This window comes from Pelophylax lessonae, assembly GCF_965119305.1.
Source record: "Pelophylax lessonae genome assembly, chromosome: 3".
NCBI classification, from domain to species: Eukaryota; Metazoa; Chordata; class Amphibia; order Anura; family Ranidae; genus Pelophylax; species Pelophylax lessonae.
Window position 1 is genome coordinate 466,059,067 of NC_138770.1, and position 121,830 is coordinate 466,180,896.

The 121,830-nt window shown below is 40.9% G+C and overlaps 1 protein-coding gene and 1 pseudogene across 4 annotated transcripts; one reads left to right on the forward strand and one right to left on the reverse strand.

The window, feature by feature from the left end:
* Positions 1 to 9,198: 9,198 nt before the first annotated feature.
* On the reverse strand, positions 9,199 to 107,492 carry GNG4 (G protein subunit gamma 4). Of its 3 annotated transcripts, none has more exons than XM_082249365.1 (4): positions 107,278 to 107,492; positions 106,173 to 106,309; positions 27,487 to 27,594; positions 9,199 to 10,145 (listed from the first exon to the last, which is right to left on the reverse strand). In XM_082249365.1, the coding sequence occupies exons 3-4, from the start codon at positions 27,583 to 27,585 to the stop codon at positions 10,017 to 10,019; spliced, it is 228 nt and encodes a 75-aa protein (XP_082105491.1). In that variant the 5' UTR covers positions 27,586 to 27,594; positions 106,173 to 106,309; positions 107,278 to 107,492; the 3' UTR covers positions 9,199 to 10,016. The 3 variants fall into 3 exon arrangements, with proteins under 3 accessions (XP_082105491.1, XP_082105493.1, XP_082105492.1); XM_082249367.1 differs by lacking the exon at positions 107,278 to 107,492 and adding an exon at positions 107,049 to 107,167; XM_082249366.1 differs by lacking the exon at positions 107,278 to 107,492 and adding an exon at positions 106,744 to 106,971.
* Positions 23,955 to 27,451, forward strand: LOC309550171 (annotated as a pseudogene). Its single transcript has 2 exons — positions 23,955 to 24,602; positions 27,447 to 27,451. The product of its transcript is annotated as an uncharacterized misc_RNA (transcript).
* Positions 107,493 to 121,830: the final 14,338 nt, after the last annotated feature.

Genomic DNA, 121,830 nt, shown 5'->3' on the forward strand with positions numbered 1-121,830 from the left:
TTTGTCTCATAAATAAACAAAGCTTCCTGTCTGAGACAAGGCATTTCTATAGAGCAGGGATCCTCAAACTACGGCCCTCCAGCTGTCGCGGAACTACACTTCCCATGAGGCATTGTAAAACTCTGAGATTCACAGACATGACTAGGCATGATGGGAATGGTAGTTCCTGAACAACTGGAGGGCCATAGTTTGAAGACCCCTGCTATAGAGCATCTAAGGCGATAACAGACTTTGTCTGTATTCCTGGGATTGCAGAGAGCACTCAATTACCTTATACAAAAGAGCTGAGAACTATGCACAACGAGATTGATCGCGCTTAGTGTAAATTAGGATCAAAAACTGCACTTATGCGCAATGGAGTTATTTGTTTCTCAAGCATATATTAATTTCCAAGACAACATAAAATGCACATTTTAGGCCCAAAGATTGGATTAAACCCCTTAAACATTATATACTTTCTTATAGCAAAGACCATTTGGAAAAAAATAAAATTTGGAAAAAAAAAGCAAAGACCATTGAGGAAAAAAAAGGTAGTGGTTGCAAAAAAATGTGCCGTTATCAAATAAATGCTTCCGAGCTAATGTCTTAAAAACTTACCTAAACCCCAAAACAAAATAAATACACCAATCAGCCATAACATTATGACCACCCACCGTAACATAACCACCCATCTAATATTGAGCAGGTCCCCCTTTTGTCACCAAAATTGCCCTGACCCTTTAAGGCATGGACTTTACTATACCTTGGATGTGGTATCTGGCATCAAGCTGTCAGTAACAGATCCTTTAAGCACTGCACCTTACGAGGTGGGGCCTCCATGGACCAGACTGATTTTTCCAGCACATCCCATAGATGCTTATTTGGATTGAGATCTAGAGAATTTGGAGGCAAAGTCAACACCTCAAAGACACCTTTTTCCATTGCCCAGTGGTCCAATTCTGTTGCTCATGTGCCCCTTGTAGGTGCTTTTGGCTGTGGACATGGGTAAGCAGGGGTGCCCTGACTGGTCTGTGGCTATGCAGCCCCATATGCAACAATCTGCAATGCCCTGCATGTTCTAACATCGGAACCAGCATTAACTTTTTCATCAATTTGAGCTACAGTAGCTCTTCTATTGGATCAGACTACATAGGCCAGCCTTTTGCTATCCAAGATGATTAAGTCTTGACCGCTCATGCCAGTTCTCCTTCCTTGGACCACTTTTGGTAGGTCCTGACCAATGCAGACTGGTAACATCCTAGAAGAGATGCATTTTTGGAGTTGCTCTGACCCAGTCATCTAGCCATTAAGATTTGGCCCTTGTCAAAGTCGTTTAAATTCTTATGCTTGCCCATTTTTTTCTTTCAACACGTCAACTTTAGGGACATGTTCACTTGCTGCTTAATATATCCTACCCACTTTCAGGTGTCATTGTATAGAGATAATCAGTGTTATTCCCTTTACCTGTCAGTGATCATGTTATGGTTGATAAGCGTATATATTACAGTTCATCAGATCTATGATGAGGTGGTTGTATTTGTTTTTTTTTTTTTTTTTTTCAGGAGTTTTCTTCCTTTTTCACCTAGTAATCCTATAAAAAAAAACCACACATGCTATCCCGGGTTGCTATGTTTTCTTCTCCGTTGTACCTTTAGGGGCAGCCAAAGTTGCCACCCATGCTGGACTTCAAATATGTCTGCCTTTGTTCATTGCAATTATATGGAAAAAAAAACAAGTTGTTTAAAGAACAAATATATGCTTCCAATTCAGATCACAAGCAGTAACAAAAATACTAATTTTCTGGCATGAACAATAAGTATTTACTGTACCTGCTGAAAATGTGATTAGACTGAAAAAAGAAAACTAATGCAACCACTATATCTAGGGACTAGTAAACTGCAATATATTAAACTTTTATTCTTGGGTTTAGTTATTAGTCATAAAGTATTGAAATAATTATTTACAAGCATGCAATTATAATTTTGATCATAATTTGGACTGTGGAGGATTCCAAACCCTTTCTATTAGGTCTCTCTAGGATCATGGCAATAAAGACACAGAAGGCAAAAAAATACTTAAATCCAGATAAATCTATTTTTAGTTTTGGATGTAGCGGGGAATAACTCTTCAGGGAAATTTTACCTTGCTCCCTGTTTGAGTGACAACTTCATAATCAGATAGGAAGTGAGGGAGAATCTGTAAAGGGAACATAGACAGCAGCAAAAAGAAGGTAGGAGTTCTAGCCATTTTCTTTTAGTTATTTTCCTGGTGATGGTATCTTAACAAGTACAGGAAGCAAAAAGAAATTCCATCAACAACATTCCATGGAGCAATAAAAAAAAAAAAAAACTTTCCAGAGGTTCTAAATTTTTGCCACTCTATCCATGACCAAAAAACACTTTTTTATCTAAAACTAAAAAAGTTTTCAGTTGTAGTTCTGCTTTAATGGAAGCCTACTTACAATCAAAGCTGCCTGTACTAGATTACAGCTTGTAGCTGACGTTCCGTTACTAAAAGGAATACATAATTTGGTTATATAAGAAGTATTATCTGGGCTTTTTTTTTTTTTTAGGGAATAGGTGCAAAAAAAACCCCATTCTGAGTCACTCCTTTTCTTGGCACCCTACCCACCTCTGAGCACCATCTCCTGGAACTTTCCTCTACCCACCTTCCAATACTGGCCCTTTTAGAGATTACAGAACCAAGTATCATTTTGGGGTACTAAATAATTTGTATGGGATTTGTTAATGCTAACAAGAAAAGTAGTAAAATAGATCCTCTGTAGCCAGCAACAATAGACCCCCCCTCCCAGCAGTAATAAATACCAACCAGTAATAAATACCAACCAGTAACACTAGACCAACCCCAGCAACAATAGATCCCCTACACAACATTATACCCCCCCAGCAACAATGGACTGCCAGCAACATCAACAGATTTTCCAGCAACAATAGACCTCTCCCTCAAAAATTGTCCCCCCCCCCCCCCAGCAACAATAGAGATCCTCTGCAAAAATAGACCCCCCCACACAAAAATAGATCAATAGACCCTCCAGCATACCCCAGTACCCCTTGCCATTACATACATTCAGTGCTGAAGGTGCCGAAACTGCTTTCCCACACGTTCCCGCTGGAAAAAAAACCCTGAGTATTATACAGCTGAAATTTCAAATAAAGGCACTAGCGTGCAGGAGTCTTTTTGGGACAGATGTGTTATAGGCCTTTAAACAATAGGGGTATACTTACAGAGATGCAGCCACTAAACCATAGCGATGCTATGTAAGTAATAAGTGAAGACTGAAATAAGCGCAATATCCGTAGATTTATACTCCTATTTAAATTAAATACTGGTGCAAAATAAAAATAAAAATTTAAATGTTAAAACTCTTAGTGGTGATGATAATTAAATATTGTATATTAAAGTGGTAAACTTGTATTATGGAGTGATTGCATGATTATTAAAGATTAAAACTCCTGTGTACACTACTCAAAAAAAAAAAAGTGCTAGTGCAAACGTGTATTGAATTAAAGTGCAATCAGTATGTAAACAACCATTAATATTATATGCTTATACTGAAAAATTCAACTAATTTTGTGCAACAAAATTATAACAAAAATTCCAAAGTGCAAGTGCAAAAGTATTAGAAAAAGGTGCTCCTGTAGTGCAATAAATTTGCATAAATAATAACAAAAACTATCCGCAGTAAATACCAAAATATGCAATAAATATGTGAGTAATATAAAGTTCGTTGGATAGAGTCCATATTGCAATCCTCCAGTGACAAAGTGCAGGTAGTGCTAATCATCAAATAACAAGGTGTTCTCAGTGTTCATAGGTGAGGATCCTTCCACCACAATGCTCAATGAACTTACCTAGGTAAAACTCACCAGAAATTCTGCTGTTTAAATTTTGAACCAGCAAACAAGCATGAGTCACAATCAATCTCAGCCTGGAATCCTCTCTCCTTGTATACTGCTTAATCACCTCAGAATGGATATCAGTTCATGAAGAGTCACATGAGGGAATATAGAAAGGGATGCCACACATAGCGTGATACTGTATAATACTTCTTTATTAAAAAAAAACAATAGTAAACCACTCACATTTGGTGGTGTCTGCCAGACACTAGGATTCTGTGCATATAAAATCCATCCACTGCTCAGATCCTATTGCAACTTTATATTACTCACATATTTATTGCATATTTTGGTATTTACTGCGGATAGTTTTTGTTATTATTTATGCAAATTTATTGCACTACAGGAGCACCTTTTTCTAATACTTTTGCACTTGCACTTTGGAATTTTTGTTATAATTTTGTTGCACAAAATTAGTTGATTTTTTGAAGATCAGTATAAGCATATAATATTAATGGTTGTTTACATACTGATTGCACTTTAATTCAGCACACGTTTGCACTAGCACTTCTTTTTTATTAGTGTACACAAGAGATTTAATGTTTAATAATTATTCAGTCACTCCATAATACAAGTTTAGCCTTTTAATATTCAAGATTTAATAATCATCACCACTAAGAGTTTTAAAATTTAAATTTAAATTTTTATTTTGCACCAGTTAAAATTTAAATTTAAATAGGAGTCTAAATCTACGGATATTGCGCTTATTTCAGTCTTCACTTATTATACAGCTGAAGTAGCACCTTGTTACCAGTAGATGACATTGTTGCTATATACATTATAAATAACATGAATTTAAAATGAGGCAAGACAGTACAACATAGAAAATGAGTCATAAAAAAGAAAGTCTTGGAAAAAACAGATTCATCATTTTCAAGGATTTTTTCCCCATTCTGAAAGGGACACTAGGAAGTTTATTGTAAACAGCTTTATTAGAGAAACAGAACTGGAACCTTTAACATTCTATTGGATTACTGCATCTAGAGTTCACAGCACAAAAAAAAAAAAAACCCGGTCACAACCAAACTTCAATTACAATTACTAAGTTATTAGTTTTGTGTCCTTGTATTTGCTTTTCTTTGTGGAGATTTACGCTAGGAGGGCACATTATCATTACCTCAGGACACATAAAAGAGAGCGAGGAAGTTGTAGTGGTGGAAAGTAGAAGTTATATTAAACTCTTTATACAGGGATCTATGCAAAGAAAATTTGGTATGTCACAAGCATTTGCACAGCTCTCACAAATAATAACTGTAACTTGCCTAAAGCTTTTTTTTTTTAATGACGGTTAGCTCCATCTGGTGGCTATAATGCAGTATTTTCCTGAAATTCCCTAAACAACAAAACTATTTTTATTTGATTATTGAAATATAAAGAGCTGCAGGGAAAACTTTACCCAGCAATGCAGTTCTTTGTTTTTCAACAGTCTTTAGTATTGTTTTTTGTTATTATTTTCTGTTTTAGTTTTTAGGGTGGATAGGAGATTATTTATATTTCTATAGCGCTTTTCTTCCTGGGGGCTCAAAGTGTTATATCTCTTGTTGGGGCAGGAGGTGAGAAAGCCATCTCAAATGAAGGCCAATTTTAGACTGGAGTGAATTATCAATAAGCATGTTTCAAGAGTGTGGGAGGAAACCCAAGCAAACACAAGGAGTATATGCAAAATGCACAATACCACATTATGGCCACTAGAGGGAGCTGGAGTTCTTAGAAAATAAGCATAATGGGAAAACTAGGGTCATTATTCATGACAGTTTTACAAATGTTTGAGACATTTGTATAGCCATTTTTAATTCATAGGCCCCATAAAGTTATTTTTCCGTTGTGGTCATAATTTTCTTGATATAATATCTTACATAGCTCATATTTCAAACTGCCTAATTTACAAAGGTGCACAACATTATTATTTTTCCTGACCTATATCTGGAAGTGGTTAGTATCACTACTTGTGCTAATAAAACACTGTCAGCATTATTTTAAATATTGTTATGACAAAATCAATGTAAAAGTCAGTTTAGAAAGATCTAGGATGTTGATAACTAAGTTTCTTATTTCATAAGATAATACATAATAAATAAGGTTTTGAACAGTTAAATACCCATCAATGCAAAAAAAGCATTAGTACACATCTAAGCCATTTCTTTAATTTCTGAATTTACCATTTTTAGGCAAAAATGATCACAAGATAAAATCAAAGACATAAAAAAGAAGATGGGGTTGAAATGTCTGAATACAGAAGAAAAATGTAATTGCTTTTAACAAAATTGCTGTAGGTTTTTCTGTTTCAAGTCCTTTTTAATTCAATAGTTCAATATACTTTATAGAAGCTGTCACCTTATTGTTTAAGTTTGATTTTGCAATCAACCAAATTCTGGTGGTTGATTGAACCAAAGCGGTTGAAATTGAAAATTGCCACATGTATGGCCAACTTTAGGGCTTGTTTTAAATAAGCTTTCCTGTCGAATGTCGCTTTTGCATTCAAAATAGGTACTGCAGGAAACATATGCTTTCAAATGCAAAATGCAGAAAAAGGCTGCTTTGACCCGCAATAAAAAGACACTGCAATAGGACCTACTGTATTCAAATAAGAGAAAATGAGGAAACAACAGCTATTGTGCAAAATTGAGTACAGTTGTTAAATAAGGGGAAAAAATATGGCTTTAGAATGTAAAGTTTTAGTAATAAAACAGCTCAGGGCACTGGATGAGGGTTGCAGCTCCTCAGTCTACAAGTCTTAAGTGAAGTTGTACTTGAATGCACATATAGTCAACAAAAAAGAGAGGGCTCCACCATCAAGCCTTCACATCCTGCACATTTTTGGTGTTTTTTTTCGTCTAGTGCTCTTGGCAGCATATGGAAGATGAAGGCATAGGGATGGGATGAGTGTCAGATTAGCTCATAGTTAAGAATGGCCAGTCTGACGCTGTTCTCACTTTGTTACTTTGAAAAAGCACAAAAGGTAATTAACACATAAGTTCCTTGTTGGCCAGTCATTTTCTAAGTTCTTTATGCAGACACTACCCAGCCCATGTTACCATGAAGGAAAACAAAGCAAAGAAGTGCTGCCACTACACTGGCCAGTCAGCTGGAAGACCCATCAATGTTTTATAAAGGTATGGATGTTTTGCAACATATCATCCGCCCACATGCAATGTTCTTTTGGCCAATTTCACACCTGTGACTTCATTTGTCTGTTTTTGGTGCATTTCTAATGTATGTCATAGTGTGTTTTTTTCTTTATTATGCCTCACTGAACATTAAATGGACATGCCTAATTTTTCAGACTGCAGTGTGCAGCAGAGATCTGAACAGCCTTGTTGAATAACATTGCTTCTTATGTCATATGTGTTTTTTTTGTATTATTACACATGTGTTAAAATGTAGAGATGTAAATGGGGCCTTAAAAATATTCAGGTCAAAGCTGCATTACAAAAGAACTGGGAACACTAGAGGTTAAAGTAGCAATAAATAAAGATACAGCACTAGAATAGCAAATATAATGATAATGCAACACTGGTACAAGAATTTCCAGTACAGAATATGTGGTGACAGACTTCTGGATCAAAAGTCAAAGACCCTGTTTTTTTTTAAACTCCTAAACCAGCCATACATGGAATAAAATTTGGCCGGTTCAGCAGGAACCTGCTGAAGTTCGATCTATCAATGGACTTCTATACAACAGCCCTGTCCATAGCTCCCAACTGTCTCTAAATTTGAGGGACTGTCCCTGATTTGGAACAAAATCCCTCTGTCCCCCTTTCCTCCTCAATTGTCCCTCATTTTGGACGGATCTATATAGTTTTATATAAAATGTACTACTTATCTTTCAAAAGTGTTTCTCAATGCTAAACCTTTCATCCAATTTCTGAATTGCTGCATTTGTACATTTCAAACGCCAGGAAAAAGGAATAATAGTGGAAAAAAGCACTTGTGAAGTTTTACTTAGGGGGTGTGCCCTGTGCCCTGTGCCTACATACTTTTGCTGATAGGAGGTCCCTCGTTCCCATCTCAGAAAGTTGGGAGGTATGGCCCTGTCTGATTTTCCCTGCTGATCAGTGTATTCTGAGGGCAGGGCGAAGGCTTGCTGTCAGAATACAAACTCTCAGCGGGGAGTCTAGTACTTTTTTTTTTTTCAACCCACTGGTTGAACAAAAAAATAAATAAATGACTCACCTTTGGGTTGCCGTAGTGTATGATACCTGTAAGGCTTCCAATGTTGGATGCAACTTGAGTCGCACAGAATTGCATGGCATTGGAAATCACATTGTTTTCAATGGTTTCTATTCACATCAATGCAACTCAGCACACTTCAATTTTGGAAAAGGTTTCTGTCCTACTTTGGTGCAAATCCAGCATAATTTTGGCCCCCATCACTGCTCTTTATTTTCAGACACTGACCTCGGAATACTAAAGCCTTACCTGATGGTGGTGCCGGGTCTCCTCTAATCAGTAATAACAATAAATAGATAGATTTTTTTTTTTCGGAGTTTGATGAGCTATTAACATAATCATAACCTTTAAATACTGTACCTGGCAAATATGATGTCAAGAGAGTAAACATGATATACATTAGTTTGTGCATACATCAGTATCAGAATTCAGGCAGACTGCATACCTGCTATTATTTCCTTAACACCAATGCAATTTATTTTTTATCACAGCTACAAAATATTACAAAAATTTCCCTTATGCTTTTATAAATAAGTAGCAAAACTGTGTTTTTTTCACATTCACAAAGAAGAAAGCATTTTATAAATAAAGCCTAGCCCCCCTACATTTTTGTTTAACTGAGTTTTACTTTTTAATTTTAGCAAGCTCTGGTGTTAACCATGTGTTGGTTTAGTATGTTTTTTTTTTTTTAATCAAAATTTCCCTTTTCATATTCTTTTTACTGCAAATGTATGTATATACTGTATGCAAATTCAAGTGCTAGTAGCATCTGTACGCCGCTTCAAACTGTAACACTGATAATGGAACTAATGTGCTATCTAACACGAACCAGGATTTGTTAAATTAATCAATAGAGTATAAACACCCGTTTTTTTTATATACTGCAAAGTCGTTTCTGTTAAACTTTTGAAGAGGGGATGGAATGATGATAAAGGAAAGTTACAGCTTCGCTGTTCAATAAATAACAGTATTTTGCTGTACTTTTTGTACTGTGATTGCAAGAATGATGTTATGTCCTAAAAAGGGAACTGATGAACCATTAAGTGCTAGAAACTTTTAGTAGACCACCCACAATAAAATGCTTCCTTCTAGCAAACATGAAAAGAAGGGGGGGGGGGTCATGCTGAGGCAATGGGGCTGTCTATTTTACAAATATTATCTACACTAGCAAATCTGCTCTACTGAAGCCATCAGAATAAGAAGTAAGTATCTGTTCTACCAGAGGAGTATACTTTACACTAATCTGCAGACTTAAGGTCCGCTCTACACAAGCCACCAACATTGGAGTGGAGGTTTACTCTACACTACAAAACCTGGTGGGAGTTTAAACATCGGGGAGGGCTCTATAACACTGGGAAAAAAAACTGGGGCAGCTGAATACCACATTATTTTTCTTGGTAGTTTTGCATGATATAATTGCTACTAAAACACAACACACCTATGACCGAGGTAAGTGACACACAGGGAAAAAATTGTGCAACTTTGGGCGCATGAATGACAATTTGCATACATCGTGTATGGCATATTAGTTTTGTTATATACACTTTCGCTGTACTGAACACTGGTCAATATAAATCATTCTTACAGTACAGTATTAATCAATGAGTATGCCTTTACAGAATTTATATGCATTTGTGATTTCTCTTAAACCTGTTTTTTTTTTTATAGCCCTGTAAATTGATCAACATTTTCCCTGATTTTCTTCAATACAGTTATGCCATTTTGTAAGTACATTTATGTTACCAGGGTGCTACAACATAGTAACTGCATCACACACTGTCTGTAGTGCTTTTATCCCTGCCACTCCAATGAATGGGCACTACTAAAAATTAAAGTATGTTATAGAATACATGAGAAGATATTTTCTTTAAATTTAATACTGTGTTTGTGTGTAATCTATTGGTGAACTTAAAGTCACATTATACTTAACGAGTGTGTCACAAAACCACATTAAAGAATAGTACAAAAGAATTTCTTCTCCCTAAATGGGTTTTCTGAGGCAGGCACTGGAAGTATAAGTGGATCTTCTCTAACATGGGCGTCACAATAGGCCATCAAATCTGCTGCGGCTTTGGATATCTGAAAAAGAAAAAAAAGGAAAAAACACTATCTTGGTCAGCAGTCACTGGGAACAAATGCTATTTTTTTTTTTTTTTTTTTTAAGTACAGCCATCACCCATCCTACAATGGAGTTCAGATTTAAAAAGAAGTAGAATACTGTATATGATTATTAGATCATTTATTGTTGTACGTTTGGCCAGAATGACAGCTACTGGGCTGGCACATTTCTGACCTTCTACTAACAGACATTAGAGTTGATGTATGAAAAGCCTCAACAAAAATGTCCTGTTGACCAAAGCAACCAGCCAGCCTCCAACTGTCATTTTTGTTGACTAATTATGAAACTGAAATACATTCTGAGTATGGGCAACATAATTTGCGCATATCAGCCCTATTGTCTCTTGAATGTGCATAAACCATGACATGTCTCTGGGTTAACCACTCATGGCTACTTGGAAAGAGTGATGCCAGTTGACAGGGCACAAACCACCAGACCTTTAGGGGAAGTCTCAGCTCAGATTTACAGCCATCTTAAAATACATTAAATAAAGCTAAATAAAGGGGTTAATATACAGCCATCACAATCATAGAGGCTAAATGTTTGCTTTCTATCATAAGCTCAGTTGTGAGTGGTTCACTTTTGTTTTTTCATGTTTTCAATGTAGGCAACCAGCTGTACCCTAATAAATTGGTAACAGTTTTACAGTCTGGCTTAGTCAAACTGAGACATGCCCATTGTTGACATAGGTATCTCTTTCCCAAATGTATATAGCACTGACATATTATGCAGCACATACAGTAACAGAGTACATATAACCATCAACATAAGTACCTGTCACCAGAGGGATTTACAATCTAATGTCCCCTACATGCACAAATTGCCACCCTACTAGCATGTTTTTGGCTTGTAGAAGAAAATGTCGAGCAAATATGTGGAGAACAAATAAACACCTTGTACACAGTGCTAAGGAGAAATTCAAACACAGTACCTTAAACTATATGTTACCCCAACATTTCATATTCCTGACGTGTCTGTTGTACCAAATACTTCTATTAAAATGTATCAGTTTTTTTTTCGCATTGCTTCCTTTGTGTGAAATACCTGGTGACCCTGCCATTCCCCCTGCTTTCCTATTTCAAACTGACTGTAGAAACACAGCCATCCCAGAGTGTGGTTTTCCTCTTTTGCATTCTACTTGGGAACACAGCCTGCTTGTACTGCAATGTGTTGTGGAAATTTTATTAGGATTAGTGTGGACATTTTTTCAGCACGTGTTTTATTTAAATTGTCATTATGGCTCCTGTTGTCGGTTTGCTTGCAATACGCTCTTTAGTGCGTATCCGGGCAAATCGGCATTAAGTAAGGACTATTGGCAGTAAAAACCTTCCCTAAGATGTGTAGACTAGTTTGCTTTACATAGACATCTCCGCCGGCGAACACTTTGTGCGCAGGTCTGTTTGCTGGTTGAGATCTATGTGTATTGCGGTGTAGAGTCAATATTTTGATATCTATCTGTCTTTATAAAGGGGTACACGCTCATGTCTTTCTACTATGCTTGATCACCATAGAGGAAATAACATGGCTCTTTCCCTGCAGAGAGCCTCAACGTGATTCCGATATTCAAAAAGGGCCAGAGACATATCCCGGGAAATTATAGGCCTGTCAGTCTGACATCAATAATATGTAAACTTTTGGAGGGGATGATAAGGGACTATATCGTAGAGTATGCTAAAGACAATAACATCATCAGTAGTAACCAGCACGGGTTTACAAATGGGCGATCTTGTCAAACCAATCTCTTAGCATTCTACGAGGAAGTGAGCTGTGAGCTAGATAGGGGGAGACCAGTGGATGTGGTGTACTTGGATTTCGCTAAGGCGTTTGATACAGTTCCCCACAAGCGCTTAATTTATAAAATAAGGTCTGCAGGTATCGACAGCAGGGTTTGCTCTTGGATACGGAATTGGCTAAAAGGCCGTGTCCAAAGGGTAGTAATAAACAGCGCATACTCAGACTGGTCTGAGGTAGTAAGCGGGGTGCCCCAGGGCTCAGTCCTGGGACCAACCTTGTTCAATTTATTCATAAACAGCATTGAGGACGGGATCAGTAGTTCGTTATCAGTTTTTGCAGATGACACAACATTGGCCAGGGCAATAACTGCACAGCATGAAGCAGATATCCTACAGAATGACCTGGACAAAATTACGGAGTGGGCAACGACATGGCAAATGAGGTTTAATGTGGAGAAGTGTAAGGTTTTGCACTTGGGGACCAAAAACATAAAAACACAATACACGTTAGGAGGGGAACCCTTGGGGGAATCAAAAATGGAGAAGGATCTGGGAGTCTTAGTTGATGATAGATTAGGCAACAGCATGCAATGCCAAGCGGCAGCTTCCAAAGCCAACAGAATATTAGCATGCATAAAGAAAGGGATGTATTCCAGAGATAAGACTATAATCCTTCCACTTTATAAAACTCTGGTCCGACCGCATCTGGAGTATTCTGTCCAGTTCTGGTCGCCAGTCCTCAGGAGGGATGTGTTGGAGCTGGAGAAAGTCCAGAGAAGGGCAACTAAACTGATTAGGGGGTTGGAGGACCTTACCTATGAAGAGCGGCTGCAATCGCTCGATTTATTTTCCCTGGAGAAAAGACGTCTGAGAGGGGACATGATAGCAATTTATAAATATCTTAATGGGGATCTCAGCTTAGAAGAAAAGCTGTTCATTCGAAGGAATTGCATGAGGACTCGAGGACATACAATGCGATTAGAGGAGAAGCGTTTTAACCTCAGGCAACGTGGGGGGTTCTTTACTGTTAGGGCTACAAGATTGTGGAATTGTCTACCACAAGAGGTGGTTTCTGCGGGTAGTATGGTGGCTTTCAAAAGACTCTTAGACTTACATCTCAAGGATCAGGAGATTGAGGGCTATGTTAGATGATTACAGTCACACACACCTACACAGGTTGAACTGGATGGACTATTGTCTTTATTCAACCTCACCTACTATGTAACTATGTAACTATGTATCTATGGGAACAGTAGTATATTCCTTCTAGGCAATGTTCACTGAAGCTTTGCTAAATGGGATTCACACCAGTAGTAATGGAGGAAGTCCATGCACGGCTTTGATTGGAGCAGCGTTCACGGTTCTACATGCTGGTTTCAATGTGTAGAGTTAGGCAATAAGCCGTGCACACTGTTCTGTTTATTCATGTCTGAGTACTTCCTCTCCTTGTTATATATTTGAATGTATACAAGTGTGTCATTGGTTGATTCTATGTGAGTAACTTATGTCATGTGACTGTACATCTGGAACTGATTGGCTGATGTGGTGTAGCCATAACTTCCTGTCTCTGTTCTTTTGTTGACCTATAAATAAACGAAGCCCATTGTTCAACAGGGTACAACTTGGAAGCATTCAAACTGAAACAGCCTGTGTGTGTCTGTGTCTTTGGGGATGGTGAGTGCGCTTGAATTGTTTTATACAAAAGAGCTGTACGTTGTACTTTTAAGTACAAGAGATTAATGACGCTTGACGTGTATTAATATCTGCAAGTGCGCTTTTCAGCACAGCAAAGTTTTCAGGGCACCAAGCGAATTTCAATGCTTCAAACCCCATTATTTTCCAAAGCAAATGGTAGTAACCATGCTCCCTGCAGTCTCCACCCCCACTTCTCCAAGCCCCTTATGCGACTGAGAACAGAGGTCACGTAATCCCTTATAAAAAAAAAAAAAAAAAAAGATTAAAAGGTACTTCTAAACCTATGCTAGGGAAATGAACTATACTGCATCCCCAAAAAAAAAAAAAAAAGATATACAGTATATATATATACATTATATATATATATATATATATATATATATATATATATATTGTGGGGATTTGCTCTGGTAGGTAGGATTTGCGGGTGCAGTATAGAGGCAAAACAGATGGTTCTTCAAAGTAAATCAGGAGTGTTTTATTTACACTTCAGGAACACAAAAGTAACAGTCTTTCTTGGTGTTAATTCACACCCAACAAAAAGGAAAACGACAGTCTTTAAGGCAGGTTTTGAACACAGCAACAAGTCCATTCACCTGTGTCTCTTTGGTGCTGTTCACACACAGCAACGGATCAGTTCACCTGCTTGAAACCTTTCCAGCCTCAGCACTCACTTCCACAGCCTTCTGGTGCATGGAGATAATCCTCAATCACCTGTTAGGCTGTCTGCCTTATAAACCCCAGGCAAGACCTGGCCTGGAGCGTGGGGAGCAGCCACCCACCCATACCTTAACTGCTCCCAATAAGAGCCGGCCCGGATTCGGCTTTGCAGCCATACTAAAAATAAAAATTGTCAAGCAGCACTAGCTGCTGCTGACACAGAATTACTGGCTCTTATCTCACCGAGGCCAGGAACCATGGTGACACGTACCTTCCGTCGATCACGGATCCATGTGCCCTGCCACAATATATATATATACACACACACACACACACACACACACACAGTATATATATATTACAGTGACAATGTCTTAAGAAACCTGGAGCCATTCCTTGATGAAAGTAAGATGAATGTGGTTGTTTTACAAAGGCAGAGGTATGTAGGCGCTGGGGGTTTAAGAGTTCATACAGCAAGGAAATGGTTAGAAACAAGTGGTGGGGGTAAAGTGCTAAATGCACAAGAAGGGGAAGGCAAAGGGGGGATTAATAGTCCATGTGCAAATGATGGCAGTCTTTGAAGGAAATACGTGGGGGGTCCGCATCTCAGGGCCAGCTCATTCAATGAGAGAGAAGTCAGCTCTAAATCGGATAAGGAAGAGGGAAGAGCGCCTCTTGAGTGCAAGATAGTGATTTATTATAACACAAATTACATAGTAACTTACATCAAAGTAAGGGTAAAAACTTCTGTCATGTCCCGGCGGTTCCGAGGTGGTATAGGGTGGTCTGTGCAATCCAGGGAGGCCTTGGATCCAGGCTGCCAGGCCAGCTGGCCGTGTGAATCCAGGCGAGCGGAGGATTGCGGCCGTAGAGGGAAAGGAGGGCGTCTGATGTCAGCGGCAGTGGGAATAGCAAGATGGCGGAGTAGGCTTCACGATGCGTTTTGGAGTCAGACGCCTGGCAGCCTGGATCCAAGGCCTCCCTGGATTGCACGGACCACCCTATACCACCTCGGAACCACCGGGACATGACAAAAGTTTTTAAACTTACTTTGATGTAAGTTATAATGTAATTTGTGTTATAATATCACTATCTTGCACTCAAGAGGTGCTCTTCCCTCTTCCTTATCCGTTTTACAAAGGCAAGGCAAGGCGAGAGGAGAATATCATATCTTATGCTTCATTCTACTGTTGTGTTTTTTTTTTTTTTCTGCATGCATTCATTTACAGTATGCATAGACTTCACCTAGTAGCCAAGTGTCATCTTTTCACTTTATTTTAGATTACTGTATAACCCTCTGCAACTTCAATTCCATCTACTCCTTTCACTCATATGGAGGACAAATGTGAATAAACTGAAAAAGGACTGCCATTTTCAAGCAGTTTGTATTGTTAACAGGGCCGATCCTGGGCGGGTGCACGGGGTGCACCACACCCAGGCGCCGTAAGCTGAGGCGGAGGAGGGGCGCCGAAGCTCCAGTGACAGGGCCGGTGTTCTAAAATTTAATACATAGCTGACAGAGAGGCAGCAGCAGGACTGGTTGCTTAGCTGAGAGGAGGCGGGACAGAGAGAAGACATCCTCGGGTCTGAGAGGAGGCGGGATGGAGAGAAGACAATCTCGGGTCTGAGAGGAGGCGGGACGGATTGCTTAGCTGGGAGGAGATGGGACGGGGGTAGAGAAAAAATTGAATCAGCAAGCTCTGCATTATTACAATTATGCTCGACCTCCGTCCCGCCTCCTCCCAGGTAAGCAGTTTGTCCCGCCTCCTCTCAGACCCGAGGATATCTTCTCTCTGTCCCGCCTCCTCCCAGCTAAGCAGTTCGTCCCGCCTCCGCCCCACCTCCTCTCAGACCCGAGGATATCTTCTCTCCATCCCGCCTCCTCCCAGCTAAGCATTTTTTCCAGCCTCCGCCCCGCCTCCTCTCCATCCTGTCTCCTCTCAGCTAAGTAATCGGTCCCGCCTCACTGAAAATTCAATCGGGAGCTCCTTGATTTAGACTGGAACTGATAGAAATGTTGCATTAACCTGTATGGGTGCATCTAAAAAAATAGAATATCATCAAAAAGGTAATTTATTTCAGTAATTCAATTTAAAAAGTGAAACTCATATTATATAAAGATTCACACAAAGTGATATCTTTTAAGCATCTTTTTCTTTCTTTTAATTTTGATGATCATGGCATATAGCTAGTGAAAACCCAAAATTCAGTGTCTCAGTAAATTTGAATATTACATAAGACCAATTAAAAAAAGATGTAATACAGAAATGTTGGCTTAATGAAAAGTATGTCCATGCACAGTATAGTATGCACTCAAAACTTGGTGCATGAATTACTGCATCAATGCGGCATGGCATGGAGGCGTTTAGCCTGTGGCACTGCTGAGGTGTTATGGAAGCCCAGGTTGCTTTGAAAGCGGCCTTCAGCTCGTCTGCATTGTTGGGTCTAGTGTCTCTCATCTTCCTCTTGACAATACCCCACATATTTTGCATGGGGTTTAGGTCAGACGAGTTTCCTGGCCAATCAAGCACAGTGATACAATGATAATTAAACCAGGTATTGGTACTTTTGGCAGTGTGGGCAGGTGCCAAGTTCTGCTGGAAAATGAAATCAGCATCTCCAAAAAGCTGGCCAGCAGAGGGAAGCATTAAATGCTGTAGAATTTCCTGGTAGAGGGCTGCGCTAACTTTGGACTTGATAAAACTCAGTGGACCAACACCAGCAGATGACATGGCTCCCCAAATCATCGCTGACTGTGGAATTGTCACACTAGACCTCATGGACCTCATGCAACATGAATTCTGTGCCTCTCCACTCTTCCTCCAGACTCAGGGACCAAGGTTTCCAAAAGAAATGCAAAATTTAGTTTCACCAGAAAAGAGGACTTTGAACCCCTGAGCAACAGTCCAGTCATTTTTTTTCTTAGCCCAGGGAATATTCTTAAGACGTTGTCAGATTGTCAGTTCAGGAGTGGTTTGACACAAAAAAAATCGACAGTTGTAGCCCATGTCCTGGATATGTCTGTGTGTGGTGGCTCTTGAAGCACTGACACCAGCCGTAGTCTGCTCATTGTGAATCTCCCCCAAATTCTTGAATAGCTTTGCTTCACAATCCTCTCAAGGCTGCAGTTATCCCTGTTGCTTGTGCACCATTTTCTACACTTTTTTCTTCCAAATTTTCCATTTATATGCTTGGATACAGCACTCTGTGAACAGTCAGCTTCTTTAGCAATGACCTTTTGTGTCCTACCTTCCTTATGGATGTTGTCAATGACTGTCTTCTGGACAACTGTCAAGTCAGCAGTCTTCCCAATGATTGTGTAACCTACTGAACCAGACCACTTAAAGGCTCAGGAAACCTTTACAGGTGTTTTGAGTTAATTAGCTGATTAGAGTGTGACACCACGAGTCTACAAAATTGAACTTTTTCACAATATTCTTATTTTCTAGGATCCTGAATTCTGGGTTTTCACTAGCTGTAAGCCATATTCATCAAAATAAAAAGAAGGAAATGCTTGAAATATATTATTCTGTGTGTAATGAAACTATATAATATAGGAGTTTCACTTTTTGAATTGAATTACTGAAATAAAATAACGTTTTGATGACATTCTACTGATGGGGAATTGCATTTTATATTTCCTTATTATTATTGGCTCACAATATCTAATAATAAATTCTAAACCTGGTTAAGGGGCCATACAAGACATATAAGGATGGTTTTATTTAGCTTGTCATTATGGCTCCTGTTGTTGGTTTGCTTGCAATACGCTCATTAGAGCGTGTGTCGGAAAACTGGCATTGTAAAAAAAAACTGACAGTGAAACCCTTCCTTTAGATGTGTAAACGCGTTCACTCTACATAGACATTTCCACCGGCGAACACTCCATGCGTGGGTCTGCTTGCTGGCAGAGATCTATGTGTATTGCGGTGCGGAATTCAAGTTTTAAGCAGCAAGGATATGACCACCAGCGGGGTCCCCTGTATAATGTGCAGATTTGTTCGCTTGGTGGAGATATATTTGCTCTGTGACGTCAATATTGTTTTGATATCTGCCTTTATGAAGGGATACACGCTCATGTCTTTCTATTGTGCCTGATCACCATAGTAGAAACAGCATGGCTCTTTCCCTGCAGATAGCCTCACGTCTATGGGAACAGTAATATAATCCTATTATGCATTGTTCTCTGAGCCTTGCTGAGTGGTGTAGTGAGGGGAATGCATGCACGTGTGTGATCAGAGCAGCGTTCACAGTTCTACAAGCTGGTTTCATTGTTTAGTGTTAGACGCAAATTCCACTACATGTGGGTTTCATTGTTAACTACGGTGTGCGAATTTCCACACACCAACGGGGGAAGCCACGCACGCTGTTCTGCCCATTCACGATCGCGTACTCCCACTTTCTATTGTATATTTGAATGCATACAAGGGTGTCATTGGGTGATTCTATGTGAGTAACTTATGTCACGTGACTGTACATTTGGAGCTGATTGGCTGATGTTGTATAGCCATCACTTTCTGCTGTTATCCCTTTGTTGTCCCAGAAATAGGCGGTCAATGCTTTAGGCAGAACATTCTATCGAGCATCCAATATGATAACAGCCTTTGGCAGGAAATGCAGTTTTTGGTAAAACTGATTCATTTTTAATTGAATTTCAATGTTTAGTGAAACTTGTTTTTGTGTTTAATTTTTGTTTGTCAGGTGTAGTTGTTTTTGTTTTTGTATAGCATTTTAGTTTTTTTGTTGTTTTTTTGTATAACTCATTTGTTTTTGGCAGTGGAATTCAGTGTTGAGTGTAACTAATCCGTTTTTGCACTGGATTCAGTTCTCGGGTAGAATCATTTTAGTTTTGTGCTAATTTGTGGCTATTTTGTGGAGATAGTACTTTCTGTGCTGGAATTTGGGCTTTGGGTAGAGACATCGTTGGGGAGGGAAAAAGAGCCCCCCCCCCCCCCCCCCGTCATCAAACAGCTTCGCAGTACATGAGGTCTGGGTTTGGAGCACGGGCCGTGAGACCCCTTAAAGAGTGACACAAATGGTTCAAGGGAACAGCTTGCTGCATTCCCTTGGAAGGTACTGTTGGTTGAACGATAATGTGCTGCGCTAAAATATAGTGAATACTGAAATCACCAAAAATATATATACAAGGAATATATAATACAAAAAATTATATATACCACTCAATGTATGTGTGAGGAAAAAGGTAACAAGAAATTAATTAGTGTTCCTTAAAAATGTGAATATCACCAATGTAAATCAATAATTAAATAAACATAAATCATCAAGTGCAAATTATAATGAAGTGAAAAGATAAGGATATTAATTAAATTCAATCCCAATAAAGTCCATACAAAAATTAGAAGAAAATCCAAGAAGGTGTGCCACAGGGTCCCAAAAAAGTGCATCCACACAATTCCTTGTGAAAATATAGTAGACACCGATGTGCAAATCACCCAGGGAAAACAGATGGCTGCTTACCAGAACGGGTAGGTCTCTCAAATTAATGAGTAGACCACAGAAAGCATAAGTGTAATGCCAAGGATGGCCACAGGATGTCTCCTTTATATTCTCAAAGGCGATGTCCACATAGTAGGAAATAAATTAGGACAGGGACATAGTGTAACTCCGTATATAAGGCATTTATTAATGATAAAAGGCAGATAAAAACACTCACATTTGCGATGTGAATTCAAGGCATCTATAAGTTACAGGTACGCTGGAAACGAACGAACATCTCCCTCGCTGTTAGTGTCTAAGGAGCCGGCTTGTTGGGGGCGTGGTCTCGTCACGTCTAGATCACCCGACCGGTTTCGCTATAGGTTAGCTAACCTATAGCGAAACTGGTCGGGTGATCTAGACGTGACGAGACCACGCCCCCAACAAGCCGGCTCCTTAGACACTAACAGCGAGGGAGATGTTCGTTCGTTTCCAGCGTACCTGTAACTTATAGATGCCTTGAATTCACATCGCAAATGTGAGTGTTTTTATCTGCCTTTTATCATTAATAAATGCCTTATATACGGAGTTACACTATGTCCCTGTCCTAATTTATTTCCTACTATGTGGACATCGCCTTTGAGAATATAAAGGAGACATCCTGTGGCCATCCTTGGCATTACACTTATGCTTTCTGTGGTCTACTCATTAATTTGAGAGACCTACCCGTTCTGGTAAGCAGCCATCTGTTTTCCCTGGGTGATTTGCACATCGGTGTCTACTATATTTTCACAAGGAATTGTGTGGATGCACTTTTTTGGGACCCTGTGGCACACCTTCTTGGATTTTCTTCTAATTTTTGTATGGACTTTATTGGGATTGAATTTAATTAATATCCTTATCTTTTCACTTCATTATAATTTGCACTTGATGATTTATGTTTATTTAATTATTGATTTACATTGGTGATATTCACATTTTTAAGGAACACTGATTAATTTCTTGTTACCTTTTTCCTCACACATACTTTGAGTGGTATATATAATTTTTTGTATTATATATTCCTTGTATATATATTTTTGGTGATTTCAGTATTCACTATATTTTAGCGCAGCACATTATCGTTCAATATTCACTTGGGGTTTTTTCTATGATTCCTTTGTGCAGCAGCTCACCCTACAATACAAATTTTTCACTTAATTAATTATACTAGCGCAGAAATATCCACTTTTACATTAAGGTACTGTTGGTACCTGGAGATGGGAGAAACTTCTAACCGAGTTTAGAACCAGGCTCCAGGCAACAAAGACGTTGGATATAGTGCAATTGTGGCTTCAAAGGTCTATAATGGTACATCGGCAAGGTGTACAGAAGACGGTTTCAATCCAGGAGATATGCATTATGTATACTTTGCCCGAGGGCATAGCCAAATCTGGTGATCCAGTAAGGGAAGCGGAGGAAGCTCTCTCTGGGCTAACTCTGCTGAGACAACCCCGATCAGCTTATACTGTAACTACCACTTTCTTTCCTGAATCTCTTATTATTGATGATTCCACTATAGCTATGCCTAATTCTCCAGCTTCGTCATCTAACAGCACAAACATTGATTTTACTTTATCTCCTCACACAGTCTCTCTCTCTCAATCACCACCTTACACGGTATAGAGTCAGGCCCGGAGGCCAGCAGCTAAAGCAGAGGAAGCTCACAGGGGAACCAGCAGGATATAAACACAGGTAGGTCACCTTGGCAGATGACGCAGGCTCACCTGAGGTGCGGAATCTAAGTACTAACCGGTGTTCACCAGAGCTCCTGATAGTGGAGATGGATTTTGCTGCGTGTTAGCACCAGGTCGCGGTCCTCAGGATCGCCCCCACCAGGAGGTGAGCAAGCCAGGGTCCAGTAGAAGATATAGCAGATATGGATCAAGCAGAAGCATAGTCAAGGAGTAGCCAAAGGTTAGCAACGAGTAGTTGCAGGTTGGGATTAAGCAGAAGCGCAGTTGAGGAACAAGCCAAGATTTGGACAGCAGTACAAGAGACAAGCGAGATATTGGCTGGTGAAGGCACAATATACTGGCAACCAGGAACTGCAGATACATGGCTTAAATCAGGAAGTTCATATGAGGAGCAAAGGGTTCAAGGTTTAAGGCAATTAAGATTCACGGCAGGATCTTTGAAGGATTTGTCCAGGGAACTGTCCAGCATTCCAGGTGGCTCAGCAAGCAGAGCCATTGCCCGACATCAACTTGTTTGTCGAGGAACTAAAATATCTCCTCCCATGCCTTATTGACACTGGTGCAGCCAAAACCGTTTTGAGATCTAAAGATCTTAGAGGCAAGGTTCCCTTCTCTGGAGAAATAACACCAACCATAGGTCTCATGGATCAGACAGTGTCTTTGCAAACAACTGAACCTCTCCATTACAGACAAGACTGCAAGGAGAAGGTTATCTTTTTAGGACATTGCATATCTCAGGGTACCCAACATCTAACCGCCCAGAAAGTAGAGACCTTGAAAGACTTCCAGAGACCTCCGAACACTCGGCAATTGAGAGCCATTCTCAAACTTGTCAATGACTTGTCAATTACTGCAGAGACTGGGTCCCTAATATATCATCCAATTTGGGACCCCTTTATGAATTAACATCACAAACACCTTTTCATTTGTCTGATGACAACTGGTCAATCCTACAGGATTTGATCCAGGAACTCTCCAAAGTACCGGCTTTAGGTCTGCCCAACTATGACCTCCCCTTTTATTTTATTAGCCATGAAAGCAAGGGCCATGCAACTGGAGTATTGACCCAACTACACGGGTCCAGGTACCGACCCATCATGTACCTGTTAACTGCCTAGATCCAGCCATCCAAGGCTCACCGGGATGTGTACGAGCTGTGGCCACCTATGCTGTATTGTTACAGAAAGTAGGTGACGTAGTTTTGGCCCAGACAAGACATCTTTCAGCTGCCAGATTGACTAAGTATGAAGTGGCTCTCCTAATGCCTACTGACCTGACTCTAAGACGATGCACCATTTTGAACCCAGCATTTCTTCTTCCTGTTATTGAGGAGGAAGAGAGGTGGGGTTTATTGAGTTCCCATATATGTCTGCACAAGAAGCTGAGCTGTGGGCCCTAGCAAGGGCCTATGAGATCCATAAAGATCAGAGGATCAACATCTATACACACTTGAGGTATGCTTTGGGGTGGCACATGATTTTGGTCCTATCTGGAAGGCAAGAGGGTTCTTGACTAGTTCAGGGAAGCCGGTGAAACATGCAGAGTTAATTGATAGGCTGTTCATGGCCATCTGCCTGCCACACGAGATAGCCATTCTGAAAATGAAGGCCCATACTTCTGATAAGATTATGGAGGCCAATGGGAACGCCTTGGCGGATAGAGCTGCTAAGGAAGGTGCTCTGAGCCCTGTGGTGAAGACCCTGATGCTGGCAAACCCCTCTGATTTGTCTCTAGAAGAGTTTAAGAAACTGCAGTCACAAGCGGGAATACAGGAAAAGAGGAAATGGACGACTTGGTCATTGTGAGGAAACATCAAAGGACCGGACTAGAACCCTGATACACCAGGTCATTCCAGGTTCAACTGACAATGCCAACTTTCTTAAAACTTGAGGGACACAACAACTGGGTGCACGCCAGCCACTGCAAGAAGCTGCTCAAGTACATCAAAGAATGAGGAGTATCGGTTTTATTTATATTCTAAACTTAGTGTATTTTAGCGAACACAACGATGAAAAGCATCCCAACCTATTGTTTAAAATGCATCTCCAACTAGCAAGATGGTGAACAGGACCAATTGCTGGGTTTGCTCTAAATCCCTACCGAGCCAATACACCCCAGCAATGGCAGCCGTTCATGCTTTATATGACGTTCGTGTTGTTATGAAGAAATCTGAGAAACTTGTAAAGCCGACCAGGAGACAGTTGTCAATAGAACTTAATGACACATTCCTAGAGAGTAACATCAGTATAGTTTTAACGTTAGCTCTGACTCCTGCTCTTCACTTTCTTATCCAGTATGGGTATCGGGACAACTAGGTAGTCCACAGATGTGCTTCAACCTTAGTTTTGGCAAAGGGAATAGATTTGTAGGATCTACTGCTTGTGAGAAAGGTATAACAGTCAGTCTTACCAATGAAACCCCTGATCTCTTTAATGACATCAATAGACCAGATTACATCTGCTGGAAGGAAGGGTGTGAAGGGTGTGTGGGAGAAATCCCACAGTCTATTATGTTACTATTTATTGCCCGTGACTGTCAGAGAAATTCTTCCTATACGGTTCTGACAGGTCCTTATCAGCTCTTATTTGGTTCTGCCGCTTATAAGGTAATTGCCCCTAATGCAAGAGGTTCATGTGCTTTAGTGAAGCTTGTACCGGCATCCTACATTGCAGCCAATCGTGAGGATCTGCTGGTGCGAAGGAAGGCAAGAACGTCAGGGAGAGCTAGCAGGGAACTGTTCTCTAACCACGACCAGGCCTGGGCATGGATCCCAGCTTGGACTGGGTGGGGGATTGAACTTATTAAGCGACTGAACAATTTCTCATCCATTGTGGATGAGATGTTTAATGAGACTGTTGAAGCAGTAAGGGAGATTATTTAGGAACAACGACAAATGAAGACTCTTGTACTGCAGGAAAAGATGGCACTTGATTATCTTTTCTCCTATGAATTCAGAAACCCCCTTGGAGGCTAAGACTGTTGTACCTGGATAGCAGATACCAGTGACATGGTTCAGGCTCATATGGATAAGGTACTTCCCTGTAAGGCAGAGCCAGAGCTAAAGCTAGTGAAGGTTAAAATCCTTATAAGGCTTTAGGAAGTTTTGGGGATTTATTTTTCTCCATTGGATCTTGGTTGAAGAGAATCGGAGTATACAGTATATACTTATGTTGTTTTTGTTTCTATTCCTTCTATACACCGTGGTGAGATTTTCCTGTTATCTGATCGATCGAGTCACCAAAGCCTGAGCAGACGACCAAATCCTTATTGCTGAGACGAGACTCCCTGAAATCCAACCCATGCACCAGATGCTGAGGATTCCTAACCGACCGAAAATCAATACGACCCACCACCTCATGCCCTCCCTCTGAGTCACCTCCCGAAGAACGGAACCTATGTGTCAACATTAGTTTTCTTTTGAGCCTACGTGTCAACACTGATTCCATTATCTTTCTTTTTAACTTTTTGAAATGGATTGTTTTTATGTATGAGAAGAGCTGTTCTGTTTATTTGGAAGTAGAAGATCAAGATTCATCAAGGGACACATGGGAGCATATGACAAAGAGGAAGAAGGACTGTTGTGGAAATTTGATTAGGACTAGTGTGGACATTTTTCAGGATGTATTTTATTTAAATTCTCATTATGGCTCCTGTTGTCGATTTGCTTGCAATACGCTCATTAGAGCGTGTGCGGGCAAACTGGCATTGAGGAAAGACTACTGACAGTGAAAACCTCTCTTTATATGTGTAGATGGGTTCGCTCTACATAGACATCTCCGCCGGCGAACACTCCATGCACGGGTCTGTTTGACAGTATAGATCTATGTGTATTGCGGTGTGGAGTTTGAGGATCAAGCAGCAAGGATATCATATGACCACCAGCGGGGGGCCTCTGTATAATGTGCAGATTTGGCAGGGATATGTTTGCTCTGTGAAGTCAATATCGTTTTGATATCTATCTGCCTTTATGAAGGGATACACGCTCATGTCTTTCTACTGTGTCTGATCACCAAAGCATGGCTTTTTCTCTGCAGACAACCTCACATCTATGGGAACAGTAGTATATTGCTATTAGGCATTGTTCATAGGCTGATCAGAGCAGCATTCATGGTTCTACGTGCTGGTTTCATTGTGTAGTGTTAGGCACGAATTCTGCTACATGTGGGTTTCTGCCCATTCAGGATCATGTATTCCCCCTTTCTATTGTATATTTGAAAGTATACAAGTGTGTCATTGGCTGATACTATGTGAATAACTTATGTCATGTGACTGTACATTTGGAACTGATTGTATAGCCATCACTTCCTGCGGTTATCCCTGTATTGTCCCATAAATAAATGGCGCTCAATGCTTTAGGCAGGACATTCTATCGAGCATCCAATGTGATAACAGCCTGTGTGTCTGTATTACTGGGTACTGCTGAGCGCGCTCTATTACCTTATACAAAAGAGCTGAGAACTGTGCTTCTAAGCATTCATTGCGCTTTTCATATATGACTATCCAAAAGTGCACTTAATAGCACAATAGAGTTACTTGGGCACCAAGCGTACATTAAGATCCAAGACAACAAGCCAGCCTACTAATCTCCTTTGAGGAAAGTGACTATTTCCTTAGAAGGTCATTTTGCTTAGACACAAGTCCTATATTACCACAGCCAAAACTTGTAATATCTCAATCTCATATCAGAGCTTGCAATCATGCATGTGCCACGCTGTATAAAAAGCGGACGGGACTCCCTGGTGAAACAGCATCTTTAGCTAAGTATACTTGTTATATTTTCCAATATTATCTGTTATAATTGTAAGTATTTGTGTGATCTCTCTTTGCACATATTAAATACAACCCCAAAAACAAACTATTATGTGACCATGACAAAACATATACTGTAGGTTTATGTATTGTTGTTTGTGTTAAATTTTGCAGTAACAAACAACTATAGCCATAGTGTGCAGCATAAAACACCTAGACTAGCACAGAATTTAATCTAGCATTGAACAAATCCACAATGAACCAAATTTAAAAGCAACAATAGTATAATTAGTTTTAGGTCCCATTCACATCTTTTCAAATTCCATTTGTTGCACAAGAAGATTGCCATTCTTTTCTTTGGGGCCGGTTTACATTTGTGCATTAAGCTGCCACATAGAGAAAAATAGTATAGGATTTTTTTTTTTTGGTGCATTGTAATTTTGGCCCCATAGGCTTCAATATAACATGCATTTTCATATGTTCTAGCACATAAAAAAAAGCCCCCACCTCTAGCAAGCTCTGCTTTATTTTACTTTTTGTGGACAAAGAAAAAAATGCAGAACACATAAAAAAAGCAATAAAACATGCATCAACATGCATCAAATGCACAAAAAGAAAGGAAGATGCAGACACACTGGTGTGAACCTAGTCTAAATGATGAGTCTTCCATTACACTTCTGTATAACTCTAAAATTGCCTTAAAATAACAATGCTCCCCAATTAAATATGCTGTAAATACTAGTTATGAGATGTTTCTTTAAATAACAGCTATGAGGAAAATGGATGCATCGCATACTAGCTCATTATGAAATACTTACCTAAGAACGAAGCCCCGAAGTGCCGACCGCTCACCTATCTCATGCGTGACATGTTGTGTCGCCCTTCTTCTGGGTTTGCGGCATCCGGCCATCTAATTGGCATGCGCGCGGGAGCCAACGGTAACGGAACGGGGCTCTGAAGGAACGGCACGAGTGGCCGTTCCTTCAGAGCGCATGCGCCAGTGACGTCACTGGCTGCATGCAAAGTAAATATCTCCTAAACGGTACATGTTTAGGAGATATTTACAGTACCTATAGGTAAGCCTTAATATAGGCTTACCTATAGGTACAAGTTGCAGAGGAGGGTTTATTTCCTCTATAAGCTTAATACAGGTCCAAGTTCTATTGCAGTGTACTGAGGTTTGCATAAATGTGTTGACCTAAAATGTTTCCTGTTAATTTTTCTTAGTCTGTTTTTATTCTCCATATTGCAGGATAAAAATGCTTTGGTATAAAAATATTCTTTATAAATACCTTTATTCTGTCCATGCAAGCTTCCATCTTGAGTTGCTCTACCGCATTTCGTGCTTGAGAGATGCTAGTTGTGCTGTTGTTAGACACTATGTCCTTCATTGTATGATTCTAATTGCAATAAAAAATAAAAAAAAAAAATACAAGGATTAAAAACAAACTGTAACATAGCAAAATGGTTGGCATTTAGATTCAGGAGAGGTTTTTTTTTTTTTTGCCTTTTTACCATCACATTGTGAGGCACACAAAGAAAAAATAATCTGCTTTACAATGCTAGTGTAACATTCAGATAAGATCAAGTAGGGTTTGTGCAGGCACAAATTGGCACAATGCAATTTTCACAGGCTTGCAAACATTAAACTGTGAATGTTATCGCACTCGATTACATGAGTGTTTGATGTTCACATAGTAAAGGCAAATGTCATCAAGAACAGCCAATGTATTTGTTGAGACCTGGAGATTAATGGGGAGAGAGGATATTGTAATGTTGTTAGCACCTGAAACTGATACCTTGCTGTTAGCTATTATAGCCTGCACACTTACCAATAATGCTATAGTGAAGTGATAAACAATCTAGTGATAAACAATCATACTGGCTGCTATGTTTCCGGTATTACTTTGCTCAACACGGTAGGTAAATCGTTGTTGAACCATTCTTGTATCCTGTTAAGTTCCTGCTATGAACTTCTTCAATTAATTTACTGTTAAAAGTGTTTAACCTCTCATTACCACCCTCTTTTTGGTAGTTCTTTTTGGGCACAATTGGCAGCCAATTGTCCCATTACTTTTGGTCCCTTAAAAAGTGGGAGGCACATATACAAACTGTTGTAATTCCTACACCTTTACCTGATTTGGATGTAAATACCCTCAAATTAAAGCTGAAAGTCTGCAGTTAAAGCACATCTTGTTTATTTCATTTTAAATCCATTGTGGTGGTGTCTTCTAGATTGTAAGCTCTATCGAGCAGGGCCCTCTAGTTCCTCCTGTTTTGAATTGTATTGTAACTGTATTGTCTTCCCTCACATTGTAAAGCGCTGCGCAAACTGTTGGCGCTATATAAATCCTGTATAATAATAATAGCGCCAAAAAGATTAGAATTGTGTCGATGTCCCAATATTTATGGACCTGACTGTATATATGTGTAGAGATCATATATACACACTCATGAAAAATCAATAAAACAATAAAGTTCATAATAAATAGTCCACATAATTACAACAACAATAAAGTGTCCATATAAAATCCAAATTCCAGAAAAGTGCTTGAGTTAAAGTTCTTAGAACTTGAATGAAGACAGGGATATCCAGATATCAGTAGTCACCAATGTGACAAACCCACCACCACTGGTAAGGGTATTGCGCTTACCAGAAGCTGTGGACCCAGGTACCGTACAGTAAATGAAAGATTTTGTATATTTCTGCACAGGTTCCAGGAGAACTGTCTTGCATTTAAGGTCTATGAAGATTAGTAATAGCTGATAATTTGGTATGCTGTAGGGACCTGGAAGAAACCATTCCTTATATTATCCTTTTAGAATTAAAGCTAAACTACAGGCAGATATAAAAAATAATTAAAACAATGCAATCCTATGATTAAAATCATATACTTGAAATTATCTCTCACATCAGCCTTTTGTGATCACCTATACAGGAAAACTAGGGGAAGGAAAACTAGGGGAAGGAGAGGAGAAAATAGGGGATAATCAGGTGTGTTGCATGCACATGTTCTGCAAGGAATATGTTGACAGAAAGAAAAAGCAGAGTCTGTATACTGTGGAGCTCTGCTGCTGATTCACTGTCCAGTCACAAGCTGGAGACATGGAAAGAACCTAGTTGCATTGTTAACTGCAGTAGAGAAAATTTCAGTTGACCAGGTAACTTTCCATACTACAAGGGCAAAGATACAATTCCTTTGGCAGGAAATTAGCTCCCATACATGTATCTCAAGAGTATATTTAACTGTTGTTTGAAGTTCAGATTTTAAAAGCAAAAATAGAATTGGTTTTAAAAGATCTGGCCACTCAGGATAAAGGCTGCTTAACCTCAGTGCTCTGGGAGGCTCAGGCCCATGATCGAATGCCTGTCACAGCCTGGAGCTGGGATGACCAGAGGAGCTCTCTCCTGCTGCTCCTCCAGCTCTCACCAGCCCAGGCAGGAATATCCCCTATCACCAATAATTTTCACCCTGGTCATGGAACCACTCACCCAAGCTATTAGAAGCCATCCTGAAGTTTCAGGCATAACAATTGGCTCTGCAGAATACAAAATAGGTCTTTATGCAGATGATGTGGGGTTGGTTAGGGAAAGGATCACATCTTCCCTCCCAGCAGTTACCACACTTGTACAAGAATTTTGACAACTTTCCCTGTATAATGTGAACATCTACAAATTACAAAAGCTTCCTGTAACACTTTCCAACAAATTGAAAGATGAGATAACAAAATAATCTGGTTTCTCCTGGTCTCCCCATTCATCTATACAATATCTGGGTGTTAAAATAACTTCCCCTAGCTCCTCACTCTTCAAGACCAACTATGAGTCTCTTCTAAGCAAAATATGACAACAAACAAGATCTTACTCTTATTTTCAACTCTCTTGGGCGGGTGGATCAGCAGTCACGAAGATGTCGCTTTTACCAACAATACTATACTACTTCAGAACACTGCCTATTCCACTCACTGTATCTTTTCTTCAAAGTCTGCAATCCACTCTAAACCTCTTTATATGGGAAAAAAAAAAAACCCCGCTTCATGAATAGGATCTTATACAGACCTAAATCAGCAACTGGACTGGGAGTGCTCAACTTAAAATTCTGTTACCACAGTCATCCTGGACCAAGTTATAGCTTGATGGCATCCATTGCCCAACAAACAATTGGTAAATATCGAAAAAAGCAATACTGGGTCACCCATTAAAAGGACTATTAAAAGCACGGTCATTGGGACTTCCTGCCCCATCATCTAAATACCTCACCGTGGAAGCCACTGCAAAATCCTGGAATTTCAGTGGTTCCTCACAACCTTGTCAACCCTGCTCAAATTACATAGTTACATAGTTACATAGTTAGTGAGGTTGAAAAAAGACATCAGTCCATCCAGTTCAACCTATGATGTATGTGTGTGTTTGCTTTTAACCGTACATTGTATACCCCTGTATGTTGTGGTCTTTAAGGTGTCCATCTAATAGTTTTTTGAAACTATCAATGCTCCCTGCTGATACGACTGCTTGTGGAAGAGAATTCCACATCCTTACCGCTCTTACGACTACAATCCTAGTCCTCTCTGCTCCCTCAAACTCTTCACTAAAAACCTCTCTCTCAGCAACTGGACTGAGTCAGAAATCTCTACCTCCGGGTCACCTTTATGTAGTAGCAACACTAAGGTCTTACTTGGAACTACAATCGCGATTCAACCTTCCACACAAAGACTTCAACAAATACCTACGTATCAGACACATTATTGACTCCATTCATAAGGAAAAGATCAAAATTCCACCAGATCTTCTTTCCTTTATCCAAGACCATTCCACTAACCAAAAAGGAATATCATATTTCTACCAATGGTTTCTAGCTCTCTCTTCAAAGGAAAGATCTCACTCATTGATGATGTGGGAAAAAGTTCTCTCCCAAACCTTCCACACTCTACAAGGGTACAATGCCACTAACAATGTACTTAAACATTTAAGATGTACTACACATTGGGAATCCAAACTTAAATTTGTCCACCGTTGGCACTACACTCCAACACACCTATCCAATTTCTCTTCCTCATACTCCCAACTCTGCTGGAGACATATGGAGAAAAAGGATCCCTGCTGCCCACATGGTGGCACTGTCCTAAATCATTTCCTTTCTGGGTCAGTGTTTTTCAATTTATCTCCTCAGTAATCAGTTTGAAACTGGATCCAGATCCCGCATCAGCACTCCTTCTCCTAAACTACGAACGCTGGCCCAAATGTCCTCTCCCTCTCATCATACACTGCATGATCACAGCCAGGAGATCTATCACATCTAATTGGAAGCAAGCAGAACCCCCCGATCTCTCTTCATTCACAGTTAATCTTAACACTTAAACATAATTTGAACTTATGTTCTCCATCAAGAACGGCAAAGGTCAAGCCTTCTAGTCTCAATGGTCACCTTGGTTTCAGCATTCATCCTGCACAGTGTCCGTAATGATGGCACGATAACACCCAATGTTTCACTGGGAAGCCATCCTTTGTGTTTCCCAAGCCTATCATTAGCGATCTCCCCTCTTTTAGAAGTACTGGGCTGGGTTCTTCTCCCTGGAGCTGTTAAAACCCGATAATGCATTTCCATATCTATCCTCTTATATACCTGCTACTGTATAACCCTTTGTACACCTGAATAGCCTTAAAGAATTTGTCACAATATAATACATCCTACAGGATTGTTGGGTCATTACCCACCTTCTTTTTCTTTTCTTTTTTTCATTTTATGTTGAAATGTTAAATATTAACATATGGATAGGATTGGATTCCCTTGGAATGTTACTATTTGAAATCTTTTCTCTACAGATGAGCAAAGAATAATCGTAATGACAATACTTGTTTATGGTTCATCAAATGTAATAACATATGATTGATAAAAAATAAATAAATAAATAAATAAAAGTCTGTTAGAGATAACACTGGTTCCTTTTATAGTTTTGGTACAGCATGTAGCTACCCCCTTAGGAGCCATTCAATTTTTGGGTTCTCCCTCACATACACAGCCAGGCAACAGGAACTTTCAGGCGTTCACTCAGTAGTCAAAAAATGGTCCAGGCTGCTTTGTTTTGATTAGGGTTTATAAGGGGATTAACTTGAATAAGGTTGGGAAGATATGGGATGCCCAGAACTGTAGTTGAATGTAACTTGAGGACTTGAAACTGTCTCTGCTACCAAAAATCTTATGGCTATCTTCCCATAGGATAGATGGATCAGCTAAACTGGTAGAAAAGAAAAAAAATTCAAAACCCTGAATGCAGGTGCTTTCCTTCTGTGGGAAAATGCCAATGCACCTGGCTTCTCCTTAGAATCCCCAAGCGTGTAAGGTAGTTGTGCTGGCTTTAAGTGGCTCTAAGCTGTCCCTCTGTAGATAGCTAGCTGAGTATTGCACCATGTTGCTTCTCCCCTATAGGCTCTGGGGTGCAGTGGTTAAAGCTACTCACTCAGTCCTTTAAAAGATCCTGTAGCGCATGTGGTGACTGCTGGACTGGTCCTTATGGCTCCCAGGGTGGCTCAGCTAGACCTAGATGAGGCTGAAAGGATGTGAGACTTCCTCTGTTGCTTTCTTTCTTCCTCCTGGGCCCCTTAAACCTGCCCAGGGGCAGAGCCCCCAAACATAAGGGTCCTCTACAGGAAACTGGACCCTGAACTCTCTGCCCCACATGGCCAGGCTCTGGAATAATTATGGGCTATCTCTCCACCTTCTGGGTCATCCTCACCCAGGGAGTGAAGAAGACTCCATAAATATTCAGGCCTCATCTCTGCTCTTCCGCTCTCCAAGTTCTGAGAACAGCAGTTCTAGAAGCCAGGGAGAGGAGAAAGAGACGAAGGCCCTTGGAGCTCGTCCAGCTAACTGTAAACAAATCAACCCTAGCTTCTTTGGCTACAAAAGTAGACAACTACATTTTCCTACTGTGCACAGGGGGTGCTACAAGATAAACAACAGAATAGTGGTATCTATTTTAAAAGAATTGGAGGAACAAGTCCAATATTAACAGCTGTCAACTTAATTATGTTCTATAATGAAACAATACAAGTAAATCAAACAAAATGGCATTCTTGCTAGATAAGAACATTATTAGTGAAAGGTTAACTTGTCAGTTAAGTAGTTTATGGAATGGTCTACTCCCCATAGATGTTTGCAGCATGGTCATACATGTTGAGTTTTGTGATTTTGTAGCAATTGTCAAGCATACCTGATAAATTATTTCTATCATAAGGAAAAAGAAAAGGTAGAACTAAGGTGTATAACTGGGAAAAAAATGAACAGTTTAAATAGATTGTATTACAATCCAGGTAGGTAAATATATCTGGGCAGCCCACTTACCTGATCCTATCCAGTGTGTGTCATGGCTATGTGAGGTTAAACTATGGACTGCATTCTTGTAGAATAACTACCTGTAAGGCCTCCCAAAGAAGACAAAATTTCAATAGAAGACTGTATTTTTGGTGTAGAAGCACCTAGCTCTGATGAATTTCAATGCCAAACTTGAGCTGTAGGAAATTAAAGTCATTCAAGTTAACCACTGCCTGCAAATGGATGCATGCGTATGTTCTTGGTGTTCAGTGGTAATAGCCGGATGATGCCTGCACCTACAGGCATCATTCTGGTATCATTTTTTTGCAGTCAGAGATTCAGTTTCAGGCAGAAGTGATCTGAGTGGCTAATTAGCTACTCAATTACTTTTGCGGGTGGTGGAAAGGGGTCCCATCCCCCTCCCGCCGCTGCCTCTCCCGGGCTTTCCAGTCCCATCTCGGAGGCCGTGAGCGATGCGGCCAGGGGAGATGGCTGTCTGGTACAGAGAGAGAGAAATTGACGTTGTTCCCCTCTCTCTGTAATCCTGGAAATCAGGAGCGACGAGTATTCGTCACTTCCGGTTCCCCCCCTTTGTTTACCTGGCCACCAGCGGCCAGAAAGCAGTTGATTGGACCGATCTCAATTTGATCGGCTGCATGGGGGGCCAGAGGAGAAATCTGGGGTCTAATAGACCCCAAAGCTCTCCATAAAGAGGGCCTGTCACGCCCCATGCTGTCGCAAGAGATGTTGTTCATTCCTTGTGATAGCAATAAAGTTATTACAAAAAATAAAATAAAAAAGTATTAAAAATGTTTTTTTTATAAAATTTAAAGCGCCCCCGTCCCACGATGCTGTCGCACAAATGCGAACGCATATGTTAATCCCACACATATATGTAAACAGTGATTGGACCACACATATGAGGTATTGTCGCAAGCATCAATTTAGCAAAAATCCTAGCACCAGACCCTCTGTGCAACTCTAAACTGGTAACCTATAAAGGTGATTAAAGCGTCACCTATGGAAAATTTATGGCATCGTAGTTTGCTGCCATTCCACGGGCAGACGCAATGTTAAAGCATGACATGTTAGGTATCTATTTACTTGGTGTAACATCATTTCCTGACGCCAAAATGGCAGCATACACATGATATAGCTCCGCCTCTATATCCACCCACAGGACCTGTTTAAATCTATAAAAGCATAACTGAGAACAATCTCCCCATTCTTCTTTTTGTCCTCAAAAGATCAACACCTACAGACCGTCATATTCAAGTGGAATGCTCTTACCTGCTGACTACGTCAGAGTCCACTGGGTTCAGCCTCTCCCAGATCGCAGTCCCACATCTTAGGCTGCTAAAGGTGTCGATAAGGTGGGGAATCCCCTTTTGGTGTTTTTTTTGGGGTGAGGAGTTCTCTTTGTAGAGTCAGCTTCCCTCTTGTGAGTGCCATATTGTGAGATCTATGCATCAGGGGCAGCATGTGTGTTCTATCTCTTCTCATGTTTCAAGTTTCTGCTCGTTTCCTAGATACTATGGACAGTGTTTTTTTCCCCTTTGTATTTTTCCTGGTGTATTAAAAACATTTCCTGGTGGTCTAATGGCTCCCCTTCCCTTCTGGGAGCGGTGAGGAGGCTCAGAGATCACGGCGGCTTGTGTCTTTGCTGCGGCGGCGTCTCCACGTGATCCGGCGGCTCGCGCATGAACAGTAGCCTCCGTCTCCACCGCAGCCATGTTTTCGGAGTCCAAGGGCAGTGCGGCCTAGGAAGCCAGGGCCATCTTGGATAAGGGAAAGAAGGCTTTTTTCCCTTATCCAAGCCTTAATTACAATTGACTTCAGCAGGGCAACAGAGCGAAGCCTAATTGGGCACCCTATTTAAACACCCTGGGGAGTCTGAAGACCTGTGGCCAACAGAAGAAAAGCAGCTGTAGCCACGAAGCATAGCAGGAGCTACAACTAAAGTAAATTTTATGTAAAAAAAAAAAACAAAACATTTTTTTACTATGACAAATGTGTTTGAATGCAGGGGGTAAAGTGCCGGGTGGCGGTATGGGGTTGGGGGTGATTGCATTAGAGGGTACATGCGTTACTGTTCTGTGTGTGTATATAGGGGTATGTAGGTAAGGGTATGTATATATGTATTTATGTGGGAGGGTGTGTACGCATAGGGATGCGCATATGTGTATATATGTGGTTAGGCATGGAGGTTTTTGGGTTAAGAGAACCATTTAAGTTGTATGTTTATCTAGGTGTATAGATGTCTATATGCATATGAGTATATATATGTATGTGTATATCATATATGAGATTTTTTAGTTCTCCTTTCCCCTTCCTTTACTTTCTCTTTATAAAAATGCAGCCCCTCTTGCACCTTTCAGTATTTCATATCAACATGAGCTTACCACCACACACACAAGACCACCCTCATACCAGGTAAGAGCCACCATCTGGTAAGTAAGAAGATGCGGGGAAAAAGAGTGCTCTATGCCCTGACGAGCGTGCCTTCTTATCTATTTCAGCCCCAGCCGCTCGCTATCCCGCTTTAGGAGATCCAGACCTTCTCTGGATCATCAAGATCTCTCCAGGGCAGAGAGCGATTCTTCAAGTCCTGGCAGGCCTCAACCTAGAGGGCGTAAATGTTCTCAAAAGAGTAAAAGCACAGCATCGCCACAAAGGACTCAACGCCCAAAAGGCAAATGCTGGTCATGTGGAGATGACCCAATGGCGGGAAAACTTGTCTGCAGTCACTGCTTCAGGCAGCTGGCCAAGGACCAAGAGTTTGAAAGCCAGCAAGTGTTGACACTACTTAAAAAAATGGTTCATGACACCCTGTCGGAATTCTCTGGTCGACTGGAACAACAGGCGACACACAGACAGGCTGTGATTCTCAGACAGGCCCATGACCCAGCCATACAGACATCTCTTTCTGTGAATGCGCCAGGCATTTCGGGGACAGCACCAGCTCATCGGTCTGTGCGAGCTGAATCCCCAGGCTCAGCGACACAGCTGAACACGCAGGAAGAAGGAGAAGACATATCCTCCTCTTCAGCGGAAGATCTAGAAGACTCAGGATTCAAAATTTCTATGGTCCCCCCTTTTATCAGGGCCATTAAAGTGGCACTGGAATGGGAAGAGCCAGAACCCCCACAAAAAAGGGGAAGACCTACTACTCTAGGTTACATAAACAGGTGACCACCTTCTCACTTATGACTGAAATAAGAGCCCTGTTTAAGGAGGAATGGGAGAAGGGAAAAAGGAAGTCCACTTCTTCAGATAGGCTTCGCAAATTATACCCCCTCACAGAGGAGGATGGGGCATCATTGTCCAACCCACCAGTTGTGGACGTTGCAGTGACCAGGTTGGCTAAAAATGTCACTCTGCCAATGGTGGATTCTTCTTCCTTCTGGGATATCCTGGACAGGCGGATAGACACGGACTTAAAGAAAGCCTATCTTGCAGCAGGCAGCGCCTGCAAACCAGCAGTGGCATTGACTTCAGTGGCAAGCGCCCTATGAGTATGGACACAGAACTTGGAATGCGCCATTAAGAGCCTACTGCCAAAGGAACAAATCATCAAAGCTCTAGATGAAATTAAGCTCCCTGCAGATTTTGTCAGTGAGGCAGCCATTGATGTCATCAGGTGGTCCTCCCATGCAATGCTGAACTCTGTAACGGCAAAAAGAGCATGAAGCCTTGGGCAGCAGATCCGTCGTCAAAGCAGAACTGCTGCAAACTCCCCTTTGACCGAAAAGCCCTATTTTGTCAGAAGCTGGAGACGGCCATCTCCAGGCTTACGGGCGGAAGATCCGGTCTTCTCCCCCAAGACAGGAGAGCCAGGAGGCAAAGGGGAAGTCCCTCTAGAGCCATCCCGTATAGTTTTAGAGATTTCGGGAACAACTGCTATAATAGGGGCTCCAGGAGGAATTGGAGAGGTACTCAAGCCACCTTCCTCAGAACACAAAGGAATAAGGCCCCTGTGGGTCCCCTGGCCACAAAAAAAGGGGATGCTACTCAAACAAAATAGGCAGCAAGTCCATTGGTGGAGCGCTTCATGAGAGCAGTGATCAGATTGCGCCCTCCTAGGAAGAATAGATTTCCTCAGTGGGACCCGACGTTGGTGCTAAATTTTCTGGCAAACCCTCCTTGCTCCCCTACGCAGAACTGTTCACTATAGGACAGGGATCCTCAAACTACCGCCCTCCAGCTGTTGTGGAACTACACATCCCATGAGGCATTGTAAACTCTGACATTCACAGACATGACTAGGCATGATGGGAATTGTAGTTCCTGAACAACTGGAGGGCCATAGTTTGAAGACCCCTGCTATAGGACATCACCTTGAAGACTGCCCTCTTGATCGCCATAACCTCAGGCAGGAGGGTGTCAGAGCTCCAGGCCTTAGGAGCTACGGAGCCCTATACTACATTCTTTCCGGACAGAGTAGTGTTGAGGCCACTTGATCACTTTGTACCTAAAGTAGCCTCTATGTTTCATCTCACCAATGAATGGGTGCTTCCAGCATTCCCAGAGGAATCAGAGGCCAACTTGCAAGAATTGGATATTCCTAAGGCCCTGAACTCCTATCTTCAAGCCACTGCCTCCTTCAGATAATCGGAAAGGCTTTTTGTCCTACCTTCTAGAAGGCTAAAGGGAAAAGAAGCCTCGGCAAGAACGATATCCTCTGGGATAGTTAAAACTATTCATAATGCATACAGAGCAGCTGGGATATCTCCTCCAGAGGTGGTAAGAGCTCATTCAACCAAGCGGTATCTTCTTCCTGGGCAGCGCGTGCAGGGGTATCTCTAGAGACTGTGTGCAGGGCAGCAAGCTGCTCTTCCCACCACACGTTCCTGAGGCACTACAGGGTGGATCCGGCAGCTCTCACTACCTTAGAATTTGGGAGAAAGACTAGTCAGGCGTCCATGTCTAACTGTTAAATAAAGACTGGATTAGTGCATTAAACCCTCCCTCTCAAAGCTCATCATTTATCATGTGCATGCTGCCATGTTGGCGTCAGGAAAATTGTATCAAATACATACCGTAATTTTCCTTTCCTGACGCTAATACATGGCAGCATAAGGACCCTCCCTCTGATCTTTATGCTTAATATGAAGAATGGGGAGATTGCTCTCAGTCATGCTTTTATAGATTTAAACAGGTCCGGTGGGTGGATATAGAGGCGGAGCTATATCATGTGTATGCTGCCATGTATTGGCGTCAGGAAAGGAAAATCAAGTATTTGATACAATTTTCCATTTTTTCACATTATACAAAAAAATTGGGGTAACTTTCCTGTTTTGTTTTATTTTTTATTAACCACTTGCCGACTGCCTAACGCCGATCTACGTCGGCAGTCAGCCCCTCACAGGCAAAGTGACATAGGGCTACGTCACTAGCTTGTGAGGGTCTAGGGAGCGAGCGCGCGCCCCCGGAGGCGCGCTCCCGCTCCCGCGTGGTCACGGACCCCCCCGCGCGTGTGACCGGCGGACCCGATGTCCGCCGGTCACTCGGCGATCGGCGGGGGAGAGGGAGAATGTCAGGCAGCTTGTGTAAACAAGCTGCCTGTCATTCTCCTTGCTGTTAGGATACTGATCACTCGGATCTAGTATGTAGATCCGTTGATCAGTGTCCATACAGCTCAAGCCCCAGCCAATCACAGTAGAAAGCACGCCCCTAGGGATACACACAGCCCCTCCCTCCCAAATAAAGTTAACCCCTTCACTACCAGTGTATTTTTACAGTAACAGTGCATATATATAGCACTGATTACTGTAGAAATGTCACTGGTAACCCCAAAAGTGTCAAAAATGTCAGTCAAGGGTCCGATCTGTCCGCCCCAATGTCGCAGTACCGCAAAAAAAATCGCAGATCGCCGCCATTACACGTTAAAAAAAAAAACAACAAAAATGACAGAAATCTTTCCCTTTGTTAGTAAACGCGATAACTTTTGCGCAAACCAATCAAAATACGCTTTTTGCAAATTTTTTTACCAAACATAGGTAGCATAAAACAAATTGGCCGAAAAAGTAAAAAAATTTTGATTTTTAAATTTTTTTTTTGGGAATTTCATATAAAAAAATGTGAAAAATATTGCTATTTTTGCAAAATTGACGCTCTTTTTTTGTTTATAGCCCGTGATCAAAAAATCGCACAGGTGATCAAATACCACCAAAAGAAAGCTCTGTTTGTGGGAAAAAAAGGACGCCAAATTCGTTTAGGTACAGCGTCGCACGACCGCGCAATTGTCCGTTAAAGTCACGCAGTGCCGAATCGCAAAATACCCCCTGGTCGGAATGGGGGTAAAATCTTCCGGGGCTTAAGTGGTTAATGAAAAAAAAATTTTTCCCCAAAAAAATGAGTTTGAAAAACCACTGCGCAAATACCGTGCAACATAAAAAAAATTGCAACACACACCATTTTATTCTATAGGGTCTCTGCTAAAATATACATATATATATATTTAATGTTTGGGAATTCAAGGTAACTTTCTAGCAAAAAAAAAAAAGTAGATTTTTACATGTGGAAGCGAAGTGTCAAAATAGGCTTGGGAAGGAGGTGGTTAAACACTAAATAATTTGAGGGTAACCTGCTGTTTGCAATATGATCATGCGGAATAAACAATAAAACAAGTCAGTATATTTGTAGGGGAAAACAAGAGGTTATTGGTTGCAACATAAAAGCCAATAGAAGCATCACATTTGTTGTAGAACCGATAAGAGTCGGTTCACACTATGGCAACAAGACTTCGGGGCGACTTGAACAAGTCGCCGTGCACCGCGACTTCGGCGCGGCTTGCACTGACTTCACATAATGGAAGTCAATACAAGTCGCTCCGACTTCGGCCAAAAGTAGTGCAGGAACCTTTTTCTAAGTTGGAGCGACTTGAGTCGCTCCTATTAGAACAGGAACCATTGCACAGAATGGAGCACGACTTGTCAGGCGACCAAGTCGCCTGACAAGTCGGAGTAGTGTGAACCGGCACTAAGAATAAAATTGTGTGAAATATATTATTTAGTTAAAATTATTAAGTAAGTAATAAATATAAAGAAAAACGAAAGCTACAAAACCTGTTAGAAATTATAAAATGCTACAAATGTTATACAAAACGTTTTATGCTTTTATAAGGTGGTGTCTTCTCCATGAATCCAAGAATACACAGAACAGATCTGTTATCCAAATAACAGCAGCAAAGTAATTATAACTATATATTTAACAAAAAAATGTGTACAGAAGACATTCAGTGTGACCAAGACACTTAGAGCAACAAAAGGATATAACATATTTTTATCTCTCACTGTGGGTATGCATTAGGTTACAGGAGAGAGCCTTTTTGGGCAGTGAAAGGGTACTTGAGTTGAGCAATTCAAACAGGCATCTCAGGAGAAAACACTGATTAGAGGCAAATGGGTTTTGCCCACAAATGGGAAAGCTTCTAATCAGACAGTGTGCTGAAAGCATTGCGTGATTGTAGATAGATGGGGAGTGTCCAGGCCTGCCTGGCCTAAACAGAAGGACAGCTGAACCAGATTAAGATCTTATTGGAATTTAGAAGTGTTTTCGCTAAAATCCTGAATAGGGCCTAATTCACACGTGCATCTATTACTGTTGCCCCTCCGAAAAGGGATCCATTGTGGTTCTCTTTTCAGAGGGCAGTTGAAAGGCAGCTAGGAGGCAATATGTCACCTCCTCAATGCCTTCTTCAACTCACAAATTGCCAACAGGCCGCTCGCCAAACCTTACATGCCTTTAATTATTTTGGGCAGTCAACCACCTGCTTTTACCATTCCCTAGCTGCCAGTGGTATGACCTCCTAGTGCAGTGATGGCGAACCTTGGCCCCCCAGATGTTTTGGAACTATATTTCCCATGATGCTCATGCACTCTGCAGTGTAGTTGAGCATCATGGGAAATGTAGTTCCAAAACATCCGGGGTGCCAAGGTTCGCCATCACTGTCCTAGTGATTCATGGACCTGATAACACTGAACATAGAGTCTATTAAAAGGAAGCTGAACAAATCCAACATCTTGATACAGTGCATGATAAACGTTTTAACATGAGGAGTTTGTTGCTCTGGACTCTGGAGAATAATAGACAGGACTCTCCATCAGTATAGGAAAAATCTACTATTAACTAGCTATGCGGCAGCAGGTCAGCTCTGTTACGTGAATTGACGTACATGTACGCCGCTTCCTGTAGCAGCTACTGTGGGCGTGGGCACGTGCCAATTCACTAGAGGGGGGCCAATCAGTGGAACCGGCGGCCGCGATGTCCGCTGGGAACCCACGATCGCTCCCCATGGAGACAGAATGGCGGTCTGCTTATGTAAACACGGCAGAACGCAGTTGTGTCGGTGAAGACTAATAATTAATTCCTCTAATTTCCTCTAATAAATTGTTCATCCAGTGAGCCCATCCCCCACACAGTTACAAAGCATCCCCTAGGCACACATTTACCCTTTGATCGCCCCTGGTATTAACCCCTTCCCTGCCAGTGTCATTAGTACAGTAACAGTGCATATTTTTAGCACTGAATACTGTAGTAATGTCACTGGTCCTCCCCAAAATTCTCGGTAACTTTTGTGCAAACCAATCAATAGACACTTATTGGGATTTTTTTTTTTTTTTACCAAAAATATGTAGCAGAATACATATTGGCCTAAAAAGATGAAAACAATTAGATTTTTTAACATATTTTTTATTTGGAATGCTTAAAGCAGAAAGTAAAAAATATGTTGTTTTTTTTTTTTTTTTTCAGAATTGTCCCTTCTTTTTTGTTTAAATAAATCACAGAGGTGATCAAATACTACCAAAAGAAAGCTCTATTTGTGGGGAAAAAGGACATCAATTTTATTTGGGTACAGTGTAGCAAGACCATGCAATTGTCAGTTAAAAATAACAGTGCCGATTCGCAAAAAATGGCCTGGTCATTAAGGGGGTAAAACATAAGATGTAAGTACAGCCATGGATGCACCCCAATTTCCCCCACTCGCCAACCCCACTTTTACAGCTTTCCTTCAAACTCACTCATTGACTTGACCCCCCCCATTTTGCCTTTTTTTGCTCTCCAGGTTGCTGTTATTGCCCCACTCTACTACATTTTCTTTTTCTTCTTATATAATTTATACAGGTATGGTAAAGTTAGATGAAGGAAAGTTTTGATCCAATCAATGTTGAAGTTGGTTGTTCTTTGAGGATGTATTATTTAATGGAGTTTGATGCTACCCTTTGCAATCTGATCTTAATCATAATGGGGGGTTGGTTTACTAAAACTGGAGAGTGTAAAACCTGGTGCAACTGTGCATGGTAGCCAATTAACTTCTAACTTCAGCTTGTTTAATTAAGCTTTGACAAAAAAAAAAAAAAAGAATGCTTATTGGTTTCTATGCAGAGATGCACCAGATTTTACACTCCCCAGTTTTAGTAAATCAACCCACTGTGTATGCTCTATGTTTATTGACACACATTTTTCAGAAGCTTGCTGTACGACTTTTTACTTTTGTATCCTGATGCTTCATTCTTGTGGAAAAATAAAATACAAAAAAAACAATGAAATAAATAAATTGAAAAAAAAAAAAAGTTTGATATGGACACTATGGTTTATTTGAGTAATAGGGTTTACAGATGGTTATACATTGATACTGCATGGTTCACATTGCATGTGGAGGCCTTTTGAGGAATCTATTTAAAGTTCACTCTTCAAACAAATATTAATAAATGCACATATTTTTGCAGGTAGAAAATATGTATTTATTATTTTTGTTTTTTATTCATATTTGTTATATATGATTTTACATTTTTTTTACAGGAGCCCTCAGCACATTGTAACTGCAATTAGTCTAGATTTTGGATTTGTCAGGGGGTAAAAGGGGAAATTGCCTCGGGCCTCCTTCCAGAGGGGGCCCCAGACTTCCTTTATGAAAAAAATTAAACTTATAAAATGAGTTTTATTGTTTAAAAAATGTACAAAGTTTGTGTGGGTGTCAGGATATGGAATGGTTAAGGCTCATACACAGTATAAGAAAATCAGGTGAACATTTTCATCCAAAGAATTTTCGTATAGTGTGTAAAGAACTTTCTACAGCTGATTCTGAATTTTAGTACGAAAATTCTCGAAGGGACAAACTTCACAATTTTTCTCGTACGGGAAAAAACTAACAATTTTCTTTTAATGTGTATGATTTTCGTACCAGAAGAATCATAAAAGAAGGACTGTGCATAATCAGAAACAAACAAAAAAAAAAAAGCCTTTGCCGTACGAGAATTTTCACACAAATTTTAGTTTATCGGTTCCGATTTGCAGAGAAACACGAGGAAAATCAGACGATTGTTTGCCTGGTTTTCTTATAGTGTGTACCCCACTTTAGGCCTGACTTTAGAGGCAAAGAGAGGGATGAGGGGCTTCTGGCAGATGTTTCACACATTTCAACTTCAACCCCTATATTATTTTACTGTTCCAGATGTTTGTTTTACATAGCTGTGTCATGGAGTTTATTGCCTTGTTTATAGGAGACAAGTGGGTAGGACAAGGGAAAAGTTTGAAAAATGTTGGAAAGTGCCAGGCCCGACCCCATCATGTGGGAATAAAGTAAATTAACAGCATCATTGTATCGCAGTGAGAAACATGAGAATGAAGCGCACTCCCCCGCTTGACCCTGATTGAGTAAATGGGAGAATCCAGCACTCTGCAATCTCGAATAGTGTAAAACTTTGTGAGGAAGTTTAACCCGAATTAATAGATTGCTCAAATTCAGAACAGGTGTGCCAGTGTTCCAAATACCTGTGTAATGTATATTCTTACAGCCAATAATATTGAGAAAAAAATCAGAAAAGTGTCTTCTTCAATCCATCATGAACGTTGCTGCCAGACTCATCCACCTTACCAAAAGCTCAGTGTCCACTGCTCCTCTCTGTCAAGCCCTCCACTGGCTTACGCTCACCCAACAAATTAGATTCAAAATACTAACATCTTACAAAGCCATCCACAACTTAGCACCCAGCTACATCCCTAGCTTAAGCCCCGTACACATGTACCGATCGTCGGCCGAACGATCGGCCGTCTTTTGTCCCTGGGCTGTCTTGTCTGTTGAAAAGTGCAAAAGACTGCACACGAATTTTGTCCGCCGACTACAGCCGACTGCAGAAGTGATGTCATGTGATGGTTAACTTTCCTTGTCTTTTTTCTTTTCTGAGCATGCCCAGTCTTGCAAATCTGCTGTCTGTCAGCCGAATTCTGTATTGACTTGCGAACAATCGGCCGTTCTGGTGTCGGCATACAAAAATTTTAATGCTTGCACAACAGATTCTTTTCGGCCGAAAGTGCGCTGTCGGCTGTCGGAAGCATCATACTAACAAGCCGAAAATCGGCCGATCGTTCGCCGGCCGAAGCTTTTCGGCCGACAATCTGCACGTGTGTACGGGCCTTAAGTCTCAAAATACAACCTAATCGCTCTCTTCATTCCTCTCAAAACCTCCTGCTCTCCAACTCCCTTGTCACCCCCTCCCATGCTCGCCTCCAGGACTTTACCAGAGCCTTTCCAATCCTATGGAACTCCTTACCCTTATCTGTCCAATTATCTCCTACTCTATTAGCTTTTAAACTATCCATGAAAGCCCTTCTCTTCAGAGAAGCCTATTCTACCCACAAGTAACAAGTATGCCTCCATTTTCTCCATCAGATCATCCCCTTTTGTTTCACTTGACCCCACCCCTTCTAGATTGTAAGCTCTAATGAGCAGGGCCCTCTAATTCCTCCTGTATTGAACTGTATTGTTTTCCCTCATATTGTAAAGCACTGAGCAAACTGTCAGCGCTATATAAATCCTGTATTATAATAATAATAATAATAATCTTCAGAACCTAACTTGTGGTTTATCATTCCTTTTAGCTCACTTTTTTATTTGTTGTATAGTTTAATTTCTATGTTGAGGGTTGGGTTATCATCTCATCCCCTTAAACCAGGACACATATGAATTACACAGGTTCTGAGGCTAATATGTACATAAGGCACTAAGTGAGTTCAATTACCACCTTAATCAGCCACAGAACCTGTGGAATTAATGTGTGTCCTGGTTTAACCAGTTGCCAATCACTCACCGCAGATATACTACGTGATTTCGTTCACGCGGTGTGGTTAGACACAGCGGGAGAAACTGACAGAAGACCTGTGTAATGTATATTATGTAAACAAAGCAAAGCTGAAACCCTGATTTCTTTATGCCTGTCATAGAGCCCTCCCCCCACAGTCAGTAAGCATTGTTAGGTATACATTAACCCCTTTGACCACCCCCAGTGTTAAACTCTTAACTGCCAGTGTCATTTGTACAGTAACAGTGCATATTATTTAGCACTGATTACTGTATTAATGTCACTGGTCCCCAAAAAGTGTAAAAAATGTCAGTTAGAGGTCCGATCTGTCCGCCACAATGTCACAGTCCTTCTAAACATCGCTGATCGCTGCCATTACTGAAAAAAAGTCCAAAAATCGATCCCGTAGTTTGTAAATGCAATAACATTTGCGCAAACCAATTAAAATACGCTTTTTGGGATTTTTTTTTTTACCAAAAATATGTAGCAGAATACAAATTGGCCTAAACTGATAAAAAAAAATTTTGACTGGAAATGTTATAAAGCAGAAAGTAAAAAATATTGTGTTTTTTTTTTTCAAAATTTTCGCTTAGTTTTTGTTTATAGCGCAAAATCTGAAAACCGCAGAGGTGATCAATTACCACCAAAGGAAAGCTCTATTTGTGGGGAAAAAAAGGACATAATTTGTATTCGGGTACAGTGTCACACAACCAAGCAATTTTTTGTCAAAGTAACGCAGTGCGCGAATCGCAAAAAATGGCCTGGTCATTAACCACTTGACGACCGCCGCACGACTATATATTGCGGCAGTCAGCCCCTTCTGGGCAAAGTGACGTACCAGTACGTCACTCGCCCACGAGCCTGTAGGGGGCGAGCGCGTGCCACCGGCGGCGCGCTCCCACCCCTGCTCGTTCACTAACATCCCCGCTCGTGTGACTGGCGGCTCCGATGTCCGCCGGTCACTCGCGATCTCGGTTAGGAGAGGGAGAAAGGCAGATGGCTGATATAAACACAGCCGTCTGTCATTCTCCCTTAGATCATGACAGAGGCTATGCGATCCTGCTATGTAGGATCGTATGTCTCTGTTATGATCTAACAAGCCACGCCCCTTGACAGTTAGAATCACGCCCCTAGGGACACACTTAACCCCTTGATCACTAATAAAGTTAACCTCTTCCCTGCCAGTGTCATTTTTATAGTAACAGTGCATATTTATAGCACTGATTTCTGTAGTAATGTCACTGGTACCCCCAAAAGTGTCAACAATGTCAGTCAGGGGTCCGATCTGTCCGCCACAATGTTGCAGTCCCGCAAAAAAAAAAAACGCAGATCGCCGCCATTACTAGTTAAAAAAAAAAACAATAAAAATGACATAAATCTTTCCCATAGTTAGTAAACGCAATAACTTTTGGGCAAACCAATTAAAATACGCTTATTGCGATTTTTTTTTTTTTTACCAAAAAAATATGTAGCAGAAAACAAATTGGCCTAAAATGTTAAAACATTTTGATTTTTACATTTTTTTTTTGAGAATTTCTTATAAAAAAATGTGAAAAATATTGTTATTTTTTCAAAATTGTCGCTCTTTTTTTGTTTATAGTGCAAAAAGTAAAAATCGCACAGGTGATCAAACACCACCAAAAGAAAGCTCTGTTTGTGGGAAAAAAAGGACGTCCATTTCATTTGGGTACAGCGTTGCACGACCACGCAATTGTCCGTTACAGTCAGGCAGTGCCGAATCACAAAATAGGGCCTGGTCTTTGAGCAGCCAAATCCCCTGGGGCTTACCGTAAGTGGTTAAGGGGGTAAAACCTTCCAGAGCTGAAATGGTTAAAGGGAAGGGGTGGCAACCCTAGTTTAGGGGTCCCGGAACTTGAAGTGCACCAGGCCCTGCAAGATTTAAATCCAGCACTGCCTCTGATCAGCAGATCACAGATGCAATGTCAGGCTCCTGAACAGTCTTTCTCTGGCTTTGTGCTTGTATCTTTGTATGGACTTTCATTTACCAAGCTAGAGAATGACTGAATAAACTACGAACGTGCTAAGCAGCGTGCTCACATCCTATTCAAACTTTATTGCGGTGGCAGACGATACCTGTTGTTTTTTCATTTATAGGAATCTGTGATTGTGCCTGTTGTTCAGCTTGGCCGAAAGTACACTGCAGACAAAACCTTGATATGAATGAATGATCAAGCTATTTTAAATAAAAACAGAAAATATGAATGCGTTGACAACAAAAAACTGCAGCTGATGTTCACACTTAAGCATGTTCCTACACCAAATACGCTAAAACAACAATCAAAAATAGTGTAGCGCTGCTGACTAATACATGTGTTGAAATATCACATCTAATTAAATAATCAAAAAAAATGATATATAAATAATCATAACATTTCAACAAAGTCCACACATATCCAATAATCGCCTTAGTGAGTAGTGCAAACAGTTCATCAAAACAATTCAGTTCGAAAATCTTCACGCACTCTTTACTAAAGTTTGGCTCAGACGTGTTCAGTATTCTAGTCCCAACCCACTTGCCCGATCCCGCCAGGAATCAGACACTGCACACTGTCCATCACAGGCAGTGAGACATTTCCCAGTCTGTGCAGCTGCGGTGCGGGAAATGTCTCACTGCCTGTGATTAGCAGTGTGCAGTGTCAGCTTGCTGACAGAGTTGGGCAGGTGGGTTGGTGAGTAGGTGGTTTAAGACTAGGATCCCAAACATGCCTGAGCCCATCTCTTCTCTTAACATGTAAAATGTGACCAAACTCCCAGTGCTGCAAGCACAAATCCACACTTGAGATGCACCTCAGGGTTCAGGGTGGGCCCTCACCCTAATTAATTTGACCTGTAGATGAATATAGGTTTATATGTGCCTTCCCCAACTTCAGGGGTATATATATATATATATACAGTGGGTACGGAAAGTATTCAGACCCCCTTAAATTTTTCACTCTTTGTTATATTGCAGCCATTTGCTAAAATCATTTAAGTTCATTCTTCTTCCTCATGAATGTACACACAGCTCCCCATACTGACAGAAAAACACAGAATTGTTGACATTGTTGCAGATTTATTAAAAAAGAAAAACTGAAATATCACATGGTCCTAAGTATTCAGACCCTTTGCTGTGACACTCATATATTTAACTCAGGTGCTTTCCATTTCTTCTGATCATCCTTGAGATGGTTCTACACCTTCATTTGAGTCCAGCTGTGTTTGATTATACTGATTGGACTTGATTAGGAAAGCCACACACCTGTCTATATAAGACCTTCCAGATCACAATGCATGTCAGAGCAAATGAGAATCATGAGGTCAAAGGAACTGCCTGAAGAGCTCAGAGACAGAATTGTGGCAAGGCACAGATCTGGCCAAGGTTACAAAAAAATTTCTGCTGCACTTAAGGTTCCTAAGAGCACAGTGGCCTCCATAATCCTCAAATGGAAGACGTTTGGGACGACCAGAACCCTTCCTAGAGCTGGCCGTCCGGCCAAACTGAGCTATCGGGGGAGAAGAGCCTTGGTGAGAGAGGTAAAGAAGAACCCAAAGATCACTGTGACTGAGCTCCAGAGATGCAGTCAGGAGATGGGAGAAAGTTGTAGAAAGTCAACCATCACTGCAGCCCTCCACCAGTCGGGGCTTTAAGGCAGAGTGGCCCGATGGAAGCCTCTCCTCAGTGTAAGACACATGAAAGCTAGCCTGGAGTTTGCTAAAAAAAACACCTGAAGGACTCCAAGATGGTGAGAAATAAGATTCTCTGGTCTGATGAGACCAAAATAGAACTTTTTGGCCTTAATTCTAAGCGGTATGTGTGGAGAAAACCAGACACTGCTCATCACCTGTCCAATACAGTCCCAACAGTGAAGCATGGTGGTGGCAGCATCATGCTGTGGGGGTGTTTTTCAGCTGCAGGGAGAGGACGACTGGTTGCAATCGAGGGAAAGATGAATGCGGCCAAGTACAGGGATATCCTGGACAAAAACCTTCTCCAGAGTGCTCTGGACCTCAGACTGGGTCGAAGGTTTACCTTCCAACAAGACAATGACCCTAAGCACACAGCTAAAATAACAAAGGAGTGGCTTCACAACAACTCCGTGACTGTTCTTGAATGGCCCAGCCAGAGCCCTGACTTAAACCCAATTGAGCATCTCTGGAGAGACCTAAAAATGGCTGTCCACCAACATTTACCATCCAACCTGACAGAACTGGAGAGAATCTGCAGGAGGAATGGCAGAGGATCCCCAAATCCAGGTGTGAAAGACTTGTTGCATCTTTCCCAAAAAGACTCCTGGCTGTATTAGATCAAAAGGGGGCTTCTACTAAATACTGAGCAAAGGGTCTGAATACTTAGGACCATGTGATATTTCAGTTTTTCTTTTTTAATAAATCTGCAACAATGTCAACAATTCTGTGTTTTTCTGTCAGTATGGGGTGCTATGTGTACATTCATGAGGAAGAAGAATGAACTTAAATGATTTTAGCAAATGGCTGCAATATAACAAAGAGTGAAAAATTTAAGGGGGTCTGAATACTTTCCGTACCCACTATATATATATATATATATATATATATATATATATATATATATATATACATATACAGAATCTCACAAAAGTGAGTACACCCCTCACATTTTTGTAAGTATTCTATTATATCTTTTTATGTGACAACACAGAAGAAATTACACTTTGCTACAATGTAAAGTAGTGAGTGTACAGCTTGTATAACAGTGTAGATTTGCTGTCCCCTCAAAATAACTCAACACACGGCCATTAATGTCTAAACTGCTGGCAACAAAGGTGAGCACACCCCTAAGTAAAAATATCCAAATTAAGCCCAAAGTGTCAATATTTTGTGTGGCCACCATTATTTTTCAGCACTGCCTTAACCCTCTTGGGCATTGAGTTTACCATTCCTTCATAATGACATAACCGAGCTGGTGGATGTTAGAGACCTTGCGCTCCTCCGCCTTCCATTTGAGGATGCCTCACAGATCTCAATAGGGTTTAGGTCTGGAGACATGCTTGGCCAGTCCATCACCTTTACCCTCAGCTTCTTTAGCAAGGCAGTGGTCGTCTTGGAGGTGTGTTTGGGGGTCATTATTATGTTGGAATACTGACCTGCAGCCCAGTCTCCGAAGGGAGGGGATCATGCTCTGCTTCAGTATGTCACAGTACATGTTGGCATTCATGGTTCCCTCAATGAACTGTAGCTCCCCAGTGTCGGCAGCACTCATGCAGCCCCAGACCATGACAATCCCACCACCATGCATGACTTTAGGCAAGACACACTTGCCTTTATACTCCTCACCTGGTTGCCGTCACACACGCTTGACACCATCTGAAACAAATACGTTTATCTTGGTCTCATCAGACCACAGGACAGGGTTCCAGTAATCCAGCCAACTGTTTGCGTGCTTTCTTGTGCATTATCTTTAGAAGAGGCTTCCTTCTGGGATGACAGTAATGCAGACCAATTTAATGCAGTGTGCGGCGTATGGTCTGAGCACTGACAGGCTGACCGCCCACCCCTTCAACCTCTGCAGCAATGCTAGAAGCACTCATACATCTATTTCTCAAAGACAACTTCTGGATATGACGCTGAGCACGTGCACTCAACTTCTTTGGTCGACCATAGCGAGGCCTGCTCTGAGTGGGACCTGTCCTGTTAAACCACTGTAGGGTCTTGGCCACTGTGCTGCAGCTCAGTTTCAAGGTCTTGGCAATGTTCTTATAGCCTAGGCCATCTTTATGTAGAGCAACAATTCTTTTATTCAGATCTTTAGAGAGTTCTTTGCCATGAGGTGCCATGTTGAACTTCCAGTGACCAGTATGAGATTGAGAGCGATAACACCAAATTTAACACACCTGCTCCCCATTCACACCTGAGACCTTGTAACACTAATGAGTCACATGACACCGGGGAGGGAAAATGAATAATTGGGCCCAACTTGGATATTTTTACTTAGGGGTGTACTCACTTTTGTTGCCAGTGGTTTAGACATTAATTACTGTGTGTTGAGTTATTTCAAGGGGACAGCAGATTTACACTGTTATACAAGCTGTACACTCACTACATTACATTGTAGCAAAGTGTAATTTCTTCAGTGTTGTCACATGAAAAGATATAATAAAATATTTACAAAAATGTGAGGGGTATACTAACTTTTGTGAGATACTGTATATATACGCACTACATTACCAAAAGTATTGGGAAGCCTGCCTTTACACATGAAATTTAATGCCATCCTAGTCTTAGTCTATAGGGTTCTATATTGAGTTGGCCTACCTTTTGCAACTATAACAGCTTCAACTCTTCTGGGAAGGCTGTCCACAAGGTTTAGGAGTGCGTCTATAGGAATGTTTTTTTTTTTTTTTTTTTGGTGCCATGTTGATTTTTCAGTGACCAGTATCTCTATAGGAATGTTTGACCATTCTTTCAGAAGCACATTTGTTAGGTCAGGCACTGATGATGAATGAAAAGGCCTGGCTCATGGTCTCCGCCTAATTCAGCCCAAAGGGGTTCTATTGGGTTTAGGTCAGGCCAGTCAAGTTCCTCCACCCCAAACTCGCTCATCCATGTCTTTTTTGGACCTTGCTTTCTACACTGGTCCAAATTATTTGGTGGAGGGGTGATTATGGTGTGGGGTTGTTTTTCAGGGGTTGGGTTTGGTTCCTTAGGTTCAGTGAAGGGAACTCTTAAGCTGTCAGCATACCAAGCCATTTTGGACAATTTCATACTCCCAACTTTGGGAACAGTGGGAACAGTTTGGTGATGGCCCCTTCCTGTTCTAACATGACTGTGCACAAACAAGGTCCATAAAGACATGGATGAGCGAGTTTGGGGGAGGAACTTGACTGGCCTGCACAGAGTCCTGACCTCAACCTGACAGAACACCTTTAGGATAAATTAGAGCAGAGACTGCGAGCCAGGCCTTCTCGTACCCTTCAGTGCCTGATCTCACAAATGCGCTTCTTGAAGAATGGTCAAACATTCCCATAGACACACTCCTAAACCAAGTAGACAGCCTTCCCAGAAAAGTTGAAGCTGTTATGGCTGAGAAGGGTGGGCCAAGTCAATATTTAACCCTACGGACTAAGACTGGGATGCCATTAAAGTTTATGTGGATATAAAGGCAGGGGCCCCAATACTTGTGGTAATATATATTTATTTAGATATACACACACGCTATAATGGTAAAAGTATTTGGACACACATGAACTTTAATGTCATCCAAGTCTTAGTCCATAGGGTTCAATATTAAAGGGAGCATGCATTGCGCACGAGCGCTGCTTGAATCACTCCACTCCTCCCGCCCACCCCTTAGTAACATAGCAACAGTAGCTGAAGCGTTACTCAGGAATCCTTTTCTAGGGGGCGGGCGGGAGAAGAAGTTATTTAGCGCTCGTGTGCTGTGCAGTCTCCCTTTTTTTATTTGTGTCTCTGGGATATGGCAGACTATGCCTGTCCATTAGACTTAATCGGGTAGCAGTGGTACCCTTAGAGCAGCGGTATTGGGTGTGGGTGGAACTCCCCACAGCACCCCTCTTGATGGCCTGGGGCACATGCGACCCCTGTCCCCCCACCACTAATTTCAGCCCTGTCTGGGAGTCCCCTTTCCTACTATTAGTATCAGTGAGAGGTAGAATAATTCAGTTTAGGATTCTCCACCAAATCTATCTCACCCCCCAGAAGTTACACAAGATCTATCCGAGTGTTCCCCCTGTCTGTTGGAAATGTGGGAGTAAGTCAGCTGACTATATCTACATGCTCTTGGAATGCCTGCAGTTGCAGCAATATCGAAGCTCCATAGTTCAATTCAAAGCTTGAATTACTTCTATTCCTGTACCTTTAAAAATTAAAGTGTGCCTTTTTTTTTTTTTTTGCCGAGACCCTAGAGAATAAAATGGAAATTGTTGCATAATTTTATGTCACACGATATTTGCGCAGCAGTCTTTCAAATGCAATTTTTTTTAAAGAAATACACTTTCAAAAATTAAAAACAAAAAAAAAAACAAAACTGTAAAGTTACTCCATTTTTTTGGTATAATGTGAAAGATAATGTTACGCCGAGTAAATAAATACCTAACATGTCATGCTTTAAAATTGCGCACAGTCGTGGAATGGTGACAAACTTTGGTACTTAAAAATCTGTGCTAGAATTATTGCTCTAACGATCGCGGTGATACCTCACATGTGTGGTTTGAACACTGTTTACATAGGCGAGACATACGTATGCGTTCACTTCTGCGTGAGAGCACTGAAGGCCAGGGCGCTTTAAAAATTGTTATTGTTATTTTCTTATTTATTTTATTTTTACACTGTCCCTTTAAAAAAAAAATTTTTTATCACTTTTATTGCTGTCACAATGTAAACATCCCTTGTGACAGTAATAGGCAGTGACAGGTCCTTTTTATAGACAGATCTGGGGTTTAAAAGATTCCAGATCTCTCCTTTGCACTTAAAAGCATTCAAGACGCCAAGTTTGGCCATTTTTAATACTGTAATTTTTTAAAATCTGGCGCCTTTAAGGCTCCAGTAACTGGAAGTGATGTCATGACATTTCTTCCAGGTTTCTACATCGGAGACCTGATCAAATCCAAATCCAGCTTTGTTGGGGTCTTCGGCCAGCCGGCGGACACTCGGTGAGGCGGGAGACACAGGCGAGCCGCGGAAGGGGGGGAGGGAAGTCCCCTCCCGCTCCTAGTAATAACAACCGAGCGGCTGTTTAGCTGTATCGATTGTTATCACAAGAAAGTAGACCGCTGGCTCTAGAAAATGGGGCCGAGGTGATGGCCGAAGGCAGAACAACAACACCGAAATTTATATTATATCTTTAAGCAAATAAAAACATATGACACTAAAATAGTCATGGTGTAATTGGCCGCGGCCATTTATTATTTAGACAAATACACAACATGTGGGATATAAAACATATATAATATTTATTAGTCCAGCCAAAAAGCTCGAACTAAACCATTGTAAAAGCAATAATACTTTATAACCTTTTAGCTCAGCCAAAGAGCTTGGGCTACCCATAAAACTACTTTAAACTAAAACATCCCCTAATACCTAGAAAAAGGGGGCCGCGACAGTATAAAGGGTGGGAGGGAGGGACGAATCTTCTTGCTCCTCTCCCGCTGACTGACAAACCTAACCTAACGGAATGTACCTGTTTTTATAGGACAAATCGTTGTGTCTAGGTTGCCGTTTCTGTCAATTTCCACCAATTAAAGGTAAGTAATATTACTGACCATTTCTACTGTTTATTTAATGGACCAATTGACTTTTATTTAAGTGACCAATTACTGTATTTCTTTTCATCAACTGTTTTATTGTCATGCCTCGGCCCCATAGTGCGTGTACAGTGTGACGCACCCTGCATTTGCATTCCACTAGCTGCAGGCATCAACCCGGTACAACCCTTTGAATCAGAGGCCGCATATTTGCATTTTGTGGGCGGGAAGGGGTTAATAATATATCATACGTATTTATGAAACTCAGGTAATGCAGTCCCATTCACCATGATGAATACACTTAAATTCATTGCACATTAACTATCAACATTCACCATATTTTAACCACTTGCCATCCAAAAGATTTACGTCACTTAATGACCAGGCCATGTTTTGCTTTTTGGCACTCCGCTACTTTACCTGACAAATCAAGGTAGTGCAACACTGTACCCAAATTAAATTTAGATTATTTTTTTCACACAAATAGAGCTTTCTTTTTGTGGTATTTGATTACTACTGGGTTTTTTATTTTTAAGCTATGAATGAAAAAATACCAAAAAAGAAAAAAAAAAAAAAAAAACACCATTTATTACTTTCTGCTAGAAAACATATTTAATAAAAATTAAAAAATCTATATTCTTAATAAATGTAGGCCAATATGTATCCTGCTACATATTTTTGGTAAAAAAAATCCTAATAAGCGTACATTGATTGGTTTGTGCGAACAGTACAGGGTCTACAAACTACAGTATATAAACTGGATTTATTTATTTATTTTTTCTACACTAGTAATGGTGGTGATCAGGTACTTATAGCGGGACTGTGATAATATGGCTGGCAATCTGATGCTAACTGACACTTTTGATACTTTGCGGGAACCAGTGACACTAATACAGTGATCCATGCTAAAAATATGCACTGTCACTGTACTAATGACACTGGCTGGGAAGGGAGTAACATCTAGGGCGATCAAGGGATTAAACGTGTGCCTAAGGCCCCTTTCACACGGGCTTTCCGATCCGGCCTGCCTGTCAGTTTTTCAGACGGACCTGATCGGATGTTCCATGCAGCCCTATGGAGCAGCGGATGTCATCTCCGCTGACACCCGCTGCTATCGGACCCAATCCCTTCCGTGAAATCCGGACGGAGGGAAACCCTATTTTCTATCTGTCTGGAGGATCGGATCGGATCGGATAAGATCGGAAGGAAAAGGACAGTCGGTCCATTCTCATCCGATCTCTAATAGAGGAGAGTGGGGATCTGAAAGCTCGGCCTCTGCAAAGTAAGCGGAGACAGAGCTGTCATCCGCCTACTCAGCGGGAATCGGCGGATCAATCCCCGCTGAGCAAAATGGAGACCATCGGGCACACCATCCGTGTGAAAGGGGCCTAACCGTGCTTAATGCATTCACTATGAGGTTCTTTTACTAAGGAATGTGCCGAATATTATTCCCTGCTTTGCCGGGAAACAAAAACTGGTACATCCCCGCTGACAGGACAGAGCTCTGTATTGTTTACATTCACAGAGCTCTGTCCTGTCATCCTCTTTGCCAAACAGCGGGTCAATCATTGGCCGGCACCCGCTGATAGGCTTGTGCTGTGGCTAATCACCACCCGGAGGAGCTGAATCGCATACTAGATACGTGTTCCAGCGCAGAAGAGCTGCTCTGCCATCGTACTCCTATGTGAGGCGGTCGGAAAGCAGTTACGTGAGGTAAAAGTGATGTCAGTGAATGTTGAAAGCAATGTATGTGTGGTGAATGTTTAAATATGCGCACTGCATTTTAACATTTACTGCCATGAAACACAAGCATTATTGCATGTTATCACTAAAGAACATCTAAAGGCCCCTGTGTTGCAGTATAAACAGGTCTCAAATCCAGTTACTATGTGATGTAAGAACCTAATATTTTATCACAAGGCAACACAGTCAGCTCTACCAAACCAGAAATTGGGCAGGACGAGGTGTGGCCAGGTGCTAAGTGACAAGCTGCAAGCTTATGAATCAATAGTGACAAGGCTCAAAGTCATATCCCCTGCAAAATCTTCTCATCCTACACTAGTGCAAGCAACCACAGCCTACCTGAGGGAAAACACTGCTTTGAATTCTGTGGCAGTGCATTCAAATTGTCCCTCCACCACAGTACTCTGACTTAGGTGGACTTCACTGGCAGGATCAACAGGTATTATGGGACTTTGTAGGTGTACCAAAAGAAAACGGTAGTGCAGATGCACTTACAATTCAGTAATTAATAAATAATGGAAGGTCATAGTTCTACTTTAAATACTATTAGCTTCTGACTAACAAAAGTGTGAAGGTTCAAGATTTCTTTTACAAATGGAGCCATTTGAAAGGGAAGAAAAAATAAAACAAAGAAACAAAGGTTTTCAACTTTACATATGCACTGCCTTAAAAAAAAAAAAAAAATATATATATATATATATATATATATATATATATATATATATATATATATATATATATATATATATATATAAACATCTACCAGTATTTATATAAAATATATACAGTTATGTTTATGACCTAAATTAAACAATACCAACCTCCCCTTAATATTTTATTTTTTTTACAAGTTATTTTGTACATATTCAACTTTTTAGAGTTTATGCATTTATTTATTTTTTTACTTGTTGGTATGAATCTATATAGTTAATTCACTTTTGCTGATTACATTTTTTTTTTTTTGAGGATTGTAGTTCAAATCAAAATAGTTTTTGGCCACCTAGTATTTATAATTCTTTACATATCTTTTTTATTAATAATTTTTTTTAATAATCTTACAAACCCTAATGTATTTATGTGTTTTGTTTGTGCAGCAATTATGAAATACAAGAGTGAGAACACTATTGGCACTTTTCCACTGCAAGTACCGGCTCGGCTCTACTAGGCCCTGCTTGGCCCGGTTTGCTTTTCCACTGCTGGTACCGCATGGTACGGTGTTGGAACGGTTAGGTACGGTACGGTATGGTTTGCTTTTCCACTAAAGTAGTACTAATGTTAAGTGGGTGGGATAACAACGGGGTGGGTGGGATTCTCTGACCAATCAGTGGCTAGTAGTGACTGCATGCAAAGTATTGTGGGATATGGTACCTGGTATGATACCTCTTGGAACCACAATCGATTAGGTACTGTTTTTGAGAGCCGTACCCTTCGGTTCCATGCAGTGGAAAAGCGCTGCCGTACCGTACCGTTCCTACACCGTACCATATGGTACCAGCAGTGGAAAAGCACAAAAGCGAGCTGAACCGTTCAGTTCCATGCAGTGGAAAAGCGCCATATGGTGTGTCAAATAGCCGACTGTCCTGAACTCCCAGACCTTTAAAGTTGGCTTCACATCTGTGCATTGCAGTAAAATGCACAATTGACAGTGCAATAAAGTAAATTTGAATGGCTCTCCAACACACCTCTTAAACAGACCCCAATGCACATGCATTGCAGAGCACCACAACACTCAGATGGGAACTATCTATGCATAGTCATGAGTCCTGGTACTATATATGGCTTCTTAAATATGTCCTAAGATTACCTGTTTTGTCAAGATTTTGGTAGTATCCTCCAACATTTGCCCAGTGATTACAGGCAGCTATCAGTTGGATAAACCAGAAGCCCGCAGACATGCATTTACCCTGCAGAAAAGATCCATCCAAAACATCAGTAGCTCTAGTGAAGGTCCAGTGTTCCTTTATCCTGTACCTTAAGGTAACCTACTGGCAGCTGAAGAGAACAGGTGATTCTTTCTTTTTAGCAAGGCTGAAGGATTTTAAGGAGGCATTTTCATTTTGTTTTAAATTAATTTGAAAAAAAAAATCTCTAAGTGCCAAGTGTTATAAGCACAGATTCAGCACTATGGACAGTGCCAACATCGCAGTTGCTGGCCTCTATTCTCTACTAAAAGTCATTACTACACCTGTTCCATGCACACGGTTTTGCGTTTTGCCTGTAGAAGCAGCTCAATGTTATCCTATGTGTCTATGCACATTAGGATGTTTAGAGATATATTTTAGGCCCAACGTTTAGAGGCAGGAAAAAAAGATCCTACTAGTTTTACTAGTTGTAAAAACACTCCTACTCTCCTAAATTCCTGTACAAACACGGTCTATATGAGGGGTTTTTATCTGCCAAGGGAACTGGCGTTTTTTTAAGTCCAGTGTGCATGGAGCCTATACACTGTTATTTCTACAGCATTGTTATTAAGTCTGCTATGCTGCTTCCTAACTCATTTAGAAACAGTTAAAGTGCCTGTATATAAGGTAAATTCAGAAGTACTTTTTGTGTGATACTTTGTTTTCATGCTAGACCCTGACGAAGCTACGCATAACATAGCAAAACGCGTTGTCATCACAACTATGTTACTGGACCTGCTGCATCAACCAACCCTTTGGAGAGCTGCCTGAATGGTACCCAGAAGGAGAACACGCATAGCATGACTCCTGAAGTGCAACCCAGAATACCCACGGTACGCGGGGAAACTCTCTGGAAAGAGAAACCAAGGGACAGACTTGCAGTGGTCACCCACAAGTGGTCAGTGGTCGTCCACAAGTATCGGATGGAAGCTAGAACAGGAAGAGACCCTGAAGATCCTATTAAGCTGATTTAACATTAAGTTGACAGCCTGAATACAGGTGGCTCTACTACTACTACTACTACTACTACTACAAGGTAAGCTGGCTCACTTCCAATATCCTATACCTATACCAATATGGAGTGACCTTTTTTTGCTACCATCTGGGAATTGTTGTCTACTCTTATACCAAGTTTTTTAAAGGGACATATTCCCTCCATACAACCTTATGAGAAGTATTTTTCTGAGTACTCAAGTCTACAGTGACGGATGAAAGATCAATTGTTCTTTGAGCCCCGGGGCCTATGTATATGGCGACACTGTAGCCTTATTAGCTCTTGTTGCTCAGGCTCATCATTTAGCAATTGTACAATCTCGCAGTATTCATAGCTATACATTGGGTCCGGATGTTTAATGGTGACATATATTTTATGAGTGGGAAGGGGAAACCTGCTCGATTGCATGTGGCACACTTTATTGACTACAATTTTACTATTTTTGATAATGAATAAATACTATATGTAATCATTACCAGCAAGTCTTGTGTCTGCTTAAATAACCACTTGGTTTCTGGGGGTAATTTCCTTTTTTTTCCCACAGACCTAACCAATTCGTATTCTTTTGTCTTCATACTAGGCCTGCCAATGCACACCAAGAATCTTTTCTTTAGCTAGTATACAACTGGCAACAGCTGCAGTGACAGAGAAACATCATGGTTTAAGCCTTCAGTATGAATTATCCCTTGCCAACCTCAACAACTCTCCTACCTGGAAAAGTATAAACAAAGTGTGGCCTCCAGAAGTGGTGCAGCATTTAAACAGATGAGGAGTCTTTCCCTTTTGCAGTGTTGTGCATACACAGGCACACTCCAACTCTAAACCTAAAGTGCTCAGCGCTGAACATTTGCACGCTCAGAATTCGGGGAGGATTTCAAGAAAAGTGTAAGATATGTATGTGACTATGCTTCCAGTTTTATTCAAGTTAGCTTTTAACATATATATATATATATATATATATATATATATATATATATACTGGGTATCATATAAGTGGGAAGTACATATAAGCCTCATTACATGAACATATATGGATGATATGCAGGTTCTTGCTGGCAGAGTTAGCAGGAGATCCTGCATTAAATATACACCTAACGTATTCATATTTATGCGCATTTAGGTGAGTACAATTCTTCTAGTGATTTTACACGTATATACATATATGTGTGTACACGCATAAAATCTGCAAATATATGCGTCCCCTGACACAGCTGTGTCCTACTTTTTTGTATTCTGCTAAATTCAACGTTCAGTGTTGGGACCCTTACTTTTTAATATATTTATAAATGATATTGGGTCCGGGATTAAAAGTACAATTTCAGTCTTTGCAGATGACACCAAGCTATGCAGTGGATTAACGTCCTTACAGGGTGTCTCCAATTTACAAGCCGACCTCAATGCACTGTTTCATTGGGCAACTATGTGGCAAATGAGGTTTAATTTTAATAAATGTAAAGTTATGCACTTGGGGGCTAAAAATATGTATGAAAAATACATATTAGAGGGAGTACAACTGGGGAAATCAATGGTGGAAACCATCTGGGTGTTCTGGTAGATCCTAAGCTTAATAAGAACATGCAATGCCAAGCTGCAGTTCTCAAGGGAACAAAGTCCTTTCTGGTATTAACAGAGGCATGGACTCCAGAGAGAGGGAGAGAGAGATATTATTTTGCCCCTGTACAAATCATTAGTAATATCTCATCTGGAATATGCAGTTCAGTTTTGGGCAGCAGTTCACCAAAAAAGATATCAGAGGAACTGGAAAAATTGCAGAGAAGGGCAACCAAACTGATAAGAGGCAAAGAGGAGCTCGGTTATGAGAAAAGATTAGAGTAACTGAATTTATTCTCTCTTGAGAAGACAAGATTAAGGGGGATATGATCAACATGTATAAATACATAAGGGGTCCATATAGTGAACTTGGTGTTGAGTTGTTCACTTTAAGGTCATCACAGAGGACAAGGGGGCACTCTTTAGGTTTGGAGGAAAAGAGATTTAATCTCCAAATACGGAAAGGGTTCTTAATAGTAAGAGCTGTGAAAATGTGGAATAGACTTCCTCAAGAGCTGGTTCTGGACAGCACAGTAGGTTGCTTTAAAAAAGGCCTGGATTATTTTGTAAATGTACATAATATGGGTAAAACTGGGTACTAACTTTTATAGGTAGAGTTGATTCAGGGAATATCCAATTGCCTCTTTTGGGATCAGGAAGGAATTTTTCTGCTGCAGGATCAAATCAGATCATGCTTTGCTGGGCTTTTTTTCCCCCTTCCTCTTAATAAACTGTAAAGATAGGATTGTGTATATGGGACTGTATGATTTTTTTTCCCCCTTTCAGTGGTTGAACTTGATGGACTTGTGTCTTTTTTCAAACAGACTACAGTATGTAACTATGTAAATACGGCACACATTTTTGTTTGTAGATGTAGCTGTGTCTTTGACCCTATTGATTCCTTTAGTGCTGCTTTTTGATGTGTACAAAATTTACGCTGTAGGCATCTAAACGTGGCATTTTAGTATGAATGAGCCCATATACAAAATTTCAAAAAGGTACTAAAAACACACATAAAAGCTAAACAGCTGTTTAAAATAATACGGAAATTACATAAAGATGACCACCCTCAAGGGGCTTGGAGAAAAGTGAAACATACCCCTGTGAGCAAATGAACTACATAAATAGGGAAAGCTATCAAATTTTATATGGCTGGATCGGGTACAACTGCTGGCTGCTATCTTTCTCCAGTCAGATGTGAGGGGTCATCTGTTGCATGCTAAGCTAATTTCCATATGTATGTGCAGATTTAGAAATAAAAAATAAACCCACATAACTAAGCAGCATTATGTAATATAAATATATACATACGCTTAGCGATTACATCAATGTCCAGGGATTCAAATGTTTATTAACTCAAGATTTCCAAACTAGGTTCAAGTCCTCTTACCACTCTACAATTGAGTTAATTTCATGTCATGGTCTTTATTCGATTCGATCAATGTTGTTAAATGTGTCTATGCCATATTCATTTTCTAACAATGTATTCGCATCTTGATAATTTACTTACTCAATAAAACTTTATGAAACAAAAAAAAAAAAAAAAGAAGAAGATTTCCAAGTTTATTGACAACATTTTTTTTTAAAATGTCTCACTGCAACCAATGTTAGCTTTGATTATTATAATGGTGTATTGCAAGGTATGAGAGTTAGAATTATTTCGTTTTGGACCAGTGTGGCTGCATTTGTTGTGTTTGGCAAACCCAGTTGTGCTCACTGTATCCAGTGCAGCGATTAATTAGGTCAGTTCAGTGTTCTCAGCTGCTGCTAGTCTTTTTACTCCCTCTGCTTTCCAGAGAATAGTAGAATTCTTTGGAACATAGGTGTGGAGCTATGCAGATGGCAGTATGAATATTTATGCACCCCTGGCCAATCTCAGGGAGCAGGGCCCTGAAGGCTGCTGGGAAACGCACACCTTCCAACTTCCTAAGATGGGAATGAGGGACACCTTTTAACAAAAATATGTAGGTATAGGACACACCCCCTGCCATGCCCCCTTAACCACTTCAATACAGGGCCTTTTCACCCCCTTCCTGCCCAGGCCAATTTTCAGCTTTCAGCGCTGTCACAATTTTAATGACAATTTAGTGGTCATGCTACACTGTACCCATATTAAATTTGTATCATTTTTTTCACACAAATAGATCTTTCTTTTGGTGGTATTATAATAACTGCTGGGTTTTTATTTCTTATTTAAAAAAATAAAAAAAAAAGACAGAAAATTTTGAAAAAAAAAAAAAGTTTTTCTTATTTTCGGTCAGTGAATTTTGAAAATATGTAATTTTTCTCCTTCCCTGATGTGCACTGATGGGCACTGATAGGCTGCACTGATGAGGTGACACTTATTGGCACTGATGAGGAGGATATGCCGCACTGATGGGCATTGATAGGTGGCACTGATAGACAGCACTGATGAGCACTGATAGGTAGCACTGATGAGCACTGAAAGGCGGCACTGAGAGGTGGCACTGATGGGCACTGAGGGACAGCACTGATGGGCACTGATGGACGGTACTCATGGACACTGATGGGCAGCACAGATGAGCAGGCACTGATGGGCACTGACTGGTAGCACTATGGGCACTGATTGTGGGAACTGATGGTGGGCACTGTTTTTTGCTTTTCTGTAATCAGGGCACTGCCTGCAGTCCTAACCTCAACTGGTGCTTCTGGAAGAATGGTCAAACATTCTCATAGACACTCCCAAACCTTGTGGAAAGCCTTCCCAGAAGAGTTGAAGCTGTTATAGCTGCAAAGGGTGGGCACTCTCAGTATTAACCACTTAAGCCCCGAAGGATTTTCCTGCTCAAAGACCAGGCCCTATTTTGCGATTCGGCACTGCGTGATTTTAACAGACAATTGCGCGTTTGTGTGACGCTGTACCCAAATGAAATTGACGTTCTTTTTTTTCCACAAACAGAGCTTTCTTTTGGTGGTATTTGATCACCTGTGCAATGTTTATTTTTTGCGCTATAAACAAAAAAAGAGCGGAAATTTTGAAAAAATTACAATATTTTTTCAAATTTTTTTTATATGAAATTCCCCCAAAAAAAAGTACATTTTTTTTTTTTGGGGAATTGGCCTAAAATGTTTTAACATTTTAGGCCAATTTGTTTTCTGCTACATATTTTTGGTAAAGACATACAATCCTACATAGCAGGATCGTATAGTCTCTGCAGTTACACCAGGGAGAATGACAGGCGGCTTTGTTTACATCAGCCGCCTGCCTTTCTCCCTCTCCAGCGGGAGATCGCGAGTGACCGGCTGACATTGGAGCCGCCGGTCACTTGCACGGGGATGTGCGGGAGCACGCCCCCGGCGGCGCGAGCTCGCCCCCTAGAGGCTCCTGGGTGAGCGACGTAGCCCTACGTCGGTATGCCCAGGAGAGCCATACTGCCGCAGTAAATAGTCGTGCGGCAGTCGGCAAGTGGTTAAACGCTACGGACTAAAGCTAGCCATACACTATACGAAAAGTCATTCAAACTAATTTTCGAAAAACAAACACTTGGCCGTGAGAGCTGACGATCGTGCCATCATGTAGTGACCTATAAATCATTTCATGGACATAAATGTTTTTTTTTTCATATATACCTAGTGCAAACAGTTTGTACGAGAAACACATTAACCTTTCAATTTATCATTCGTTCGGCAGAAAGTTTCCAAACTTGTTCTTCATTTTTTTGGCTCAAAAACGTCACAACTGATTACAGATTTGTGCCCATTAACTGGCGGAAATTCGTATAGTGTATGCCCACCATAAGACTGGCATACAATTACAGTTCATGTGCGTGTAAAGGCAGGCATCTCAATACTTTTGATAATATAATGTATATGGTATATTTGGATCCTTTTACAGATTTTTTTTAAACTATTGTCATTGTGCTCTACTATCTAGCACATAAAAGGTACTAAAGTCCAATATGATGATACCTTTCACTGTAATGATGATACCTTTCACTGTAAAGCTTCATATTTCTGCCACCACAATCAAATAGATGTATTCATGTTATAATGAATATAATATAATGAATGTTGGGATTTTTTTTTTTTTAAATCTGTGTAATAAAGCTGAAGATATTTGTGTAATGCGAGATAAAGATGTGACAAAACTAGTTTTCACCCATTCTAACTAATTAAACTTCCTGAAAAAATTCACATAATGCTTGTCACCACAGATTTGCAGACATCCATTGTTCATCCCCTGCTGTGGCCTGAAGATATGGGTGCTGAATCAGAGTTTTCTGTGCTGCCAAGCTGTCTGTGTCCAGGGCCACTCACCTGTCCCTAATCACATGTAATCACTTGCATGTGTGAATAAATGCAAACAGCTGTGACGCCTGTCATTGATTTATTACAGACCACTGGCCGTGGTCGAGCACACACACTGTGGGCGTACCCGTCGCAGTAAATGCTGATTCTCAGCAGCAAATGCCTCTAATCAGCAGTGTGAATGATCCCTAAAATGTAATATAATAAAAAAAATTTAAAAATCAATAAAATTGTGACTGTTAAATCTGGCAAACACTGAGAACACATTATGCTTTTTCTTTCATTTCATATTGAAGTTAAACATTGACTTAGCTAAGCACATTTTTGCTGTATACCACACTCATCAGAATTTCTTTTAGGTGTAGGTATTCGTCTGCAAACATTTTACCAATTTTGAGTGGGAAAAGCATCAACACATGTATCCACATCAAAGAAAGAAAAAAATAGGACTATGCGAGGTTGCATAAGCATGCACACAATAGTGAAAATAAAAATAAAAGTTATTTAATAAAAGCTAAATAAGCTATCATGATCTAAAAAAAAGTTTGCGTTTACTATATTAGCTGACTTTTTCAAGAAATCACAACAAAAAGTTTGATCAGTGAAATATTTTTGCTAATACTCTTGCTTTACTGATAAAAATATGTTTAAAGCCTAAAGGAGTTGTTAAAGCGGAGTTCCGGGCACAAAATCGATATTTTTTTTTTGTGCCCGTCCGCTAGTTCTGCATCACCTGAAAAGGAATTGGATAGTTAGGTTTTTTTTTTTTAAAACTCACCTTGTAATTGAAGATCGTAAATACTCACCTCAGGGTACTTCCTCCCTCAGCGCCGCGGCTCCGCTGTCACTTCCTGTCTCGCAATGATTCCTGGGAGCTGAACGTCATTGCTCCCAGGAATCAATGCGACGGCACCGGCCCCGTTCGTCACTTCCGGGCGACGCCGCATTCCCCTGCTAAACAGCTTCTGGGCATGCCCAGAAGCTGTTTAGGAATGCGGCGCCGCACCGGAAGTGACGAGAGGGGCCAGTGCAGGCGCATTCTGGGAGAAGAAGACGCGGAAGAAGACACAGAAGAGGACCGCGCCGGCTTCAGCTGCCCACAAGAGAGATGGAAACGCTGTGGAAGAAATTTTATAAGTAAGTATTTCTTCTAAAAGGTAAGTGCGAACCGGGACAGATCAGAGGCTAGCCATTGTGGAATGTACTATCCCTGACTGTCCCGGGGGTTTGTTTGTTAAAAAATTACTTCTGTGCCCGGAACTCCGCTTTAAGTCAGAAGTTTTTTTTATCCTTATGCATTCTTCGCATTAAGCTGAAAAGCCTTCTGTGTGCAGCAGCCTCCCCAGCCCCCCAGACACAGCCGTGGTGCCATTGGCTCCCGCAGCTGTCATTCAAAGTCAATTAGCCAATCAGGAGAGAGAGGGGTCTGGGCCAAACGGCAGCTCCATGTCTGAATGGACACACGGAGCTGCAGCTCGGCTTGTGTGCCCCCATAGCAAGCTGCTTGCTGTGGGGCACTCAACAGGAGAAAGGGGCCAAGAGGAGCAAAGAGGGACCCGAGAAGAGGAGGATTGAGCCTGCTCTGTGCAAAACCAACTGCACTGAGGAGGTATGTATAACATGTTTGTTATTTAAAAAAAAAAAAGACTTAACAATCATTTTAATTTCAGCCTTACCTGCAATCTTGCACAGTTGTACAGACTCCTCTCTTGTACTGATTAAATGGTGTAAAAGATCAGCGCAAAACTCCTGAGAAAGCTGCTAGCAATATGAAGCACATAAATCCTCAAATAAACCAACGTATAAAATTGCAGCGCTCATCAATAATTGAACTAAATATTAATATATGATCAAAAAGAGTCCAAAGTCCATATATGAACACAAAATGTCCACCAATACTCTAGAATAGATGATAAAAAATAATAAAAGGATATGTCCAATGCAGCTCATCAAACCAAATAAAATCCTATGGATAAAATCACCCAGGTAACTGAGGATATTAGGCTCATCAGATGGGTTATCCATAGAAAAATATAATACAAACATGGTGAGGGTATCACCAGTGCTGAAAATGACAAAATCTCACAGGTGAATGATTCCTTCACCCCTCATGCAGTGCAAACTCACCAGAGCATAATCACCATCATCAACAGGAGCTCGGTAAGGTATCAATGCACACCAAAATCTTCTCATAACTCCAATCAAATAGCTATCATCAATGTAAGTAAATGGAAAAGGTTGTTTTATTATATTAATAAAAAGCACAACAGCGAACAATAGTAGTCACTCACATTGAAGATCAGTAAGGTACTCCCAAAGGGCTGGTATCAATAAAGTCTTCAGTGGGCGACCATGCCCAACATGTTTCCGGCAAAAACCATTCGTCTGGGGCTCCATTCGTCTGGGCCTATTCTGATTTCACTGCACAATGTGAGCTTCTCCCAGTGTGCATTAGAAGTTGCAGCAAGTCCACCCTCATTTCTTAGCTGGAGCACGTTTAACATCATCTGGCTTTTCCTCCCCAGCCTTAAGCCTCATACACACGCAACGATTGTTGGCCGTGAATTTTCGGCCAACGTCCGATCGGCCGATTGTCTGCTTGTTAGTATGATGCTTCCGACAACCGACTGCGACTTTTCGGCCGAACAAAATCTGGTGTGCATACTATAAAATTTTTGTTGGCCGTCAACAGAACGGCCGATTTTCAGTCAGTTAGTACAGATTTCGGCAGACAAAAATCAGATGAGCAAGTCTGGGCATGCTCAGAGAAGAAAAAACACACGGAAAGTCAACCAGCACATGACATCACTTCTGCAGTTGGTTTTTGTTGGCCGAGAAAATTCATGTGCAGTCTAGAGCACATTTCAACCAACACAACAACACTGGACAAAAAGAGGGCCGATCGGTCGGCCGATAATCGTTGCGTGTGTACGAGGCTTAAGTCATATCAGCGGTTTTTTTGGGCATTTTTTGCAGGTGTATGGAGGCAGGCGTTGACATCTGACAAAAAACACTTGTAATCTGCCAAAAAAGAAGCTCATGTACTTTTTTGAACTTCAGTCATTTTGCTTCAGGAGACAAAACGCTCATATGTGAACAGTGGCCATTGAAATGAATGGGATTTCGCTTGTTGGGCGTTTTGAGACTTCAGAGATGAGCGTTTTATAAGCTGAAAAACGCTCAGGTGTGAACAGGGCCCTACTGTCTCTTGCCCACCACTTTCATTTATTTGATTCCAGTTATTGCATGGAGACTCAGCGTCACATATAGGCATTGCCTAGGCCAATATACTGTATTTGGAAATGTAGTCTACATTGGAGCACACTCTTTTCCAGACTAGCAACAACCCATCAAGACGTTTTGATATTAGAATAACTCCTCGGAAGAGCTAGTCTACTTTTCACATTATGGTTGAGGGCTCTTCAAAGGAGTACCTAAAGTAATACTAAGCACACACTGTTTAATTTAAATTGTCTATTGTCTCTTATTTCTATATGTGAATGATGGCACTGTAATTATTTTAATAAAAAAAAATGTACCTTTTTTCCTAAAATAATTACAGATGTCACACGACCCAGATCTTTCACAACCTGTCTGCAGGGAAACATAAGCAGGAGGAGCTTCTAGTCCGTCTGCTGGTGAGATGTTCAAAATAAAGAAGAACAACCTTTGGAGTACAGAGTAAAAATAAATGAATTATACTAATAAATGGTTTTGAATCGTGATACAAATATATATTTGAAATCAAATCTTTATTATTTCTTGCAATAAAATGGTGTGGGCACAGAGCTGGTGCAAAGATTTTTGACACCCTAGGCAAAACCTAATTTTGCTGCCCCCCCCCCCCGGCACCACCCTTGACTCAACCACTGACCCCCCACCCCCTTTGCCCTATCCATGTATGCAGCTGGGATGGGATCGGGGTGGTGGATGGAGCCAGGATGGGATCCGGGGATGGATGGACCTGGGATGGGATTCAGGTGATGGATGGAGCCAGGATGGGATTGGGGTGGTGAATCAAGCTGGGATGGGATCAATAGATGGATGAAACCTGGATGGAATCAGGGGATGGGATCAGGGAATGGATGGGGCTAGGATGGGTTTGGGGAATGGACAAAGCCGGTATGGGATCAGGGGAATTGATGGAGCTGGGATGGGATTAGGGTAGTGGATGGAGCTGGGATGGGATAGGGGGATGGATGTAGCCGGGATGGGATTGGGGTGGTGGATGGAGACGGGATGGGATCAGGGGATGGATAGAGCCTGGATGGGACTGGGTCGGTGGATGGAGCCAGGAAAGAATCAGGGGATGGATGGATGGATTCGGGATGGGATTTTTGGTGGTGGATGGAGTGGGATGAGATCAGGGTGGTGGATGGAGTCGGGATGAGATCCGGGTGGTGGATGGAGTCGGTATAGTATCAGGGGATGGGGGGGAGAGGAATTGTGCTGAGGGGGGTCAAACTTCAACTCCGCCCCCTCCTTCTAGCACAAGTTCTCTTTAACCCAAAACAAATCACCCTCCTAGCACTCATCCTCTAACCCCCCACCCCATCCCTAAAATCACTCCTGGCAGCCCTGCCCCCCCCCCTTTTCCAATCATCATGTCCCCACCTTGTCCCCCTCCTCTGTAAGACCCCTATAATCACAGACCTCAGCCGTGGGCAGGTGTCCCTCCTTGGCTGTTCCATCCGGCCTGTGTACTTGTCAGAGCCGAGGAGGGGTGGCTATAGTCGGGTCTGCAGTGAGCAGGACTGGCAGGGAGAGAAATTCCTGCAGGGAACAGTCGAAGGGAGATGCCGTATGGGGCGATTGGACTGCTGGCATGATGTATATCTCTGCCTCACTCCCTCCTAGATGTGGTGGCTGCATTCTATTTCTTTTCAATAGCTTTTTCCCCTCTGTTTTCTGGTGTTCTGGCCTCCTGTGTTAGTGAGACACGACTCTGGAGGAATGAGCACAGGAAGAACTGCAGACAGCAGCATTGTCAGTCGGAGGGGCTGTTAAATGTGTTAGTAAATTTAAATACACCAACATATTGAAACCAAACTCTAGCTCACACTTTATAATCAGTTACAGCAAAGCTGATCATTTTAACTACATCAGTTCTGCCCCATAGAAGTTTTACGTGATCCGGCCATTCCGGGTATGGGCGTGCATGCGCACCGCCAGTGGCTCGCTCCTGCTGTGATCACACACAGAGGAAGCCCCTCGGCAGGTACCACAGACTCGATGCTTGCCGGCACCCGCCGATGATCGAGCTGAGAGGCACAATGGTGGTCTGCTTATGTAAACAAGGCAGATCGCTGTACTAACAGGAGGGAAGGCATGGATCCTGTGTCCTCAAAGCAGGGATAAGGATCCATGTCTTCCCCTAGTAAAAACACCTCACACAGTTTAGAAAAACACTGGCTAGGCACACATTTAACCCTTTGATTGTCCCTGTTAACCCCTTCCCAACCAGTGTCATTAGTACAGTGACCATGCATATTTTTTAGCCCTGATCACTGTAATAATACCACTGGTCTCAAAAAAGGGTCATTTAGTGTCCGAATGTCCGCTGCAATATCGCAGTCCCGCTATTAGTCGCTGATCGCTACTAGTAGTAAATACAATTATTAAAATAACCCATCCAGTTTGTAGATGCTATAACATTTGCACAAACCAATCAATCTAAGCATATTGTGATTTTTTTTTTACCAAAAATATGTAGCAGAATACATTTTGGCCTAAATTTATGAATTCGATTTTTTTTTTTTACATTTTTTTTATTGGACATATTTTATAGTAGAATGTAAAAAATATTGTTTTTATTTTTTTCTAAATTGTCTGTCTTTTTTCTCTGTTCATAGCGCAAAAAATAAAAACCACAGAGATGATCAAAAACCACCAAAGGACAAAAATTGTATATGGGTACATTGTCACATGACAGCGCAATCGTAAGTTAAAGTAAAGCAGTGCCGTATTGCAAAAAACGGCCTGGTCATGAAGGAGGGTAACTCTTCTGGAGGTCAAGTGGGTAATCACCCCTGCCAGTGTTAAATGGTTTGTCTTAACCATGTAAACTAATGCATTCTGCTGGAAAGCTTGAGCTTTTTAAAAACAATTGACTTGCTAGCTGGATCACCAGAGGAAAATACTGTGGAAGACAAAAAGCCGAAAAAAATAAAACAAATGCAGCCAACACATTTAATAATTAGTAAGCTGCAATCTTTTACATGTTGGTTGGCTTTTGGGGTTATGCTGCTTTAAGCCTTGTTACATAGTTAGGTTGAAAAAAGATACTAGTTCAACCAATAAAAGAGCAAAAAATCATACAATCCTATACCCGCAGTTGGTCCATAGGAAGGCGAAAAACCCCAGCAAAGCACAATCCAATTTGCTCTAGTGGGGGAAAAAATTCCTTCCTGATCCCCCGAGAGGCAATTGGATATTCCCTGGATCAACTTTACCTATAAATATTAGTACCCAGTTATATTAATTCCACCCAGGAAAGAGTCCAGGCCTTTTTTAAAGCAATCTACTGAGCTGGCCAGAACCACCTCTGGAGGGAGTCTATTCCACATTTTCACAGCTCTTACTGTAAATAATGTGTATTACCTAATATCACTAACCATAGTAAGCCTTTTGAATATGATAGTCTCCCTGAGCTGAACAAACCATTGGATTTAGTAGATTTTACCCATAGTGTGAAATTTTGTGAAATGCAATATCAGTATTGAAGTTCTAATTTGAAGACAGTAGTTCCTTACCAGCACACAGGTTTAGTTAGTTTAGGTTTAAATTACCCACTTGCTGACCGGCCGCCGCATATATACTGCAGCAGGCTGGCTCGGCGGCAAGAATCACCAAACCTGTACGGTGATCCGCGGGAGGGCTCCTAAGGGCGAGCACGCCCTGCCGCCGGCGTGCTCCCGCCCCTACTTAGCAGCAGGGATGCCGATCCATGGGACCAGTGGGGATGCCGATCCATGGGACCAGCGGCATCGATTGCCACCGGGTACCCGCAATCGCTCCCTGCTGAGAGAGAAGGACGGTCAGCTGACCGTTATTCTCTCTGAAATCATCACAGAGTGCCTGTGATCCTTCTATATAATATCACAGGTCTCTATGGTCATTTCACAAGCCCATCCCCCATACAGTTAGAAAACACTCCCCAGGCTCACACTTAACCTTTTGATCAGCCCCATTTTAACCTCTTCCAAGCCAGTGTCATTATTACAGTGACAGTGCATATTTTTAGCACTAATTACTGTAGTAATGTCACTGATCCCCTCAAAAGTGTAAAAAATATCAGTTAGGGGTTCGATCTGTCTGCCCAATATCGCAGTCCAGCTAAAAATCGCAGATCGCCGCCATAACTAGTAAAAATAAAGTTAAAAATAAAAATGACATAAATCTTTCCCCTAGTTTGTAGACGTGATACCTTTTGCGCAAACCAATCAAAATACGCTTATTGGGATTTTTTTAACCAAACATATGTAGCAGAACACAAATTGACCTAAAAGGATGAAAACATTTGATTTTTAATTTTTTTTTATTGGGAATGTTATATAGCAGAAAGTGAAAAATATTGTTTTATTTTTTCAGAATTGTCGCTCTTTTTTTGTTTATAGCGCAAAAAATAAAAATCACAGAGGTGATCAAATACCACCAAAAGAAAACTCCATTTGTGGGAAAAAAAAGAAAATCTATTTTATTTAAGTACAGTGTCGCATGACAGCGCAATTGTCCGTTAAAGTAACGCAGTGGCGAATCGCAAAAAATGGCCTGGTCATTAAGGGGGCAAATCCTTCCGGCCCAGAACTGGTTAAGCACGCAGCTTTACAAACCATAGAATACATTTACGTTGGCATATTTGCTTCTGTGGTTTGTATTTCAGAAAAAGATTATATGGTTATATACAACACAGATGTAGATGATAAGCAAAAGCACATTTGGGTGCCAAAGACAAATACTGTATGGCATTTCACCATGGGCTTGATGCATTAATGCTAGTAAGCTACATGGGAAACTTATAATTAACATTCACGTTTACATGCTAATTACTACTGGATTTGTTCAATGATGGTAAAGGAGAAATAACATGTAATGACAAGGGGTAATTACAAATGGGACTAGCGCTGCATCACATTTCATTTGACACAAGATCTAGGTTGAAAGAAGATCCAAACCCTAAATGGGTGACTTTTTGTTTTCTAATGCAAAACAACTGCCATGCCTTTTTTTAATAAAATAGTGATTTACTTTTTATCATCCTTTATTTGCATCTTAGTGCTGCTGATCTCCTCCAGCCTTGCTTATCCACTTTCTGTCTACATGCTCTAAAACTATGGCCCTCCAGCTGTTCAGGAACTACAATTCCCATCATGCCTAGTTATGTCTGTGAATGTCAGAGATTTACAATGCCTCATGGGAATTGTAGTTCCTGAACAGCTTGAACGACTGTAAATGCGCTTACATAGTCAGTGGCGAAGCTAGACATTCTTTTTCCCGGGGGAAAGACTCAGTTTGGAGCCCCCCATCCCAAAGAGGCGTCAGTAGGGCAGTGGACGGTATCAGTAGTTTTTACAATATAATTTTTTTATTATTTTTTTCAGTTTTTTTTTTGGGGGGGGGGGAGGGGGCTTTGGTAAAATATCAGGAGTCTAAACAGACCCTTGATGTCTCACTTTTGAGACAGAGAAAAGGACTGAGGACATATTCCCTAGTCCAGTGATGGCGAACCTTGGCACCCCAGATGTTTTGGAACTACATTTCCCATGATGCTCATGCACTCTGTGGTGCAGATGAGCATCATGGGAAATGTAGTTCCAAAACATCTGGGGTGCCAAGGTTCGCCATCACTGCCCTAGTCCCTATCTCTGCAGCCTCCGCTGCACTGGATAGTGAATGAGCAGAAGGCTCTGTACAGAGCATCTTCCTGTTCATTTACAAACTGAAGCATAATAAACACAGTTTACTATGCTTCAGTTATGAACGAACACAGTGAATGATCAGTACCAATCACTCACTGTGTTCATTTACAAAAGGAAGTGCTGGTAAATGACATATTTACCAGCCCTTTTCCCTGTTTTCCATCCTAAAACATGCCCCGCAGCAGCCGGCGGGAAAGGAGGGGAGCTGGCAGAGCTGCACTATATTCTTTCTGCAGCAGCTAAATGCTACAGGAGGGAGAGTAGGAGAATATGGTTTTCAGCTGCTGTAGGAGGAAAATACACTTCATACAGTTCCAGTAAATGCCTCCCCAATGGCCCCTCCATGCCAGGGTTGCTGACCCCCAGATAAGAGTGTGCCCATGCACACCCCATGCGCATACCTATGGGACCTGTCCTCACTTTGTACTGTGCAGAGGAGCTAGGCATTCACTGTGCACATTCTTGGAGGGGGATACAGCTCAGATGAGTGAATGAAGAGAAAAGACTAATCCACTGGTCTCCACTCCCGAATATTCACAGTCATTGTCCACACTCTTCTACCCCATGGCCAGAATCATGGTGCCCTCATGGCAGGCTGTGCTGTAGATGTGGCCATGCTGTCCCAGTTCTCTCTGCCTTCTCATGGATGCTGACCCCCCCCAGTGGTGCTCGGGCACATGCCCTGTGCAGGGACATCAATCAAGTATGTATATACATAGTTACATTGGTCCAAGTTGTAATAATTTAACTATGTATAATATAGCCATTCTTCAAATTTTTTCTTTCAATTGCCCAGGAATGTTTAATACTAAAGCCGTCCCCACGGCCTGGATTCTGGGAAATAGGTCATGACAATCCTTTTTTCCCTAGGACCTTTTTTTGTATTTAACATTAGACTACATATATATGTATATGTGTATAAATATATATATATATATATATATATATATATATATATATATATATATATATGCACTTTATTGCAGCTACAAGCATATTTACCCTGCATCGGCTCCTGATGAGTGGAAAGAACCCACGAAACGCGTAGAGCCCTTTTCGATACTACACTATTACTACCATCTGATCTATTACTACTGGCTTTTACAATCAACATCCATCAATGTATCTTGATAGAGAAGTCTAGGTCATCAAATAACACCACCCACACCACAGTGATGTGGCGATATGTATATACATGTAATATGTGTTATTTATGAGCAATGCTATTTATTCATTGTATTTTTTAACAACTTAATATGTGTAAATGTACAATTAAACCTATTATAAATTGATTTTTCATCACTTTAGAGCCGTTTGTTTCAAGTCCCAAGCCTCCCTCCTCCATTATTTGTACCAGGGATGGAGGCATATGACTCTACCCAGTCATTGTCTTATATAAAGTCCCCCTTATCCCTCCTTTTTTGATACATAGTTACATTGGTCCAAGTTGGAATAATGTAACTATGTAGAATATAGCCATGCTTGGAATTATTCTTTAAATTGCCCAGGGATGTATAGTACTACAGTCGTCCCCATGACCTGGATTCTGGAAAATAGGTCATGACAAAGCTGATGCGGGACAGCTGTAATCAGCGGTGATCGCAGCACCAGGGACCTGGGGCAACCACCATGGATTCAGGGCATTCTACTGCATGTATCTATTATTTTTGTCATAAGGACATTAGGTTGCTGTAGGAGATGTCATCATAATGTGAATGAAGATGTGGAAAATGACTAAAGTGACCATATGCACTGTAAATGTGCTTCAATATTTATTTCTTAGTGATGTGAACATGTGGCTATTTTTTGGGGATTTTTCTTAAACTATATTAATAAACCCAAATAAATATCCACATGTTCATATTACCAATAAATATAAAACTACATTCACATCGCATATGGTCACTTTCCATGTCTTCATATACATTATGATGACAGTATGACATATCTAATAGCAAGCTAACATCCTAGTGCATACTTGCCAACTGTCCCGTTTTTGCCGGGACAGTCCCGGCAAATAGGAGCCTGTCCCGGGTAATTTACATTGTCCCTGCAATGTACTTTTTTACACTTTGCACTTACCTACTTAATGTACTTATTTACACTTTGCACTTTATTTATATTTACATTTTTTGTACGGTTACACCTGAGCACATTTGACACTTTAGAATTGCAGGGAATTGTGATGAGAATTTTAAACTTTAGGCAGAAGTAGTGCAGCTGAATGGGAGAATTATTCCAACTCTGCTACTTTGGATAAAGTTTAAAATTCCCTTTTCAATTTCCTGTAATTCTCTCTTTATTAATAAGACCCTTTAATCTGATAAGTAGGCGGAGATTCATTACGTGGAGTGGGCGGAGCTTCAGGGAAGTGGGTGTAGTAACTTTACATAGTGTATGTAACTATAAGGTCATCACAGAGGACAAGGGGGCACTCTTTACACCTGGAGGAATAAAAATTTAACCTCCAACTATGGAAAGGCTTCTTCACAGTAAAAGCTATGAAAATGTGGAATAGACTCTCCTCAAAAGCTGATTCTGGCCAACTCAGTACATTGTTTTTAAAAAGGCCAGGCTTTTTCTTTCTTTTCATAAATATAACTGGTTACTCATATTTAAAGGGGTTGTTTATCCAGGGAATATGCATCCTGTGGAATTAGGAAGAATTTTTTTCCCCTGGTGGAGAAAATTGGATCATGCTTTTATGGGTGTTTGCCATCCTCTGGATCAACTGTGGGTAAAGGACTAGACATGTGCAGTTCGTTTCGTTCTGAATTCAAATTTAGGCAAATTTTCAGTTTTCGACAATTTGGATGTATTCAAATTTTTGAATTACAATAGTACCGAATTTAAATGAATCCGAAAAATAAAGAAAAAAATTCAGAGGAAATTTGAATCGATTCAAATAGTTTTTGAATCATTTTCAAAAACTCTTTAAATCTGAAAACTTTTCGGATTCGAATAGCTTTTGGTTTGTTTTTCAGTTTCCAAAGAGAATAAAATAGAATAGAAAGTAAAGGAATAGAATAGAAAAAAATAGAATACACTAAAGAATAGAATAAAATATAAAGAATTCACCCATCTCCTGAAATTCAAATTTCAAATAGAATAAATTTGAATTTTAATAGATAAGAAAAGAATAGAATAGAAAAAAAAGAATAGAATAGACTATAATAGATTAGAAAATAATAGAATTAAAAAAACAATAGAATAGAACAGAATAAATATAACCATTTTCCAAAACTCAAATATAATCAATTTGAATTTGAATGGAATGGAAAAGAATAGATTAGAATAGAATAGAAAATAACATACTGTATTTTCTGGCGTATAAGACTACTTTTGAACCTCAAAAAAATCCCCCAAAAATGGGGGGTCGTCTTATACGCCGAGTATAATATCTCCAAGGTAACCTAAGTATAAGTATTACCGGTAGATGAAGATTAGGGGGGTCGTCTTATACGCCCAGTCGTCTTATACACCGGAAAATACGGTAATAGTATAAAAAAACAGAATAGAATAGAATAAAAGAGAATAGAATAAAATAACCATCTTCCGAAATTCAAATTTGATAGAGTATAAGTTTGAATTGTAATAGAAAAGAAAAGAATAGAAAATAATAGAATAGAAAATAGTAAAATAGAATAGAATAAAAAAATAGAAAAATAAAAGAATTAAAAAAAGAATAGAATATAACCATTTTCCAAAATCCAAACAGGATCAATTCAAATTTAAATAGAAAAGAAAAATTGGATTTTTGTAAGATCTTACCGTAAAATCCTTTTCTCTTAGCTCATTGACAGACGTAGTCCTCTTTGATTCACATCAATTGGGTTATGCTGCCTCCGCAGGAGTAGGACTAGGCAGAAAGAAAAAACGTTCTGGCTCCACCCTAGGGGCAGTCCCAGAGGGTATATCCTCTTCCTGTCTGCTACAGAGAATCAGTTCTGTTACGAAGCAGTGTCAGAGAATTTAACCCAACCCAACTCAATGATAGAGGGGCGGGTACTACGTCTGTCAATGAGCTAAGAGAAAAGGATTTTACGGTAAGATCTTACAAAAATCCAATTTTCTCTGTCGCTCATTGACAGACGTAGTACTCTTTGATTCACATCAATTGGGACTTCCAGAAGCAGTGCCACAAATGAGGGGTGGGATTGACAGAAATCAAAATCCAATCTAGAAGGCCCAACAGGAGCCAACCAGAAGTATCAAGGGACTCATCGAGCAAACAGATGAGACCTACCCAACAAACCCTCGAGGTAGACCAACAGTCTCCTCAAACAGCGGCCTGCAGGAACCTTGCGGCCAGAAGAGGCATCTGACAATGCCCTCACATAAACCTTATACAATCTTGTAAAGGTATGAACCGACGACTAGGTAGTCGCCTTGAAAACCTGAACCACTGACGCCTGATGGCGGAAGGTCCAGGAAACACTAAGCGCCCGAGTAGAATGCGCCTTAACAGGGAACGGGGGATCCCGACCCTTAGATAGAATAAGCCTATACCACCGTCTGTCTGATCCATCTAAAGATGGTCGCGGCAGAAACAGGCAACCCCTTCTTAGGGCCATCCGTGATCACGAACAGTGAATCCGTCTTACAAAATGAATCCGTAGTATTCAAATATATCCTGATCGCCCGAACTACATCCAAGGAATGCAACGCAATTCTCGAAGATGATAGGGCTTAGGACATAGGAAAGACAATACAATGTCCTCATTCAAATGAAACTTTGAAACCACCTTAGGAAGGAAGGATGGATTCGGATGAAGAACAACCTTATCCCTATGAACCACCAGATCTGGGGAACAACAGGATAATGCAGCCAGTTCTGACACCCTGCGTGCAGAAGTGATAGCCACCAAGAAGGCCACCTTCTGGGATAAAGTAAGCAAGGGAATCTCCCTGATATTTTCAAAGGGAGGTGTCTGAAGAACTGACAGCACCAAATTAAGATCCCAGGATGGTAACGGCGCGTGCACTGGCGGAGCCAGGTGTCGCACCCCCTGGATGAAATTCCGCACCAAGGAATGAGTAGCCAAAACCTTCTGAAAGAAGATAGCAAATGCTGAAAACAGACCCTTGATAACACTCAAGGCCAGCTTCTGCTCAACTCCCTGTTGCAGAAAAGCCAATATTCGGGCTACCGAATAAAGACGTGGAGGGAACCCAAGGGATTCACACCACGCAATATAAGACTTCCATGTACGATGATACATCTTTCTGGAAGTCGCTTTCCTTGCTTTAACTAGAGTAGGAATAACTGAAGCTGACAATCCCTTGTACTTCAGCACCTGGGTCTCAATAACCGGGCCGTTAAAGCCAGCGATCGTAAAGCAGGATGGAAGATCGGTCCCTGCGACAGCAGATCCTCCGACCATACCGAACCGACAGGCACCCTCTCTTCACAATACCCTCTCCACCGAAGTGGGGGGTTGTTGACCAATACGGACGCCTTGACTCTCTGGTTCTTGGCGTCCAAACGAGACGTTTAACTCGCAGGGTCAGTCCCCGTCCAATGGGACTATGTCGCGGCCGACCCAGCGCGGAGCTCTGGTCTGCACGCGCTCGTAGGCTGAACCGGGGTGACCACTGGATCTCAACATCCAGCCCGTCGCCCGGTCCCGCATACTTACTTGAATGTGTCGCGGCTGACCAAGCGCGATGCAATGGTCTGCGCGCGCTCGTAGGCCGGCTGGGGTGACCACTGGATCTCAACATCCAGCCCGTCGCCCAGATCCGGCGTGATTTGCTTGAAGATCTCACAGGAAAACTGGAGACAAAAAAACTACCTAAAAGAAAAAATTTTTCTAAAAAATCTTGCCAGGACCAGAGATCCCAGCAAGGAACTTAGGTCCTTACTCCTGACTAGACAGAAAAAAAATGATTCTCTGTAGCAGAGAGGAAGAGGATATACCCTCTGGGACTGCCCCTAGGGTGGAGCCAGAACGTTTTTTCTTTCTGCCTAGTCCTACTCCTGCGGAGGCAGCATAACCTAATTGATGTGAATCAAAGAGGACTACGTCTGTCAATGAGCGACAGAGAAAGAATAGATTAGAATATGAAGATAGTTATATTCTTTCTATTCTATTCTATTGTGGTGTTTTTCTATACTATTATGGTATTTTCTATTCTAATATATTCTTTTCCATTCTATTCAAATTGATTCCATTTGAATTTTGGTAAATGGTTATATTCTTTCTATTCTATTCGATTGTTTTTTAAACTGTATTCTTTTCTATTCTGTTCTTTTATTTTCTATTCCGTTGTGTTCTGTTTTTCTCTACTATATTCTACTCTTTTTTTTCTGTTATATTCTTTTCTATCATATTATATTTTTTTCCATTCTATTCCTTTATCTTCATTTCTATTTTATTGTCTTTGGAAATTGGATAACAAATCGAAAACTTTTCGAATTTGAAAACGATTCGAATTTGAAAACTTTTCTGAATCAAAAACTATTCGAAATTAATTTGAAAACTATTCAAATTCAAATTCAGTAAATTCGAATCTATTCGAATACGAAAAACGAAGCAAATTCTGAAAATGAATTAAACTAATTTAACTAAACGCATTTATGCAAATAACAAAACGAAAAAAAATTTTGTTCTGCACGTGTCTATAAAGGACAGTATGTATAGAGGTTTTCTGTTCTGTCTGCATGCGTGTTTATTTTTTTTTCTATTGGTTAGATTAGATGGACTTTCTTTTTTTTTTTTTTCACAAGATTGAAGCTCTGAACCATAGACCATATCTGCACAATGTGAATCGCCAATTGTAGTCTCTGTGTTTGATAGAGTGACAACACAGGACCACAACTGAAAGTTGTCACCTCATTACAGGAAGTCCATGAACAAGGATTGTCATGGTAGGATCACCAGGTAATATTTTGATGAAAGTTGCAGAATGCAGATGGGAAAACAGTAAAAACAACTTCTGAAATGACATTAACATGTTAAAGCTTATCTGAGTTTATAGTGATTGCGTTTACTTCTATTTTAACGTTAAGCAGCATTTTACATTTATAGGAGCTGTCCAGTGCTGATCCTGTGATATTACAAGATTGGTAGTAAATGTTTTATATACTAAAATGAAAAATACATTATAGTACATACAATAAATTACAGTTTAAAAATAAGAGATATCAGTATGCCCTTTCCCTCTTCCCCAACAGTCTGATTCAGCACAAGTCCCTGCTATAATGATGATGCTCCATGTGACCTTGTTACAATTGTTTCTGCTGAGTTAAAGTACATGACAGCTCCCATATTCCCAAATGCCAAAACTGTAAATTTCGGTGATATCCATGTCAGATCTTATATGTTTAACTTTAAACTTAAACGGAAACTTTTTTTTGTTTTTCTTACATAGCCAGATGGCCAGTATAGTAATGGAGAATATGCCCTGGGATCTGTTTTTACAAGTAAGTGGGGAAAGAGAAGGGAGTTCATTTATTTAAAAAAAAAAAAAGCATGTTTTTTTTTTTTTTTTCTAACTTATGGAGTTTCCTTTTTCCAATTTATTTTGCATTCTAGTGAATGGATACAATTACATGCAAAATAGACCTATAACCACAAAACTAAAAAAGAAAAAAAAAAAACCTTTTTAGTCAAGCTCAAAAAGGAGCAAACGAGTTTAGTGCAGCCAGTGTTTTCCATTTTCTCTGGTGTATGGGCATAGACTTATCTCCCGATACTATTCCAGGTTTCCCTTTGTCTCTTTGATGCCATCTCCTCCTTTATACCACTCCACTCTAGTACTTACTGTGGGATCAGGAGGGATTTTTTCCCCTGCTGCAGCAAATCAGATCATGCTTTTCTGGGGGGAGGGGTTGCCTTCCTCTGGATCAACTGTGGGTATAGGACTGTGCACTCTACATAGGATTGTAAACATTTTTTTTTCTTTTTATTGGTTGAACTGGATAGACTTGTGTCTTTTTTCAACCAGACTAACAATGTAACTATGTAACTTACTGTCTGTAAAACAGCCAGTAGCTAGAGTAAAAAGGTCTGGAAGTAGTAGTAATATAAAAGGATGTGCAGCGCTAAATTAATATACATACATTAAATTATGCATATAAATGTGAAAATATAAATTAATCAATCAGTGAGTCCATAGTAATGTGAAAATACAAATGAATCAATCAGTGAGTCCATAGTAATGTGAAAATACAAATGAATCAATCAGTGAGTCCGTAGTAATATGAAAATACAAATTAATCAATCAGTGAGTCCATAGTAATGTGAAAATACAAATGAATCAATCAGTGAGTCCATATTCTTGTGAATCATGTAAAAGAAACTGGAAAACCAAATGAGAAGTCAGAGTGTTTTGATTCCAATAGTCATCAGTGAGATAGAACCCAACACCACCAATAAAGATAAATGCACTCACCAGAAAGTATGGACCCAGGTACCTTTATAGTAAGTGGATCAAACAGGCCATATGATCCTCATGGGAGAATAAGATCCAGTTGTGAGGAATGTTCGATCAGGCTGTATCTGTGTACTCCTGGGCAATGATGGCTTTATCTCACGGCAAGACACTGATGTGTAAAAACAAGCTAGAGAGCACACAAATAGTGTAAAACTGCTTCACGCCATTTTTTTTTAAATAGTAAAAACACTTATAACCCCTATGAATAAGTCACATATGACGAAACGCATTAGGGTCGTTTGTTCCTGCCTGTAATCTTTCCATATGCTTTAAGCTGGTTACTTACAGTTGCCACCATTTTAAAGAAATTGTGTGAAGCAGTTTCACACTATATGTGTGCACTCTGGCCTGTTGTTACATATCGGAGATAAAGCCATCTTTCCCCAGGAGTACACAGATACAGCCTGATCGAACATTCCTCTCAACTGGATCTTATCCTCCCATGGGACCCACTTACTATAAGGTACCTGGGTCCATACTTTCTTACTTTTGAGCGCATTTACCGTTATTGGTGGTGTTGGGTTCTATCTCACTGATGACTATTGGAATCAAAACACTCTGACTTCTCATTTGGTTTTCCAGTTTCTTTTACATGATTTACAATAATATGGACTCACTGATTGATTCATTTGTATTTTCACATTACTATGGACTCACTGATTGATCCCCTTATATTTTCACATTACTACGGACTCACTGATTGATTCATTTGTATTTTCACACTACTATGGACTCACTGATTGATCCCCTTATATTTTCACATTACTATGGACTCACTTATTGATTCATTTGTATTTTCACATTACTATGGACTCACTGATTGATCCCCTTATATTTTCACATTACTATGGACTCACTGATTGATCCCCTTATATTTCCACATTACTATGGACTCACTGATTGATCCCCTTATATTTTCACATTACTATGGACTCACTGATTGATCCCCTTATATTTCCACATTACTATGGGCTCACTGATTGATCCCCTTATATTTTCACATTACTATGGACTCACTGATTGATCCCCTTATATTTTCACATTACTACGGACTCACTGATTGATTCATTTGTATTTTCACACTACTATGGACTCACTGATTGATCCCCTTATATTTTCACATTACTATGGACTCACTTATTGATTCATTTGTATTTTCACATTACTATGGACTCACTGATTGATCCCCTTATATTTTCACATTACTATGGACTCACTGATTGATCCCCTTATATTTTCACATTACTATGGACTCACTGATTGATCCCTTTATATTTTCACATTACTATGGACTCACTGATTGATCCCCTTATATTTTCACATTTATATGCATAATTTAATGTATGTATATTAATTTAGCGCTGCACATCCTTTTATATAAATTCTTTGCACAATTTGTATGTCAATTGTAGTGCTGGCGGCTTGTGTTCTATTGTACAGATAGCGCATTGTTTTTTCATATTTGTTTAATGGAAGTAGTAGTGTTTTCCAGGAAATGGTTCATGTCTTTCTTAGCTAAAATCGCTTATGGTGCAGAGTTTCCTAAAAGTATAAATTCTATATTTATGCATGTTTTCCTGACACTGCATAATATGGTAATTTCTGTAGTCACTAATGACTGGGAAAAAAACTGCACTGGTTTGCAATTACACAATGTACACAGAGGACTACCACGCATTGGATTTGGATGCCTTTCTTTCCTTTGTAATGTTTGTGCTCTTTGTATCACATAAAATAATTAATCTGAATCGGAGGTGATGTTATCAATGTGGTATAGAATAGTTTTTTTTTTCATATTTTGAGGTCCTGAATCTGTATATCGTTAGCATGATAAAATCACTATGGAATAAAACATTACTGCGTACACATGGCGAGCTGAAAAATAGTATCTATTTTTAGCCATCCCAGTGGATGGTGCTGCTGCTTCTTTCCAATATTGATTTCCTGGGATCCGAGAGAAATTTTGGCTGCAGAATCTATGCCTCTTTCTTACCTTTGGGGTTTTGTGGTGACTCTTTTTGCATCTAACTCATGTATTATCAGTTTCAGTAAAAAAAGAAGGCTTGAAAACATTGCAGTTTTTTTTTTTTTTTAGAAATCAGTTGACATCGCAAAGGATATTACTGCCATTCCATTCTATATAAAAAATAAAGTATGCACCCCTTTCCAATTTTCTCTTTTGGAAGGAAGTCATAGGGGATTTTTATAAATGTAATGTTGCTAACTCCGCTACATTTCAGCATCAATGCACAGATGTATGGCCTGACATTTTCTGTGCAACCCACATTCCGTTACTATGCTTTATAACTGGCATTATTACTGTGGAATGCCGTATTTGCATTTAACAAATATATCAGATTTTAAGAGGTTCAAGAGGCTTTACTTCTATTTTCCTCATATCACAGAACCTGCTTAAGGAGTCTACTACTCTATCTGACTTGATATCCAATATGGAATTGATAGTTTTTTCTATAGCAACAAAGATTGTTGCTTATGGCTGAAATTATAATACAGAGCTGGACCAAATGACTAATGCCCCATACACACGTTCCGATAATCATATGACAAAACTCGCTTTCAACCTGATCGCACGATAATCTGATCGATAGTACACAGCTTTCGACAGCCGATCACGACAGTTGGTCCAACAAAATCCAAAGGGACAAACAGGAAAACTTCTGTCGTACGACAGCTTATCGAACGATAATCGTTTCATCAGTACAGTATGCGTACGCTAAAAATCGAACGACAAATACCAGGCATGATCGGAAATAATCAAATGACGTTGCACGATGCAGGGGTCAGACGTATATGACATCACTTCCGATACGTAGCTACGAAAAGTACACTTGGTCAGTGAATCGTACGAAGAAAATCTGATGATTTGTATGCAGAGTTGGTTTCAATTTTTGTAGCATGCAACAACTTGCGAAACATTAGTCGTACGATTATCGGAACGTGTATACGGGGCATAAGGCTGGCCATACATGTTCAATTATCTTGTACAATTTTCTGTCAGATTTACCAAAAAACATCTAATATGAGGTCAAAACTAAACAACCCTTTCAATTGTATCCAATTAGGTGGGTCTTTGTACTACATAGTTGAAGGTAAATCCGAAGAAAATTGTACAGAAAATTGTAAGAAAATTGTTAATGTGTGGCCAGCCTAAATTGCACCCCAATTATTTGGATTAGATGCTTTTTCACAATTACAGGGTTTTGAAAAACTCTTCACACTCAGGTTTGTTTCAACCTAAAGATGTTAAAATAGAAAATCTACCCATTTTTTTAAAATGATTTAAAATGTAAAAAAAGTAAAAAAATCTTCTTTTTATTAGTATACATTCTCCTTGCTCCCAAACCTCTAAATCAGCCCTGGTTTTACTAACTGATGCCACCTGTGTACACGCAAAATGTCACATGACCGCAAAATAAATACCCCAGTTTCTAGAAACCCAACTGATTTTAGAAAATAGATGAAAGCTAAACAAAAAACAGCCTTTAGCGGTTGAACCTAATATTATGTGTCTTTTATATTATAAATATATGAAGATCAGGCACCTACCAAGACTGGGTTAAAGTTCAGGAGGTAAAGGAAAGAACATCACATGACTCCTGACACAACCAAGGGAAGCATCTAGGACAGGGATCCTCAAACTACGGCCCTTCAGCTGTTTGCAGAACTACACATCCCATGAGGCATTGTAAAACTCTGACATTCACAGATGTGACTAGGCATGAGGGGAATTGTAGTTCCTGAACAACTGGAGGGTAGGTTTGAAGACCCCTGATCTAGGAAGTCAATGGAAACTGAATATTTTGCGTCACAAAACTGTGCTAAGTGAATGAGTGATAAAATCAAAGTGAGTACTGGAGAAAAAAAAAATCGTATTTGCAGTTTGCAAAAAGGCATGAGAGAGACACAACAAGAAAACACCAAGACGCCCGCTATTTCCTATGATCGTATGAATGCATGAAAGAGTTGACAAAGGAATTGCATGTTGCTTTTTCTTTTCACAATAGGCCCTGCCAAATGTTAGCATTGCTACATGAATGGTAACCTGATTTCAAAAGCAGCTGACCAGGCGGTCATATTTATAGTATTATACTACCCCACAAGAGGCCTGAGACAGATGTCCCATTGTGAGCACTTGAAAGGAGTGATTTATTAAAGACCAGCTATCCTGTGTTTGCTTGAAACTGGATTTTGTGGAAAATTCTTTTAGGAAAAAGGGAGTTAAAAATTATTAGTTACATAGTTGGTTGGGTTGAAAAGACACCTATCCATTTAGTTAGACATAAAAGCATAAACCTATAAATGATCCAGAGGTAAGAAAAAAAAAAAAAAAAAAGACATATCACTGGCTAAATTCTACAATAATATTTCTGCATTCAGAGGTTAAAGCTTAACTCGCCTTTTGTTGAGAAAAAACATTCCCCTCTGGGTGATCTATGTGCATTGCAAGGATAATACCAACCTATGTTGTAGATTCCTACATTTTGTTATTTTGAAGAAATCTCTGGTTGTTCCACTGTGCTGAATGGGTCTAATGGGAGTGGTTTCGTAATTTTCAGTCAGCTGTGCAGCTGCAGAGCACTAATGAGGAAATTTTCTGGGCCTGCATCCCTTTAGACGTGTTCCTATTTGGAGTATCTCACCAAAAATAAAATTTTTGTTGCAGGGGATACCTAAAATCTGACTTGTAGCTTAGGCAGACTTCTGGGGAAATTGGTGAGCCAATCACACAAGCAGGAAATGATGTTTCTGGGGTGTGGTCAGTATACATTCTGTGTACAGAAAACCTCCAGGTAGCCATATTGCATTTCATTTTCAGAAAATTACAGAGCTGCAGATTGGAAAGGTAATAAAAAAAAAAAAACATTTAATTACATTATGACTTGTGTCGCAATTGTATATGCTATATTATTTTTTCTTTGTTTTTTTTTCTCCCAACGAAAGTGGAGTTACCCTTTAAACTTCTTTTCCTACAGTCAGAAAGAATGCCACTGTGTCTTTTGTGGAGACCCTGAAACATACCTCTCAACTTTTTGAGATGGAAACAGGGAACACCTATTAGCAAAAGTATGTAGGCATAGAATACACACCCCTGTCACGGCCCTAAAAAGAGAATTATACAAAAAAATGAATAGTTAATCCCACAAGTGATTTTTAATTTTTTTTTTTAACCACTGCTATTCCTTTATACTCACTTTTTTAAATTTACAACAAGCAGCAATTTAGAATTAGGATGAAAGGTTTAGCACTGGGAAACACCATTTGAAAGATAAATAGTGCATTTTATATACAACTATATTGACCAGACCAAGTGAGGAGGAATGAGGGACAGAGGGACTTTGTTCCAAATCAGGGACAGTCCATCAAAATCAGGGACAGTTAGAAGCTATGCCTAAAATGTATGTCAGAGCAAAATAATTTGCATTGATGCAATATATGCATATTTCCCCATGCTTTATCCCATTAAAAAATAATTATAGTACCGAAAAATACCTGTTGATCTGCCAGAATTCATTCATTGTTCTCCTAACATCCTGTTTAGGCTGACAACACAGTGCCTTTTTTACTCTGAAAACCCAACCAGTATTGTCAGCCCCGCCTGCTGAACTGCACCTATATAATTCTCTGCCCCCCCCCCCCCTTCCCTAGTGCTGCTGCCATGACTCCAGCTGGTCTAATGGACCAGTAACAGTGTAGCCAAGGAGCCACAGATGGAGCGCGTTAGAACAGTGCCTATGGCCAGGAGCGACAGATGGAGAGTTCTTGCAGTACTGGTAATGGACTGCATAGATCTGTCACCAATGGCACCAGGAGCCCCAGGAACAGTCAAGGGCTCAAGGCCCATCAGAGCAGGCTTCAAGGCACACATAGGGAGCTCAGTATCATGTGGATAAAACTTTGCTGCCACACTAAGTATAAAACCTGGAAGTTTGCTTGCCTGTGTGACCTAGGAGGTGTGCTGCTGGGGCAAGGAAGGCAAGTAGCCAGTACACTAGCCTATGTAAATAAGAACTGAGCTTCCAACAGATGCCCCTGCCAGAATATTACAAACTTGGAGATGATATCACAGGGAGTAAAAAAAAAAAAAAAAAAAAAAAAGACCATTTCTTGCTATTGCAACAAGATAAAACGAAAACAAAAAAAATGCTGGTATGGACTCTAAATGGGAAGTGGGGGCTTTGGGGTTTACTTGCCAGGACATAATAATCATTAAAGTAGAACTATGGGCAAAACTTTTTTTTTTTTTTTCATTTTGGATAGAGTAAGGGAGGATTATAAACTCTGTCAATTTTTTTTTGCCATCTGTGTCCCCATTGCATATATTTCCCTTCACTTCCTGTCCAATAGCCAAACAGGAAGTGAGAAGAAATCCCTGCAAATGAAAGGAATTATTTGGGGACCCCTAGGTCACAAGAACTAGTGCCCCCACAGGAATATTTCCCCTATATTACTTTTCCTGGGACAACCCACAATTTGGGGATTTTCTTTTACTTTAACTTTCAATGATTATGAATGGTAAACAGGTCAAATCTAACGCGGGAATCTCCTTAATGGGGACACAGACATCAACAAAAACCTGACAGGTGTTCTAATCTCGCTCTACTCTATCCAAAACTTTTAAAAAAGTTTTGAATTTGGTTATACTTTAAAGCAAACAACCTTCCACTGAGTTGTATGGGTTGCTTATCTTATACATGTATATAATATGTCCCATTAACAGTTTTTTCCACCTCAAAACAGAATAAATACCATGTGCGCACTCTTTCAATAAAAATCCTTCTCAATCATTCACTCAGTTTTACATTTTCTAGTTTGCATGTTACAAGGATCTTTTATCCCATCCATTGATCAGCATTAAAACCTGAGTTTCTATGTACAGGATATGCCCAGTGAGTTAGTGCATCCAGCTTAGCTTGCACATTGGAGACATCTTGCAAAGACTGTATTCTCCACTATCAATCTTTTTTGTACTAATTTAACAATTTTGTACTTTTAACTGTATATCAATTATAAACAGGTTAAAAAGTAATGGGACCTAACCTGAACCTTGGGATACGCTGCTTATAAATATATACCATTAAGAGTATGAATCAATATGTCCCATGTTATATATGTGTTTTCCTTTTCTTTTTCTTTGTATTACATGTATAAACAATTTTCAATAATTCTCAATAAAAAAATATTGTTGAAAAAAAAAAAAGTATGAATCAATAACCACTACTCCAGGAATGTGATAACTAACCCTTCCATCACCAGAGAGGTCATTAATGCATAGATGCTTAGATCAAATTTAGCAGAACTACCTGCAACTTGACCGTAGCAATCTAACTCATTTTCCTAATTAAATCATTTTACATTATTTCAAAGAAAAAAAAATTCAAGAGGGGAAGATTTATAGCCACTTAAAGATGGGAAGGTTTAAAGCGCCACTCACAATCAATAATAGTGAGATCGATTTTTGATGGTGGTGTGGTTTTAAAGTACCACTGACCACCACTGATGGAGGAGGGGGGTTAAAATGCCACTGACAACCAATTTTAGGGGGGGGGGTGGAGGAATTTTATTGCTACTATTTGGCTTCACTAGGTCATTTTTAAAGGTTGGGTGCATTTAATTACCCCAATACCTGCATGTTTCATTTCCAATTTGTGGTAATAACAAATAGGGTAATTTTGGGGGTGTTTGTGCTGTTTTATCATTTTATTTGATGTTGTATGTTTTATAACAGAAAGTAAGGATTTCACGTTATTCCTCTTAAAAAAAAAAAAACCCTCTGGCTAATAAATACTAGCAGAAGAAGGTTCTCTCTCCCTAAAATTATATAAAAATCATTTGGGTACAGTCGCACGACTGAATAATTGTCAGTCAAATTATCACAGTAATTAAAACTGCAAAATGGTCTGGTATTGAAGAGGTACATACAGGCTAGTACTCAAATGGCAAGAGTGCACTCTGCCCAGACTATGAACATTAAGTCATTAAAAGAGCTTCACAACAAGTCATCTCGGACCTTTTTGCTGCTTGCAATGTCAGTTACAGTGGGGAAAATAATTATTTGATCCCCTGCAGATTTTCTAAGTTTGCCCTTTTACAATAAGATAAAGGGTATATCATTTTTATTATAGGTGTATTTTAAATGATATAGACTGAATATCAACCAAAAATTCAGAAAAAAGACAATACCAATGTTATAAATTGAGTTGCAGTTCAGTGAATAAAATAAGTATTTGATCCCCTACCAACCAACAATAATTCTGGCTCCCACAGACTTACTGCAGTATGTGCTCATGTGGTACACAGAATAGGACTCCACCAAAAAGGGGAGGTTCCACTTTAAGGACTCATCCCCTGCTCCACTTTTGAGTTGGGGGGGGGGGAGTAGGTACCGATTTTAACAGTTACCCGTGGAACTCAGCAACGGAAGTTTTCCTTCCCCCCCCCCCCCCCCACTGACAGGTCCCAGAATAAAGCATCCACCATTCAGAATGCGCATCGCAACTCGTGCGGTGAGCTCACCCTCAACCGGCTGTGACAACTTGCAGCTTCCCAGTCGGGTGCCCACAGTGAAGATGCTGGTGCAGCTGAGGGAGTACAGAGGATGAAGGTGGCTAGGGTGAGCTCACCGCTGAACCGTGGGACAGATGAGCAGCTGTTTTTTAAAAGTCCGCAGCTAGACTTTTTGTAGCTGCTGACTTTTATTTTTTTGATAGGTGCCTGGAGCTCCTCTTTAAGAAGGTGTATAAAAAGACACCTGTCCACAGAATCTCTTGCATTCAAACTGCAGCATCATGGGCAAGACCAAAGAACTGTGAAAAGATGCCAGGGACAAGAATGTAGGCCTTTGCCAGGCTGGAATGGGCTACAAGACTTTCCTGCAATAAACTTGGTGAGAAGGAGACAACTGTTTGAGCGATTATTCGCAAATGGAAAGAAATACAAAATAACCATCAATCGCCCTCGGTCTGGAGCTCTATGCAAGATTTCACTTCATGGGGTAAAAGCAATCATGACAAGCGTGAGGGATCAGCTCAGAACTAAAATGGAGGAGCTTGTAAATGATCGCAAAGAAGTTGGGACCACAGTCATCAAACAAACTGTTGGTCACACAATACGCTGCCATGCATTGAAATCCTGCAGCGCCCGCAAGTTCCCCTTCCTGAAGAAGGCACATGTACAGGCCCATCTGAAGTTTGCCAATTAACATTTAAATTACTCAGAAAAAGGATTGGGAGAAGGTTCTGTGATCAGATGAGACCAAAATTGAGCTCTTTGGCATTAACTTGACTCGCTATATTTGGAGGAAGAAAAATGCTGACTATGAGCCTAAGAACACCAACCCTACAGTCGAGCATGGAGGTGAAAAAATTATGCTTTGGGGCGGTTTCTCTGCTAAAGGTACAGGCCGACTTTTCCAGATTGAGGGGCCATGTATTGAAAAATCTTGGATGAGAACCTTCTTCCCTCAGCCAGAACACTGAAGATGGGTTGTGGATGGGTCTACCAGTATGACAATGACCCAAAACATACCGCCAAGGCAACAAAGAAGTGGCTCAAGAAGAGGCACATTAAGGTCATGCAGTGGCCTAGCCAGTCTCCAGACCTTAATCCTATAAAAAAATGTATGGAGGGAGCTAAAACTTTGAGTTGCCAAGACAGCCAAGAAATCCTAACGATTTAGAGAAGATTTGTAAAGAAGAGAGGAACCAAAATCCTCCTGAGATGTGTGCAAACCTGGTAACCAACTACAAGAAACGTCTTATCTCTGTGCTTGCCAACAAGGGTTTATCCACCAAGCACTAAGTCATGTTTTGCTTGGGGGTCAAATACTTATTTTTCTCACTGAACTGCAACTCAATTTACAACACTTGTACCATGTGTTTTTGGTTGATATTTTGTCACTATAATTTAAAATACTCCTATGATAAAAATTATAGACCCTTCATTTCTTTCTTTGTAGGTGGGATCAAATAATTATTTCCCTCACTGTAAGTCATTCTCAAAGATCACAGCTAATGGTGGCCATTCACAGTTTGATTTTATTATCTAATCAATGTGCGATTCGATCAAAATGATTGAGTTTGCAAATGATCAGATAGGCAAAACTTCCCTTCTGATCAATTTAAATTTGATTTCCCTCTTCGTCGGTAGATTAGATTATACTGAGTTGATCCACCAGGTGAGGAAAATTGCTGCTCATATTGCATTGATCAGCATTATTGAGATGCTTTTTACATGAATTCGGTCACTTTTCAACTGATCAGATACAGAAGTTGCATGGTGAAAACAGATGCGATTGATATTATGCAATTGTATCTTCCATAAGATTGCATCTTCTGGGAGAGATCGACTGACAAATAAATTGATATGGTGTGTAAAAGGGGTGCAGCGTGGTGCGGTGGCAAAAACATACACAGTCCAAGTGCACAATAAACCTGGTGGGAAGACAGTACAACCAGGAACACTCACAGGTCCAACAGCATGTAGACAGCAGGTTTCAGCCAAACTGACAGTGTCTGTTGAGAGGGGCAAAATGAGGCTTGGCCATCTCGTGCCCAGGCAGGAAGATGTCCAGAGAAGTTGCAAGCTCTACCCGTGCTTTCCCTCTTCGTCAGGAACCTTTCCATGCCTCTAGTTCGGTCCCTACCAGGCAGCGTACCTGTCCCTACTCTACCCAGTAGCAAAATGCACAACAAGTCTGGGAGCCAGGGCTTTAAATAGGCTCTGCCTGACCTAGGATGGCTGTAAAAGTAACATGGGGTGGCCGCATCCAATCAGACAGCTTCCCCAGTGGCCCAGAAAACCATATAGGAACCATGTTCCTCTTGACACAGTCCAAGTGCACAATAAACCTGGTGGGAAGACAGTACAACCAGGAACACTCACAGGTCCAACAGCATGTAGACAGCAGGTTTCAGCCAAACTGACAGTGTCTGTTGAGAGGGGCAAAATGAGGCTTGGCCATCTCGTGCCCAGGCAGGAAGATGTCCAGAGAAGTTGCAAGCCCTACCCGTGCTTTCCCTCTTCGTCAGGAACCTTTCCATGCCTCTAGTTCGGTCCCTACCAGGCAGCGTACCTGTCCCTACTCTACCCACTAGCAAAATGCACAACAAGTCTGGGAGCCAGGGCTTTAAATAGGCTCTGCCTGACCTAGGATGGCTGTAAAAGTAACATGGGGTGGCCGCATCCAATCAGACAGCTTCCCCAGTGGCCCAGAAAACCATATAGGAACCATGTTCCTCTTGACATCCTCTCCAGTTGCAATGCCACTGCGGAAGCAAGAGTGCCACCTGCAGTAAAAAGAGCATACAGACTGCCTACACTCCCCCCTCCTTAACATATGCTGTCCTTGGCATCACAACAACAAAGAAACAACAAATAATAATGGTTAAGGCAGAATATTTAACAGTTTCAAACAACATAGTCAGAGTATCTCTCAGGGAGCTGCCCTGCCTGTGGTTGGACTGCAAAGAGTGCTGGCCCTCCTAAGTCTCCATAGAGTCATTTGGCAAAGTTTCAACTGCAGACAGTGACTTGGGGACCTCAGGTGGCATGGGACTAGGTACAGCTTATATACTCTTTGAAGTATGCAGGTTCAAACTTCTTGGTCACTGCCACCGTTGCATCCGTCTCGTACTGTTCCCACATAACCACATCCTGCAACACATTATGGAAGGAGGTGGTGGGTTACACCTTAACTTTCTCTTGCAGGGATCTCCGGACTGGACAAGCCTTCAGCCCAACTATGAACTGATCCCTTAGTATATGATCTGAGTCAGTGATGTCAGCGCATCTGCGCACATCACTCTTCTCCAGACGCCTCCAGAATTTCTGTATGGCTACCCCATAATGGGTGAGATCCTCATCCTCCTGCTGTTTCCTTAGGAAGAACCTTCACCTCAGCTCCATAAGTGGTATATTCTCCCCAAACAGGCCCTCCAAATGTGACACAATCTGTTCTAAGGTCCTCTTGCAGCAACATCACCGCGTTGCAGGCATTATCCTTTAACGAGTTAATAACCAGCTCCGTCAAAGACATGCCAGAACCTGATACAGTTGTGCGGTACTCTCTAAGCTCTCCTCCCACTCTGCCAAGGGAATGTTCGAACCATTAAACTTTGGTATACGGGCTAAGGCCAATCCTAACGGAGACACGCTGGAACCAAAATATCCTCCACACCTGCTGCAAAGGACATATCCTGCCGACTGCCACCAAGTGTAGGTGGGTTGCAGAGTGGGGTGTCAGCAAAACATACACAGTGCAAGTGTGATGAGAACACTTATAATGAAATAATGGAAAGACAGTTCACAATAAACCGGGTGGGAAGACAGCCCAACTGGGAACACTCACAGGTCCAAAAGAGTGCAGATTTTCAGCTGAACTGACAAAGCCTGTTGAGAGGGGCTGAATGCAGCCTGGCTGTCTTGTGCCCAAGCAGAAAAGAAGTTCAGAGAATTTGCGAGCCCTATGCTTTCCCTCCCTTCCTGTCAGAAATCTTTCTCTGCTGCTAGTTCCATCCCGACCATGTGGGGTACCTGTTTTTAACCTACTCACTCACAAAATGCCTTAAATAGGCTCTGCCTGACCCAATATGGCTGCAAAAGTCATGTGGGGTGGCAGCATCCAATCAGATAGGTTCCCCAGTGACCCAGGAAACCATAAAGGAACCATGTTCATCTTGACTTCCTCTCCAGCTGCGGAAGAGTGCCACCCGGAGTGGACAAAATACCCTGCACCTGCCTACATGTGTATCTCCACCATTAGACTGTATGATCAGGTTAGTCATTCACAGCTTAGAGACACCTATTGTTTATTTACATTGGAAAGCTGGAAACCTGTCAAGATTTTGGTGTAATAAAAAGTTACAGAAAAAAATTAAGACTGCAGTGCTTCTGAACTTTAAAGATGAATTTCTCCATGTCACTTATAGCTACAGAGGTCATAGTTACACAAGGGCTTTTTTTGCGATTTTACTGCTTGTTTAGAATATGTAATACTTTAATGTGCATATTCTGGCCACAGGTTCACGTTACGCTCCATTTCCTTTTCTGCAGTGTGCATGACACTGGCAATATTCAGAAGACTTTAACCTTGGAGGCCTAAATTAAAGCCTAGTTAGCTAAACAGATTATTATAACCAAAATCCTGGCTCTTCCCTGCCACCCTTCCAGTGCCCCCCTTCTCTGCCAGAGCCCTTATCTTTTTTTTCTCAGATTTCTTCAAGCTGGTTATGCAACATGGTTTTGTGACATCAATCAGCTTGAATGGGTCATTTAACCCAAAAGACTTAGGATATCTAGTGGTGGAAAATAATTATTGTTAGGCAGCTTGGAGAGGAGAGAAGTATTGCGGCCAGAGCTGTTTTTATTTTTACCTGCTAGTTGACCCTTTTTTTTTTAATTCAAATGAGTCTTTATTGTACAAATATTCGTAAACAATAGTAACAGAGGAATGCAGTGAATCACAGTCAATGAAGTGAGCAACTCAAGGTACATCTGAACATAAGTATCAAACAGGGCGTAATAAAACACAAACATGTACAGTGCGAAAGGTGTGTCAAGGAGGCGTCTCCTGTGTGGAACAAAGTCCGAATATAAAACAAGAAGACCGAGGCATACAATAGCCGGCCGATAGACCATCTGCACAGTACAACATAAGAGGGGAACCTAGGTTAAACACACATTTCCGGGGCCTGCGTCCATCTGTCCCATATCTTATTAAATTTTGTGGGGCAACCCCTATGTGTGTACAACAGCTTCTTGTAGGGCACAGTAGCATTAACTTCCTTAAGCCAGTCATGAAACGTAGGGGGTCTATCACGCATCCATCGGCGTGCTATCAATTTCCGGGCGGAGAATAAAGTTTCGTGCAAGAATATAGTAGTAAATTTATTCATACTGGTATCAGGAAAAATTCCCAACAAGCACGGTTTGGGGAGCAGGGAGAGGGGGGAGCCCATAGTGTCATGAAGGAATTTAACTACCTGAGTCCAGTAACCCTGGGTTTCGGGGCAGCTCCATATCAAATGATAAAAAGTACCTCGTTCTCGGCCACACATAGGGCAGGCGTCCGTGGCGTCTCGTCGGTATTTGGCAGTCAACAGGGGGGTAAGGTATGCCCGATGTAAGATGTAAGTCTGGGTGAGTCGGTCGGATAGTTTAGGGGAGACTAATTTACAGGCATCCAGAGCGTCACTCCACTCGTCATCCTCCAGGGGACCCACATCCTCCTCCCACTTAGTCTTAGGTGCATACGCAAGGACCGTGGAGGCCGGTTCGTGTAGCATAGTGTACAATATCGAAATAAGGTGACTAGGGTTCGAGCAACTGACCACTTCAAGTACTGGGACCGGGGGCAGAACCGGCACCGGTTGAGGGAATTGCATGTGGAACGCATGCCGCAGCTGAAAGTACCGGAAGAGCATAGTATGCGGGAGGTGAAATTGAGCGGCCAGGGACTCAAAGCTCCTAAGTGCCCCATTCGCAACGATATGAGTCAGAAAGATAATACCGTGTCGAACCCACACATGCACATCAGGGATAGTTCGGAATTCAGGGAGGGACACGTTGCACCATAGCGGGGTATAGTCATGGAGCCCAGGGAGAGCCAGTCTGCTCGAGACAACGTCCCACAACCTCCTGTATTGGTATAGCATTGATGCCCGACCATCCCTGTGATCCGCCCCCCGAATCCCCGATACAATAAGAGAAAGGGGGTCTGTGAGTGCATGGGTCCGAGTCGGTGCCAGAAGTGCCAGAAATCTATCCCTGTCAGAGGAATTATAATGGAAAAAATTAGACAACTGCGCCGCAATATAATATAAGTTAAAATCAGGGAGAGCCAAACCACCCAGATTGGTCGCGTTCTTCAGCTTCCGCCAGGACAATTTGTGCCTGGAGGTTCCCCAGACAAACGGTTTGAGGAGAGACTCCAGCTGGAGAAAATAACGGAGCGGAAGATAAATTGGGGAATGCCACAGCACATAAAGCAGTTTAGGGAGCAACACCATTTTTATCAGGTTAACTCGACCCATTACCCCCAGCGGTAGTCTAGTCCACGTCTGAGTCCTCGTTTTAATCATAGTAAGGAGGGGTAACAAGTTGTCCGAAACATAGTCTGTCGGCCTCACCGTGACCTGAACCCCCAGGTATTTAATGCAATCTACTCTGCACAAGGGGAACTCGGGATTAGAAGGGAATGACGAAATATCATCAATAGGTAAAATCTGGGACTTGTCCCAGTTGATCTTCAGACCAGAGAACTGGCCATATCGACCAATCAGGGAGAGTGCAGTATTCAACGAGGGCCCCGGGTCAGCGAGAAACAGCAACGTATCGTCAGCGTACATACTGATTTTCTCCTCCAGGGGCCCAACGCGGAGACCCCTGATACCCAGGTGATCCCTAATAGCAATAGCCAAAGGTTCGGCGACCAGGGCATACAATAGTGGTGACAGCGGACAGCCCTGGCGTGTCCCTCTACTCAGAGGGAAACTATCAGACGTCCAGCCGTTGACCAGCACCCTAGCTACCGGGGCCTGGTAGAGAACCTGCACCCAGCGGACAAACCGCGGGCCAAAGCCATAGCACTCCAAACATCTCCATAGAAATCCCCATTCCACAGAATCAAAGGCCTTGGCCGTGTCTAAGGACACAACTACCCTGGCTCCCACATTGTCATGAGTGGCCTGTAAATTCATGAATAGCCTTCGCAGGTTGAATGAAGTATTTCGGCCAGGCATAAAGCCCGACTGGTCAGTGTGTATTAATGAGAGAATAATCTTGTTGACCCGAGTAGACAATATTTTTGCCAGAATTTTAACGTCCACCTGGAGGAGAGATATCGGTCTGTAGGACTCAGGTCGTTGCGGATCCTTACCAGGCTTGGGTATCAGAACCACCAGAGCCTCCCGCATGGACGGGGGTAGGGAAGATGTCTCAAAGATATCCTCAAACAACGCTAGTAGGCGTGGGGCAAGGTCTTCAACATACATAGAATAGAATTCTATCGGGAGTCCATCCAGGCCGGGTGAATTAGCCCTTGAGAACTGCGCTATGGCCTCCGAGACCTCCTCCACCTTGAGCGGGGCCTCCAAGGACTCAACCTGCTCGGCAGTCAATTGAGGAAAGGTCACCGAGGCCAAAAATGTGTCCATGAGAGAATCATCCGCCGGGGCCGCGGAAGCATAGAGGTCCTGAAAAAATGCCCGGAAGGCGTCCGCCACCAGTTTTGGGTCAGTAACTAGGGTTCCCTGCGCGGATCACAAGCGAATCACCACAGGGGGCCTATCCTCACAATGAACCAAATAAGCCAGGAGCTTACCCGCACGCTCCCCGTGTTCAAATAATTTCTGTTTCTGGAAAAACAGCTTCCTGCGGGCCCTATCATACTCCAACTGTGTCACCACTCTAGTGGCCAGTTTATACTGTGCAGCTCCCTCCTGCGTAGGAGCCGCCTGAAAGGCCCGCTCCGCCGCGGACAGATTGCTCAGGGCCCTGTGATAGCTCTCCAAAGAGTCGGATTTGAGCTTGTTAATTGCAGCTGTCAATTGGGATCGGACATGGATCTTGAACGTTTCCCAGACCACTGACGTGGACGCAGAGTGGATATTGTCTGTAAAAAACTGTCGCCAAACCGATGCCAGATCCGCCTCCACTGGGAGAAGCCCAAGCCAATGGGGGTTGAGCCTCCACGCTGGGAGGGGGCGGTTACTGCCAAAGCCAATCTGCACCCAATAGGGGCAGTGGTCTGATAGCCCACGAGCCGAAAACCCAGCATCCACCAAACGTGGGAGGAGGGAGGGGGGAGACCAATATAAAGTCTATACGAGACATGGACTGACGAGCAGAGGAGTAACAGGAGTAGGCCCGTCTGTCAGGATACCTGGCCCTCCAGGAATCAAACAGGTTAAATTCTGTCAATAGTCTAGCAAATCTGGTCGTGGTAGGCAAAGGGGATGTCGGAGCTGTTGTGTGCAATCTGTCAAGGGAGGGGTTCAAGGTATTGTTGAAGTCGCCCAACCAAATCACAGGAATATGGGGGTTAGCTAGTTGACCCTTTTATACTGGATTTGAGCTCTAAGCAATTTATTCAAACATCTGTCTTCTTTATAGATGTTAAAATATCTGATTTTCTGTCATCCCAAAATTTTCATGAAATTAGTAAAGAAGAACTTTTCCTCCCCCACAGACCTGCACACTTTAAAAAATACAAAGCTTTATAAACCATGCTTATATGTAATTTCAAACTATGATTTTGAGTAGGACTGAATTAATAATATTATTTCACTAGTACAGGAAATCTTAGGCTTTGTTCAGGCAGAAGGTAAAAATGGAAGTACAGCTGTGTTTTACCATCCCCAACTGCCCCCAGACAGCCTTAACAAGGCAGCCGAAGCAGGTCTTAAACATGCTGTGCCTGTGATGCTTTCCCAAGCACCAAACTCACCCAATACAGTCAGTGATACTGCGCCAGGGAAGGAAAGGAAAAAAAAACAGGCATTCAGGGGTGTGCAGTAGGAACTCCTGAATGCCTGGAAGCCACTGCTCTAATGCCCTCTGAAAAGTGATTCATGATGGAATGATTTTCAGTGACTGCAGAACCTAGCCTAACAGCCTTCCACTTTTACCTGGGTTTAATCGCAGGGGGAGCAGATGGTTCAACTGTCATAGAGCTTTTGAATATAACTGCTATTCCATTTTGTTTACCTGCTTTATTCTCATATTTTAGTAAGCTAAGAACAGAATGTCATTTCACTTTGCTATCTTTATTTTTGCTCTGTTCCTGCTGCTTTTGTGTCTTCATTTTTTTTTTTTAACAAAGTATATCTAAAGCCAAAATGTATTTTTTTATTTTTGAATTGCATGGGGATTGGTTAAAACTTCCACAAGAGTTTTATATTTTTTGCTATCTGTGCCCTGATGGGGATATTTACCTTTACTTCCTGTCCTACAGACACAACTGAGGACAGTCTCTACAAAGTAAGCAAAATTCCAGTCTGTAAAAACTGTCAGAAGAACAAGCGCCCCATTGGAAGATTTACCCTCATTTAATATTTAGTAACAACTGCAAAATCATGGATTTCCACAGATTTCTCACTGGCAACAGTCACTCCCAAAACACAGAGGGTAAGGGCCTGCGTCTACAGGCTTTTGGCTTGTGTAGATAGCATTAGGTTGACATCAGAACTTATTGACAGGTGCATTTGACCTCCTTATGACCAGGGCTGGACGACTCATCCTGGCATCTCTCTGGTGCCTCCCTCTTGTGTTGTCTGGAAAGTTGGAGAACCTTCTAAAACTAGAGGGCAGGGGTTAGGAGGAGCTGCCATCCATATTTATGAAGCCTCAGCCAATCCCAAGAAGTGGGCTGGCAGGGGCTGAGGCAACCCCATTTGTAGACTTGGGTCATTCCAGCAGGAGAGTTGGGTGAAGGATGGAAAAGCAGTGTTGAGGAGAGGCTGTTGGTGGCCCTTGAAAGACCTTGGGGGGAAATGCAGTCACAGGGCCTAATAATAATTTCTAAGAGATTGGATAGGGTTGTTATACACTAAGTCATAGAAGATTTATATAATCTACTGCCCTTTTTCTAATTGCAGAACTGCTCCACATTCCTCAAACTCCACAGATGTAGAGGGGTTGAAATGGGGGTAGGACCATGTTCTGAAGCTTGTAGGCTGAATAAAGTTTTGCCTGTGAAAATATAATAGGTGTGTGAGGCTTCTTCCTTGGATTATACCTAGCTAGGTGGGGTGGAGTGAAGGACTAAAAGCCAGCACTTGAATCTAGCATATGAGTAGAGCACCTAGAAGGTTGAAGCAGTGTACTTTTCTTTGACTCCACAGATTTATGTTTTAATAGGAAAAAATGGAGACATTTGCAATGCTGGGTAATATCATGAAACCGTTGAGTTAAAGCCCAACTCTAGACCCACTGGAGGATTTTCCTGTTACATACCCACCTCTGTGACCCACTATCATCAGGCGGAATGGTAGTGAGGAGCAATGTCCCCCTAGTGACTGATACTTCCGACTTTTAAAAATAAGTTTGGTGCACAAAGGAATGAAACAACTGAATACACAGACAAAATACATATGTGAACTGTTTTACCTGCTTGGATGTGTATAATACTGTCCAACCAATTTTTTATTTCACAAACCCCTATTGTACTACACGGCCAAGAAGATGACTTGACTCTTTTCTATTGCAGTTTCTTCCTGATCTTGCCTATCTGCAGGCCAGCCATCAGGGGGGGACAGCCCATACACATGTAAGGGGCCCTGGCATTCCGAGGGGCCCCATCGCCCAGGCCCCAACCAACGAGACCGAGTTGTTGCTGCTGTAGTAACTAGCAATTGCTAAAGCAGAGAGGCTGCAGAATAAGCCAATGCAGCTGAAGGGATGTCTCTTTGCTGAATATATGAGGCTGTCTCTTTGCTGGATTGGGATATATGTTTGCTGAATATTTGAGGCTGTCATTTTACTGGATTGGAATGTCTCTTTGCTGAATATATGAGGCAGTCTCTTTACTGGATTGGGATGTCTCTTTGTTGGATTAGGATGTATCTTTGCTGAATATATGAGGCAGTCTCTTTACTGGATTGGGATGTCTTTTTGTTGGATTAGGATGTATCTTTGCTGAATATATGAGGCAGTCTCTTTACTGGATTGGGATGTCTCTTTGAAGGATTGGATTCTATTTCATATATTAAGTTGTAAGAGTGTTAAAATAGAAGCGGGGGCACTGAAGGACTCGGTGGGATGGACAGTGGGTGGATTCGGTGGGACGGCCAGAGGGCGGGCCCTTCAGAATGTTGGTGGTCATGCCCGGAGGGAGCCCAGTTCTAAAGTTGTGTAAGGGGCCCCAAAACTTCAGATGGCTGCCCTGCCTATCTGCTCACTGGACAATGAATAAGCAGCATCTCACTCCTTCCTATAAGCTACTTATAGGGAAAAAATACTGCAGGTCTGAATATATCTATGCCGCAATTTATTTCAAATGAACTAGCTGTCTTAACAATGTTTTAAAGCAAAACATTTTGCTTTAATATTCACTCTTAATCCAAAAAATTCCCCCAGAACTTTTTTTTACTGATGCTTGATTTCCTCAGTTTAGTGGCCAACATCATTCAACCCTCTCCCTCTGAGGCCATATCCTGGACCCAGCCTGTGACTGTCTGTGACTCTACTTTCTCCTCCTATCAGCATGCTTCTTCTCAGCACAGGAAGTGATTGTCTCCTTGTTCTGCTTCTTCCTTTAGCACTCCAGTCCTGTTGTACATGGATTGCAAATCTGATATCACAATACTTGAATTAATAACATGCATTTACCAAAATATTAATGATTTCGGAACTGTATTCATTTTTTATTATTTTTTATCTGCCTGGAATTTAACTTTAAAGGGTAACGCCAATTTCATGGGGAAAAAAATAACCAATAAAGAAAAAAAAACTATATAGCGTATACAATTGCGACACAAATCATATTGTATTTGAATGTTATTAAAAATGACCTTTCCTTTTCAATTTGCAGCTGTTTTTCCTGAAAATTCAATGCAATATGGCTACCTGGAGTCGTTCTGTACACAGAATGTATACTGACCCCACCCCAGAAGCATCATTTCCTGCTTGTGTGATTGGCTCACCAATTTTTCTAGAAGTCTGCCTAAGAAACAAGTCAGTTTTCTGGCATCCTCTGCAACAAAAATTTCATTTTGGTCAGATACTCCCAATATGAACACGTCTAAAGGGATGCAGGCCCATCAGCATTTTTTTACTATTCTTTAATTCCAGTTCTTGGTCATTCGCACTCACATTATTATTCTATCTTCAGATTACAGCTTTGCTAACTTTAACACCCATTTTAATTGATGTTTTCATCCCTGGCATGGTTTCCCAGTTTTTTCACTTGCTTTTTTCAATCAACCTCACTTTCAATCACTATCTTTTTGGTTTTTCCTCCCCTCACTATCAGCAATGTAATTTTTTAGAGTTTCACATTTTTTACTTTCTACATGCCTTTATTTTATGGTCAACAACATATATACACCTCCCCCCCTCTCTTTGGGGTATCAGTGTCCCCTTTCTTGGGTCAACTCTTGTTCATTTTCTTGTACACCTTTGGATATATTTATATTGATATGTGTACTACTATTCAATATATATATATATATATATATATATATATATATATATATATATATATATATATATAAATATACTCCTATATTTCTTCAGATAGATACAGCCTGGAGGCGCCATTACACATTCTCATACTCTGGACCCATGTTACCTGTTCCCCCCTCTGTTTGCGGGAGTCCTGTTGGGTTACTTCACCACAGTCCCCAGGATAGGCATTTTTCCTTGATACCCTGCTCCATGGCTGCTGATTTTATTATTTTTTTCTTCAGTTTTTATATTTATTTTTTTGAGCTGATCTGTAAGTATTAAAGCTACATGCCTAATCCAATTATCTTCATATCAAAAAATTCCTTTATTATATTTTTTTCTTCCCTCTTTTTGTAATTCACTATTATGACATCATTACCATGGCATTTTTTTTATACTTTTTCTTTTTAGATCTATTTCTTGCATCTACACCTGATGAGTGGACTGGCTCCACGAAACGCGTAGAGTGTTAGGATGACAAGCTATTAATATACAATGCGATAACATTAATGCCTATACTGCGATGAATATGAAATTATATATTTTTATACCTATTTATTGATTGTGGATTAGCTCATTATATACAAACATTTTATGTCTGTTGTTTGATTGTACCATTAAATCAGTTTTTTTCTACCATGTATTAAAAGTACTAATATCTTTATTTTGTGTGTTGCCTCATTTAAAGTCCCATGACCCATGTATTTTCTATTACAGGCCCAGCAGCTTTCCTCATTAGAGCCCTGCAGCTGCCACAGCTGATAGATAATTATGAAACCACTCCCATTTGACCCACTCAGCACAGAGGAACAAACAGGGATTTCTTCAGAATAACAAAAGGTAGGAATCTGCAACAAATTTTGTTAAAATCCTTGCAATGTACAGAGATCACCCAGAGGGGATTTTTTTTTTTTCTAAACAAAAGTGGAGTTACGCTTTAAGGCATCCCATTTATTTAATGTGTGTGTTAAATGCACCACACTAATCCTGAGTGAGATGAATTAACCCCAAATGAAAGTGATCACCCTAGAGTAGGACGTGTGACACTGACAGGATCACCATGTGAAAATAATGGGGAAAAAAGCAAGAAAAAGAAGACTAATGCAGCCACACCATCTAGGGAACGGTTAACTGCAATATATTACAAGTTTGTGCTTGGGTTTCACCAGACTTTAACATTGTGCTTTCAGTTACACTTTTTCCATCAATTTAATCAGTTTGCTCAGTTGATGTACTTTGTTGGATCATTCATCAGTGACTGTGCTTCAGTCATTTTTTTAATCAGCTTTTAAAAGGGAAAGTGAAAGCAACCTACAGATACACAATTACAATAAATGGAAACCTTGATGTAACCAACAGTGTAACTGGAAAAGAATTGGCAAATTTTTTTAATGCTACTGGCTAAAATCAACATAATCTGTAATCAGACTCGCCTTTTTTTTTTTATCATGCATGGTTTGCTTGTGTGTCAAATCCAGCCCTATAACGTATGCACGCTTTACACTGACTCATCATCTTCACATATCTAGTATGTTAGGGCTGATTTATGAAAACTTATGTATATGAAATGCAGCAGAGGTGGAGTTGTTACCCATAGCAATGAATTTCCTTGAATCATTAGAAAGAGAAAGCTTGTTGGCTGCATTGGTAGGAAATCCATACTTGCTCCAGTGATCTATGCTCCTTTTTTATAGAAAAAAAAAAATAAAAATCCCAGCAGTGCTTCAAACCCACAGACAGGAGCACATTGCTTTTTCATGCATGTAGCTCCAGAAATTTCTGTACAAATAATTACGCACCCGGGAGACTGACACGCATGGTGATCATGTCCCAGATTTTTTGTACTTCATGTGAATAACTGCCAGGTAGACAAAAACAGTACCAAGTGCAAATTATAATAACCTATAGCAATCAATCACTTGCAACATGTAAGTAAAAATTCCTGCAAGATCGTTTACCTTCATGAGTTACTGGAAATATACCAAATAAGCTTAATAATGATGTAAATATGTTTGCTACACATTTTCTTTCACAATACACGTTTCACTTTGAATTAAAAATGGACCCTTAATGCAATTAATATGGCTGTGTACTGTACCAAACTGTATCTCGGTGTACTCTATGGAGTGGGTAGATGGCAGAAATCATTTCCATCGCCTGATTCCCACTAAATATGCATGTAGAGTTCGTGCAAATCATCAGCCTACAAAACAAGGCCATTTATGAGCTTGCAAGGGAAATCCCTTCAGAAGACATGAGCTAGTAGGTAAATATAACAAGCAATGCTTAAGCTTCTGGATATAACAAGTCATTATGATCACACTGCTGTCACTGCTGCGACTCACCAGTTCTTTGTGTCTGTATTATAGAATACAGACTTGGATGGCTGTACTCCAGAGCGAAGTAATCCTTTTCAAGCAATCCTTGTATCCTTCTTTCTGGCTCTTCTATCAACACTGACATACCACCCACGGAAAATGAACTGCAAATACATAGAAGAATTAGGAAGTGCGTTAGACTTTGAAACTGAAGCGACTGCACAGTGACCTACATATGAAATATTAAGCGTGTTGACACAATTACGGCATAGGCTGCAATCAATACAGCAGCTAATTATCCATTTTGCATGATACGTTACATATTGCACCGATAGAAGCAGCAGAAAATCCTAAATATCATTCAGCTTATTTATGATATGCCCATAAAGCATGGGATTTGAAAGAAAATCTTTGCTAATGCAACGTCTCAAGCCTATTCTTGAGATTCCGTTCTTTCAATGATGTAGATTATTGTGCTAGAGATAGGAGAAGTCCATCTGTCACTTCATCCTGCTACAAAGCAAGGGGAGTATCCGATTTCTCCAGCCCAGATTCCGAATACATGGAAGAATTGGCACTGTTCATAGGCACAACTTACCGGCGGGGAACATTGTGGACAGGCAGATCACCAATGACACCCACGAGTGAGCCTGCTAGAAAGATGCGCGGCTTACAAGACAAATAAGGTGAAGAGAATAGAAAGAAAATGCCAAAAGGAATTTGCTCATGGCAGCTCCTGCGCTTGACTGCTGTTCTAATTGATTCACTATAGAAACACACTGTTCGCACCCACGCTCACTTCACCCCATCACAGAAATAGCATCGCAGCCTGTCAGCAAAGGAACAAATCCCTTCCATCACCTCCATGCATCATATAACAAAAGGCTCCTTATTTGCTTCTACCTCGCTCTATTCTGTTAGCCATCTTTCACCGACGATGCCTGGGCTAATGGATTCCCACTGATTTTTATGCATTCTGCCCTCCGGCAGCATTCTATATTTAGCTTTTCCCATTTTGTCATCTCAGAAGCTGTGCTTTACAATGGTATAGCCAAAAAAAAAAAAAAAAAAAGCTCAATATGAGGGACAGCCTTCCAATCAAACACAAATATTTGAAATGATCAACACATACATGTTCATGTGTAAAAGAAAAGAGTTGTTTCTCACTGTGGTGGCCAGGGCAGCTTCTCCTTCCTCACTATAGAGCGGTGCTCGGTGTGTGCCTTTGTGGCAGCTCCTTGTACGTCACTGGCTCCAGTCGCTGCAGGATTCCCCTTGTGGAGGAGAGAATATGCTGTCATCACACCGAGGACTCACCTGCAGCCGAACCACAGCAGCCTGCCACCCTTGCATCTTAGCCCCATGGCAAGACGTTTCTATAGGCAGGCTGAGCGCCATCCCTTTTACATGCCCATCAGGCCAAGTGTTGTCACTCTGCCATGGCTTAGCAGTTAAGCACTTCTCTTTTCTAATATAATATGCAATTTTGTTGCCTTGGGCTGCTCTGTTAACAACATGATGTGCTATAAACAAGACCATTACACAAAGCAATTGTACAAGCAAAGTGCTGCATACGTGAAAAAAGGCCTCTGAGTCAGCCCATCAGAACATTGTAAAGAGCCTCCTGCGTGTACATTTTTGGCTTACTTATTGAATTAAAGCGCAACGCTTATCATCCTCACTTTTCTGGGCTGATACAAAATAAACCCTTAGATATTAGTCTTAATAATAATAATGCCACAGTAATGAAAGCCTCTCCCTGCAGCAGCCTGGAAAAACAACAACGCCCTCAGGCGTATATCAAATGTGTCTCATAAACCAGCGCTTAAAAACCACTTATGGGTTTATTTTCCTTATAAATAAAACTCAATGCTTTCCTCGCCAGATTATTTGACCCCTAGTGAGTGTGGATCAAATGAAGCTTGATTTAAAAAAATATATATATTTATTAGAATCAATCAAATTGGGCAGAGAAATAAAATTTGGACTTCTCATAGAAATTAAGTAAATTAAGAAAAGGGAGTGCTCAGTTTTCTATATGTTCACTATTGTTAAAAAAAACATTTGAATCCTGGGGTTGAAGCTGCCCTAGATGTATTTAATTTTATTTCATTTTTACCTCTCTGTAGAGATTTTTACTATATATTTAAGGGTCTGTGTCTCATAAACTAAAACTTAAAAACATTCTATGGGTTTATCTTCCTTATAAATTAGATTCAATGGACACCAGATTTTTTGATCCCTAGTGATCCCTAATGGACACCAGATTTTTTGATCCCTAGTGATCCCTAATGGACACCAGATTTTTTGATCCCTAGTGATCCCTAATGGACACCAGATTTTTTTGATCCCTAATGTGTGTGGATCAAACAAAGCTTGTTTCCAAAAAAATATGTTTATTGGAATCAATCAAATTGGTTAGAGAAAGAAAATTTGTTCTTTTCATATACATTAAGTAAATTAAGAGAAGGGAGTGCTCAGCTTTCTATATGTTCACTATTGTTAAAATATATTTGAATCCTGGGGTTGAAGCTGCCCTAGATTTTTTTTTTTTTTTTAATTTTTAACTCTCTGTAGATTTTTTTACTATATACCTAAGGGTCTGTGTATCATAAAATAACACTTAAAAACCTCTTATGGGCTTATCTTCCTTATAATTTAGACTCAATTGACACCAGATTTCTTGACCCCTAATGAGTGTGGATCAAATGAAGCTTGATTCCCAAAAAATATGTTTATATAGAAATTAAGTAAATTAAGAGAAGGGAGTGCTCAGCTTTCTATATGTTCACTAGTGTTAAAATGCATTTGAATCCTGGGGTTGAAGCTGCCCTAGATTTATTTCATTTTATTAAATTTTTAACTCTCTGTAGATATTTGCACTACTTATCTAAGGGTCTGTGTATCATAAACTCACACTTAAAAAACATATATGGGTTTATTTTCCTTATAAATTAGACTCAATTGACACCAGATTTCTTGACCCCTAGCGAGTGTGGATCAAAAAAAGCTTGATTCCAAAAAAAAAAAAAAAAAGTTTTTATTAAGTACACATATTCTTTGTCTACCTAAATTAGTGCAAATAATTACAGGTATAAATAAAAATCTGTTACTGTGCTGTCTAACCATTCAAAAATAACTGTGTGAACATGGGAACTATGGACTTGTTCACACATGGCGTACTATACTGTACAGCCATGCAGGGCTGTGTTTATCTGGGCAGGGATGCACAAGTGTTCTGTGCAGGCAGTCCCACTGATGTCAATTGGGACAGAGCAACTGCACAGACACAGTTGCTGTGTCCCAATATGACATCCATGTGGGTGCAGGTGTGTATCCCCGAACTCACCCTGTGTGTGTTTGGGAACATGTATCTGCATCAATACAAATGTCATATTGCTACAGTAGTGCTTATTCCCAAACCAGATAAGGATCCAGCTGATTGTGCCTCCTACAGGCCTATATCTTTATTGAATACAGATTACAAAATTCTTACAAAAATTTTGGCCTGCAGGTTAAATACAGTAATTCTTAGTATTATACATCCAGATCAAACTGGCTTTATGCCAGGGAAATCTACCTCTATAAATCTTCGTAGGAATCTTCAGCTCATAGCTCAGCTTAGGGACCATTTACCAGATTCGAGTGCATTGATACTGTGAAAGCCTTTGATTCTATTGAGTGGCCTTTTTTGCAGGCTGTTTTGAAGGCATTTGGCTTTGGAAAGAAATTTTGTACATGGATTACCATACTGTATGTCAATCCCTCCTCTCAACTCCTGGTGAATGGTCTTCTATCTGATTCTATACATTTATATAGGGGTACCCAACAGGGATGCCCACTGTCTCCGCTTTTATTTGCGGTTGCTATAGAGGCCTTGGCCCTTCGTCTGCGGCAGTCCTCCTCTTTGGTAGGCATTACATTGGCAGAAAGGACAAATATAGTTGGCCTTTATGCAGATGACCTTATTTTATATTTAAATGATGTTCATGGGTCCCTAGAGGCTGCTATGCGTATTATAGAAACATTTGGCTCCTACTCGGGACTTAAAATTAACTGGCAAAAGTCTTCCCTTATGCCACTCCAGCCACAACTGCTTACTTTGAGTGAGGCTTTGGGCTTGTTGAAAGTAGTTTCTTCTTTAAAAAACTTCCCTCTGCAGCTCTACAGGCCAATCTGGATCCACTTTTGTTAATGATTAGAACCAAATTGGCCATTTGGGCTAAACTCCCACTCTCAGTAGGAGGTAGGATAAATTGAATTAAGATGATCCTATTACCTAAATGCTTATATGTTATATCACTTATGCCAGTCCCTACCCCCAAAACTTTCTTTAAAACATTAGATGCTTTATTTACCACATTTATATAGGGTAAGGGTAGGCGTAGACTTAAGTTGACTACCCTTCACAGATCTAAGACGGAGGCGTGTATGGCGCTACCTAAAATGTACAGGTATTACCTAGCTGGACAGTTTAAGCACCTTACTAGCTGGGTGATGCCTGTAACACCATTGGTGGTGGAATCTCATTTGGCCTATGTCCTACAAGTTGATAACCTGCTTATAGCAATAAGATAAATTGTAGAAATATACCAATTCTAACTCTGGCCCGTGCAGTGTGGAGAGAGTCAAAAAATATACAGATCAATCAGGTGTATACAGATCAATATAGATCTCCCACTGTGGCGGAATCCAATGTTTGCTCATTTGAAACATTTGGTTGATTATCAGTTCTGGTAATATAAAGGGATTCACACCTTAGCAGATGTATATGATATAAGGCATATGTACTCTTTTTCTGATATACAATTGAAGTACGGAATACTACACAATTCCCTTTATAGGTACCTGCAGTTGCGGCATGCACTGCAGGCAGGGCCGTCTTAAATATTGATTGGACCCTGGGCAAACATTTTCTTGGGCCCACCCAAATTCACTTATCAACTGTTTGCAGGCAGTGGGGGCTCAAGAGGCAGCTGCTTTGGGCCCCACAACAATGACTGGGCCCAGGGCAGCTGCCCCTTTTGCCCTGTGTTAAAGACGGCCCTGACTGCAGGCACAATTTGGGGTCTCAGGGTCCAATTTCTCTAGATATCCTATGATTGGGATTCTGAGATCTTAGGGCCCTAAAGGCCTGGTGTCGGAAATCTATGCACATTTAAGTAAGGTCAATTCGGGTATGACCCCATTGGCAATTAGAATTAAATGGCAGGAAATAATTCCCAATCTTTCTGATGAAGAATGGGAAGAGGCATGCTCCTCCCATTTATATGTATCACCAGCAGTTAATAATAAATTAATACAACTCTATATGATACATCAATCTTACTTGTCTTCCACTAGGCTTTATGCAATGCATCGTATGGCGTCCTCTAAATGTTTGAGATGTAATGCCCTTCGGGCAGACTTTTTACATGTTATATGGTTGTGCCCGGTGATAGCTGGATTTTGGAAGGAAACTGTTGAAATATTATCCTCTGTGTTGTCTACACCTGTACCTTTGACTCCAGAAGTCTGTTTGCTGGGTATACTGGATGAAATGGTGTGGTCTAGAACCAAGCTTAGGGAGACACTTTTTTTAGCTAGGAAATCTATTACTCTGAAATGGATACAACCAAATCCCCCTACTATACGGAACTGGTTATCAGCTGTTAATCAGATATTGCCATATGAAAAAGTTATTATGAATAGAGGATGTCTAAAGAAATATTAAAAGATTTGGGATGCTTGTTATATTTTTTATAATTAATTCATCATGATAAAAAGAAAAAACCAAAACTATTTTATTCAAAAAATATTTATTAAAAATTATTTGTTAGAAAAATATATATCTGGAACTATCTTTACCCACAAAAAATAAAAGTTAAAACAAACCCAACTGCTCATTAAACATCTAAAAACCTACCAAAAAGAATCCTACATCCACAATATTACCCCACCCGAATTCTGCAGTGCTCTGAATTTTAAAGTGGTTATATACCCTTAAAAAAAACAAAAAAAAAAACCTGCAAGACAATAGCATAATGTACTAGTATGTATTGCATACTAGCACATTATAAAAATGCTTACCTTAGAGCGAAGCCCCCACAGCGGCGTCCGGTCCCCCCTGAGGGAGCTGACATGTCTCCCTGGTGTTTCATCCGGGTTCCCAGGCTCCGGCGCTGCCAGTGGCTGGAGCCACAATGATGTCACTCCTGCACATGCACGCGGGAGCCCTTGGTTCTGGCAAGAAGCTCTGAAGTTACGGCACGATATGCCCGAGAGTAGTGTTAAATGTATTAGCAGATTTAGATACACTAACAAATTGAAGCCAAATTCCAGCTTACACTTTATAATCAATTACAGTAAACAGGTGTTTTCCTTTATGTAAAAAGGTTTTGCATGAATAAATAAAAACTGATCATGTTTGTATCATCCATATAAACTGATACATTCTTTTGGAGAGTGCTGTGAAAAACAACAGACCTGCTGGTTGGATTACCAGATGAAAATAGACGAAAGAAAGCATAAAAAAAAAAGAAAACTAATACAACCATCACATGTACAGCCTGCAATATAATAAATGTTTGCTAATGGGTTTAATACAGCATTAAACCCTTTCAGTGAATCAGTTCTTTACTGGATATAGTCTGTATATCTAGCATTTCCACTAGTTTAAGCTGTGCTGATAAAACAATTATTATGCAAATCCACCATAATTCCCATGAGACTCTTTTTATCAGATATCTCCATTTAAACTGGCCATAGACAGAGGAACTGACTGAATTTTGATCAGTCAATGGGCAGGCTGGTTGTACAGAAGTTGACCCATCAATCGACTTCAGTACAACCAGCCTGCCATTGGCTGGGAGCGCGGATTGGAAGCCAGTCAGCTGCTGGTTTTCCAGCATGTTTGGTCAGCTTCTGTCGGACAGGCTGGCATACACAAGGGCTGAATGTCAACCATTTTTTATTGAACCGGCCAATGTCCCTCGGCATTCAGGCACTTGTTTATGGGGCTTTAGTATTTTCCTTGCTGGATTAGTCCCCTCCAGTGTTTGGCTGTTTTTTTCTATTCCCCAGAATTGTAATCCTATTGGGTTCCTATTGTACTTCTGGTGGAAACACAACTAAGTAGTACACCCTTTCTTAATATTATGATTATTTTCTTCTCCACATGTCTTAGGATGCCTTGTAGTACATCTCATATTCTTTCTGCCACAAGGGCATTGCAGGATGAATTGTTAAATGAAAAAAATAAAAATTAAAAAAAACCTTTATCTTATATACTATATATACTGTATTTTATTTAAGATGTTTTCCTGTTAAGTCGTTTTTTATTCTGAAAAGGTACTATAGATTTTGTGAGTAAGACACATAGTAATGATTCTTACTCTGAATGGTCTAAGGTTATCAGTGGTGTACCCCAAGGTTCAGTGTTGGGACCCTTACTTTTTAATATCTTTATAAATGATATAGGGTCTGGGATTAAAAGTATCATTTCAGTCTTTGCAGATGACACCAAGCTTTGCAGTGGAATAACTTCCTTACAGGATTTCTCCAACTTACAAGCTGGCCTCAATGCACTGTTTCATTGGGCAACTAGATGGCAAATGAGGTTTAATGTTGATAAATGTAAAGTTATGCACTTGGGGACTAAGAATATGCATGCATCATACATACTAGGCGAAGTAGAACTGGGGGAATCCATTGCGGAGTAGGATCTGGTTGTTCTGGTAGATTATAAGCTTAATAATAGCATGCAATGCCAAGCTGTGGTTTCCAAAGCAAGCAAAGTCCTTTCTTGTATTAACAGAGGCATGGACTCCAGAGAGAGAGAGAGAGAGATATAATTTTGCCCCAGTACAAATCATTAGTAAGACCTCATCTGGAATATGCAGTTCAGTTTTGGGCACCAGTTCTCAAAAAGGATACCGGGGGAACTGGAGAAAGTGCAGAGAAGGGCAACCAAACTGATAAGAGCCATGGAGAAGATCAGCTATGAGGAAAGATTAGAGGAACTGAGTTTATTCTCTCTTGAGAAGAGGAGATTAAGGGGGGATATGGATCAACATGTTTAAATACATAAGGGGTCCATATAGTGAACTTGGTGTTGAGTTGTTCACTTTTAGGTCAACACAGAGGACAAGGGGGCACTCTTTACGTCTAGAGGGAAACAGATTTCATTTCCAAATACTGAAAGGTTTCTTCACCGTAAGAGCTGCAAAAATGTGGAATAGACTCCCTCCAGAGGTGGTTCTGGCTAGCTCACTAGATTGCTTTAAAAAAGGCCTGGATTCTTTCCTGGGTTTACATAATATATATGGGTACTGAAATTTATAGGTAAAGTTGATCCAGGGAATATCCGATTGCCTCTCGGGAGATCGGCAAGGAATTTTTTCCCCTGCTGTAGCAAATCGGATCATGCTTTGCTGGGGTTTCTTCACCTTCCTTTGATCAACTGCGAGTATAGGATTGTGTATATGGGATTGTATGGTTGGGTTTTCTATACTGCTTTTTGTTTTTTATTGGTTGAGCCAGATGGACTTGTGTCTTTTTTCAACCTGACTAACGATGCAATTATGTGAGAATAGTGATGACTAATTGGATTTCTACTTTGGATGGAGTTGTTAAAGTGTGATGTTCATATTTCATTTTAAACTTGGACTCCTAGATACATTTTGTAAGGATATTGCATGCATATGATGTTTTTTTTTTTTAATTGTGATGGGGTGGGGCACCAGGGGAATGGATGTTGATTGTAATAGAAAAGAGCTGAACCAGCCAAAGGATATTTAAATATGGGAGAAGGTATTTAGGTACATGTCTGTCAATGTCTCTATCCCCAGATGAAGTCTGAGGTACAAACCGTGTAGGAAGGAAGAGACAGTGATTCAATCACATATGGAAACTGACACCCATAAGTGTGGCTGATAAAGAGTTTGAATGCTGTGCACTGGTGCGGTGTGCACACTGTGATACTGTGAGTGCCACTCTTTCTATATATATATATATATATATATATATATATATATATATAAAATTTATGTTTTTTTGGGGGGATGTGGGTTTTTCATGGACTAGAGGTGTCTCTGAGTTCTCAAAGATTTATACAATAAGCACATCTGCCCCACGTTCATTTTAAAGGAGTCACATTTGGGTATATTTTAATCCATGGGAGGTTGGAAGTACAAAGGGGAGAGTGTGGACTGAAATGAAAAGGATTACGGACACTTTCGTTTTTGCGAGCATTAATTACACAGTCCAGGCTTTGGCATTTCTTGTCAGTCTCTATGGATGTGAAAGCTGGACAATGAACAAGCAAGATGTCCAATACAGACTGGGTTTTAGGAGGTATGTCTATTACATATGACAACATTTTAGAACACTATTAGTTATTACTGAACAGCCTTCACACATCTAAAGTCTGGGGTTTTTAAAGGATAACATCACTTATGAAATATGTTCCAACATCTACAGCTCTCTCCTCGCTCTTCCCCCCCTCCCCCTCCATCTGTAACAATCTAGGTGAAATCCCTGCCTGAATAGATTGCCAAATGTAACACCTAGATTGGTTTATCAATACACAACAGATGTATGATGTATCGGCAGTATCTGAGTGAGTTGCGGGCCGGAGAAAATGTACAAGCGGGCCGGATGTGGCCTGTGGGCCAGTGTTGCTCTAGAGTATGTGTTACCATGTCTATGTGACTTACTTTGAGTATATTGATTAGGAGTTTCTTGTGTGGTTCATAATCTTCAGCCTCAATAGATCAGCCTTTATTCCTTGCATACTCGCCACAGTGAGGGGTTTGGTGACCTGTGTGGGGACCTTGAATCAGGTGAACCATCCACCACTCTTTTGTGAGTTTTGGCACTCTGGCCTAGTGATGACATGCTTGATGCCTAATGCTCCCAGCTCTTAAAAAATTTGGATGTCTTTATTCATTCATATATTTTCTGTTATTTATGTTTTTTTTATTTTCAGATGCTGAGATTTCCACATCTCCTGAGGAAGCTGCCTAGAGCCGTGAGACATTTAGAGAAACATCAAATGTGGAATCGTTTCCCATGCGTTCACATGTATATAAACCTTATTCTGTTAAGAAATTGTTACATTGTATATGGCAAGAGCTACTCTAGACACTTGTGTGTGTATATCACACAAAGATAATGTTACAATTGGGTGGGGGTCCTTTTGAAGGAATGATATTTGTACATGCCCAATAGTTTTTCAACATATTAGGTTTTAATTAAAATGTCTTTGCATAAACTTTCAATTTTGTTTGTGTTATAAAATCATTTTTGGGGGTACAGAGAAGGTCCTCTTCTCTCACGCACCATATTTTTGTATAGTATATTGTGGAGGTAGTGCCCCAACATTAGTCTTGTTGGCCCTTTTAGCAACAGGGGTATGCCTAGAGCATTTGGCACCTGGGAGGAATCCTGTATCTGGCACCCCCCTAACCCCCCAAGCGCAGGTGTCACAACTCTGGACCCCTTTGCATTACACAGCCCCCCCCCCCCCCCACACAGACACAGGAGAGCAGAGCAGGGAGCAAGAAGCACTGAGGCAGAATGGGAGAGAGAAACAGCAGTTCTGAATAGACAGCGGTGGGGGAGCTGTCAGAGTTAACTTTACAAGTTAACCAGCAGAAGATTGGTTGCTAGTGAGCGGCTAAGGCAATTGGCGGCTGGCCCTGGGTGTCACCAGGGTGCGGCCTGACAACCCTCCAATGTGTGGCACCCGAGTGAACCAAACTGCATTGGTACACCACTGTTTATCAGTCTATCAATTTTCAGCAAAGAGCCCAAATGGGGAACGCATAGACCGATAGGTGTCTGACTACATCGGGTTAACAGCCAATGTGGACGCTCTGAGAAGTGATGAACCCCTGGACTACTGGGTGGGCAGGCTTGACCTCTGGCCAGAGCTTGCACAATTTGCAATGGAACTGTTAGCTTGCCCCTCGTCCAGTGTCCTGTCTGAAAGGACGTTCAGCGCAGCAGGGGGGTTCATGACCGATAAGCTCACTCGTCTAGCTCACGACAGTGTTGACTACCTCACATTTCTAAAAATGAATGAGGCATGGATCTCGGAGGAATTCAACACATGTGACCAGTAGACCATGTTTGATTCAAATTCCTCATGACAGGCCACAAATATCTGCCATCACCCATAACAATTCATGGTCCCTGTCTTAGGTAAATACAGCGGCATAAAAGGCCTTTTATGTCCGTTGAATGCCTAATTGCTACAGTCTGTCCCTGCTCCACACAGCAAGCTCTCCCTACACTGACAAAATACTTTTGTGGAACTATTAGCTAGCGATTTGTGTCACTATACAGTCTGTCCCTGCTCCACATAGCAACCTCTCCCTATACTGACAAAAGACTTTTGTGGACCTATTAGCTAGCGATTTGTGTCACTAACACTCTGTCCCTGCTCCACACAGCAACCTCCAGCCACAGAATACAAAGTTCTTTGCTGTCAGGTGAATGCCTGTTGGCTAATTTTTGGGGCCTGTACTGGCCGACACTTACTTCTGTATCCTGTGAATGCCTAATGTACCTCCAGCCACAGAATACAAAGTTCTTTGCTGTCAGGTGAACGCCTGTTGGCTAATTTTTGGTGCCTGTACTGGCCAACACTTCTTTATCCTGTGAATGCCTAATTTTTCAGACTGGAATTGAAAATCAATGGGTCTGTAAACGTTCCGCTAAATTGTGGAACGGATGCGGACCCATTTTACAGACGTGTGAATGGACCCTATATGTATTTTACATGTATTTACTGGCTGCTGTCAGTTCTGGCTGATTTAGAAAAAAAAATATTTTTTTGCTGGAAAAAAAAAATTGATGGCAACTTCTCCAATAGCAATACTTCTGGTATGTCAGTGTCCATGTTGTGGGACTATGTGTGCACAGCTAGTAAGTATTTTGTGGCTGCAAATATGACTTGGAGGTTTTTCATGTTTGCCTGCCATTAAAATTAATGGGGCCTGCTGCGAACCTGCGGTTCTCGAACATTTGAGCGAGTTTGTGAACCGTCCCGGCAGATGTTCGTCCATCACTACCTATCAACATGGGGACAAGGTGCTTTAGGGGGCACACCAAAGCACGCTCCCCATGTTGAAAGCAAGGGGCCTGGTATGGTTCAGGAGGGGGGGCACTCGTTCATCTCCCCCACCCCCCCATCCTGGCCAGCCAGGCTGCTTGCTCGGATAAGGGTCTTGTATGGATTTTGGGGCAGGACCCCACGTCGTTTTTTTCATGTTTTTTTTAATCTGTATTGCTGGGAGCCGACAATACATTGCGAGCAAGTTTAAATGACATTTTCTCCTTTATGCAGCAGGCTTCATACATCATACAAATGTGCCACTTTACAGGCACATTAAGAGGCCCCCCCCAGGCAAGATATTTAAAGGAATTTTCCATTTTTTTTGTTTCACTTTAAGCATTATTAAATCCCTGCTCCTGTAAAAATGATTGATTTTTTGCATTGATACATGTCCCCAAGGGCAGTACCCAGGTCCCCATACAGTTTTTATGGCAATAACTTGCATATAAGCCTTTAAAATGAGGACTTTTGATTTTTCATGTTCGTGTCCCATACACTTTAATAGAGTTTGCATGTTCGCTAGAACCTTTTCCCTGTTCAAAATGTTCTGGTGCGAATTGAACAGGGGGTGTTCGGTGCATCACTAGTTTTCTGTGGATCAGAAAGTATATTGTTGTGCTTGTACATAGAATATATATTTTATTGCTAATCAAATGACATTGAAATATATTACAAAATAAAGGTTGATATAGAAACCCCAATATTCACTAAAATAATGTCAGATTGTTTAAATCACTCATTTTATCTACTGTGATATGGCGGTTAGTTGGTCCGAACTGTGCTTTAACAGCCCACTTTTATTTAAATGAAAAGCAAAGTCTTTTCACAACTAATTCTCACGCAGGGGTTTCAGCTTCACTTCACAGAAAAACAATCAACTGAAAAAAAATAAAAATAAAATACTGAGCCACCTGGCTCTCTTTGGTCTCCCAGATCATGGGTTCCTCAGGCTCTCTCAGACTTTGTTGCAGCACTTCACTGCATGGGCCCACTTTTTGCCTTTTGGATAGGGTTCTCCCAGCACTTGCTGGATAGAGTTCTCCCAGCAGTGCTGTGTTCTCAGGAACACAGTATTGTCTCCAGTCCCCTCTCTGGACTCGCTAGCCACCTTAGCGTTTTCAGTTTCTATGGACACACATAGCTGGCTTGACTTTCCCAGTCCTATGGGCAAGAAGTCCCCCCCACACATAGTGTCTTGTCTCCCAAGGATGCTAGCCCCCCTGTCTGGAGCATTCCAAATGGCACAAACTGCAACTGCCATGAGTTCCCACCTGATCTGGTTTATAATGAGTATGTGCACACGGACACACACACACAACCTACAGAACTCCAGGAAAATCTGGACAACACGGGATTGAAGGTTCCATTGCATCCAAAACTCTTTTGAACCTTCGAACCCCAAGCCACGATCCAGGACTACCAAACCCAGAGAAAACTTAAAACACAGTTTTCTCTGCTCACAAAACACACGCTGGAGCTTCTCAGACTGCAAATCTGAGAATCCGGTGCCATTTTTCCAACCATTACCTACATTCACATATAGGCATGGACACACGCTGTCACACTACCTAACATAATTCTAAAGAACTGGGAGTGTAGGTGCAAGAATGAGCATACAAAATCTGAAAACCTTTACAACCAAATCTGAAAAAAATATTTTATGTATTTTTTACATTTTTTAAATGAAAGCAATATTTGCTGCAAAAGAGACCCCGAAAACTCATGTCTTGGATTGTCAGAGTTAAGCAAAGCCCCTGGTCTGTGGCTTAGTTCAACCAAAATCATTCTGCATGGAGTTTGCATGCTGTCATAATGTCTGTGGAGGCTTGCTCGAGTTTTTGGTTTCTTTCCACAAACTAATCTAACATAAGGGAAACCATGCATATTCAGTTGGGAAGCAATGTCAATTTTGCATTATCCTCTATGAATGTTCAGACAGCACATGGAAACACATAAACATGGTTAAAATGTATGTCAAGCTTTTACTAGTAAGATGTAGATATTTTTAAAATTGTTGGTTTATGTGTTTTATTAATGTTGAGTTTCACAGCAGATGCGGTAAAATACTTTCCAGGAACTACAACATTGGCCAAGATATCCCTGACTAATCAAGAAACTAGCAAAGAACCATTTAAAGCATTTTGTTTTATATGAGTGTGAGCTGGTATAGGGATGAAAGTGTCCTTCCTGTATTGTTATTTTTAGTCACTTGTATTTAGGGGCGTATCTACCGTGAGGCAAACAAGGCGTATGCCTTGGGTGGCATTTTTCAGAGGGGCGGCCCTGCCCCAGGCAGAAGGGACACTACCAGCATGGGCATAGCATCAAGGGTCACAACCCCACCCATGCTCAAAGGGGCCTGTTTGGCCTCCTTGTAACTTGGGTTTCCATCTACTCAGCAGGGGTCGCCAACCCCTGGCAAGCATGGCGGACATCAACAATGTCAACCAGAGGTTTGTCTGGCTACACAGAAATGTCCTGCCTGCCTCAATTCCCACCCTTCTCCCTCAGCAAGCAGTGTTGAGGACGGCTTGATCTAGGGGGTGGTGCAATTCTCCCGCCTCCCATGGATGCTGTGCTCGGGTCGGTAAACTTCCCACTTATCCCCAGACTGCACTCAGTTTCACACAGGACATGCAGCAAGGCTTCTTCTACCCATGCTGCACAAAGCTGAGATTCTTGTACAGACATCCTGCAGAGTGTGTAGCTGGCTATTTGCAGTTCTGACCTATGAAATCCTCAGATCACAAAGGCAGCAGAGCTGCAATAGCCAGCTACACACTGTGCAGCTTGAGGCTGTGTATGTAAAATCCAACATTGCCTGTGTACTGTTGGGGAGGAGCAGCACTGCTGAGAACCCTGCCAGCAATGACCCCATCCTCTGCCCTACTGACCCCTGCCTCATGCTCTGCTACCCCATCCTCTACCCTGCTGAACCCCATCCTCTGCCCAGCTCACCCCTGTCCTTAGCTTTGCTCACCCTGTCATCTTCCCCACATTGCCACTAGAGACCCCACACAGCCACCAGAGACACTGCATAGCCACTAGAGACCCCCACATAGCCACCAGGGATCCTGAATAGCCACTTGAGAAAGAAGGGGTGGGACAAATTTAGATAGGTGTACGTCCAATTTTATTCTTGCCTAGGGCAGCACAAAACCAAAATTAAAAGCCAGCAACCTACTTTACAGAACCACAGATGAATACACTGACCTGCTACATGCCGATGTTTAGAAAATTGTTACAGGGGAAAAAGTTTTGTTGGTTTTTTTTTTCTTTTTTAAAGCTTGTGAGGTAAATTCACTTTAGGGAGTATTTGATGCTCCCCTGCTTAGACCTTTGTGCTCCTTTTTCCAGCTTCATGCTCTACTTTCCCAACTTTTCCTTCCCTTTTGAAGAGAAAGCGGCTCAAGCACATTAGCCGTCCATTCACAGCATAGCCTGGGTTTAGTTAAAGGTGCTAGAACAGCTCATCTGCAGATACACAATCAAAAGAAATTTGGAATGCGCTTCAAATTCTTTATTTCTTTTGTGTTTCTTTTCCTTTTCCTTCCTTCCTGTCCCCCCTCTCCTTTTTTTATTTTT

Excerpts from the sequence above, each read along its gene's own strand:
- GNG4 (XM_082249365.1), bottom strand. The coding sequence starts at position 27,585 with ATGAAGGACATAGTGTCTAACAACAGCACAACTAGCATCTCTCAAGCA. Across the intron at positions 10,146-27,486 it reads CTTGCATGGACAGAATAAAG|ATATCCAAAGCCGCAGCAGA; the intron begins GTATTTATAAAG and ends TTTCTTTTTCAG.